The following is a 129,981-nucleotide window of genomic DNA, read 5'->3' as shown; positions in this document are numbered from 1 at the left end:
AGATTAGTAAATTCAAATTCAGTAAATTACTTGTTGTAATTTGAGTTAGTTTATGAAAATTACACTTACCTCTTAATGAAGTAATAAACTCTTTTCTGGAAGCGACCGATCCTTGGCTTGTCTTGTCTGTGACTTCTACAGATTCATATGCTTTGTGATATATGCCTCGATAATCGTGATCAGGCTACTAGCACTGATAACTGGGAATTCAAATCTATACCACGTAAACATGAAGGATCTTAAAATGCATTTATTTTGACGCTGCTCTGTTACTGTGATAATACCATTCTATTTAAAAAACAAAGGGTTATAATATATACATGTTTCGTTAGTTTTTTAAAATAGTTATCATTTAAATTATAAAAAGTTATTTGGCTTAAGGATATTTGTTCTAACACACTTATGTTTTAGAACAAATATCCTACCTGAAACCAATGCCAAGCTTGCAAGATAATAGTGAGTCAATTTTTGTGTTCTGTGGCTTCTTTTCCTGGAGATACAGCAGGTCATTCAAAACATCAGTTCTGAGAGAAAGCATAACCGACGTCATTTTTGCAGACTTTCCAACTAAGAAATTATTCTTTATTTTTGTACTATGACGGCTTTTTTTGGGCTTGTGAGAACTGGAATAACCACTACTACTGCCAACAAGCTCTTAATGTCTTTTTCTTGTTCACATTTTTTTAAATTCTATTAATAATTTAAATGATTTACATTGAATATCTTACATAATTGCCATTTGATTCAAAAAAAATTTTCAAAGATATTATAACAACTATACAAAGAAAATTACAAAGTTAAAATTTTCTTTTTCAAATTTTCACGTTTTGATGACTGGGGTGGGTTCCCCCCCCCCTCCTTTTTTTTTTAGATGGTTAATCAAAATACACTTATTATGCTTCTATAAATGATTTAAGCATACATAAAAAAAATCAGAGTTCTATTTTCATCAGAAGAACCACCGCCTGAAAAACCTGGATTTCATCAATTGATTGGTTGCAACCGGTAAAAAGTGTCAACAATGGTTGAAACTTTTTACCGGTTGGAACCAATCAATCGCTTTTTTATGGTTACAGTGTCAACAGGTCTGGCGCAAAGCATGAAAATGAACCTACAAAGATAATTTTTGGTATGTCTTTAAAATAACATAAACATTCATCTGTTAAAACAGTATCCGGGTTTTTTTCCCGGTATATTATGCAATTTATAAAAAAAAGTTTTTTTTTGAAAACTTGATGAGGCGCGAGGTAAAAAAAAAAAAAAAAAAAAAAAAAACGAAAAACAGTTTTTCATTTCATTATTATAAGTCCGCAAAAAATTGCCTGTTTGTTAATAAAAACTTTTCCATGACCTAACTTTTGAACACCCCTAATATGAATATACATATATATAAATATATATATATATATATTTATATATATATATATGTATATATATATATATATATATATATATATATATATATATATATATATATATATATATATATATATATATATAAATATATATATATATATATATATATAGACACAAATTGCGAGGTTAGAATATTACCATCTTGTTCTATCTTCACATTTCTGAGCTTTGAGATAAAACAATTCAACAAATAAAAACGTTAAGAGACGACATTTAAATATATTTTTATTACTTTAGTTCTCTCCTCATTTTTTTCGATTATAACTTAATTTTCAATACAGCAGAAAAACATTTTTTTGAACTACTTCAATAACTCAAAATTTTCAAAAATTTTGGGTAATTGAAGTAGCTCAAAATTTTTGAGTTCAGCAGACATCTGAAAATTTAAATTTTCAGATGTTTGTCAAACGGTCAGAAGATTTAAAAATAATGATCGCTTGTAGTATTGTCAAACGGTCAGAAGATTTAAAAATAATGATCGCTTGAAGTATGAAAAATAATGATCGCTTAAAACTCAGAAAACGTTGCTATTTAATGTGGCAACATTTTTTTTAGTACAAGCTTTAATCTAATACTTTATTTTAAAAAAAAAAATCAAATAAAAGGAACGTCAATTTTTATTTTGATTATTGTGAACTTGTTCTAGCAATATTGGGTTTTAAAAAATGCCATATTTATGTTATATCACGTTTTATGTTAGGGGATGAGGAGGAGATATATTGTATGTACGAGGAGGAGGAGAGGCATTCTAAAAATTGCCACAAAATGTGGGATGGAGAGAGGGACGGGTATCCTGAAACGAAAAAAAAAGTACCGCATATTCGATGAACAGCCAACTTAGACATCTAGTACAGAAGCGTGTTTTATATATTAAGTATGCATCTTAAATATTTAACAAATAAGTCATTTTAATTTTTATTCTGAAAATCGTTACGTATTTGTTCCAACAATGTTGGGTTCAAAAGAATATCTACAACAGTCATCGCCATACTTTTAGCAGAATTTAAAGCATGAATTTGGTTCTCAAGAGCTCCAGAACTTTTTGTAAATTCGTGCGTATGGTTTGCCGCAGGTGTTACAATTTTAAAACAGGGATGAATAGATGGTTTAATCTGTGAAACATTGCCCATATCAGTAGATGCTGAAAATTTGCTCGCCATGGCATCATCGTTAAACTTTACTCCAATACTTTTAGCGTTATTTATATATAACTCTATCATAGTCGGGTTGGTTTTTATTGAATCATAAAACGGCTGGGTTTCAGAGAAGGTTACAGAGCAACCTAACGTTAAAAAATAATAATACAATAAGATAATAATAAAAATATTTTTTTGTGTCCTAAATTTTTTTGGCTTTACAAGATTTTTTTGGATATTTATTGATTTATCATTCCAGGTCATTCATATCGTACTCATTTTAAGGTGGTAGGAGTGTAATAAAGCTACTTTCTGAAATTCGTCATTGTAACTCTTTCCAGTTAATTAAAGCTGTTAAATACATTAATAGAAATAGGTTTGCATAGTTTTTTTAAAACAGAAAAATGATAATGGCGCAAAATATGTTAAATTTGACCGTTAAAAATGACCTATATATATATATATATATATATATATATATATATATATATATATATATATATATATATATATATATATATATATATATATATATATATATATATATATATATATATATAAATATATATATATATATATATATATATATATATATATATATATATATATATATATATATATATATATATATATATATATATATATATATATATACATACATATATGTGTATATATATATATATATTGGTTGATGGAGAAATATCACAGTTGACTTAACTTCATCACAGTTGAACTTATTAAACAAGTAAAATGAACTTGCAACTAAGTATCCTCATGAAAGTCAGTATATGATCAATAACTTAAATGTCATCAAAAAGGAAACTTCACAATACTTTTAATACATATTTTTTTGACGTTATGTTTTTAAAATTTGTAACATCTGATGATCCCTAATTTGCATAAAACTCTGAGTTGGGTTTAAAAAAAAAATCAAATTTTTTTAATTTTTATTTCAATTTTAGTTTTTACTGTATTTGTTCAACTTTGGCATTGAGCACTCTTTATCAAGATATATTTACATTATTACTACAATATATATATATATATAAATTAGTAAAAAACACTTATATAACTTTTATCTAGAAGATAAAAGTTAGATAAGTGATTTTTACTAATTTATTATTGCTCTGTTCTTTAAGAACATTGAGCACTCTATTTGTAAAATACACTAACATAATTTACATATATATATATGTAAATTATGTTAGTGTATTTTACAAATAGAGTGCTCAATATATATATATATATATATATATATATATATATATATATATATATATATATATATATATATATATATATATATATAAATATATATATATATATATATATATATATATATATATATTTTTTTTTTTTTTTTTTTTTAAACATCTTCGCTTCCAACAAGGCTGCAAGCAGCCACTAATTAAAGTTGGAAGTTACTGTAAGAGAAAAGATGAAGATTGTAGAGCAAGATAACGATTGACGGACGATTTAAAAGATTGCAAATTATATGAATCAGGAAAGCAAGACGAAGGAAGCGAATTCCAAAGAACTGATGTTCGAGGAAAAAAACTAGACGAATAAGCGTTTTTGGAGCACTTAGGAACAGTCACAGAAAAAGGATGACACTTAATTGAATGACGAGTAACACGAGAATAAATTTTAGTAGATGGCACAAGAGACGTTAGCTCTTTCGAGCAGTGCCCATTATAGTATTTGTAGAAAAGAGAAAGAGAAGCAACATTACGACGATGTGATAATGGTTGAAGGTTGGCTGCAAGAGCAGGTCCAACTATGTTTACAATGCGTTTTTGCACCTTGTCTAAAAGAGAAAGGGCATCATTAGAAGATCCGCCCCAGATATGGCAACAGTATTCCATACAAGGCCGGATTTGAGATTTATAGAGGTAGAGAATAGAATCCAGAGTAAGAAAGTGGCGAGCTCGATAAAGAGATGCAACCTTAGCAGATGCTAATTTTGCAACCGATTTGATATATGGTTTCCAAGAAAGATTGGAAGTAAGAGTTAATCCTAGAAGATGAAGAGTAGGTGATATATACATAAATTAGTAAAAAACACTTATCTAACTTTTTTCTTCTACTTGAAGTTTCACCATTGCTGGATCATCAGGAAGAGTATACTCTTCCTGATGATCCAGCAATGCCAAAGTAGAACAAATATAGTAAAAACTAAAATTGAAATAAAAATTAAAAAAATTTTTGATTTTTTTTCCAACTCAGAGTTTTATGCAAATTAGGGATCATCAGATGCTACAAATTTTAAAAACATAACGTCAAAATAATATGTATTAAAAATATTGTGAAGTTTCCTTTTTAATGACATTCAAGTTATTGATCATATACTGACTTTCATGAGGATAGTTAGTTGCAAGTTCATTTTACTTGTTTAATAAGTTCAACTGTGATGAAGTTAAACCAACTGTGATCATCTTCCTGATGATCCAGCAATGGTGAAACTTCAAGTAGAAGAAAAAAGTTAGATAAGTGTTTTTTACTAATTTATTATTGCTCTGTTCTTTAAGAACATTGAGCACTCTATTTGTAAAATACACTAACATAATTTACATTGAACAACAAGATAACTGAGCATGTCTATTAAATGTCAATGAAACAAGGAAAACTTAAATGGGGAAAATTTGAATTAGGTTTTCGTACAGGAACATTTCCCTAAACAATCCTATCTACACCAGTGATAATAAGCTCAATACTACAATATGTTCTCCAACAAAATTCTGCACTTGCAAAATCAATAAGTGCATATATTGATGACACAATAGCAACCAATAGAAATAGAAGAAAGCTAGTGGCACAAAAAAAAACAGGTCTTCACGCAAAAATACCTGAATATTATGGCAAAAATCTAGTTCATGCATTAAGATTGAAAGTCACAGTAAATCCATTAACAATATAAATGTTTTGGAAGAGAGGATGCCAGATTACTATTGTTAAATATGTGCTTACCAAGAGGGTATATTTTCATTATAAAGTAATCTGGTTGCTAATTTATCAGATGCTAGAAAAAGTTGCTTAACGGTTGAGCTTTAAATGCAGCTAAAAAGATGTACAAACAAACTAGGATGAGATGAACCTATTATGAACAAGTATGTTATTAAAATGATTTAGAAAGTTGTAAATAAAGTCTTAAAATGTGATCCGGCAAAAGGTGTATAGAATGTCAAACTTTAACTATATGCAAGTTCGCTGGCAAAAGGAGTTGTGATAACGCAAAGCGACCAAAAAATAGAAGATGCAACATGACTCCAAACAAAGTCGGATGCAATTCATATTAACATAGCTGAATTAGATGGATGTATTAAATATGGCATTGAAATGGAACCTAAGTGATAACTCTATAAAAACTGATTCTCATAGTGTATTCAGTTGGTTAAAATTTGAATTGACTCACGATCTTTAAAATGTGCTGGGCAATTCAAAATGTTAACTCAACAACTTCGAATAAATGATAATTCGAAGCTTCAAATACTTGAAAAATTGGTCTAAGATTATGCCATAAATGTAAATATTACATGGGTGCCAACTCAACTACTAAAGATAACATAAGTTGCAACCCTTGAATATAATACTATTTTTAAGAAAGATAATCAGCAGATTCAATGAACTCATTCAATAGCATACATGGGAATTTTGAAGAGTATATAATTGAGTTTTAGTTGAAATTTTAATTTAAGTAATTTAAGAGTTAAAGTTTACCAGCCACTGAGAGCCCCATGCTGTAGCAGAAGTGAGATTCTTTTCAAGCTCAAACACCCCTTCCAAACAATCAGAGAGTGATGGCTTCTTATCAAGACAAAAACAAATGACAGTATCATCAGTGAACAATGCCACCTTAGATGTGAGAATTACTGAGAGATTATTTAAGTTAAACTGGGAGTTAATGTAAATTAAAAAAAGTATGGGGCCAAGTATAGAACCTTGAGGAACACTCTGAAGTTACAGGAAATAGAGAAGAGTGCTATCCATGGAGGACAACTTTTATACTACAATTGGTAAGAAAGGATTCAATAATCTTAAAAATGTTACCTGATACACCATAAGAAAAGAACTTATGGAGAACACCAGCATATCAAACTTAAGGCTTGAGAATAGCCTTGAGTGATAGCCTTAACCTCTCCACATCTATCTAACGTACAATAAAACCTAACCTATCAGTTATTACTGATAATAAATATTTGTTTGTTATAATTGTTAATAAATCAGCAGTAGAACGACAATATCAAAACCCATATTGATGATCAGAAAGTAAGTTATCAAGACTCAAGATGAGAGATTAAGTGTTTGTTAATTAAAGACTCAAAAACCTTTCTTATGATAGGAAGAAGACTAATGGGAAAGTAGTTAGACAAATAAAATCTATCCAGAATTTTTGAAAACAGGGATGAGATGACCAATTTCCAGAAGGCTGGAAAACAAGACTCTGATAAACACTTGTTAAATAGTTTTGAAAGTATAGATGACAGCTCTGGAGAACACTTCTGCACGACTATAACAGGTGTGCCGTTCAGACCACAAGTTGTAGAAGAGTCTAAGCAGGAAATCACTTCAGATACAGAAGCTGGAGTGATACGAATGTCAAGCAATCAATCAACCTGTTTGTTGACTATATCAAGTAGGATATGATTAGTAGAATCAAGAGATTAGATTGATGAAAAGTTCTTAGCAAACAATTCAGCTTTGTCTTTTAGGTGAGATGACAAAGTCTGACTTATGCAAGGGAGGGGGAATAACAGATTTGTTTTTATTATAGACACTGTTAAAAAATCTCCAGAAGTTTCTGGAGCCTAATTTTTGAGATAAAATACAAGATTTTGTGACCTGAGAATAGCAGGCTTTGGCATTAGACAAAACTATTTTAAAATTGTTTTTACCAATAGTAAACAGATGTCTGTTTTTTGAAGAATTATTTTAAAAATAGATATGGAAGTAATGGTTACAATTAGAAATTGCAGCAGCACATAGAGAAAAAAACCATGGAGAAGAATGAGGCTTGACTTGAAATGGTTAAAAGAGAACCAGCCTGAATCCAAGACGTTACATAAGAAGCACATTTTTCAGCATAAAGACAAATAATTTCTACCCAAGGGCTGTCGCAAAGAAAAGTGTCCCAGTCAGCTTTAAGGTAGTTGTAAGAGGTACAATGATAAAGGGATTCTGATGATGAAGAAGAATGAGATAATAGTTTTAGAGAGATCAAACCATGATCAGAAGCACTTAAGAGTGAGTGTGGAGAAACTGAGCACTGACTAGGATCAGAAACAAGACACAAGTCAAGTAGAGCAGGTAAATAATTTGCATTGTCTGGAAAATGAGTTGGTAAGTTGATTATATGTGTTAGAGATTGAGAAAGGCAAAAGTTGTGGGCCTTAACACCTGCAGAGTCACTTATAATAAAACCAAGCGGTTCAGTTTGTGATGTGCATTAAAGTCACTAACAATAACAATATTGGCTGAGGGATAAAGAGAGTGGGCTTGGTCAATTTGATCAGAAATATTATCAAAAAGAGTGTAGTCTTGAGATGAAGGAGAGCAATATAGAACATAGAGAAAAGTGATAGAAAAAAGTAAACAAAAGCACACAAAAGAGTAGTCTGTGGATTTCTGAACAAATGATTGAATTCTTACGAATGTAAATGCCCAGGCCAAGCATGTGACTATTGGAGTCTTTACAAATTAAAGGGAGATAACCATGAACACTAAGTTCACAAGATGAGACAGCTGAACTCAAATAAGTCTCACAATAATGAAAAATAGATTTAGAGAATTAAGTCATGATGATGGTTTTTTATGTTTTATGAATTTTTAAATTGGTTAATGAACTTGACTCAGCACAGATAGTACTCAGTACACTCTACAATAGTCCAAGCAATTGCCTCATTACTATTAACTAACCCTAAACTATAACAAAAGGCTCTAAATGTGGCCCTGATAATGCACACCAAAAGTACGAACAGGGACATGATCCATGGGCAACATGGATAAAATCATTGAAATGCATTGAACAACAACCTGAAAGTTGGTTTTCATATATTAAACACTTCAAATTTTGAAAATAAATTTATTAAGTCTTCATCATCAAGTGAAGTTATTTTTAACAAATCTATCTATCTTTATGATGATGAATTAAAACAATTGAGATACATCTATAAGCTGGCATATAAATTAAACATAAAATCAGTTTCCAAAAATAATCATAAACAATTTATAAATTGGTACCATCCTCCATTGTTACAACCAAAATTGAACAATGCTTATTAAACCTAATTGACAAGCATTTCCCTACAATCCACTAACTGCTCAAAGTATTAAAATATTTATTATGATAAAAAATAAAAACTTGTATTAAATTTTTTTTTTCTTGATTCTTTGTTGTTAAATAACCAATCATTATCTACCAACATCATTTACAATTGTTTAAGTACAACCTGAATACAAAGATAAAGTAGGTATTATTTGCAGTACACTTGGTTTAAATGATATGAAAAGGATCACTTTGTGTTAAAAATATTTTATGGATTGTTAAGTAGATAAAACATTTACTTTTATAACAAATATATAAACATATAAAATTCAATTATTAAAAAAACTGGACATACCTGTTGCAGCAGCAGCACCTGATGCACATTGTTTAACTTTATTTGCTAGATCAAATGTATCTTCTTTAACCAATCCACGTATAGAAATACTAAGTTCACTTCTTTCTGGAATAATATTAGGTACCTTACCACCGTCAACAATGATACAATGGACACGAGATGTTAATTTAGTTTGCTGTCGCAACATACTAATACTATTATAACAATTGACAGCGGCATCCAATGCATTGACTCCTTCCCAAGGAGCTCCAGAAGCATGAGCTGGTTTACCTAAATTATATCACTTTTAGTGTAAAATCAAAGTAGAGTAAAATAAATATATATTGTAAGAATAAAGAATCCCATTTAAAAAAACATAAATTAAACTCTAGATTATTTACAGTTAAAATTAAGTTAAATTATTAGTTAATACTTTAAGTTTATTTTATTATTCTATTTATTTTTTTATTCAAAAAAATCAAATAAAGAACCTTTAAAAACAACTGTAAGTTGGATGCGTGAAAGCCACATTGGAGCTGGGATCTCTAAAGGTGTAGGGTGCGACATCATGCATATATCTGTTTCATTAAAAGCACCCTTTTCAATCATTAATACTTTCCCTCCACCACCTTCCTCAGCTGGTGTTCCAAATACTGTTACTTCCATTTTTAAATCTGGATATATTGTTGCTATTTCTTTAAGAGCTAAAAAAAAAAAAGTTTAAAATAACTTTTTTTAAATCTTCATTATTATTAATTTTATTTACAAATTTAAAAAAATACAACTTATTTTATATGATTATTTATAATCATAAATAATCATGTAAAACTATAATTATTTTAAATGAAAGAAATACAAGTTAATTATTAAAAAAATAGTGTAGCAGTGAATTATGATATTAGAGATTCAACTACACATCTATAGTAAAATCACAAATAACTGTTTCATTTTGTATTATCCACTGACTTCTCATGAAAACTATATGCTTATTTCGATTTATCTCTTTCATGTACACTATTTTTTTTTAATTTAATACAAAGACATGCAGTCCCATCTAGTTAATTTGAAACAATGAGTTTGCAATAGGTTAGTTGAAAGAAATCAAAACTCATAAAATAAAAACAACTGCTCTAAACAATACTAGGGATAAATAAGTCTTAAATCAAATGGTTCCTAATAGAAATCTTTATTTAGTTTACAAATGCAGGTACTTGTATATTTATTCAGTTAGTGCTATTAAAATGAACTGCTGAAGCCAAATAAAGACTACTTTTGTTGTAACTTTATTTTTTACAAATATCAAAAGGTAAATAGCTAGTCATTCATTAATCAAAAAGATGCAGCAGCATAGTTCCTTGCTTAGAGGTGCAACTAACATCCATTTTTTAAATACCATCCTCTGATTTACATAATATACATAAGTATATACCCAGGTCAATCGTAAGATTTTAAGTCTTATGATTGGCCTGGGTATATACTTATGTAACAATTTACTATATTTGTTGTGTAAGTCCCTCGACTACTGTGCTTCTTTTTAACACCACTTCATTTGTATTTAATTTTGTGCTTTACCATTGTATTTCTTTTCAAGACTCTTTTCAATGTTGTCACTGGTCATATTGACCTTGCCCTTTCTCTTTAAGCATCTGTTTTTATTGTTTTTTGTGAATTGCACTAAAAAATGGCTAGTAACAGTGACCTTGTAGGTATCAAAGCTCTAAAAAATTTTCATTACTTAACCACTTACCCATACCTCTTATACATATAGTTAACTTTGTGACTCATTTTAAGATCTTTTTTATCAGGAGTTAGACTTTAAAAACTTTTGAAAATTCTTTAATAGCTAGTTAACAAAGAAAAGTCAAATATTCAAATAGTCAAATATAATATAATATATTTCATCAAATGTTCCATCTCTTATAAATGCCTATTCTTATTACCTATCCTAAGAATGTATAAAACTATTTGTAAAAAACTTTTCGTTTAGTTTATCTATTAAATATAAAAATAAAAAACACACTCTTCCCTGACATCCTGTACAAACAGGTTATTAAAAAAAAATTTGTTAATTAATTTATTGTTAGATATTCTAATCACTGCATATTCCCTGGCAAAAGTTTGCTTGCAACTCTTTTAACAATGCTCTTTCAACAATTACAGTGACTCTTTCATTATTTGAACAGCCTTCTTATAATTATTAGCAAAGTCTTCAAGTTATCAACTTTTAAACAATCAACAAACTTTTAATCTTGAGTATAATAAATGCTACACAAAATTTTTATTATTTTGTTCTGTTGCTGATAACTTTAATAACAGAAAGGTTGATTTCTCTTGATATATCCAAGCTTTAAATGGTTTCTTGTGTTCTCCATAAGCTTTCTTCATATGGCATCTCAAAATTATTAAACCATTCCAGTCTAATCATATCATTAAAGTTGCTCTTGATAGGCAACACTCTTTTTCAGTGCAACACTCTTCTTCAGTAAATTGCTTTAACATTGCTTTACATTAATAATTTTCTTGTCAATCTTTAATCTTCATTTTTCTTTTCAATCTTACTTCTAAACCTCTAAATCTTACCTTCTATTTGCTAAAGATATATGATAAAAACCATTAAAATTAAATATCAAATTATTAAAAACCATTAAAACACATAATTTTATTTTGCAAAAAAAAAAAAAAAAATGCAAACTATGCAAATTATGTTTGTGTTGTTAAAAAAAAAAAAGCTTTGATAAAAGCCTATTAAACAAGCAAGAACAAAATGAAGAAACAGAAACAAGAAGCCTATCTTGAATGTAATCACTCTACTGATATCTCAGGTCTCACAGTGGCTGGTGAGTTTTAACCCAAACAAAAGTCAGCTGTTCACTAGTAATTATCACAAAAAATTTGACCAATTATTGGAAATTTTAATAGAAATATTATAAATCAATTAATGGAAACTTTATGAATCCCAACACTATTACAAAACCTCAACTTTTAAAAATCTTGCATTATCTTTTACTATTAACTTCTTAAGAAAACCAATTCATTGCAAAATTAACTAAAGTTGCTTCTTTTCATTGTATTTGCCAGTTTCTAACTCATGACTTCATTATCTCAATAAATCTCTTAAATCATCATTACCTCAATAAATCTCTTAATGGTATTTTATAAAGTACAGTGAAAATTATTGTGAGAAAAAAAACAATGTATTTTTAGTATTCAATATTTTTTTTGAATCACATAAAATTTATTATGTTTATTTACACATAATACTAAAATATATACCACTATGATAACAGGACTGGTACTTCAGTACATATTGAGGATTTTCTCAGGGTGTTAGCCAGTCTGATAGCACCATGTATAATAATGAATTTGAGATTCCCAAAGGTTTAAAAAATCATAGTAAAAAAAAAACTCTATCAGGCTCAGATTTAATGGTCATTCTTATTCATTCATAAGTTAAAACAAACTTTATTTTTTAATTAACCTTAGTTTTTCTTTAATTTGTATTTTTTATTGCATTTATTGTATACTTTTTTTAAAATAATATTTATTTCTATTATTTATAAACTCTTTAACTACTAAACTGTTAAATTCTTTAATTACATTTCAATGGCTGTTTACCTTGTTTCTTCTTGTTTGGAATGTTACAAAAGTCTTTGCAAAATAAATATTTAAAAATGACATCAGTGGAGATAAACTTCGATTTGAGTTTACTTTAAATAAGTCATTAATATCTCAAAAGAAGTGCATTTTATAGAGATTATAAAAATAATTATGATTTGTAATAAAAATGAATACTTTTTATATTATGCTGAAAAACATTTCGTTAAAATTGTTTTAAGAGCCTTAAACGTTTTTTCACAGTAGGTTTTTGTTAATATGTAAAAAACATATTGCTTGCTTAAAAACAGAAAAAATTATATAAAAATAAAATCGTTTTTTTTTTTTTGTAATTTACTAATGCAAAATTTTAATTTACAAATACAAAATTTACAAATACAAAAACTAAATTTTGTTTTTTTAAATTTACAAATGCAAAAGTTACTTTATAATTTTTTAATTTAAAATTGGTGCTAAAATTTAATTGCCTCCTTTTTTCGGTGAACAAACCTCACCTTGCCCCTTTAAATGTGGTTGATTTAAAGTAACTCTAAAATAGCATATTGTAACAAAAGTTCCTTTAACTCACTGTCTTCTTGACCAAAATTGGCAAGTCAAACAAGGTGCTCATATGAAAGCTATGGAGCTATTGATTTAAATGAGTTTTCCTACTTATTTTTTTTTTAATTTTTTAATTTTAAATCTATAATATAAAAAAGAAAACAAATATAATAGAAAAGAATATATTTACTGCAATACAAGTTTATTGTAAATAATTGTTTAAGCCTTTTGGAAAAAACTTTAAAATTGTTTAAAAGTGATGAACACAATTTAAGTAAATCAAAGTACCGAATTCATTCATTTAAAATTTAATCGCAAACGATTGTTTTTTGTTCTTGTTTTATCTTGACCATTTCGCACAAGAGATGCAATATAAATAAAAAAAACCTTAAGAGGATTGCTTTGAATGAAACAAGTTCAAAAATAACCTTTTTTATGATTTTACATTTATAAATCATAAATATATTATTTATTCCCGCTGAAGATTATAACCCGCCAAAAAAAAGCTCATTTTAAAGAACTTTATGTATCAAAAGAATATTTATTTTTTTACTTTTGTGGAGCCTTAAAATGTTCATATCAAATCACTTAGCAGACCATGGGCATGAACCATGGCTTGCCTTCAATAAACTTTTTTTTTTTTAAACTAGTCGCCAGCCAACAATATCTGAAATTACTAACACCGAGTTCTAGGGAAGTGAACTGTGAGTGAAAAAAAGAACACAGTGTCCAGGCTCATTACAATGTTAGCTTTTATAACAACAGCAACAACAACAACAACAACAACAACAATAACAACAACAACAACAACAACAATAACAACAACAACAACAACAATAACAACAACAACAACAACAACAATAATAATGTAAGAGCAATAATAATAATTATTATAATTTTCAATGATTATTAATTATCAAATTTCCAATTATTCAAATCAAAATTACTATTGTTTACTTAGCATGATAATCCCTAGCTCATGTAAAGCATCATGTAAAGCTGGTGTTCACTTAACTGCCATACTGATTCACTTAAATACCATACTGATTCACTAAACTACTCTACTGATTGGGTTATATTAGTCATTAAATTTTAGTTCATCTTAATTTTTTTCAGAAGATGAAAAGCAAATAACTCAAAACTTTTTTTTAAGTATACTTTTGTTCTACTTTTTTGTTTTTTTATTCATTTTTTAATGAACAAAAAAACTCTCTTTAAATAAGTTTTAATGAAATTCTCTTTAAATAAGTTTTAATGAAATTCTCTTTTATTATTTCCAGTAAAATATATTCACTAAAATTAAATTCACTAAAATTTTTATTTTACAGCTAAGTTAAACTTAACAAAATTTTTTTTGAAAAAAATATTTTTGATTAAAAATAAATCAATCAAACAAAACAAGAAAAAACAAGACAAATTCCACTAAATAAGAAATTATTAAATATCCAAATGATATTCAACTAAGTTTAAACACAATGTAAGCCATTGAAAAGTCAAACTGATTCTTGATCAGCAATTTTTTAATTATATTTTTCATAAGTTAAGAATAAGTTTCCATAATTTGTTTCAAATTTATTATTTAATAAGATAATAATAATTTAAAAAAGCAAAAAAAATTTGGGCAACATCACATCCCTGGATAAAATTAACAATTTACTTTAAAAATCACATAATGTGAAAGATTTTTTCTAGGGCTATTTGATGTATAAACAAGCACCTTGATGTTAAATTTTAGTTATATTTTGTCAACATAACAAATTAATTTCGCTTAGCTAAAAAATCAGCCCAACACTTGTAAATAAAATTTAAAACTTAGCAGTAAAAAAAAAAACATTACAAAAAGTACAAAAGAACACATAAAAAGTAACCAACAAGCAAACAAAAAGAAGTGTGAAATACAAATTTAAAATATTGTGAACTTGTGAACTTGATAAGCAACAAAATTTATTATTATTACCAAGCCCAGTCGCAACACCAACTTCTGCAATCAGGTTGTGACCACATCCATGACCAAGTTCAGGCAATGCATCATACTCACAAAGAACACCCACTTTCAAACCAGTTGCATTGCCATATCTATATAGAATATATAAATATATATATATATATACATATATATGTATATTTATATATATATATATATATATATATATATATATATATATATATATATATATATATATATATATATATATATATATATATATATATATATACATATATATATATACATATATATATATACATATATATATATAACATCTCTTGTAATATACACATGAATTTTCAACAATAATGATTCCATTAAATTTAACTTTATTTCAGAACATTTTTAGAAGCATTTATCTTTTATAATTGCATTTTAAGCCTAATTTTTTAACTGTATTTTATTATATTTTTTATCTTTAACTTTAGTGGTGGTAGCCATGAATTACATGGGACAAAGCAAAAAAGAGAGTTAAATAGTAGAATACTTCAAAAACTCTATAAGTTTACTTTAAGTTTTATGAGTGAGAAGCAAGAGAGAATTTGAAAGCACCAGTTTTTGAGGAAAAAACAAAAATTAACAAAGGTTTTTTGAGCATGAAAGAACAGTATAATAAAACAATGATATTTAGTATTCTTATTCCTACAACTATGGAATATGGTTGTCATATTGCCAACAGTATTTCATACTCCAAGTTATCACAGAAGAGAGATTCAAGATGGTTGCCTGCTCTAAGTGATCAAAAAGTAAGGAGCTTTTGTTAAGACTAGAGTATACAGTTACCAATGTTGCTTATTGGGTTATACAACATGGTCCACTTTAACACTATTCAATAAGCCCCTTATAGCCTACTTCAATTTTATTCCTTAACTTTAGAGTGACTACCTTTTAATACCACAGGTGGTGGTCATCAAATTCGCTAGTTATGTGAAAATTGAAAATTATTAAAAACAATGGTATTATAAAAAACTACTAAAAACATTTTAAAAAACTTAAAAAAGAGTCAAAATTCAAGATTTCTCAGGAATGGCATCCAATTGCACACACACACACACCTTTACACATGCCACAAATTTATATTATACGTTATGGCGCACAGTAAATTGCATGCAGTAAAAAAAAAAACACTAATGTTCTTTATTAATAAAATTATTAAAACCAATTACTGTATATGCTGTCATTTCCATATGCTGCCAGTTAATTATGTTCTGATGTTTAAAAAAGCATATTATTGTTATCTTTGTTTGTTAAAATTAGAATATGCAAAAGCACAATCAAATAAACTAATTTTGTCAAAATATATATCACCAGTAGGACAGGTCGATTTTCAACTTTTTTTGGAAAATGGATCTTTGACTAGTTAAGATAAGTGCAATATAATACCATTAAAAGTATTAAGAAAATTTTAGCTTCCCGTTTTGCACCAATTTTTGAGGAACTGCCCCCAAAATCTGACAGGGCCCTATATATGTAAAAAAAAAAAAAATTTCAAAATATATTAAAAGATAGGAAATCTTGTGCTGATTTCAGAAAAATTAGATTTATGGTTTAAAAAAGTTATTTTTAAAACGTATTTAAAAAAAATGCCTAGAAAAATTTCTATTTTGTATATTTTTTATTAAAAATCTCTAATAGAGTGTTTTTTTTAATATTGTAAAGCCTAAAATATTGTATTTTTTTAAATAAAAATAAAGTAACGGAATACAGCATTTGATGGTGGCTTTTTTTGATTCAGACCGATACATTTTAAAGGAATAATTACATTTTCTGTAAATTAGAACTTTTTAAAAACACACAAAAAAGTGAATTTCCGCTAATTGTTTTTTTCTCATTTGTTTAGATTTTTGATTTAACAAGAGTTATTTATGCAACCGCGTGTTTATTAACTGAGATGATGCTAGGAGAAAATAAAATAAAATTGTTACTTTATGTCATTTTAGATTTAAAAATTTATTTATTTTAATAAACCCTATTATAAAAATATGAAATATTATTTTTTTAACTAGATATATATCTAAAAGTAAAATAAAAACGTTTTTTCTTTTAAATAATATGCTAAAATTAATAAGTTTTAAAAATATTTTCTCTCAAAGCCTTGTTTTTAACGTTGTTTTTATTTGAAATTTTTTTTAAAATATCGTTTTTATACATTAAAATGCATAAAAAATTAGCTTTTCTCAAAAAACTAAGCAATTATACAAAAATTCCTTCAGAGTGATATTTTAATTTGCAATAATACACCCGTCTCTACCAGTCCAATAACTCAGTTCTAAAATCGACCTGCCCTAATCACTAGTTTTGAAATAAATGATAGGGGCTGATCAGAGGATAATCAGTGGCTGAAATAGGTGCGAGACATTAGTTCTTTTTGGACCATTCCCAAGACCTGCAAAAGGGGGACAACCAATCATTGTTCAATTTGTTAGAAAAAATAAACAATGGTAAGTTGCCCCCTCAGTTGGGTCTCAAAGACAGTCTAGAGGATGCTGATGTATTTTTGAAAAAAGATTAAAAAACATGCATTTATGTATAGATTTACTTGATTGAGAAAAAAAAAACTAATTTCAGCATTATTTCTATGCAGGGTCATACCTAGCTCTAAAATCTAGGGGTAGGGGTGGGTATATTGTTAATTTAATGATAAAACTAATTTGTTTTGAACCCATAAAAACATTATTGTTTCATTCTCTAAGATTATCTTAATTATATAATAATTATTAATATAATTGTCAAAAGTAATAAGTTTTTTATACATGCAAAAAATACAGGCGTAAAAAAATCTAAAGAAAACCCACTTTTAGATAAAATAAAGACTTCTATTAGCATATGCTACTTACAGACCTTCCAACCTATATCAAAAACTTTGAGATTCATTAAAAAAATCTTGAGATTCACACAAAAACATAAATACACCTAAAAAAAATTTTAAAAAGTACTTTCCTTTAAACAAGAAAAATTAAAATAGTATGAAGTTATATTTGATAAATAAAAAACTCATTTTTATTCCTTATGTTTATAATTGCAAATATATGTTGTTTTCTTTGAGGTTTTCAACAGCTGATCAGTTGATGATTATTTCAAATACTTTTGTTAAAGGTTTAAAATTGCTACCAAAATTAGCTGATATTGCCCTTATTATTCAATAATAATCATTAAAATTATTAATCAAAAATCTAATCAGATACCTTAGCCTTTTCAAACGCACTATCAACAAAATCATTGCTCTAACCGGGTAATCTGCCCACCATGTCAAGCTAAATTTGCTCTCATATTTTTGCTTTGTTGCCATTTTTTAAAATTCGGATTTGATTTATAATATAAATAAATCCATGTTTAAAGATTTATGTTGGTGTCGGTTTTATGATCTAACTTGGAGACTTAATTTTCATAAGTTCTTGAAGTAACAACAACTTTTCTTGGGAGTTATACCGTTTTGAGCAAAAAAAATTCGAAAAAAAAAATTTTTTCAATTTACTATGAGCATTTTGGATTAACTGTGAGACCATGAGATTTGTTATCAAACCATGAGTCTTACAGTAAAACCTGGAGAGTTGGAAGGTCTGTGCTTAGGTGGGGTGCAAAAAGTTTTCTAGGGGGTAGTGTCAGACCCGATTCTTATGAATCAGAATCAATGAATTAGTGTCAGAAAATGATTCTTATACCAACAAATGCATCACTTTTAATTACTTTTGACTTTCATCCAACATTTGCGTATTGTCAGAAAGTTAAAACCATTAATTTAATTACAAATTGTTTTTTTAAAAAACCGCAAAAACGCAGATTTAATTGACCAGAATGTTTTTTAAAATATTCTGAATGTTTTTAATAATATAAACAATGTTTCTATTTTTATTTTTTTCAATAAAATGTTTTTATTTAAATTTTTTTTTACTGTTTTGACAATCTTATAGCCTGACTCGCAACAAAGTACTGCTACATCGACTGACAAATAGCCTGACTCGCAACAGAGCGCTGCTACTTCAACTGACAAATAGTCTGACTCGCAACGGAATGTTGCTACATCAACTATCTTATAGACTGACTCCCAAGGGAGTGCTGCTACATTGACTGAGGGTTTGGTTGGTGCAGGCAGTCTATCAAGTAACAAAAAAAAAATTTCGGTCTTGCATTTCAATTTTTACGTTTTGTCAACAAAACCAGTTAGGAGTTATATATATATATATATATATATATATATATATATATATATATATATATATATATATATATATATATATATATATATATATATATATATATGTATATATATATATATATATATATATATATATATATATATATATATATATATATATATATGTATATATATATATATATATGTATATATAAATATATATATATATATATATATATATATATATATATATATATATATATATATATATATATATATATATATATATATATATATATATATATATATATATATACATACATACATATATATAAAAAATCTGTTGTGATGTTCACATAAATTTTCAACAGTTTGAAAATTCATGTGAACATCAACTTTATTTCAGAACATTTTCACAAGCATTGATCTTTTATATCTGCATTATAAGCTTAATTTTTTAATTGTATTTTATTTTTAATCTTTAACTTTAGATAAAAAATCTTTAAAAGTTTTTTATCTTTAACTTTAGTGGTGGTGGCCATGAATTACATGGGACAAAGCAAAAAAGAGAGTTGAATAGTAGAATACTTAAAAAAACTTTATGATTTTACTTTAAGTTTTATGAGTGAGAAGCAAGAGAGAATTTGAAAGCACCAGTTTTTGAAGAAAAAACCAAAATAAACAAAGGTTTTTTGAGCACAAAAAAAAAGTATAATAAAACAGTGATATATAGTATTCCTTATTCCTACGACTATGGAATATGGTTGTCACATTGGCAACAGTATTCAATACTTCAAGTTATCACAGTAGAGAAGATTCAAGATTGGTCGACTGCTTCAAGTAATCAAAAAGTGAAAAGCTTTTGTCAAAATTAGAGTATACAATTAGGTCATCAGCAAATAGAACTAATTTATAGCAAGGGAGCTATAAAAAAGTTCTATTCAAGACTCTGGATTCTGAAGTCAAAAATGATGGATTTCTTGGACTCTAAACTCTAGAAAAATTTTACATTTACTTTTGTCAGATACATTTAAAGCATATTACTTAAATTCCATTCACAATATTATTTGTATGGTTAAAATATCTGTAGATAATGTCAGAGGCATGGTTCAAGGCCATTACAGGTCAAGAATGGTGGATATGAGTAAACAGCAAATAAAAATATAAACTAAAATTAATAATGGAAAGTTATATTGAACATTTAAAGTTTTAAGCTTATTGTTACATAAACTTCTTAAAAAAACAATTGAACAACAGCCTACAAAAGTTAGGAAAACCGCTATCACAGCCATTTATACAGTATTGAAAGTGTATATTTTGATATGCTTTTAGGCTCTGTGAATGCCATCATATCGTTTTTGAAATTACATAAAAATTTCAAAAACAATCATCATTTTATGAATGAACGACTAATTTAGATCTTACTGTAAAAAAAAAGCTATTTCTTACATAAAGATAATAAAAGGGAAATCTACAAGATTTTTTGAACATGATATACTTTTCAAAAGTATATCATGTTGGCTCTCAAAAGAAGAAAAACTTTACAAAATGATTTATTAAAAAAAAAAAAAATTAAAAAAAAAAAAAAACTGTATTATTAAGTTATATAAATGTTAATTTTTATTTTTTGTTGAAAATAATAGTTTTTAAGCAATAAAATTCAAACCAAAATCAATAAAATAATCTATATGTAAAATGATGATTTTTTGATAATATTAGAGACCTGTCAAATGTTTGAGAATCTTATGCAACCTCTGAAAATGCTTCAAATCACATTAAAATTTTAGCAGATTTTTGTTTTAGTAGATGGATAAGAATGGGAGGTTTTAATATGTACTTTTTAAAAAAAAATATTTTAGACCACCCTTATATATTACCTCTTCTCTCATCTTTGAAACCCATTTATCTTACTACCTGCCAAATTTCATATAGAAAAAGGCTCGCCCAGATACCTTATTAACTCATCTATAATATGCACAGATTGTCAGCTTTAACAATGCTATAAACCCAGGTGGTGGAGAGGGTTAATTTTGGTTGTTTTTACCTACCCAACTTAAAGTAATTTAATTATATTTGATGTTGATTTAGTAGAATATATCAAAATAGGCAAATAAAAATCACAAATTTTAATAAAAAAACATACTCTGTGTATGTGTATGTGTGTTTTTTGTAGGAGCTCTGAAACTTATTAAATATAATTATATCTACTAAATTGTATATATATATATATATATATATATATATATATATATATATATATATATATATATATATATATATATATTGGATTTTTTTAATTAAATCCATTGTATAATATAATATCTACAAAATTGTGTTTAATATAGATATACCTTGCAATAAAAGCAGTTTCAAGAGGAGTTTTTCTTTGAACAACAAACTTCTCTTTTTCCAAGAAAGTAGTCAACAAATCATGAGCATAATTCTCTTGAAAACAGATCTCGGGATGCTCCCATATGCATTGACTTATATTATTTAAATCTAATGCTCGATCGTCTATGGTTTTAATAATGCAGTTTTTCAACTCTTTTATATATTCACTTTCCATCTTCCTAAAAAAAAACAACAAGAGACACTCCTAAAATAGGTTACTTCATGATTTTGGGACAATTTTTAAGAGCTTTTTTGTGACTTTTTAGGACAAATTAGAGTGAAATTTAGGACATTTTATTTCACAACCTAAAATTAGAAATGAATTTTCAGATTTAATTTTTTAAGTTTATGTTTAGCAATTATTAACACTTTAGCGTATAATGTAAACAATAAATAATTTAAACATTAATATTATATAAAACAAAGACATAATAAAGCAACAAAGTCTTATACAGTATAAACTCTTTAACTTATGAATGACAACTCTAAAATATAAAACCTGATCTAAATTAATTAAAGTAACTACTAATTAGTAATCAAATTTACAAAGCCATGTCAAAATTCAAAAATATTTCCAACTTTTAAAATATAAAAGTTAATCAAGCAAACTTTTTATTAAACTTTATAAAAACTATTATTGAAAAAAAAAAGAAAGTAAATAGAGCACTTTATTTTAATACATTTCAATAGTTCTAAACTGCAAGTTATTTATTTCTTTTTTCTAAAACATTTTGCTCCTCCAGGATTTCCTTTCTTAATTTCATTCCTGTTTCAATTTTACACTGGGCTCGCCACAGTTTATTTCTTTTGCTGTTTTTTGAAGCGAAAACTTCTTTAAATTGCTATTTTCTTCAACAACTAAATTGTTTGCAACTGCAAAACAAACAAACTTTTACTGCATGATGCAATAAAAAATTTTTAGAATTGAGTACCAAATTTTGATTAAAATTGCATCAATATTACAATTTATATAAAATAGTGTAAACTAACTTGTTGAATGAATGCTAGAACAGTTTTTCACTTTGCAAAAAATGTTTTTTGCCTCTTTAAATTCTTTTCTTTTTGTGTTTTTCTTCTTCTTTTAACCTGTGTTTTGCTTCTAGTTTGGCTTTGTAACATGAGTGAGGTAATTTAACTGATAGCATAAACAACTATGTTATGGTAATATCAAATATGGATCTAAAGCTCAATATAGTTTCTTTTACAAATCTCAAAGCCTTAACTGTATCTAAATCAAGTGAAGTGTCATGTAATTGAATAATGTATTTGTTGATTGAGAATCCATTCTTTGAGGGCACTGTTTCCATGGAAAAATCAAGAAGCAACTTTGAAAAGGGATGTTATGGTAGGAAACTTAGGTGAACCACCTTCATTCAAAAGTTTATTCTCAAAGGAACTGATTAGTGTATCAATATCAAAACAATAGTCAAATTTAGAAACTCTAGGAAGACCAGCAAGCTGAAAGGCTTTCTTCCAGTAAGAGGTTTGCTTTTTCCTAACAAAAATTAATTCTTCAGAACATTTGTAATAACCTCCTGGAAGCAACTACATTTGCAAACTCCTGCTCTTAATGCAAGATGAATAATATGAAGGGGGCATGTGCCAATTGATAAATCGTTAGTGTTCAAACTTTTTCTTTTGTTTTGAAGACTTTAAAAGTCTCTTAAACTCACATTTTACATTAGGACCATTCATACCTATCATACCATCCATATCTTTATGTAGCATAAGCTTCAATTTTTTCTACAAGCTCAAGGAAATGTTCTAACAACTTTTCAGCAATACAATTGTCTACCATGACAGTTCACCTGTATGGAATTTTAATGCACTAGTGTTTTATAGACAAAAATACTGTATATCCCCATCATACTGTTTATTAACTTGTTGATTAATAGATTAATCAAATTTAAATGTGAAAATAGTATCATTTAAGTCCTCCAATAAAAAGTTTTTTAAATAGGGAATCTATTGTTAAAAATGATTTATTTAGTTTCATTATTGGGATTTTAAATAATATCATTTACTAAAAGCCAAGACATAAATTTATTACATTTTGTACTTTAAAAATTTATATTTTGTACTTTTAAAATATAATTTTTAAAATTAGTTTTATCTTTGGCATATTTTTAGGGTGGATACTCCAACTTTCATCTTGTAATGTGGTAAGATTTGTAATGTTATGTCTCTCTTTTTAAATAAACACATTTTAAAAACATTTATAAAATTTTTATTAACATTTTTTCCAAGTTTGAATAAGAAAGGGGGGAGTCATTGGGCGTGGCACACGCCCCTTCCCTAACTAACATATTAAAATAATTTGAATACTTATTTCTCTTTTTCCATAAACTCAATTTATAGCCTTTTTTCAAATATTTTTAAAAATTTTTAGGTTGAATAAGACTGGGCAGGAAGGGGTGTTGGATGTGGCACATGTCCCGCCCCTAATGTCAATTTATACACCACTTGTGTATGTGTAGTAAGAAAATATAAGTTAAACTTTTTAAACACAAAATATAATCAGTGCTTTTTAGGTTAAAGTATTTATAAGAATGTTACATTTCACTACATATTAAAGGGTGGATGTCTTTGTTACTGTTAAAACGTAACAAAGACATCCACCCTTTAATCTAAAATAGACCTCTAATATTTGGAAATGGAATGGAAGCAAATTAGAACAACTTTTTGTGTTTAAAGATAACATATTTAATCAGGAAAACACCCTTTCGTGTGAAAAACTTGTATTTTTCTAAAGTTATGATAGTGTTCCGTACCCCCTCTGGCACTCTAGACACCCCTTTTATCTACAGAGTTATATGAAATTGTAGCCTACTCTTACATCTATCTTTTGATACCAAGGTATAGGCATTTGGATAAGATTTGACAAATTTATAACAATTTAAATTGTTATAAATTTGTATATATATAATTTATATATTTTTCACTTAAATATTTAAGTGAAAAATAAATAAATTTTGGAACTAGTTTCTTCAATAAATCCATATATTGAAAATTTGCTACTAAAAACGTCATAACTTTTTTTTAAATTGTTCGTTTTTAATAATATTTTCACCATTAAAATACTGGATTGAAGGGCTTTCGAATGATATATAACATTCTAGTATATGATCAATTTAAAAAATCAGTCCACGTACCTATTAGGTTAAATCCCGCGTTATACGGAACCGAATTTTGTGCTAAAAAACTGTTCCACGTTTTTAGAACTTGGCGTTTAGGATGATGTTTTGTAGCAAATTTTTTTTTAGAATTTTATATTAACTTAAAAGTTTTTTTAGAAGTAGAATAGTTGAACTTTTTTAAAGAGTATTTTTTTATTATATTGACAAAAGTTAAAGTGTTATTTATTGATATCAAAAAGTGTGTTGTACTTCTTGTGCTTAGTAAATATTTAAGATATTATCTTTTTTTTTTCTATCCTATTCTTTTTTTTAAGTTTATACGTTTTCTATGCACATGCCAAATTTCAAGAATTTATTTTAACTAGCAGATACCCTATTTTTACCCTCACTTTTGGTACCTAAATTTTGTTTTTCCGACTTCTGTTTGGGGGAGAAGGGGAGGGGGGTACTGAAGGATATTAAATATTCGTTTTTATAAGCCAATAATAATAATTATTAAGAAATTTATGTGATTTTTCTATAATATGATTTTGTGATATAAGTACTAATATTACATTTATAAAGTATCAATGTCAAAATAACATTTATTATATATTAAATCAATAAATATACAAACGTCTTCATTAATCCAGATATGACACTCGCCGAAAGGCAAATCGATTCTTAACTTAGAAAAGAAAGAAATAAGAAAAACCAAATACTCCTTGAAAATGAACCAAACTCACCCTTTCGATGGTGCATTAGGCGCAACGAAGTCATCAAACTTAATTTTTGTAAACAAAAAATATAAAAAAACTATAAAAAATTGGATTAATTTTCAAACCATTAAAATATAAAAGTTACTGAAATTAAATCCGTCAAAGCTATATACACAAACATCGACTCCTTCCTAAATAAACGCCACGAGCTCAAACAAATTGTAAACAATCTAAAACCCGAAATTATTTTTTTAACAGAAACTCTGCCTAAAAATAAAAAAATTGAAGTTAATGATCTCGAGTTTGCTATTGAAAATTTAAAACTTACTACATACAAATCACAAGAATAGTTCTTGCCGAAGAGGTTTAGCAATATTTATACATAACAAACTAAAGTCATCCCTAATAAGCCTAGATATATTTCCATCTGAATCGCTCAGTTGTGAAATTGCAACGAAAGCTTCTAAGTTATTGTTAAGTTTATATTACAGATCACCAAAAAGTAACGATGAAAACACTAACTGCATAAATCAACACATTGCCAAACTTTCAAACAAATATCCAAACATTCTTATTATAGGAGATTTTAACTACCCAGATATCATCTGGAAAAATCCAAAACAGCCTATTACAAATTCCTCTAAATCAATTAAATTTACTGAAAATATTCGCGATTCTTTTTTAACCCAACATATTTCAAAAGCAACACACATCAGACAAAATCAAAGTCCTTCTACAATTGACCTCTTATTTACTTCTGATGAAAACATGATTTTCTTTTTAACTCATCTAGCACCCATTGGCAAAAGTCATCATCAACTACTCTACTTTACTGTATCGATTGAATCTATTATAAATATACCACAATACCATACTAAGCATTTATACACAAAAGGGAACTAGGACAAAATTAATGAAGACCTTGCAAATATTACACTCTGTCCAACATCCAACTCAGACCAACTATGGAGTATCTTTTTCAATAAACTTAAAACGAATATCAACAATAATATCCCAAAATCTAACTTTAATAATATAAAACGCTCTAAATGGATTGACTTTCAAATAATCAATGAACTTAAATTTAAACGAGAGAAATATCGTCAATATATATTGAACAGAAATGAAGAAACATATAATAAGTACCGCATTTCACGAAACAAAGCAAAAGCAGCGTGCAGAAAAGCAATTATTGAATTTGAAAAAAAACTGGCGAGAGACATAGACCAAAATCCAAAAGCATTTTACTCGTATGTCAAATCAAAAAGAAAAAACAAAGAAGCATTCCCTGACATCCAATACAATAATATTGTTGCAACTACTGATCTAGATAAAGCTCATCTATACAATATTTTTTTTGCTGATACTTTTTCAAACAAAAAAATAACAGCAACACCACCATTTAACCTAACATATAAAAATGTAAATCCACTAACAAACAATATTGATCTAAGTCCGGAAAATATCGAAACATACCTCAAAAGTCTAAACTCATCTAAATCACCAGGCCCTGATGCATTACACCCAATAATATTTAAGAAAACTTGCTTTCAAATGTCTAAACATCTATCTACTATTTTTAACAAAGTACTTGAGAGTGGATCAATACCCCAAATATGGAAAGACGCAACAATTACACCCATATTCAAAAAAGGAGACAGATCAAAAGCACTTAATTATAGACCTATCAGTATAACTTGTACTTTAATAAAAATCTTTGAAAAATTATAAAAAATCATATTATGACACACCTGATTAAAAATAACTTATTAAGTCCACACCAATATGGATTTCGTCCAGATCATTCCTGCTTAACTAACCTTTTAACTGTAACTAATTATTGGACGTCATCGCTTGATAATAATATTCCCATCGACAACATTTATCTTGATTTTGAAAAAGCCTTTGACAAAGTTCCAACTAAATTTCTTATTTCTAAACTTAAAGCTTATGGTATAAATGGAGCAATACTATATTGGATTAAAAACTTTTTGAAAAACCGTAGACAAAGAGTTGTTGTTAATGGAAATTATTCAAACTGGGTACCCGTTAAAAGTGGAGTTACCCAAGGCTCTGTCCTTTCAGCTTTACTTTTTATTATATATGTCAACGATATCCCTGAAGTAATCAAATCAAAAGCTGCTCTTTTTGCTGACGATACCAAAATCTTCCGTTCTATTGAAAATACTCAATCTGCGCAAGAATTACAAAATGACATCGACGCTCTTGTTACATGGTCTCAAAAATGGGGAATGAAATTTAACATTGATAAATGTTCTGTAATGCACTTAGGAAACAACAAAAAATCCCATACTTATAATATGCATGATCCAGAAAATATAAGAGTAAACATTAAAACCACAAATTGCGAACGAGATTTAGGTGTTCACATAGATTCGAACTTATTATTTTCCAAACACACAACTATTCAAGTCAACAAAGCCACACAAATAATAGGAATAATAAAAAGAACATTTACATCATATCCAGACTTATTATCCTTCAAAAAACTATTTTCAGCACTAGTCCGCCCTCACCTAGAATACTGTGGATCAATCTGTAACCCTGGACTTCTCAAAGACAAACGGCAACTAGAAAATGTGCTAAGAAGAGCTTCAAAACGAATCAATGGATTACAGGATCTACCGTATGAACAAAGATTGTTTGCATTAAATATGACAACTGTAAAATACAGGCTACTTCGTGCAGACCTAATCAACGTCTACAAATGGTGCAAAAACAACAATAGTGACAGAAGTCTTTTTGAAATAGATAGTAAATTTATTACTCGTGGTCATATATATAAACCAAAAAAACAATCTTCGCGACTAAATTTACGTATAAATTTTTTTTCTCTAAGAATAATAAATAAATGGAACTCTCTTCCTAATCACATTGTATCAGCGTTATCTCTAAAAATGTTTAAACTGCTTCTAGATAATCATCTAAAAAATGAATGGCTTCTCTACGACTAATCCACATTTTATTTTCTATTAGTTATACAAACTCTGTAATTGTCAAGTATTATATAATTAGGTTGACAGGCAGTTTATGCCTACACAATTTATTGTAAAACCTTAATTAAAAAAAAAATATATATATATATATATATATATTTATAGTATATTAAATTTAATATACTATTTATAGTATACTATATTTGTACTATATTATATACTTAATATATACTATATTATAGTATATATTAAATATATACTATAATATAATATATATATTTAATACATACTATATCATTAATAATTATGAATGATATGATTCCGATAGAGCAATGACAGTCTTGCACAATAGCAGAATACTAAAACTTAAAAATAACATAGAAAGGCTATTACTATTTCTTACTGGACTAGAAAAGAAAATGATTCTGAAACTGTTGATTATTATATGAAAAAGTTCCAGCTGGTTGCTGACATTGTAGTTGATGTTTTCATTGAGTTGATGTTTTCCTAATGTGAATATTTTGCCATTATTTTTTGATAATTGGACATGCATTTTATTATCTTACTACATGATTTTACTATTTTTCGACTATATATATATATATATATATATATATATATATATATATATATATATATATATATATATATATATATATATATATATATATATATATATATATATATATATATATATATATATATATATATATATATATATATGTGTAAATTATGTTAGTGTATTTTACAAATAGAGTGCTCAATGTTCTTAAAGAACAGAGCAATAATAAATTAGTAAAAAATACTTGTTTAACTTTTTATTCAACTTGAAGCTTCACCATTGCTGGATCATCAGGAAGAGTTCTCAGGAACTCCTCCTGATGATCCAGCAATGGTGAAACTTCAAGTTGAAGAAAAAGTTAGATAAGTGTTTTTTACTAATTTATATATGTATATATATATATATATATATATATATATATATATATATTCATATATATATATATATATATATATATATATATATATATATATATATATATATATATATATATATATATATATATATATATATATATATAATTAATTAGTAAAAAACACTTATCTAACTTTTATCTTCGACTTGAAGTTTCACCATTGCTGGATCATCAGGAAGAGTTACTAAATCTCAAAAAAATTCAATTTATAGAAAAAAATATTTTACAGGAAGTTATAAATTATTATAAAAAATTTTTAATTACTATATTTTTTTGTTAACGGGAAGTTACAGAAAGTAATTATGAAATAATTTTCTTTGGAATGGGAATAGTTTAATTTGGTCATTTGTTTTTATAATTTTTTAAGAGGTATTTATTTTCGTGCCTACATTTAGAAATTAGTTCAGATTTTTTATTTAATAAATTTTCTTGATTTAAATGAGTAATTATTTCAAATTTTTCTTGCAAACATAGCAAACATTAATTATTGCTCTGTTCTTTAAGAACATTGAGCACTCTATTTGTAAAATACACTAACATAATTTACATATATATATATATATATATATATATATATATATATATATATATATATATATATATATATATATATATATATATATATATATGTAAACTATGTTAGTGTATTTTACAAATAGAGTGCTCAATGTTCTTAAAGAACAGAGCAATAATAAATTAGTAAAAAATACTTGTTTAACTTTTTCTTCAACTTGAAGTTTCACCATTGCTGGATCATCAGGAAGAGTTCTCAGAAACTCCTTCTGATGATCCAGCAATGGTGAAACTTCAAGTTGAAGAAAAAATTAGAAAAAAGTTAGTTTTTTTACTAATTTATATATGTATATATATATATATATATATATATATATATATATATATATATATATATATATATATATATATATATATATATATATATATATATATATATATATGTAGTATGCAGCAAGTAGTGGAACTTGCAAAAAAAATGTACAGCGAGTAGTCAAACTTGCAAAAAAAATTATAGCGAGTAGTGGAACTTGCAAAAAAAACGTACAGTGAGTAGTGGAACTTGCAAAGATATGTACACGGAGTTGTGGAACTTGCAAAAAATATGTACAGCGAGTAGTGGAACTTGCAAAAAAAATTTACAGCGACTTGTGGAACTAGCACAAAAAAAATTACTGCGAGTAGTGGAACTTGTAAAAATATAAAGTGAGTAGTGGAACTTTTTTTTGATAGATGGGTCTAGCTTACATTCACGTCGTGTCTATTGTTAACAATGATTATTATATAGTTTCATCAATGGAATTTAATATCTTAATCATTAACTAAAAGCCAAGATGTAAACTAATTAAAATAATATTATAAAACATTTTTTGTTTTTAAAAATTTTTTTAGGTCAGAGGGGGAACATCTATAACTATCACTAAGCATTATGTGATGTATTTTGAATTTTGGTAAAAGATGTTTTTATATTAAAGTTTATTATTTTAATTACATTTAAATATTTTTTCGAATCTCATTAAAAATATAATTTTATTTTAGATTGTAAAAGAGGGGGGGGGGGCGATGATACGCCCCTTCCCCATCTACACCCCTTGAAACAAAGGTGCGCTGCTAGTGATGTTGTGAAGTAGTAAAATATAATTTTTGATTTGATACTAGACTTTTTTTTAATTATAAAGATAAATATTTATTAAAAAAAATAGTCATTTTTGACAATAGGGTGTTTGAAACCATCACCCTTACATCCACCCATAGACAATGATAAAACTTCTATATTTGACTGTGGTCGGATAGCTAATTACAAAACATCTTGTATATAAAAATTTGTATTTTCATTAAAAAAAACACACTTTTTTACAAATATTGTTAGTCTTTATTGCCGGTTTAGATGGTGGTTTTGTGCCCCCTCTTGCCCCCGGATGCGCCCGTAATCTAGAAACCTTTATAAATTTGTAGATAACTCTTGTATCCATCTTTTGATACCAAGATGTAAACTTTTGGATAAGAATTGATTAAGTTATAATAGTTTTAGTTAATAAAAACTTTATTTTGACCACAGTTTCTTCAACAAATCCTAATATCAAAATATCGGTACTTAAAACGTCATAACTTTTTGTAGGGTGGTTTGATTTTGAAAATTTTTTCACTTTTGGAATAATGAAATAAAGCTCTTTTTTATGATATATAGCAATCTAGAACTTGATGAATTTAAAAATTTCATGTACCTTACCTACCATAAATGCAACAATACCTTATAAAATAATATTTAATATCAGCTGCCATAAAAGCAGCTTTTTTAGGAATGAATTTCCTAGCAGCCTCAATAGTTCTGGCATCTCTTACCCACAACTGTATAAAAGAAGTATCTTCAAATTTTTATTTTTTTGGCTACCGACTTTCGGTAGGCGTTATTTTAACTTAATACTCTGTTTACTTTAATTTACAGGATTTAAGCAGAAATATAAATCAAATTATGCGGATAAATAAATTAGTTTGTGCGAAAATTAAGTTATGCGACAGTATAAACTAAAATATGCAATAACATAAATTAAAATGAGAAAATGAAAAATATACAGGGCCGTAGGAACAAAACTTTTTTTTTGGGGGGGGGGGGGGGCGGGGTGGGCAGTACAACCCAGAAATAGTTTCAAGGACTTTTTTTTTTAATCATTTTTTTAGTCAATTTCTTGAACACTCACCGGGTCCCTAATATTATTTAAAAAAAGCCTTTTTTAAAAGAGTGTCATTTTGGGTTTCAATACAAGCAAAAATAAATAAAATTTATTTTATTTATTAAATAAAATTTATTTTATTTATTAAATAAAATTATTATTTTAGAGTTTATTGCAGGAAAAGGGCCTTTTATAAAAATGTTCTGTCATTCTATTTATTATATATATATATATATATATATATATATATATATATATATATATATATATATATATATATATATATATATATATATATATATATATATATATGTATTTATATGATTGTTCCTGGGCGTCAATTATTGTGGAACTTCGACACTAAACTTCAGCAAAACGTCATGTCTCTCAACCCATCGTGTTTCGCATAGTAAAAGTAGCTGCGAATTTAGCATGTTCTTTATAATAAAGTTTTGTTTTTCAGAAGTATTGAAAATATTAAAAAAATTCGTTAACAACACCTAAACATTTTCTGATATTAAACGAAAATTAGATAAAAAGTTATGATTTAAGGGGTTGCTGAAAAAAATCTAAAAAATCGCTCTTCCCTTACTTAATGATGTGGATCCGCCGTTATGAGCTTTAACAGTATTAAGGTCATTCAGTGGTGCTTTCCTTGCAAGTAGTACTTCATGTCAGAATTGAGCATAAATGAGCGAAACAAAAAGAGAAACCTTCATCAAGCCTTGCGACTTGTATGCTGTAGGTTGATAATAGAATAGATGGGTTTAGCCATCCATCTGGCATATGGAAAGACACATGGTGCACGAATACATAGCTTGTCATCAATTTCTCCGTCAAGAAAAAGAATGCACACCTGAAAAGGCTCTCTGTGATTTTCTCACGGTGTTTTATCTCTAATTACCGTCTTATAAAACGAGATCATCTCTTGTCGTAAACTATTAGGCATTTCAATCAAGACATCATTGGCAGCGACTTTGAAACTAGATTTGCTGTTCAAAGATTTCTCAATTAATTTGTATGCACCAAAATGAACTCCAGTGTTAGAACTAGTTGTGTAAAATACGAGTCCTTGAACTTATGAACTTAACTGCCAGTCACCCAGCGCCCCAAGACAAGCATTAAACTGTTTTTCTCCTGTGGCTTCGCCAATTTTTGACACTGCCAGAAGTTGTTCTACGTGTCCACTTGTGACTAAAATGGCAACTCTGTCTACAACCTCTCTTCTTCCGGAAATATCAGGAAGTAACTTGCCATCTCATTGCAGAAATAGTGGGGTATCTATCACGAATTTAGATTGCGTCCTTGCGCCTACAATAGAACGTGTCTCATTTTGTGCTCGTTGAATTGTGTTGTGGGAAAAAACAACATTGAATTGTGTTGTGGGACAAAACAACATCATCCAGATCAACGCCAAGCGCTTGTGCGACAGTGCCAACGAAGAACATTTCATCAAGGTCTGCAAGCTTTACGCGGCCGCGAGCAGGAATCCCCTTTGTATCAACAGTTTTTTTCACTCTTTTCAGTTTCAGATTAAGTGTGGTTGAAATTTAAGGAGCATCAAAGTCGTTAGCATTTGAATCATTGCTCGATTTGCTGCTAGACTTGTCGGTGTTCACTGAAACAAAAGCAGCTGAAAGTGCTTGTTGCACTTCAATATCAGATTTTTTTTCAAGAAACTGCCTGCAAAAGCTTTTTATTTTACGTGCCTATTTATAAGCAAGATATTTGTCTACAATGGCCAAATTTGCTCTAAATAGATCATCTTGCATCATATGAAAGAACTGTTTATCCTCATCATTGGTCATGGTTGCTAGTACATCTTTAGTTGAGATATCAAACAAATCATCAAAATCACTCAGAAGCAATTGACTCTTTATTCTAGAGCTGATTTTCTGAGTCAAACAATTATTTTTTAAGTTACAATAGTGATTGAACAGCTTCCGTAGCTTGTGTACACAGGAGTCAACGTGCTTCGTTGGAATGCAAGCTTTACCCCAAATCACCAGTGCAGCATCAACTATTGTAATATATTAAATATTGTATGGGCCAGCACCCATAAAACCAAATTGCTAAAATTGCAAAGTCTGCAAAACCATGCATGCAAAGCAATTTATTATTTAAATAGGTTAGTAAACCCGGCTCCAGTGATGAAAAGCATGATGGTTCTAGATATTGAGAAACTTAATACATTGCAAATATTAATTTTTATGTATAAATATAAAAACAATCATCTACCATACGTTTTTTCAGATAACTTTCTTATATCATTTTCTGAAAAATATAATCTGCATTCAAATACCAGGAACGACTACCAACTAAGAAAAATTAAATCACCGCAGTCAAGTTTTCTAATTACAAACCGAGGTCAATCAATATGGAATTGTTTCCAAAATAAAAATATTAAAGACCTAAAAGCATTTCATCGTTTAAACAACAAACTAAAATGCATCTCCTTTATTCCTGACATTTATATTACAGTTCTCAGTATTTGTTTTCAGATTTTTTTTGCAATTTTTCTTTTTATTTATTTTTTCTTTTTTTCTTCTTATGTGTTTTAGTTTTATTAAATTTTTTATTTTTCATTAAAAATTAAAGTGTTTTTTTATTTCTATTTCAATAGTGACTAAAGGGGCTCTATGAAAAGGTTGTGATGATAAACGCATCATCTTTACCTTCTTTAAGTCCCTGACTGATTATAATAGTATATATATATATTATAAATTAAAAAGATTAAAAACGTTTTTTATAAAGGTTTTTTATGTTTACGATGTTATTTATTTTATATGAAAAATTGTAATATTGTTTAATCAGCGAAATAAAAGTTAAATAAATAAAAAAATAATAATAAATAACTGTTGATTTAGCGCTCTCCGCAACTTTCATTACAAATTCTTGATGATGAAACAGAAAGTTTCTCAAAATTGACCCATGACTAGGGAGTTCATATCCGATAGTTTTCTCATCTGGCATTGCAACAAGCCATACACTAACAACAACCATAAACCATATATATATATATATATATATATATATATATATATATATATATATATATATATATATATATATATATATATATATATATATATATATATATATATATATATATATATATATATATATATATATATATATATATATATATATATATATATATATATATATATATATATATATATATATATATATATATATATATATATATATATATATATATATATATATATATATATATATATGTATATGTATATATATATTGTGTAAGTTACTCTTCAACAGATTGTGAATGTTTACTGTTAAAAAAGATTTTAAAATTGAAAGTTTGAAAAAAGTAACACTAAACAGTTAACCCTAGTTTGTATAGAACTTTGGTTTCAATTAAATTTAATCAATTGAGCTTAGGGTGGCAATTAAGTGGAAACTGTTAGGATATCCCAAGATTCCATTGTTACGGAAACGGTGTTGGGGTAAACTAATAAAACTTTTATTTTCCTTGTTTCAATCACGTCCGTGATAGATTGGCTAAGTATTTTGCGGAATAATTCCCGTTCTTTTAATAAGTGATTGCCAATATGTCGGCCAAAAGAGGTAACTTCTTAAAGTTTAATAAAAATTATTTCAACCTGGAATTATCTTACCAATCTGATATTGCTATGGATAATTTTATAAATTCGAATATTAATGCGTGGTGTACCGATGTTACTAAGTTGTATATTTTCTTGTAGCTGGAGGTAGGGTTGGTGGAAAATTCCGAATGTCTCTTGCCCTCCCGGTTGGAGCAGTCATGAACTGTGCAGACAATACTGGAGCAAAGAACATGTTTGTAATTGCTGTTAGCGGAATAAAGGGAAGACTTAATCGTCTACCTTCTGCTACATGTGGAGATATGTTTGTTACTTCTATCAAAAAAGGAAAGCCAGAACTTAGGAAAAAAGGTGAAAATTATTGATTTTAAATTTAAATACAAATTATGCAAAATAATTTTATACTAAATAAAATTTAAATACATTTCTTACTATATTATTAGTTACACAATAAAAGTGTTTTATTACTGTGGTTATTGATCACTTATTAAAATTCTCCCTTCTTATAGGATAATATTATGTGCAAACTTGATTTAAGTTTGTGCATAAGAATTTCTAATTGTTAAAGTTATTTTAGTAGAAGTTAATTATGTTAGTCTGATTTAAGTACTATAGTTATAAAAAGCAGAATAATATTATAGTATTTAGTGGTAAAAGTTCTACTTATCATAATATAAATTTGTTATCCAATTATAATTCAACCAAAATACTTAATCTTAGACTATGAGTATTTTAATTTTATGATTTTAACAAATAGTTGAGTTACTAGCTAACTGTTACCAAAAAGGCTACTGTAACCTTTTTACAAAAACTAAATTTTCCTAAAAGATGTTTTTTAGTAGTATATCAAAATGAAAGATAAAAAAGTTCCACTAAATAGGAAAAGTGTTTTTTAAATTGGTTAATAAGTATTTCCTACCCTCTAATAAATTACTTTTTACTAAATAAATTTTAATCGAAATTCAGTTAAAGTTAGCCACAGTTGCATAAAAAATATGGAAAAAATTAACAAGGTCCCAATGCTTTACTAAACAAAAAAGAAAAAAATTAGTCAACAGCATGTAATTGTCTGAATAAAAAGTTGACATAAACCAAATCCAGTTATAAAGTTGAAAAAGTGCTAAATATTTGCTAAAGTATTGTTGTCTGTTTAGTTTTGTCCTAAGTTTTGTCTATAAGCAATTGTGTGTTTTAAAATTTATAAATTAAAATTGTAGTCTGTTTTTAAAATAGCTGTACCTGTGATTAATTTTGAATTAAAATTTTATACTGCGTTTTAAATACTGAACAAAGTCATACTTGAGTAAAGTTAGGGCTGGCGTCTTGTGTAAGCTGGTGTAGTAGTCATATGCTCAGCCCATTTTGCAAATTTTTTCTTTTGTAAATAAAATAAAGTTAAATGTAGTGTATATCACTCTTTGTGATATAGTTTTTAGTAATTTATATACTCTACATTATATAGAACCTGTTTAACATGATGACTTGAATTGAGTTCACATCCTAGATAATATTATACTATAAGTATAATATATCTCGAATATGAGCCTAATTCTGGTCATTATGTTAAAAAAGTTCAATATATAATGTAGAGTAAATAGATTACTCTGTAGTCAAGTTGTTTATGCTTTTTTATGGAACAACTTATTTACAAGCAAACTCTGATACAAAATGCTTGCTCTTAACCAATTTCTACAAAACAAGTAGGCTGAAACCATATTGATGTAAAAACAGCCATATTGATGTAAAAACAGCAAGAATTCTTCAACTGTTCTGTAATTTTAAATTAAAATTTGGCACAAAGTTTAAATTTGATTGTAAATTTTCAACTAAAATGTGTGTGTGTGTGTGTGGAATAATAGATGTGAAATGTAAAAATGGTATTAAAACAGTGAAATTTAAACAAAATATTAGTAAAAAAAAATTTTTTTTCTCAACCTTTGAAATAAGTGTATGTTTTTTAAGTATTTTTATTATTATTTTTTTAAATTTATTTTGTATTTTAATAAGTTTTTTAAATTTTTTTATTTTAATTCAAATTTTAAAAAACTGTGTGTGTAGTTGAATCAATAGTAAAACTTAAATAACTTTTATTGATAAAATAACAGAATAAAGTGGTGAACATTTCTAAAATAACACTTTTCACATTTAGTTATGCTTGGAGTAGTTATAAGACAAAGAAAACCATTTCGCAGAAAGAATGGTGTTTTTATCTATTTTGAAGGTAATGATCAAGTCAGATAAATTATAAGTTTTTAAGACTGTTTTACAGTATTTTGTTACTATGTCTAAATATTGATTAAATTTTTAATAAATTCTAGTTGTTGTTTTTTTTTTTTTACATTTTGTTACTAGCTTAACAATTATTTTAGATAATGCTGGTGTTATTGTTAATAACAAAGGTGAAATGAAAGGTAACGTTTTTATAATTTTTTAAGAAATATGCTCTTTTATAAAACTTTTTTTTTTTTTCATTAAGTATGAATTTTAGTAATCAGTTTTTTAGTCTTTAAGTCAATGTTGCTGGTATATCAATACATAAAGTTGATCAATTCATTTTCTATAAAACGTTATTCATAACTTTAGGATCAGCAATTACTGGACCTGTTGCGAAAGAATGTGCCGAATTATGGCCAAGAATAGCTTCTAACGCTGGCACCATTCAATAAAATAAAATCTCCTATTCAATTGTTTTCATTATATTTAATTTTCATTAAAAAATAATGCGTGTTAAGATCCCCAAAACATTGAGCAAGTTAAGTTCTTTGAAATAAGCATATCTCAAAATTGGATTTTAGCTTTTAGTGTAAAACACCAAAAAACCTTAGGGTTGTAGTCCTCACAATTAAGGTCAGCAATGCCAACGGCTCTAGGTCACTTATTTTTTTTTTGCCTACTTCATATATTTAAGCTTAATTTTATCTGTTATTTTAAATAAATTAAAAACGGCATATTTAACCTTTTATTTCAATTCTTAAGAAAATCATTTAATGAAAGCAGCTAATCATGCGCCTTATTTAAATTATAAACAAATATTTTCGAAACGCAACAAAAAAAGTATTTGAAATGGTAAACAAATAAAATAAAATTAGCTAATAAACTTTATTCTGTAAAACAAACTTTCTCGATATACAAAAATATTTTTCAAATTTAAAAAAATTCCCAATAGAATCAACTTTCGTCCGGTTTTCTCATTTTTTTAGCAAATAATGACGTCAACTAAATCCATCATGATGTTTAAAAGTTAAATAACTCGGTGTTTGTTTTTCTGTCGATTTTATGGTTTAAGGAAAACGTTTTAGGAACTTTTTGTCGACCTTGTCTTTTTTCATAATTTTAAGGGTTGTGGTATAAACTTATTCGCTTTTTTTTCCCTTATGAGATTCCTGTGGTGAAATATTTCCTCGAATTTAATGTGGTCACGTTAAGGGGCATTAAATTATTTTAACTTAATCAACTCGATTTTATTGTTCAAGTTATAACGCTAACTAAATTAAAACGGCTTAGACTACTTGCAAAGTCCGTGTTGGGAAACGAATCCGGAGGTGATCACTTTCTTTTATTATCCTTTTCCCTTATTCAAACACTAAACTAATAAACTCTTGTGATATATGATTACATTTTACATGGCAAAGCCTCCGTAAGTTCTTGTTTTAAAAGTAAGCTAGCTTGTAGAAAATCTCCGTGGACGTCGTCATTCAAAACCATAGCCGCTGATGGTTATATGATATGGATTATGTTTAGAGTTCCTCGTTCGGTGCACTAATAGAGGAACTTTAAACAAAAGAGTTTAGCAAGTCTCTTTGGAGGCGTTGCCTTGAAAAATATCATTACAAGAGAAAAAGAACTCTATCTATACCTTGGATGCATCTAAACGAGTTATTTAATCTATAATTGCATAGTTTTTTAATATAATAATCATTAACAAAATATTTACCAACAGTTGTTTTAGGTGGTTACTTGAAATTAGTAGAATTACTATTAGTAAATATTTTAGAAATAACATTTTCTTGAATATGATTGTTTTAATGCGTAAGTCTTGTACTTATTGTTTAAAAAATGAACATTATTCCTTCTTCTCTCCAGTTTCAAAGACCCCATAGAGTCACTTTACCATCAATTTGGCACCACTCAATTGAGTGGTGAAAGAAAGCAGTTGCAACTGCTTTCTTTAACTGTTTATTTTTATGTGTATAATATCTCTCAACATTTCATCTTAATTTACTTATTAGTTTCGTTCACTAGAGCACTTTTGGAAAAGAGAATAATTAACTGACATATCCATTTCTTATTTATTCTCTACTTCATAAGAAAATCAAAAAGCACTATAGTTTTCTTTATTTACTAACGAAAAAGCTAAAATTGAGTTTATTCAAAAGTTAATAAAGAAAACTGAATAAACTTTGTTTAGAAGGTGTGTTAAGGTATGGTGGGGCAAGGTAACCCGTGGAGAAAGAAGTCTTTTTACTATTGTGTAACTATCGTAGAGTTGTAATTTTTTATGCATCTCTTATACTATTTATAGAGTTAAAATAGTATCACAGAACAATAAATGTTATTAGTATTGCTATTACTCGTGCTTTTACTGCATTTTTGCCATTTTAAAAGAACGAACCAACGATTTTTGCAACGAAATTGCGTTTAGTTATTATAGTTGTTGACTTTGATTATATGTTGATTTAGATGTTTATATGTTTAGATGTTATAAAAGAAGTAATAGGAAAGGGAAAGATTGATCGAAGTAATATCCTGACAAACTATTAAAATATCGATAACAAAAACATTGTTATTAATGATCAAAAAAAGATTGCTGAAAATTTTAACAATTATTTTACAAACATCGGAAACACACTAGCTAATAAAATAACTCAAAGTAAAAAAATATTTAAATCATATTTAAAAGAAGTGGACCATTAGAAATAATGGATGAGTTTGACTTATCATCTAATGAGCTTCAAAACACATTTAAAACAATACAATCAAAAAAGAGTCTTGATGATATAAGCTCTCATGTGGTTAAAGAAGTTTATGATGTTATTGAATATCCCCTATTGTATATCTTTAATCTCTCATTAAAAAGTCCTGAACACTTAAAATTAGCACGCGTAGATCCGATGTATAAATGTGGAGATAACTCTACTTTATTAAACTATAGGCCTATCTCCATACTTTCATGCTTCTCGAAAGTACTAGAACGCATAATGCACAACAGACTTTCTTCATACCTCCAAAATCACAATATCCCTTTTAATAACCAATACTGATTTAAAAAAGACCATGCAGTGATAAAGTTAATTTACGAAATTTTAAATCGGTTTGACAAAAATCAATATATACTTGGAGTATTTAACAATTTGTCAAAGGCGTTCAATACAGTGGATTACGAGATCCTTCTATACATACAGTAATTATGGTATAAAAAAAAAAATCTAAAATATTTTAGTTGTTATCTAAATAATCGGAAACAAGCTTTATATTACAATAAAACTTATACTTCCCTCGAAACCATTACTTGTGGCGTTCCCCAGAGATCTATTCTAAGTCCTTTGCTTTTTCTTGTCTATATTAACGACATATTTTTACCTTCTCGTATACTGGATTTTGCTCTTTTTGCAGATCCAAGCTTTTTACACCCACTCAAATATTAAAACTATTTTTAACACAGTAAATCAGGAGCTTGAAGAACTAAGCGATTAGTTGAAGGCAAACAAACTTTCCTTGAATATTGAAAAAAGCAAATACATTCTTTTCACAAAACCATCAAAGTCAGACACATTACTATTTAAACTTCCAGATATTTTAGTTGACAAAACAAAATTAAAAAGAGCAATTTCTGTGAAGTTTCTAGGAGTCGTTCTAGATGAACATATTAGCTGGAAAGAGCATATCAAGTTGTTTGAAAATAAAATATGTAAAAGCATTGGGATTATGCATAAAACTAAGTGTATTTTAAATAAAGTATGTCTAAAAAGTTTATACTTTGCATTTGTTCATAGCTACATTAGCTACTGCAATGTTGCCTGGGCAAGTAATTACCAATCAATACTAGCAGTAGTCTATAAAAAACAAAAGCAAGCATGCCGCATATTCAGAAATGGATATGTTAGTGCTAAACAAATAATGAAAGAACTCAGAGTTCTTAATATTTATGAACAAAACATCTGTAGCATCCTTCAGTTTATGTTCAAAGTAAAAAATAATTTGGTCCCAAAAATGTTCCATAATTACTTCCAACTTATTGATCATAAATACAAAACAAAATTCTAAGCAGAACTACTATATTCCAAAAATGTCTTTGAGACAATCCTAATTCTTAATATCTAGAAGAAGACCACAGTTGTGGAACTCATTTCTCACAAATGAGATTAAAACGATAAACTCTTTTCAACATTTGAAATGCGTTGTTAAACAACAGTTACTTGACCTCAGCATTACTGCAACAATATCTCATTTTTAAAAAAACTTTTACACGTCTTGAAATTTTTTTTTTCCATTTACACAATAGCTGGAAATATTTATGGTTACATTTATAAAAATGCTTTTAATTGTATTTATATTTATAAAGATACTAGGCTATTTTACTTATATGAGTTCTTACATTTATATATATTTAAAAATCTTATAATTTGTGTATATCTTACATTTAATTAATATTGATTGTAAAATATAATTGAAATTAACGGGGCAAGATGATAAGACCATCGTCTTCTGCTTGCTCCGGTCAATTTGTTACGTTAACAATTTTGTAAAAAAATTTTACATTGACGAAAAAGATTATATATCTATCTATCTATGTATTATGCAAATTTCTAAATAGTTTTTTTTTTTTAATAGTTTTATATTGAGTAAAAGGTAGTTAAGCAAAGGTAGTAAAGAAAAGTTGTATTACGACATTTTCATATTTTAAATAAATTTTGCAAGTTGAATGTTATTTATTTGTTTTCATATAATAATATTTTATCCAAACAAATAAATAATAAATAAATTTATTCTTCTTATTTCGTCACACAGACTGTTGTCAACGATTTTTATATCGGGAACCTCATCATACTTTTCAATATCTACCCAATTTACAGCTGAATTCAAAAAACACCATTGAAAACTGTTGTTTTTTGTGATATTTGTTTCAGACCATTTTTTGACGAATTGAAAGCATGTTTGTTAAAAATTCTGCGCTACCTTTTTAAGTCGTGATTTTCTTTTGAAGGATAAAATTGTTTAAAATAGTTTCTGCAGCAGTTGTTTAAAATAATTTCTGACTAATTTCTGGGGCAGAAATATTATCGCTTTCAATCTTTTGAATTGTTTTTTAAAATAAAGTTGCCTGACCGTGTTCAAAGTACATAAGTATCTCTATATGAATATAATTTATTATTGAAAAAAGATTTGAGAGTTTTTGGACATTTTTTTAAATTTAATAAATATGAACGGAGAGGTTCAAACAATTTTAAAACACGCTTATAGCAGGTGTTAAAGCTAGCGATATAACTTTTGAATATCCTAGAAGTTTTTTGTATTCAATATTTGCTTTTTCGCAGAATTGTTTTAAGGAAGTTTTAAGGAAGAAAACAGTAAACTAACAAAAATAAAAATAAACTGTGGTTATTATAACTTCTACACATAGCCATCTTTACTAACAGGCCTCGTACACGCGTATATAGAGGTCTGGGGCTGGCGCCCAACAATATTCTAAAATTAGTTTGTTCAGCTTTTGCAAGCGTTGTCTTGTACTAATTTTTAATTAAAGTACAATAATTATCTAGTTTTGTGTGACACACTGTTATGGTAATTACAATAAGGAAAATAAAGAAAAAATTTTCCAGCTTCCTCATGAAAAAAAAAGAATATACCTGTTGGGTGAATGCTATACCACCAGACAATATACAGTCCAGATACAGTTGTTTGCAAAAGGCTAACATCCTGTACCTAGACTGTATGTTGTCTGACATAAAACTAACCTAAACAAACTGTTGGATGTCTATCTGGATATCCAACAGTTACCAAATTTGGCCATATAAGGCATGATCCTCCATCAGTTTTTACATGTATCAAATCTAGTTTAATACCTACTCTTCCAACTCCATTAAGAACAACTTTTAAAGCATCTTCATCTGTCCGTAACATTACGCCCAACGAACTTGATATATTTTTAGCTGCTGATAAAATTACATCCTTGCCTAGCTCATTACATCAGAAGTTACAAAATAAAGGAATTGATTTTGGTACAGTTAATGTAATTTGGTATTTAGCTGGTGAAAAGTTGCTGACCATTCAGTCAACAGATTTTGAAGAAAACTCTTCAATTGTCAAGTTTATGCTTAAAATGATCTTACTTTTGAGAGATACTTTTGTGGGATTAAACTTAAAATTGAATCTCTATCTAAAAATAGGATTTTCATAATCGATTCTTGCTCAAAATTACATAAAGCTATTAATTTTTTAAATAACTTAACAAAATCCAATAAAATAGTAAATCTTTTGCAACACATCCGTGATATGGGTTCTATTACAGTTGGAAAATTAATACACCACAATATTGTACGAGCATTTGAATACTTTGTAATTTCAAGATCATTATATGGAAGATTAAGGGAAGATTATGAATTTCCAAGTTTTTCTCTTCTAACAAAGCTAACTTCAAAACTGGATTCTGCAATGGATGATACAGAGTTTTTAAACTCAGTTTTTTCTAAACTCGAAAATGAAATGCAAAAAAAGCGTTTATTATTGATTGACGAAGTATATATCAAATCATCTCTTACTTACCATGCTGGCTCAATCTTTGGAAAAGCAGTATATAAACCAGACTTTTTAGCAACTACTGTTTTAAGTTTTATGTTAGTTTTACTTTATGGAGGACCGCAATACTTTTGCAGAATTTTACCTGTTTGTGAGCTTGATTCTAAATTTCTGATTGAACAAACTCAATTTGTTTTAGAGGGAATAAAAAAAGCGTTGGAGGGATACCGGTTGCCATCATATGTGATAATAATTATGTAAATCAAGCACTATTTAAAATGTTTGAATGTGTTGATCCATGGTTGACCAAAACAATATGTTTTTGTTATATGACTTTGTGCATCTACTTAAATCTGTTCGTAATAATTGGGTTGCAGAAAAAAGCCAAAAGCTATATTAAGAATAGAATGGGGAAACTAAATACGCATGTTGGTCTAATATCTTAAGTTTGTTCAGACTCGAAAAAAATAATATTGTAAAACTGTCTAAATTTATACGTGTGTCTATTGTACCGAAACCTATTGAAAGACAAAAAGTGTCTACTTGTCTACAAGTCTTTTGTGATGAAACTGTCACTGCTTTAAAATCTAACATTAATATAAAAGAAGCAGATGACACCATAACTTTTATTGAAAAATTTGTTAAGTTCTGGAAAATTGTCAATACAAAAGGACTGTATGCTAATATTCGATACAGGGCCGGATTTAGGGGTGGGCATTTGCCCAGGGGCCTCCACAATTAAGGGCCTCCACATAAAATCGTCATAGAATTTTTATGCATGTTTTTTGTGGTTCGTGGAGTTAAAGTACGTATTAATGACAATAAAGTAATGTAATTATAGTAAAATAACAACACCTAAAGTTATATACCAACTATACAATTTTTTTGGCACATACCGTAATAAACTGTATAACAAAAGTAATATATTTATCTAAATAAAATATTATATGAGACCGAAAAAATATTATTTTGTTTAAATAAATCATCTTTTGTTTATATTCAACTTATATATTATTATATTCAAAGTTTGAATATAATATATAAATATGTAAAATTGAAACTAGTTGTTTGAATTTCAACATTCAAAGCCTTATTTAAATGTTAACTGCATGCAATCTTCAGATTATAATTTAAAACTATTCAAATAATTCTCATCTTTTTGTAATTTTTAATTCATAAACAGTTTTAATATCATATTGAGTTCTTGACTTCCATTCAAGGCAAAGTTTCTATGCTATTATCTATCACCAGTCACAATATTTAACAATAATATAAACTTATTTGTTGATAACACAACAATCGCTAACTATTATTGTGTCAGTTAGGAGACTTAAATATGGGAATATGAAAAAACACTATGTGCCGAAATAATAAAATCTGATTGTCTTATTTTAACCAGTTAAATATTCTCATAAAACGGTCGCGTTTAAACTGGCCGTTGATTACATCTGAAATTTCTTTTTCTGTTGATTCTTTAGCCGCATGGTCGCTGCAAAACTTCGTAAGCTTATTATAATAATTAAGTTGTTTGTTTTAACATTTAGTTTAATAACAGAATTGAGTTGTTTGTTTTAACATTAAGTTTAATATAAGAATTCAGTTTAAGATTAGGATTAGGGCATAATCAACTTATTTTTATTTTAAGTGATTTGTTTTTAATACTTTATCTAACGCATTTGTTTTTAATACTAACCCTAACGCATTAAAAAATTTAGATCAAGACATATGTTTAATTTGGTTGAATAATGGTTCTTATCATAAATAAACATTATAAAATAAGTTTAATAATAAACTTTGTAAAACATATTATTGAATGAGACATTAACAAAAGCATTTGTTGTTTTGCCGTTATACTTCCAAGCCTTCCATTCCCAATTTTTTAAACATTCAGATGCAATATTCCTATTTTATAATGATTTTTTATAATGTAATGTATTTTTTAGGAAAATAATAATTAAATAAGCTTTTGATTTTTGTAATATTTATTTTAATTTATATTTAGATAAACTTAATGGACACTGACAGACACAAAGGTCCACGACATTTTCAAAATGGTGCTGCAAAAAGGAAAGCATCAAAGGATCGTTCTGAACGAGAGACTCGAGAATTGAACAAAACACCTCGAATTACTCGAATTTATAATTGGTCAATCAGCTACAGAAAATGAGACACCAGCTTCATCATGCAGTATGTCTATTGCTTACAAAAATACCAAGGACAGCCAGAATGTTGAGAAAACAGACATTGCTTTAGAGCAAGAATTGCCTGAATGTCAAGGCAGTCAAGTGAATATACAAGCGGATGACATCAGCAGGTGGCCAGAAAAAATTGCTGCAGAATTTATCAATTACTGGGCAGGCAGAAGCCTTACGGATCTCTAACAAGTGATGTCAAGTCTTTGAATGATAAATCAGCAATCCAGAAAGCTGCAAACAACGTCAGTCGGAAATGTACGCCAACAATGTTTCAGCAATCGAATCATAATGGAGAAGTTGTAAAACGTTCTTGAATTTGCTTTTCTCCGGCAAATGGTCGAGTTTACTGTTTTTTCTGTAAGTTAATGAGCACTGTGAGATCCCAATTAACACACGATGGTTTCTGTGATTGGAAACATGCAACGGATTGACTCAGTTCACACGAGCAATCCAAAGATCATATTGAAGCTGTTTGGAAAACAGCAAGTTGTGCTAAAAAAGCTGGACGTATAGACTCTGAACTTGCTCATGAAATGGATCGACATGAACATTATTGGCGTAGTCTGCTTAAACGACTAATCAGTGTGCTTAAGTTTGTATGTGAACGAGGCCTCGCTCTTCGTGGAGATAATGAAATGATTGGATCGCCTAACAATGGCAATTATTTAGGGTTACTAGAACTTTTGGCAGAATACGATAATTTCTTAGGACAACACATAAAAAATCTTGCCAATCGTGGTTCTGGTCAAACAAACTATTTGTCATCTACTGTTTGGGAAGAACTTGTTAGACTAATGGGCAATCGAGTTTTAAACGAAATCATTTCACGTTTAAAATTGTCGAAATACTATTCAGTGTCTCTTGATTCTACTGCTGATGAAGGTCATGTTGATCAACTAACTCTAAAATTCAGATATATGGAACAAGATAGACCAGTTGAAAGATTCGTGAAACTTTTGCCGAATCAAGGACACAAAGCGGAAGAAATGTTTCGTGGATTAATGAATTTCCTTGAAGACCATGACATTGACATTCAGAATTGTCCTGGGCAATTTTACGATAACGCTTCAGCTATGAGTGGGAGATACAATGGCCTTCAAGCTAAAGTGTCAGCTGTAAATCATCACGCAACTTGGATACCCTGTGCTGGACATTCACTAAATCTGGTTCAAATAGCAGTAAGCGAATGCTGTGCTTCAGCAGTAGCCTTTTATGACTTTCTCGAAGCACTGTATGTATTCTTCACAGCTTCCACAAATCGTTATGCACTTCTCACAGACTCTCTAAAAAGTGTGGAATCTGGTTGGGTGCATGTACCGAAAAGGATATCTACAACACGATGGTCCTGCCGATCCGATTCAGTAAAAGCTCTCATCGTTGGATATCATCCTTTCCGCAATACACTTCAAAATATATCGGAGAATGAAAATAAAACACCTAAAGCACGTTCCGAGGCAAATGGTCTTCATGGCAAGATGTGCAAACTGGAAACTGGTATCTATGCTGCATTTTGGAAAGACATTCTTGCTTGAAGTAATGCTACAAGTCATATACTACAAGATCCCAAACTCGATCTGAACACAGCCATAGCAGCACTGAAGTCTCTGCAGTGTTTTGTGAGTGAAAAACGAGAGCATTTTCGTGATTATGAGGAAAAAGGGAAGAAGATGTCTGGAACTAATGAATATGTAAAAGCACGCGAGCGTTATCAAAGCGCGCGGCTCACTCATTAGATTATGGAGGATCAGGAGAAGTTAGACTTACGGCATCTGAAAAATTTCGGGTTCAGAACTTTCTCCCTTATAGATTAATATCAAACCTCTTTGAACCAACGCTTAAAAGCATATGAGAATACCTGTTCTCTTTTCGGTTTTTTGAGAAAACTGGATTCACTGGAGTGCAATGAGATAGAAGCAGCGGCAAGAAAATTGGTTGATGAATATAAGAATGATTTAGATCCAGCACTTAGTGGTGAGCTTGTGCAGTTTACAGTTTTCTTCGCTGAATTTCTTCTTAAAGAAGATGATAACATTGGAAGAGAACATTTTCTTTACAAACTATTGCTGAAGAAGTAAGTTGTGGATACATTTCCAAATGTTGAGATAATGTTAAGAACTTGGTCCTAATGATCACAAACTGTTCTGGGGAACGTTCGTTCAGTAAAATAAAGTTCATAAAGAATCGACTCCGCACTACAATGACTCATGATAAGCTTAGTTTTCTAACTTTAATGAGTACTGAATATGATATTCTCAGAGAGATTGACTTTAACCAATTGATTCAAGACTTCGCAAAGATGAAGTCTCGTAAAGTGCCGGGCTTGTAATTATAATTTCAATTCATTCGTTTCCCTTCTCCAGATATCTTCGACTTTGCGTATTAATTGTGTTTAACTATTTGCTTGTTTATTAGTGAAATATAAATGTTTCACATTATTATGAATAAGAATGCTACCTTTTTGTGCTTTTAAGGTAGAGTGTTTTATTTAACTATATGGCTCAACTATGTTAATTAAAAATGCTTGAGAAATGCACATTACTATTATTAAAAATATATAGAGTTATCTTTTTTGTGTTTTTAAGGTGGAGTGGGCCTCCACAAAATATATGCCCAGGGCCTCCACATATCTAAATCCGGCCCTGATTCAATATAAAGATCCAGATAGAGCAGTTATATCAACTTCAGAAGATGCTAGACTATCATTTTTACTCTTGCAACAATGATTTGCAACAATTTTTAGTCTTGCAACAATGGCAAAACAAATGACTAGCAAACAAGGCAGCAGACAATACCAGTTCACCAAAGATACAGGTGCAGCCTTAGCTTATATGTGTCGTGGTTTAGTAGCCCTTACAAAGTTTTTGTTGCAAAATCTTTTAACTATATAATACTGGGAAAATTTACAACTGACCCATTAGAAAAAATGTTTGGAAAACTTGACAAGGATCTGGAGGCACATGTTTTATCAATGTGCAACTTTTGTTAAAATTTTTTTTTTTAAAAAACTATGTCAATTTATATGCACCAAGGTCATCTAAAAAGTCACAACAAAAGATCTTAAAGCTTTCAAAGTAAACTTATTGTGTGTGTTTTTTACTTATGAAAACTCTACAACTCTAAGTTACTTATATTTTCTGTTTGTTTAGTGATTTTGGTAAAAAATTTAGTATTTTAATCCATATCTTAAATATTTTAAAAACTTTGATACAAACTTTGATGTTACTAAATATGTTAAATTTATGGTTTTTTCGAAACTTTAGCATTTTAAAATATAATGCTGAAGTTTCTGCTTTCGCTTTGACGCAGCTTTGTTTACCAAGGAAGCTAAGCCATTGAAAATCTATCAACAACCACTTCTTTTATCTGATTTACCCCTTGTTACACAAAAACAGTCGGGAGTTGTTTTGAGCACAACAATTGCTGCTGCAAAATTGAAGGCTATTTTTACTAAAGAAACACCACAGTTATATGTCGTAGTTCTACAGCATAAGAAAATATTATTTTTGCCAGTTGTTGATGAGTATATTGGCTCTAATTCTGTCTCTGAAATTTTAGAAAGATTTCCCCGCGTCCCAAAATTGCTGTATTAAGATAACGAAAAAAAAAAGCTGTGTCCGCTGAAAATCTTACTTCATCACCTTTCAAGAAACGAAAATGTAAAAGTGTTTGTCATCTACAAATAAGTTAATTAAGGAGGGGATTCTTGCCCTACCCTAATAGTGAAATTATAGGGAAAAAATCCTAAAAGGTTTTTTTAGAAATTATATTTCATTCTTCTTGAATTCTGAAGATCTTATCCTTTAGTGTAACAAACATTTAAAAGTACTGCCTGAATAATAAAAATTTAATGCAAAAATCTAAAAGATTTTTCTATATAAATATTGAGTATCTTCCCAAATATTTTGAATTTAGCAGAGTCTTAAAAAACACCTAGAATCCTAAGGTTCCTTTACCTGTAAAAATAGTAAAAACTTTTTACTAGCCGTTTCCAATACTTTTAGAAATGATACACAACAGTTTTACAACCTTGTACTACACTTTACTACACTTTTTTCAGAAACTAATTTGATTCTATTTCCGCAAATTTTTTATATTAATTGTACAACAAAGTTTATTAACATAAACTTTGTTGTACAATTGACGCACAAAAAATATTTTGTTCTGTGATTTTATTGCTATGAATATAATTAGTTTGTAAGTTTTGATGTTGACATACTTCTTTAAATCACTGTTAATTTCTATTAAAGTAAATACATTTGTTTCTTTAAAAAAAAAAAATAATAAACTTAATTTCGCGACGTTTGAATTATCTTGTTTTTTCTCCACTTTTTTGAAAAAATTGAGTTATTGATAGTGTTATGTACTTCAGATTAATATTTCTTTAATGTATTGAAAACTAAGTTATAAGTAAAAAAGTTGCGGAGAAATCATATGTTATAAAAAGTGTTTTTATAGGCCGTCTCCTATAGTTTTTATTTTTCAAATTGTTTTATCTCAAGCCTCATAGATCCGGAAATGTGGAAACAAAATTTAATCAGGTATGGCTTGGAGGTTAATTTCAACACGTGTTTTTATAACAGAAATTAGTTCATTTAGTGGGTTACATATTTTTTTTGACACGCATAGACTATAATAAGATAGAAGTACTAGATACCCTGTATTTATAGACCATTATTGCATCTGTTTATAAGAACAAATACTATATTTAGAATCAATGTATAAGCTAATTCCTTGTCACGATTCAACTGTCTGCCACCACAAATAAAATTTCTTGATTAAAATTTTGCTGATAACTACCAACCTTTTCTAATTTAAGTAGCTTGGTTTTTATGCTCCTAAAAACAAAATTCTAATTTGGCAGTTGTGATCAACTCAGTGGCACTTAGCATGAAGTTCGTAATTTAACCGTGAGACTTATGGCATACCCTGAAGTCTGAAACACGTCTACAATTCGGACCGCGAGATCCAAGTTAATCGTTTACCAATCGCTTATCAAGAAGTGTAGTTTTTATTACAACCAACACCGGCAACTAAACGATAAAAAAATAGCCATTGAAAAACGAGTTTTAACATTTTATTAACCGTATGTCTAACAAAGTAGCGGTTTCGCGGAATACCTTGAAAACAATTCAAAAATGACATGGTTATTCAAAAAGAAGTAATTTTGGATATTCCTACAATTAACCGTGAAAATAAATACAAAACAGCATATTTTTCAAATTTCAAAATGAATGAAAATCAGAAGTTAATTTTTTGTTGTTTTGGAGTTTTTTTCTGTTATTTTTATTATGGTGTTCTCCAGGAGCGAATGTAAGTTCTTTATTTTAATAAATTGTTTAAATAAAATGATGTTTTTATATAGGTATGTTTAGGTCAATTCCAAATCGCTAATAGTTCTATATTCAATTTATTGTGTCTAAAAATTTGAAAATTTTTCCGAAGAGTTTCTCAACTTAAATTGCTTAAAGTTAAAAGATTAACAAATAACTCTTTTGCAGAGAGGATGTACTACCTTTTAAGTGAATAAATTTTCCACTGAAAATAATAGAAGTCATGTTAAAATTTAAAGTTTAAGTTTCTCCTTAAAAAATTTAATTTGTAACACCAACGTGGTTGACTATGAACAGCGGGGTGATAATGAACATCAGTACCAAGTTAGCTAAAAGGTGAAACAACGCACAACATAGAGCTAAATTGTGTGTTATTTTGATCCAGTTGCATTAAATATAATATTTAGAAGCTAATTTTAGGCTGCACAAAATATTTTTCAACTTCGGCGTTTCTCTATTGCATATCATCAGCATGAGTTACATTGTTCAGACAGTTAGTTGACTTATCAAGCTATATCTTAAGAAGCGGGTATCAAAACACTATAAAAATTGCTACACAAGTTCAGGTACATATTTATTTAAAGAAATCAAAATTGAGGGTGTAGCTTGTCTGTAAATGATTATTTGCTCATTTAAAAATGACATTTTAAATCAAGAATTCAAGTTTTTTTTATTAATTTAAAGAACTATGCCTCAAAATTAAAAAAGAAAGGAGAACAGCTGAGGCTACAAAACAAGTTACACTCAAAAAGACTTACAAACAGCAACAAATAAAGGGAAAAACCACGAATTTACTATCAGGAAAGCAGCTAAAGCTTATAACATACCGCTAGGAATTCTCTATAAAAACGTAAAACTTGGAAATCAAGTTCCAAAAAACCATGGTGGACAAACCAGATTTGACAGTTCTACAGAAAGATTTATTTGTTCAGACTATTACTTATATGACAGATTGGAGGATACCTCTTGATTCTTTGGACATTTGACTTTTAGTTAAATGTTATTGTGATAAAAGGAAAATAACTGACTTTATATTTAAAAATAATATGCCTAGTGTAGATTGGGTTCAGTCTTTCTTTAAAAGGCATTGTTTGACGAAAAGGGCTGCTAACAAGGAAGAAACCCTTTACCGTTATTTTAACAATTTATACCAAGAGTTAAAGGATATATCTCCAGAAAACATCTATAACTATGACGAGACCAATATAGTAGAATATCCAGGGTCCAAAGCTATTGTTTATCATGGCCATGGACACTGTTGAAATCAAACAGGAACATTCAAAGCAATCAATTAGTATAATATTTTTTGGTAACACTGTCTGAAAATTTTTACTGCCTATGGTTGTTTACCTATTGCTGTTTTAAAAACTGGGACAACATTGCTGATTGGTGATAATCTGGGTTCACATTTTTCTCCTGAAGTTATTGAAGTTATGATTCAAAATGACATCAAATTTATAACAATGCCACCTAATGCAACCCATCTTAGCCAACCACTGTTGGTTTTGATGTTGCTGTATTTAGAGAATTAAAGCAGTCGTGGAGGGCTGTTCTTTCAAAGTGGAGAATAGAAAGTCTAATCGAAAGGGGCTATTCCAAAAGAACACATGCCTACGCTTTTAAACAAGTTAGTTAACACTTTGCAACCAGAAGCTTTAATTTCTAGATTTCGAGCAACAGGAAATTACCCTATGAATGAGACAGAGGTGATAAAACGTCTTCTAGGAAAAAATAAAGACCCTGGTGGTGAAGTCACTGTAATGGTTCTTAACGAATCTTTTAGATATTCTGAAAAACAATCTAGGCTTAGGCACAAATCCACTTGTAAAATGAAAAACACGTGGTCCAAAGATTGAACCAGGAAAAAGAGTTCTTTGTTTAGATGAGTCAATACCATCAAGTTTAACAGAACTGAACAACAAAGATAGTGATTGGTACTGTGCTTTCTGTAACAAAAAATGGGTTTCTGTAACGACAATGTGTGGATTCAATTTGACAAATCCAGCAAACCTTATCACCTCCAGTGTTGTGACCTTTTCTATAAAAAAAGATGAATTTTATGAGCTTGATATTGAAAAAATTGACTATATTCAGCATGTGTGAGTCATGTAAGGACTTAAAGGATAGTGATGGTTGATGTTCTGTTTTATGTAAGGCAGCTTTGTAAATGTTGTAGTATATAGTAATGTGTTGAAAAAACTAGGTTTTAAATTTAGTATGTAATTTTTTTCATGTGAAATGAATTGAAATAAATGATTTTACAACATATTAAATACACTTTCTGTTATCTATTTGATCTTTAACAGTATTGCCCTCCCCCCACCCCCTTACAATATGTTATGTCATAAGCTAAGAAATAAAAACATTATGTTGGGTTCAAAGTCACCCCAAATTGGCTGTTCATTCTCATCCCATCTTAACAATATGATTATGCTCGTATAAATAAGAAAATTAAGGTATTTAATGTATAATATTAATCAGGCCTAGAACCAATTCAGGAAGCTGGATAGTATATTGTTCTGTTAAAAAAAACATAGCGATTAGACTAACTGTTTTGTTATATGGCGCAAAAATATTTAAAAAGCGTTCGTAGTCACCCCTGTTGACGATTCTAGTTATTTGGGTATCTGTACAATTTAATCTTTTGGTATCTGTCCAAGGATAAACCTTTAAACATTTATTTACTTATCTCTTTAAAAGAAATTATATATTTGGTAGTTAGAACAGAATAATAAAAGTATATTGTATCTAGCAAAGTTTTTTCCACAGTAAATCCTGATTGTAATAATAATATAATAATAACTTCAAAATAATAAACTTCATTTATTGTTATTTATAAACCATTATATGTTTATTACCATTATGTCCAATCACTGTTCTTTTTAAAGCAGCTTGTTTAAGATTAAAAAGATAAATAAAAGTTTTGTATTTTGCTGCTCAGCATAGTAAAGTATTTAACATTAATAATATTTGTTTATTTTCTTGCATATAGTCTCAATAGACACTTTAAAATCAATATTTTTTGTTTATCATTGTTACACATCAGAGTACATTACTCTACAGATAGAGTAATTTATTCTATCTGTACAATGCCATTGATTAGTTATCATTTCTTTATTGGTATTGTTAAATTTTGCTGTGAAGATTTTTTTAAAGCAGTAAGACCAGGACATAAGGGGGCATCCATAAAGTATATGCACAGTAAAACTACTGATTCAAGACCCCTCCCCTTTAATGCACCTGTATGCTATCAACAACCCCTCCCCCCTTCTCTGTGTATGTATGCGTTATTTATTACAAAATCAACCCCCTCCCTTTCCTTAGTCATAAGTTTTTAAAAAACACCAAAAGCAAGAAAAACTTTTAGTTGATTCAACATTTCTCTGTTATATAACTTAATATTGATTTTTTAAACTCGTTAAATTCAATGCTTTTGTTTAAAAAAAAAAAGAAATTGAGTTTTAGAGAGTTGGAGAACAAGAGATACAAACAAACCGTATGTACTCACTGTCTTTAATATTCTTCCTCCCTTGTACACATTCGTACATTTTTAGGTAAACCTATACCTGCATTATAAAAGACCCTAACAGAAATTGATGTATCATGCACTCTGAATCATTCTTTTATAAACATTCCCATCAAATTCTTGTAATTTTTGAAGACTTTGACAGAAAAATATTTAAGAAATAATTTAAAACAGTTCATAGTCGATATAGAAAAAAAAATGTAAAAAAAAATTTGTCACATTTTTATATTTGACTTCACCAAGTTACACAAATTTCCATTATGCAATCAATATTCAAATTTTTAATCAAATTTTGTTCAAATTTTGATTTTGTGAATAAAGCGCAATGGAAGAGTGCGTTTCGATTTTAGCATTTGCTTGTTAATGATATTTATTAAAATAATATTATCAAAAATCAACAATATCTGTTTCTTATTAAATAATTGGAAAAAAAAAATTAATTTAGTTTTTAGTTAAGTTTTTAATTTTATGCAATTAATATTTTTAAAATTTAAGTGTTAGCTAATATAATAAAGTAAATACAATTTATTAAATTAAAGTATATTAAATCTATTAAGTTAATGTTCAAAGAAGTCATAAATCAGGGTTCCCACTTTTTCTTAAAAACCTTAAATATCCTTTAAAAAAAAAAATCCTCCTTAAAAGTCTTTAAATAACTTTAAAAAAGCATAAAATTTGACAATTCCTCTTAATTTCTCCTTATTTATTTATTTTTTTAATCATCTAGGAAATTTTATTAAAGTGAAAGATTATACTTATTAGTTAAGAAGAAAATAAATAGTTCTTTGATAGTTTGTAAACCTATATTCGTATTTTATATATATTTATATTTATATATATGTAAAGTAATATTAATTTATAATAATTTTTCTGTTTATATTTAAAATTTATTGAAAAAATAAGGTTCTGTTTCTAATGTTATTTTTTTCTCCCTTAATTCTCATTACTTTTTCTTTCAAAAAATTGTCGCTCACGACCAAATCTCCTTAAATATTAGGAAAATATCTCCTTAAGTCTCCTTACTTTTAGCCTCAGTTTTAATAGTGGGAACCCTGTAAATATTGTATATTATATTTTATATAATTTATATGTTTTATGTAGCGAGCTAGGTAGTGTGTTATTCAGCCCCCATGCATCAGGAAAAACAAAGTGGGCAAAAAATTGCCAACCTCGAAACGACTTTGAGAAATAGACAAACGCAAAAAAATTAAGCATAACTGACTTTATGAAAATCTACTAATTATTTCCCTGTTTGCGCAGGCTATCCTACTATATGTGTGTGTGTGTGTGTGTGTGTATATATATATGCAGGGCTTGAAATGACGAACTTTTTTCTATTGGAAAATTTGTCCGATAAAGACTCAAGTTTGCTGAACATGTCTAATAAATATTAAAGAAGTGCGATCGAACACCATTCCTGTACACGCATAAAATATTTTGTTTTACGCAATGAGCACTGGAATTGGAATTGCGCTGAAAATAAAAAGAAAATTTGTAAGATAAATTATCTAACAGAAAAAAAATCTTTTTTCAAAAAAGAAAAAATTAAAGCTCAAAAAACTAAAATTTGAAAAGGAAAATATATTTATATTACATTTTTTTTAAATACTATACTATGCAAAATGTTTTGTAAGTTATTAAATACATGATTTATTACATAAATATATTAAATGCATAAACTATGTAATTATTAAATACATAATTAAATATGTAATAAAAATGTATAATAAAAATACAAAGTTATTGAATACATAAATTATATATGTAAATATATAAAATACATAAACTATAATACTTTATTAAATAAAGTAACAAATTAATTATAATGTTTAAAATAAACCAATTTTATTCAAATTATCAAAGAATATTATACGTAATTACATTTATATAAATATGTTTTTTTTATAAATCTTTTCAAACTTTTTCTATGATTATTTTTATAAGCACTTTTAATAGCAAACATTTTTAGCACAAAAATAGAGGTTGCATAACAACTCAAATTTAATTGTGTAATGAAAAGTACTGGTTTCTAAAAGCATAACTATTAAACTATTAAAATAACTATTACGTTGAAATTTTTATAAAACAAAATTTAAAAGAGTTTTTAAGAGCTAAAATGTTTGTTTGAAATTTATAAAAACCATCGTACAAAAAATAGAATAAATACTAAACTATAAATTTAAACAAATAACTAATTGCAACGTTTTAATTTGAATGATAAAAACTGGGCTACTTTATTCAAAAAAATGTAATGCTTTGGCATCTTTTAAAAAATGAATTAGCTCAAAAAAATAACATATTTTATTAACTTAGCCGCGTGTTCAACTTTAATTTTTTAGTATAAAAAATAAAAAGTTCAAAAAATAAAGTTCATATACAATACTGAATTTATTAATATCTTTTGGAACAACTAAAATGATTAGAAAATAAATAGCGACAAACAGCGCTCGCTAGTTTCCTTATAAGAGTAAAAAATCGCACTCATCTGAAGAACTTGTGAGGGAGAAAAGTATAAGTTGATTTAAAAAAAGTATATTTTCAGTAAATTTTTTTTGCTGAAGTCAAAATATGTTTAAACAGTAGAGTTTACATATTGTTAAATAAAGTTATATTCGTAATAAAGTACATCACACATAATTTGTTTGATGGACTTTAATTTTAATTCATGCGGCCTAAGTTCAAATTAAAAATGATCTATTTCTTCTATTTGAAAGCTAAATTCAGCATGTTTTTTTTTAAATTCCAGTTAAAACTTATCATATTATCCGCCTAATCATACCCTTGTTAAGTCCGCAGCATTCGCCAACTCATACAGTTTTTTAGGGTTCATTTGACAAAAAACTTCACTTTTACTTTGAACTACATAAAATTCCATGTAATAAAATATCAAAACTTGCAACACTTCAATGAAAATTCCCAACTTAAATGTTAAAAAATATCTAGTGCAATATTTATAAATATTTAGCATAATATTTATAAGTAACTTATAAATAAAGATCTAGTGTAAAAAATTTATCAAGCTAAAACTTCACTTATTGCTTCGATTTCGTAAGGTTTGATCACATTCTATTAATTAATGACTATTATATATAAAATTCAAAAACATCAAAACGTTGGAATATCTAATATTTTTTGTCAAATATAAGTTAGTAAACTAAATATTTTTACTGATATCTTCGAATCGGTTAAGCTTATATTAAAGTCTATTTATTAAAAAAAATTTTAAAAAATTAAAGCTAAACAAAACTAAAAATTGAAAAAAAAAGTTTCAATAAACAATAGGTATAACAAATATAATTGTTATATAACTTTAAATTGAAACTTTTGGAAGCATGCTCACAAACAAATAAAGAAAAAATGTAATGTCACTATTTTCACAAATGCATTTCTCATATGTCAGTATATAAGTTATTTATATATGATATTTGTATAAGTGTATATATATATATATATATATATATATATATATATATATATATATATATATATATATATATATATATATATATATATATATATGTATATATAAATATATACATACGTATATGTAAATATATATATACATATATATCAGGCTTGGTCGGGAGCGGGAGCGATCGCTCTCGATAACTGACCACGGGAATAATATTTAGTTGCGTAAAGCTGGCCAGATTTTTTAGTCGTTTTGAGAACATTTTAAAAAACAAAAAAAAACACAAAAAAGATTAATTGGACCGATGAGAGACAACTACATAAAAAAATAAACTAGAAAAAGAAAATAACTTCTAATGCGAAAAATATTAAAGCAAAATAAATTACGTCTAGAACAAATATTTTCGAAACATCGCTCTTTTATAATTTTTTTATAAAATTAAGCAACATTTTTTATATAAAGTAACATCTTACGATTGCTTAATAAGGAAACAAATGTTCTTTTATTTATTAAAAAGTTTAATATAGTTTTTATTTATATACTCGTGTCTTATTTCCAGTGCTGGGTTAAGGAGGGTTGGGATTAAAGGGGCTTGTAGCCCCGGGCCCCAGAATGTTACAGGCCCCGAAATAGTCAGAAGACTTTTTATCATTTTTACGCTCTGGCACATAAAAAGGCCTCCAATATAAAAATAGCCCCCAGCCCCAAAAAGTCTAACAAGATTCTAATAAAACTAACACTAGCTTTAGTTTTATTTAAGTTAAATTATTTTATAAATAAAAAAGTTAATTTTTTTAATAACGATTTTATGTTTCGCGTGAAAATTTTAACACATTTGAAGCAATTCTTCTAAGATGAACAAATCAAATAATTAAATCATTGAGTTACTGTAGAAATTAAATTAATTAGATAGAAATCAGCTAAAAAGGTTAAAAATACTTTATGAGGAGGAAGCGGAACTGATTCACAATATCACTGATGATGTTTTGTGTGTGTGTGTGTGTGTGTGTGTGTGTGTGTGTGTGTGTGTGTGTGTGTGTGTGTGTGTGTGTGTGTGTGTGTATGTGTGTGTGTGTGTGTGTGTGTGTGTATGTCCAAATAGCAAACACCTATTTGATTTTTTTAAAAAAAGATTTATCAAATAATGTGATGTAATAAAAAATTTAGTTAAATTTTTTTGCAGCGTTTCTTTAAAAATAGAAACAACACTATGTCTAAATGTAACTGCACTTTTTTTTCAAGTGAAATTTTAAGCAATATGCTTTAAAGTCAAGTTTTGAGCAACTTGATTATGTGGAAACATGTAAAAAATCATCTTTTAAATTTATTTTACAAATTATTAAAATTTTACGAAAAACTTTTAAATTGATTAAAAAAACTATACTTTTAAATTGTATTCATATGTAACAACTTACGTTAACAATTTTAAGTTAATTGTACTTAAAGAGCATTTAAGTAAATTTAAAGACTGATATATATATATATATATATATATATATATATATATATATATATATATATATATATATATATATATATATATATTTATATATATATGTATGTATGTATGTATGTATATATATATGTATGTATGTATGTATGTGTATATATATATATATATATATATATATATATATATATATATATATATATATATATATATATATATATATATATATATATAGGGCGAGTTACTTCGTATGGATGTTTATGTTTAGTAACCAGAAACTTCTTTTTGTTTACAAAATAGATCGTAAAAATTGCTTCAAAAGATTACATTAGAATAAAAAACAGACACACAAAATTACATTTACTTAAAAAATACATACTTTTTAAAGAAAATAAGAATATACTAATAAAAATCATTGTTTATAATAAACATTCAAATATTTTCAGTTAAAAAAATGTATATTTAAAACATTTTTGTAAACAAATAATATTAGTTTTAAAGATTTACGGCTTTGCAGATGTGGCTCCGAGAATGAGCCATAGTATTAAAGTAATAGTTCGTTTGATATCCTTATAACAATTATTGCTAGAAATATATATACACAACAAATTTCGAATAATACAATTTTTAAAACAATTTAACAGAAATCTCAAGAACTTTATTTCGCTGAGTCAGCGTATTTTTTGAACCAATAGAATTTGTTTGTTTGTGGATTTGGCAGGTTTTTAGTGTTCACGAATATTCTTTTTATTCTTCCGCACCAAGAATTTTGAGAACATTCAAGTTTATATATGTTTCCATGTATGTCTGTAAAAAAAAATTTTTTTTTTTTTTTTTCGGACATACGTAAACTTAAATGTTCTCAAAACGACTACAAAACCTGGCCAGTTTTTTTATGCGCCAACTTAAATTAAAAAATTTACTTAACATGAAAAATAACACATTATGTGTTAATTATTATTCTTAATTAAAGCGGCACATAAAATCGAAATTTCTTATACCACATTTTGAAAATAAGCTCTTTATATATATATATATATATATATATATATATATATATATATATATATATATATATATATATATATATATATATATATATATATATATATATATATATATATATATATATATATATACACACAGTGATGGGCACAAACTTTTTTATTATAGTTTAACTAAACTACTAACTAAAACTAAAAAAAAGTAGTTAAACTTTTAGTTACAAACTTTTTATAAAAGTAGTTAACTTAAACTAATTAGAAATTGTTAACTAAAATTCAACTTTTTAACTTCTTTTTTTTTTCAACTCAAGAAAATTTGTTGATAAATTTATGTTTCCGCTAACCGTTTTATTGATACAGACCAAGCGGAAATGATGTTGAAAAGTCCAGTTCATGCACTAAATAAATAAATACATAAAAATAGTAATAACAGAATCCTTGGAGTCCTTGGTCAGGTGAGTGGTGCATAGAAATAGAACGATTTATTTGGCGATATATAAAAAATTTAGTTAATAAAAATTTAGTTAAACTTTTTCAACTAAACTAGGAAAAAAGTTAGTTAAACTAAAAGTTTAACTTAAATAAAAAAATTTAGTTTAACTATTGCATTTAACTAAAAAAAAGTAGTTTAACTAAAAGTTAACTAAAAAATTAGTTAACTATGCCCATCACTGTATATATATATATATATATATATATATATATATATATATATATATATATATATATATATATATATATATATATATATATATATATAATCACACATATAAGTCTGCATGTAAGGTTGTACACTTTATTTTGTTTTGACAACTTGGCCAAGGTGCTATCCATGTTTTGATAATTTGCGTGTTTTAAAAATGCGCTGAAAAACCAAATTAAAGGAAATTGAAAATAAGCAAACAATAAAACAAAATCTTAACAAATAATAAAACAGTTAAAAAATAAAAAAACATTAAAATTATGATCTTTTTTAAATTTAGAAACGTCTCTTATAGTTTAAACCTAATAACTAATTTAAAAACATTTTAATTAATGGTCTAAAGTTAATAATACTTTCTAAATCGCTACATAAGTTTAATATTATATTTATGAGGCTATTTGGATGGCGTAGGGTGACGAGGGTTCAAATCCTTTTAACAGATAATTTTTTTTCTATGTTGTATTTGCTTAGTAAACATTAGAAAATATCAAAGTTTCTAGTTTTTAAATAATTAAGCTAATTTAGTATCTAAAACATTTTTCTTTTAACTGTATCTTTTTTTTCTTACTATCTTGTAAGTTTTTTTCCACCAATTGCAATAGATGAATGAATTCTTTATAGATAATTTAAAATTACTATTCACGCTAATGTTGTTATCTGTAATTGTTGTACATACCGTAAACCGGGGTTACTTTCAATAGCGGGGTAACTTTGAATACAAATCTTTTTTTTTTTCAAATTGTATTTATGGCAAGTACTTATATGAATCTGTTCAAAATTTTAAACATCAAAGTGTTAAAAATAGTTTATATTTTGATTATTTAAACTTTGTTACTTATTACTTTGTTTAATGGTTTTTATTATTCCTTAAAAAACGAATTAAATATTTTGGATATTTTTCTCAAAAAAATTAGTCAGAATACTTTGTACACTGCCTCAGCAAGTGTAGCAGCTTGTTGTCTAAGTTGCATAATTTTTGTTTATAAATTTATTAGGCATGTAAAATCTAAAGAAGTTTGTTAGCCTACTATAGTTATGTTCCATTGCTATAGCATAACATACTTTATTGTATACATTTTTTCGCATATGGGGTAACTTTGAATAAGGTTCAAAGTAACCCCACTACATAAATAGTCAAAAACATGAAACAACTTAAAAAATTCCTTTGTCATACATGTATTATATATAATATTATTATGAATAAAAAATAAAGTATCATTTGTATAAACAATAAGTCACACATACATACACATTGTTTCTGAATATGAACACACACAGATATATAAATATTTATATACGTGTGTGTGTATAAACATAAACACACACACATATATAAATATATATATATATATATAAATATATATATATATATATATATATATATATATATACACACGTATATAAACATATCTGTGTGTCACACACATACACATACATATATATATATATATATATATATATATATATATATATATATATATATATATATATATATATATATATATATATATATATATATATATGTACACACACATAAATAAACATGTGTGTGTGTCTACATGACACACACACACACATATATATATAAATATATATATATATATATATATATATATATATATATATATATATATATATATATACATATATATATATATATATATATACATATATATATATATATATATATATATTATATATATATATATATATATATATATATATATATATATATATATATCTATATATATATATATATAAATATATTTGTCTGTGTGTCTGTGCATCTAAATAATTTTTTTACAAAACACTAATAAATTTTAAATCCTGTATGAAAAATATGTCATATAATATGTGTATGAACATTCAATATTGTGTTGAATTAAGTTTGTTGAAAGTACTATTATTTATCTTTAAATTTGTTTTTGTTTAGCATTTCATAGCATTACTATCCAATGTTTATACGTTTATACGAAAAAAACTGACATAAGGCAGTATATAAATTATACTGAGTGCCAGTTTTCAAATTTTATGTTAACAATAAACATTATAAGATGAAAGCATTAGATGTTTATTGGGTGCAAGTTACCACCTTGCATAATGAAGTTTAAAAACTTAATTCGAAAACACATAGTAAATCCATAGTATATAAATATACAAAAATGTGCTTCTAGTCAAATTGTCTCTGGTTATGTTTATAAAGCTGACCATTTATGAACAACAAGAACCAAAAGTGGACCACCTAATGTTCAATACAATTAAATTCAGGACGGTTTGACTCTATTCACTCTTTTGACTGGTTTGTTTTTGTTTTTTGTCAAATTGTAGGAGTTAAAGTTCCTATTAGTTATAATCTAAGCAATCTATTCAGTGAAAAGGTACTTAAATTTACTAAAGAAAATAGTATCATATTGCGAAGAAAACAGTATCTTGTTATATAACTGGTAACTCTACCCATTTATTGCAACCTCATGATGTTACATTGTATGGACCTCTTTAATAGAATTTTGAGGAAAATACTTGATCAATCGAAAACCTCTTGTTCCATAAAAAGCACAGACAATTACAAAAAATTATTTATAAACATTACATTTTTTCAGATCAAAAGGTAATCAGCAACTTAGTAGCGTAAGGGTTTTGAAAGAAATATAGGATTTACCCATTAGATATTAGTATAATCTTCAATCATTTGCCAGATGGAAGTTGTAATTTTAGTAAGCCCAGCAGTAATTAATTTATTTATTAACTATTTTTTTATGTTGATGTCAAAAAGCAGGGTCAAAGGGAAGAAAAAAAATTACTCTTGCCCTTTTTAAAAGAATTTTTTTTTTGAGGATTTTTTTGCAAAATGTAAAGATGTTCCACTTGCATTGTTTGTCAGTAAAACTGATGTAAATGAGACTTTTTTTTATGCTAGTCCACATAAAATACTAAATGGGTGTTTGTTATAAAATAATATTATTTTATTTTAGCAAAAATAAATTAATGTGAAACTAGACTGTTGTTTTTATTAAATATTAAAAGAAAACAGTGCGTTTTTGAATAGGTTTTGCTTCTACAAAAAAACGCATTCAAAGTTACCCCATTTGTGGGGTAACTTTGAATGACTATTTAAATTAATATTATACAAAAGCCTTTTATTTAAATATTATTTTGATTTTGAATTATGTAAGAATCAATCTTAGCCCCTATATTCATTTTGTTAAATTTCAAATATTGTCAATAGTGAAGGAAGAGCAAGTAAAAATATCTCAAAAGCGTTCAAAGTAACCCCGGTTTAACATTTTCTCTTCCAACTACTTTTTTTTTTATTCAAAAAAACGAAACGTAAACTTTTTAAGAAAATTTTGTTTCTTTTCCATATTCTTTTTGACTTTTAAAATAATAAAAATAATGATTACAATAAATTAATAAAATTTTCGTTAAGATCTGTTTAAAATACCCATAGTAAATGTAGCTTATTCATTAAATGTAATTTTTTAGTTATACTTCATGGTTAAAAAAATATATATATATTTTTAAAAAAATACTATGTTTGTTATTAAAAAAAATATAACATTTTTAAAATTATTTTACCGTAATTATCTCTTTTATAATTATCTTTAATTTAAAAGCCTTAAAATCACTTTAAAAATTATTAACCTTTAGTAAAAGTTAAATGAACAGATTTGCTAATATTTAGATTAAAATAATAGTAAATACGTTTATTAATTGCTAATGTTTTTTGTTCAAATAGTTATTTGAATACAAGACGTAAAACTATTTTGTTAATTTTACAAATATTATGCAATTTAATATATGTAAATAAATTATGTAATGCAAATTTTAATTAAAAATTGTTTAAAATATTTAAAAATGTAATTACTGATTATTTAAAACATTAATAAATACTAAAATTAAATATACTAAAATATAGTTAATAAATGTTAAAATACTTTAAACAATTTTATTAAAGTCTCATTTTAAATCAACTACTTATCCAAGGATAAAACTAAACAAGATAAACACAAATGATTAAAATGAAAATTTAAAAAAATGATGATTAAAAACTACTGTCGCGGCACCGGTTTTAACTAGGGAAAGAGAAAAAGAGAGATGGGGGAGGAGGTTAAACTAAAAACATCACCCCCACCCCACCCTGAAGTTGCCGGGAAAAAAACGGTATCCCCAAATAAACTCTGGGTTCTTCACTGAAGGTTTCAGAGGAAACGAATACTTGAAAATACATTTTTAGTAAAAACTTTGTTTTATGTAACAGTAGGAATTGTTATATATAAATTTTACAAAATGATTTTTTTTACTTTTTTTTAATTGTTTGGATATTTACAAAAAAGTTCAAAATTAAATTACTTGGGTGAGACCGATCTTCCTTTTTTAACTAAATGGAAGTCTGTGCGCACAAGAGTTGTTTAAACTATTAGCATTAGCTGGTAATTTGAATGTTATTTGTGTTTCAAAAAATGTATTGATTTTGTTTAAAGTTGTTGTATTAAAAAGAATACAAATTCGTTAATTTTCGACCATTTAGTTATTTTTGTATGTATTCAATTTAGTCTTGAAGAACTTGCTAAAATAAAAATTTAAACAAATAAAAAAAAAAAAAAAATTCAAAAGCCCAAAAATATCAATTGAAAGTCAATTCCATGTGTTAGCTGGTCAAATTGTTCTTCCTCTTCGATTTCTTATTTTCCAAGCTGTATACATATATATATATGTATATGTATGTGTATATATATATATATATATATATATATATATATATATATATATATATATATATATATATATATATATATATATACACACACCTATAGTTTACAGCTAAGAAAATGTGTTTGTGGTAAAATATAGTTCTTCGGTTGTTTGTGGTATTAAAATTGACAAAATTAAGGTTAGATTATGTCAAAACCTATTGATTTGATTGCGGAAGTAATTAAACCACAAAAACGCAAACTAAAAGTCAAGAATGTATTTATTTTTCAAAGTTAAAAACATTCAGAATGTTTTTATTTTTAATTTTTGACTGTAAAACTTGTGCGTAGTGTTGCTATATCGACTACCTTATAGCCTGACTCGTAATGGAGTGCTGCTAAATCAACTGACAAATAGCCTGACTTGCAATGAAGTGCTGCTGCATCGGCTGACAAATAGCCTGACTCGCAACAGAGTGCTGCTCCATCGACTGAAGGTTTGGTTGGGCAGGCAGTCTATTAAATAATAAATGACTAAAGATGACCATGCAAAAGTATATGTATATGTATATATATATATATATATATATATATATATATATATATATATATATATATATATATATATATATATATATATATATATATATATATATATATATATACATACATACAGTACTGTGAATAAGTTTTAGACCACTTGTATAATTAGACATATTTACAATTTTTTTCCTATATAATTTTTTTAAAGCGTACTTAAGTTTAATAGTATATAAGAAAATTTGAAAGAATACATTATTTTGAATAAATAAACAAAATTGATGAGGAAACATGAGGGACTTGTTTGTTTATTTATTAAAACAATGTGTCATAACAACTATATCCAAAACAGGATATTCGGAGAATACTGTTACAGAAATCATTAAAAAGTTTAGCGAAACTGGCTCCCTTGAAGATAGAAAGAAAAGTGGTAGACCTCCTAAGCTAACAAAAGATGACAATAAATATTTAAAAACCCTATCTTTAAGAAATAAAAAAAAAAGCATCAACCGAGCTGGCAAAAGACATTAACACAGCAACTGGGAAAAATGTCAGCTCTTCTTTTATTCGATGGCACCTACTTAAATTGGGATTAAGAGGGTGTGTTGGAATTCGAAAACCATTATTATGGTGTGGCAATAAAGAAAAACGACTTAAATATGCAAAACAACACAAAGATTGGGCCCAGGAAATGTTTAATTGTGTTCTGTACACCAATGAGTCCAAATTCAAAATTTTTGAATTTGGAACTCATCGGTTCCAAATTCAAATCGAACATGCTCCCTGAAACGCTGAAGAATGTTTTGAAGTACTTCAAAGAGAATGGCACTACATACCCCAGGATTTTATAACTAACTTGTATGAATCTATTTCCCGGTGAATATTGGCTGGGATTGAGGACAGTAAATATTAAGAGTTTTTTATGAAGTTTGGCACTAAAAAGTTTGTAATTGTTCCATATTTTGTGTGAAATACATGTGATTTAATAAGTTTATAATTTAGAACTACAAACTTAAATATTAGAGAAGAATTCTCCGGCATTTTTTGAAAAAATATAAGTGGTCTAAAACTTATCACAGTGCTGTATATATATATATATATATATATATATATATATATATATATATATATATATATATATATATATATATATATATATATATATATATATATATATATATATATATATATATATTATATATGTATATATATATGTGTATATATGTATATATATATATATATATATATATATATATATATATATATATATATATATATATATATATATATATATATATATATATATATATATATATATATATAACACAAACACAGAAAAAAACACAAAAAACTAACAGTTCTATTTGTGTTAATAAGTTCGATTATGGCTCTCACTATATGAGCTGAAATATTACTTAAAAAAAAAAAAAAAAATAGTATACAGTCGTCCCCCGGACGAACTTAATTCGGAGTATGAACTAGTTCGTTATCCGAAAAGTTCGTTAACCGAAACGCGTTTTCCCATAGGCTGCCATTAAAAAATTTTTAATTGGTGGATTTTGCCGAAATAATGGGGGAAAAAATTCAAAAAATTGTCCAACTTGATAAATAAAATAGGCAAAGGTGAAATGATTGAAACCTGAGATTTATGCACTTTTAAAAATTGAAACAAATTGAAATTGTGCATGAAAATTGCTTGTCAAAGTTTTAGAAAAAACTAAAAATTGAACATGAACATTGCTTATCAAAAAATGAAAATTATGCATGAAAATTATGCATGAAAAATATTAGTGAAACGAGAAAAGAAAAAAATGAAACAACAAAAGCACACCCAGCACAACCATTCACCTCCCAGGCTTCCATGACACTCACAAAACTGAGGGGGAAATGCTGGATGGCGCGCCCGACCTTCACGCGCGTGTGCACGCCATTTGGCGGTCCCGGTTCGTTAACCGAGTTCCGGTTCGTTAACCGGGGGAGGATTTTGGGCAAACTTTCGGTTCGTTAACCGAAAGTTCGCTAACAGGGGGGTTCGTTAACCGGGGGACGACTGTAATACCATATATAATGTTTTATTGCCTATAAGATAGATATATATATCTATATATATATATATATATATATATATATATATATATATATATATATATACACACATATCGTTATATATGTATATATATATATTTATATATTTACATACACACAACTATAACTGTGTGTTTAGATAAGCACTGTAACATGACACTGAAATAGCCTGCTGCCAAGGGCTTCAGTATATATATCGATCAGCCATGTAAATTTATATGTATATTTTTTTTGTTTAAGTTTGTCTATATTTCCCTTATACTTTGTTTAGAACAAGAGTTCCGTATGGTGATGCTGGAGAAAAATTTTCCTTTCAGTTGACGTTAGTGTTTTTTCAATGTATTGTTAACTCTGCATTTGCATATGCAGGTAAATATTTTATTTATTTGACCATTATAGCTTAGATATTATTGTTTATATATATATTTATATATATATATATATATATATATAAATATATATATATATATATATATATATATATATATATATATATATATATACATATACATATACATATACATATACATATACATATACATACACATACATATATATATATATATATATATATATATATATATATATATATATATATATATATATATATATATATATATATATATATATATATATATATATATATATATATATATATATATAGCATAACAACTGTCTGAAATGACTGAAATTGCTATTTTAGCCTCTCTAAAGAATTCTTGCTGGTCATGGTTGACCGGTTGAAAAAAAATCAGTGTTTTAAAAAATAAGATTTGAAAAATATTGGGGATATAGTTTAGAAAATACATAGAATTAAATTTAATTATAAAGGTTAAAGTACTAAAAGTGCATTTGACAGTTGAATTTGACCCAGAAATACAAATCATAAGTTCAACCAGAAGGCTTTGAGATTTATTTCACAATTCAGGAAAATTAAAAGAAGCAGTTAAAAAAGCTGCTGAGTCACTTAACATTACTTAATATGCCATGCCTAAAATAACTGGAATGTGTTTTATCAATTACTCATTAGACATGGCTTTACAAAACCTTTTCATAACTTGCCTTCTCTTATTGTGGGTTTTGATAAAATAAAGCAGCAACTTTCTGAGATATCCAAACGCTTCAGGGATTATATTTTTTCAGATATTTCCAAAGTTCCAGATATTTCTATAAATTTTAAATTTTTTTGGATATCCAAATAGTTTTTTAAAAATACAACTTAAAAATATGTTTTTTGTCATCAAATAATTAATGGGGTAGTGGTGTAGTGGTAGAGCGCTCACTTCATAAACGAGAGGTTCCGAGTTCGATCCCCACCACGTCCCTGATAGTACTGCGCTCAACTCATTTATCCACGCAGCAGCTTTGATTATCAAGGTTTGTGTTTCGTAGTTATAAAGTTGAGAGAGGGTTATACCACAAATAAGTAGCCTCCTCATCTGTTGTGGCCTTCTTGGTTCATCAATTACTATGCTATATTTACCTAGGTGAGGTGTTATTTGTACAAATAATTTTTTCTTATTTGTACGGGTATATTTATTATTAAAGGGATTCCCAAGTGCTAAAAAAAATTATGTTTATTTTTTGAATAAGCATTAGAAAAGTTTTGAGTTTTGCGTTTTTAAGCAATTTAATTTAACTTGATGTTTTAATTTACATAAAAGTAAAACTTTGATTTATTTTTATTTCCATTAAAATATTTTGTACCTTTTAAATGGATTTAAAATTGATAATTATAAAAAATATAGTTTTTTTTTTTTTTTTTTTTTTTTTTTTTTTTTTTTTTTTTTTGATGTGCCTTTTAAACTAAATTTTTTTGTTTTTGTAAACTATAACAAAAAACTGATATAAAAATTATGACCAAATGATAGATTTATTTCCCTGTTAAAACCAATATTCGAATCAATGGATTGGTTAGATCCACAATTACGAACAGCAGACACCTGTTAGTAGTTGTGGATCTAACCAATCTCTTTATTATTAAATAAACTATTTTACCCTCTAGAAGCTGCAGGCATTGCAGTAACAATGAGTTTTATAATGGTTTGTTTTGAATGGAAAGCTGCAAAATTAGTAATAAATACGCAGTATGCAACTATGGAACTAGGGATTGCATCTCAAAATTCGAAATTCGAGAATTTCCCAATTTGTTAACATAATATAGTTTTGAATTTCAAAAAAAATTTTTCCTGCAAATTTCAAAATTAAAATTTATTTTTATGTGCTCTCTCCAACTTTTAAATTGTGTTTTTGTTTCTGTACATATAAATATTCTACATTCTAATTCTATAAGAAGAAATAAAGAAAACAAATGTAAATTACAGTTATCCTGTATAATGCAAGTAGGCATAGAGAAAACATTCCTAAATTGCAGTTAATGGTTTAATGTCTTTATTTCATATCCATATTTAATAATTTGTTGAGATTTACTTATTGCGTTATTACGTTATTGCAGTTAATGGTTTCATGTTTTCATTTCATATCCACATCTAATAATTTTTATATTTGGTAAAACCATGTGTTTTTGTCATATATATATATATATATATATATATATATATATATATATATATATATATATATATATATATATATATACACGATTTTCAACAGTGTTGAGATTTGCTTATTGGAGTGTGGTGTGTATTGAATTATTTGGATCATTTTTTTTAAAATAGACAAGCAAATAAAAGCAGAAATAATACTAGTTTTAATTTAACAACATTATTTGATAACTATTTCATTTTAATTTTGTTTTGTTTAACGAGTTAAATTATTATTAACAGTACATCCTAAAATGTCTTTATTCGTTAAGTTATTCGGAATACACAAAGCAACGTAAAAATCAAAATTCTGTTTGGATTCATTATTTAAGAGGATCAAAAAAACTAACAAAATGTAAAATATGCTATGAAATAGTAAAAAATGCTGGTTCAACAACAACACTGCAGCACACATTTAAAAACAATACACAATATTGATGTATTAAAACGGGATGTCGTGCAAGATGAAGGTCCAGAAAGCAGCCAAAAATGATGATTTCAAACTATTTATAAAAATGATGATTACAAACTATTTATTCAACAAAAAAGGTAAATCACTTTCTGCAATCGTATTACGAATGTGTGCCTTAGATAATATGCCATTCAAAGTTTTCTGTACGTCTATTGATTTGAGAAATTTGTTTTTGGCCAGAAGTGCTCAAGATTATGTATTACCAAAATCACCCAACTCGATTCCTAAAATGGTTTTAGAATACGCACAAAAAATTAGGGCTAAAATAATGCAGGATTTTATAAATTTAAAAGAAGATGGAACAAGATTTTGCTTAACTCTAGATGAATGGACATTTTCAAGAAACCGATGTTATTTAAATGTGAATGTCCATGGCAAGAAACAGTTTTGGAATTTAGGTTTAGTACCTGTGAATGTCCATGGCAAGAAACAGTTTTGGAATTTAGGTTTAGTACCTGTGTAATGCATTTCTTTGCAGGAAAAGATATTTTCCTGCAAAGAAATGCATTACGCCTCTGAAAACCACATTGCAAGACAACAATCTAAATATCAATAAAGATATTACGTTAAAAACAACTGATGGGGCAGCTATGATGCAAAATAAATAATCTGAAATAAAATTCTTTGAAGAGAATGGTGTTCGTGGCAAAATATTAGAGTCTGCCTACTCATATTTGATTTTGATTCCACCATCGAGCGTGGAGTCTAAGCGCGCTTTCTCAATTGCTGGTAACTTTTGTACAAAAGTGCAAATGAGACTCGGAGACACATCTTTAAGTGATCTCTGCTTCCTCAAGGCATATTATAGGCAAATAAAACAATAATTTTATATTTTTTATTATTAAATGATATACCATATTAGAATGTTTCTGTACTAATTGAATTTGGTATAATTTTATGTTTCATTTTTATTTTTAAAGAAAGTATTTTTTATGCAATAAATAACAATTAATTATCTCAAATAAGTTATTTTTATTATTTTTATAGACATAAAAAAATTTAATATCGAATTCCAATTTTTTTATTTTTGTCAAAATTTGCATTTCCTATATGAAACTTACAACATTGCAGAAAATTTTTCTTTATCATAAAAAAGAGTTTCCAAACTTATGTCTCCTGGTTAAACTTATGATTTGTATTTTTGGGTCAAATTCAGCTGTCAAATGCACTTTTAGTATTTTAACCTTGATAATAACTGATTAGCGTTTAAAGATAAAGCACTCAACAATGGAAGATATTTTAAATCACACTGTGATATCTACTTAAGTAAGCAAATATTTTCCCCCTTGATTCAGCTAATTCTAGCATTGCAACAGATGATAGTAGCCAAGAATTTCAGCAGTAAGAATTTGAATTCTATATCTGAATCGCACTCAGACATATAAACATTTTATATTTTTATGTAAATTTAGGTTATGCCATACATTTGTAAATTGCATCTATTTTTTTATTATACACAAAAATACATGATTTTTATTAAATTTTATTAAAAATGCATTTGTTGTTGAAAGTTTTATTTTTATTAAATCAATTGTTAAAATTGTTTTAAAAGATTTACATATATAATAAAAATTACATGCTTTTTAAATAATAAAAAAAACAACCTATATTTATATAATTTATTAAACTTTATAAAATTTTAAATAAAACTTACTGATCTTTATAATAAATCAATCAAAAGTAAATTGTTGCTTTTTTTAAAGCGTTTTGCTAATATTAAAACGTTTGATTACAAAAGATTAATATTACGAAGTTTTACGTTACTTCTTTTAGCATGTTAAAATTTAATTTTTCAGACATACATAAATTTGAATATTCTCAAAAAATCTCAAAAGCCATGGTCAAGTTGTGGCAATTAAATATTAAATGCATGGTCAGGTATAGAGTGCGACTGCACCCAGTTCCCAACCAAGCATGTAAATACAGTTTCGTTTTCACCCATTTTTAAGTTTTTTTGTTGAGTTGTTATGAAAATGCCATCTTGCCCCATTTTCCCCTAAATCATTTTTTTGCTTCACTTATTTAGATTACTTTATAAATGATTGAAGTTCTAATTTTAATATTATTTTAATAAAAAACTAATTTTAATAATAATATATAATAATTGCTGTATTTAACTAAAGAACCTTTTTTTTTTCAGTTTTTTCAGTCATTTATTTATTTTCTTATCTTACCTTCTTATTTATTTTCTCATAAGTTTTGGCTGCAAATTGAAGAAAATAATGAATGATTAATTATATCAATTTAAAATTACTATATGTGCGTCAGCGCTTTTTTTCTTTATGTATGAAATTATTATATATTTTATAAATAAAATTATAAAAAAAATAATATAAAAATTGATAAAATAAATAAATTTTGTAAAAATCTTGTTTTATGTAACAGTAAATAATTAAATAAATCTTTTAAGTAGTTTTTCATAAAACAATTGTCTTAATTATTAAGTATTCAGTTTAAACAGTACCTGCACACTAGAGTTAATAACATTACTGAAATTAGCAGTTTCTTAAATGATATAAAATGTTCAATCATTTTTCTTCTTTAAATTTGTTAACTTTAAAGGGATCCCCAAGTGCCGAGACAAGTTGTGTTCATATCATAGATAAACATTAGAAAATAAGTTAAAAGTTAATTAAACTTTCCAAAACAAATTATGGAATGAGATATTAACAAAAAACTTTTTAATTTTTAACGCCATTTTGTTTCTCGCGAAGGAAAGTTCCGGCTTTTTTACTATTTCTATTTTTTAAATTCGGTCTGATTAATGCACTTATTTTTGATGTCAATAAAAAAAGTTTCTTTTAAAAAACTTAAATCAAATTTAAAATGTAGGGGTTTCCCCTTTGGTGGTTAAACGAAAATATAAGATTCAAGTTATAATATCAATTTTTTTATATATATTTAAAAAATATATAAATCATTTTAAAAAAGGTTTCTTAAATTAGAAATATAAATTATTATAATCATAAGTTAAAAATATATATAAGATCATTTTTAAAACTTTTTTCTGAATTTATTAAAAAAATAAAGATTTTTAAATCTTTCAAAATTTAACTATGCTGGGTTATAATGCACTTAGTGTTGTATATATAAAAGTTGATTACTTATTTTCTAAGAAAAATATTCATCTCATGTATTTTAAAGTTCACTTCACTTAATTACTATATCTTTATTATGCTAGTTTATTCTAACTCAAACACTTAATGATACGTTGAACAAAAAACAAAAACATGCTACAGCAAATGTTTTTTATAACCACCGTAGGCTGGGAAATATTCCGCATAAAGGGGAAAACCCAATCTGATTGTGTAAAACTGAACTGAGTTGAAAAAAACTCTGCAGTGAGTGAAAACATTTATTATTGAAATCAGATGTTTTTTTTAACGGAAAAAACTATGCAGATTTGAGAGCCTAAAATTAGGCTCTTAACCAGAAGTATAATGGCAAAACAACAAATGCTTTTGATAATATCTTATTCAATAATTTGTTTTGAAAAGTTTAATTAACTTTTAACTTATTTTCTAATGTTTATCTATGATATGAACACTAATTGTTTTGGCTTTGGGGATCCCTTTAAAGGTTGATTTTCTTATTTTCTTATTTTTTGAAATTGTTGTATGTAACTAAGAATATTTTCTCTTCCAAATGTACTTTTTATTTTTTATTTTTTTAATTAGCTTTTTTTTGTTTATGCTGTTTATGTGATTGTTATAGGAAATTGTTATAGTCAGTGGTATAGAACGTTCAAGAAAGTTGGGGGGAGGGGCTGAAACAGAATTTTCAAAAAAATGGGGCTAAGGCAGCCAGAATCAGAATTTGAAAGAAAAATATAAATTTTCTGAAAGAAAAAAAAAGTTGGGGAGCTATTGCCCCCTCTGACCCCCCCCCCCCACCACCACCACCACCACCACCACCACCATCCCTCCCTCCGTGTTCCTATGCCAGTTGTTATAGTAATTGTTATAATTGCGTTTCATAATATTAAGTATTCAGTTTAAATTTTTTAAATATTTTATAAAAGTTGATTTGATAATTAAAAAAAATTGTAACATTAAATTACTTGATTTTATTTAAAATTGTTATTTTAAAAGGTATACTAATTCGTTATATTTTAAGCATTAAGTTGTTTTTGTATTTTTAAAGTTCAGTAATGAAGAACTATTGCTAAAATAAAAATTTAAACAAACAAAAAATATATATATTTGACCGTCCAAAAAAAAACAATTGATTGTCAATTCCAAGTATTTGCCAGTCCAATTGACCGCTCGCCTTCGATTTCTTATTTTCCAAGCTGAAATATTTAAATATTTTTAAAGATTTAATTATTTTGAAATTATTTAAAGACATCAATTACAGCAAAAAACTACTTGTGATTTTTTTTGAGATTTTAGGTACTCCAATTTTTTTTTAAAGTTTTTTTATTTTGGACAATAAATTCAATAACTACTTTGGTTAAGCAAAATGTTCAGACATTTTGCCAAACTAAAGTAGTTATCAGGCGTGCGTGGTCTGACAAAAATTTAATGTGTGATCTGACAAAACCCAACAAAAAAATTTACTTTTTGTAAATTTTTTTGTTGGATTTTGTTGGATCACGTGAGTATATTTTTTGTTTTTACAGCTTGAGCGTTTACATGTTTTGAAAACTTATGTGTTTCAAAAAAAAAATTTTAAAGAGAAAAAATGAAAAAAAGCTAAATTTCTAAACTTAAAAAACTAAATTAATATTATTTTATATTACATTTTTTTAAACGCATTGTTTTTTAACAATTTTTAAAAAACATTTTTATATTAGGGGCTGTTCAAATAATACGTAACAGTCTTGGGGGTGGGGAGGCGTATTGGAAAGTGTCACCAAGTATCGCATGGGGGAGGGGGTGGTTTGCTGCAGTGTGACGTGACAAATAACATTTTAAATTGTACTTTTTATCACTTGCGTAATTTGTTAAAATTACAAACTCTGAGATATCTCTATATATTATTGCTGAACTTAATAGTTTTAATAGTATTAGTAGTAGTGTCCCTTGGAGCGTGTTTGACACGAAACCCTTGGCAGCCATTGCAACCGAGGCATTGGCAAGAAAGAGTCGCAGCTTTGCTTTATAAAAAAATATGAGTGAACGTGAAACTTATATCATACGTACGTAAGCTTCATATTATGTAATGTTAAAACATACTTAAACATATTTTTTTAATTCAAGTTTTACAGTTTGACTTTCACTTAAATACTGCATTGCATCAACCTCTTCTCAATTTTTAACCTGCAGCATTTATTTCCGAAAAAAACATTTTTATTTAGTTAAAAAATTTTGATGATCGATGTGCCTGCATGGCCGAGTGGTTAGCACGCTGAGCTTCTTAACATAAAAGCCATGGTTCGAGTCCCACCACCTGTGACTTTTTTAATTTTTTTAGATTTTTTTAAATAAAAAATATTTGTGAAGTTTTATAAAGATTATAAACAAACATATCTAACGATATTATTCACTTTAACAAACGAAAAGATTTTTAAAAAAGCTAAAAAAATTCTAAAAACATTAAGAAACGGGAGATATTTGTTGCGTATGTGTCATGATTAAGATATTTATGTTATTTTAATTTTACATTTCAAGTTATTTTCAAACTAAGTTAAATTTGTGCAAGAAAAATGAGTATTTAACATGTTTATATATAGAATATAAAATCTATAGAACTGTAAAGTTGTTTTGTTTTGCATTTTAAATAACAATAACAATAATAATAAAATTTAAATAACAAAATTAACAATAAAAAAATAAAGCAAGCTGATAATTTGAACTTGCCACACAGCGACCTTAACTTTTTAAAACAGTAAGGGGGTATAAAAGTATGTTTCATATAAGTACATAATTGAAAATTCTAAATTTATACTTAAATTAAACCATTTTATTGAATTAATTACTTTTAAAAATAATTAAAAGTTAAAGTTATTTAATATTGATATAATTAGGAAATTTAGAGTTTTACAGCTATTTTACCATGCCCCGTTAAATATTCTTAATTAATAAACCGAGTGCACAACAACGACAGAATTTAGATAACCATCAAAATAGTTATACTCCATTATTTTTTGGCTTTATATACCTTTTGGCTGATACCTAATCTTACCTTTTAAATAAGGTATTGTCTATAAATTACGCAATGCTAAATTTCACTAATGAACAAAACAAAAAAGATCAAAATTTTCCCTCGCAGAGTCCTATGTTAAATAAAAAATCAAAATAGCTCATTAAGTTTAATGAAAATCGCTACCTAAAAGAACTGAAGATTCCTTCTTCTTTTTTAAAAATAAATAGCGTTGTGTAATTTATGGACGATCCCATAGCGTTTTATAGTCTATAGTTTTTAACGTTATAGTTTTATAGTCTATAGTTTTTAACGGCCTAAGATATTCTTTGTTCTGCTATTTGGATAGTGTTGAATACAAACGTCTGTAAGTGTAAAGGTCTTTAGCATATGTAGAGTTTGCAGGCAGTATATGGAACAATTGGGTATAATATATTTGTAAAACTGAGAAAACTATTTTAACAATTAGAAATCCTTATTGGTATAATAATATTTTTTTGCTATAAATATTGCTATATTTATTATAGATATATACTATTATAAAATTTTTCTAGAAATATTGCTTTAAATACAGTAAAAATACAAGATTGAAAATTTTCAATCTTGCTGTATTTGTCTTTAATCCTCCAAAACGACACTGATGACAGCGCACTAAACCACTGAACTATCAATGATGTGCGGTTAAGAGAAAAACAAATGCTGAAAGGGTGCGCATGTTAATTTTTTTGCTCCTAAAGCAATTTTTTTAAAAGAGTTATTTTATGTAAAAAAAAATATTATAGTAAACAAATAATAGGTACGATTGGTGTGGAATAAATAAGTATAGAAATGGTAGATTTGGTAAATGCCCATGCTTTATAGGTCTAGAAAGCTAGGATATATATATAAAGAAAAAAGTATAGAAAAGGTCTGTGTGGAATAGATTTACAAAGATCCGTATTTTTACGGGTCAGATTAGCTAGTTTATATATAATACAAAAATTTTCAAGAAAAATAATACGCAACGACTTCAAAAGTGGCTAGCTTTTATTTTTTAACGGAATCATAATAAATGAAAATAAAAAATTTAAATTAGTTTTTTTACACATTCACCTTAATAAGAGCACAAAATTTTGACCATAAATATCATGCAGACACAAAATTTGCTAAATCATCCATTAGTGCCCTTGCGGCAGTCTTGGGTCCTAAAGAAGTGACGTTTCACTCCCAGGATAATAAAGCCAGGGTGCCAATCGGATTAACAGCTGCAAACAAACAAGCACTAATGATGATGCATATGGAGTAAAAGGTGACTTTAGCTGATCATGATTTTGTAATTACTCCTCAATACAAACTTATTCCTTTAGTATTTGCAGCCATAAAAATTAAAAAAGATTGCATGGAAAAACAAGCAGTCACATACTCTAGCCCAACACACATAGCAAACAGAAGTGAAAATGTGATTTATCAACAGCACTTAGTCACTTAGAAGACATGAACAGAATAAACCATCTTCCTGCATTTAAAAGCAGCTTATTTACTGAAGATGGAGTTAGCAAACCAGTCATGATTATATCTGTTGATGGTGGGCCAGATGATAATCCAAGATATGAAAAAATAATTCATTGTGTCAAGACTTATTTCAAAGAGCATGACTTTGATGGATTGTTTGTAGCCACTAATGCTCCTGGCAGAAGTGCCTTTAACAGAGTAGAGAGAAGAATGGCTCGGCTAAGCCATGACCTAGCAGGAATTATACTTCCATTTGATCTTTTTGGAAGCCATCTTAATTCAAGAGGAGAAACAACAGACCAAGTTATGGAGAAGGCAAGTTTTGCCAAAGCTGATGAAGTTCTTGGACAAATTTGGTCTGGCATATCATTGATGGATTTGAAACTAAAGCCAAGTACATAAAACCAAATAGAGAAAAATGTAATGATCAAAACTGTTTTGGTCATCATTGCAATTCACTGTTTCATTTTTTTTTCAACTGGTTTTCTTCCACCACCAATTTCTTTGTTCCAAGGAGAAGATGATCAGGAATGCAATAATACAAAGAACAACTTTGCAATAAAACAAAGAACAAACTTCTTTTTAAACTTATCACTTTGCAAAACAATTTTGCCCACAACAGTTACAAAAAAAGTATCCCAATGGATTGTCATATGACTACTCATGTCCAAGCATTCAAAATTCCTTACCAAAAAGAATTTGTTCCAATTACAGTTTATATTTTGCCGCTATCAAATCAATGAAACAACAAAAAACAGTTTTTTCAAGTATTGGATACTCCAATGAGGTTCAAAAAATTAGACCTCATTGCCTAGTTGCTCAACTTCTATCTTCTTTGTCACATCACACAGGGAGGATAGGGGTTCTTCAAAATGTCACATAGGGGAGGGGTAGCATCATGTATTATTTGAACAGCCTCTTATGCAAAATACAATTAATTTTTAAAGTATGTTTACCTATTACTTTATTAAATTTAGTCTAATGATTGTTTACACCTTTTTTACAAAACTCTTTTTAATAGCAAAAGTTATCATAAAAGCTAGCGTTACATAACTCAAATAAAATAATAAAAACTATTGGTTTCTATATAAACAAAAATCGTTAATCGTTAAAAAATTTTAATTCCAGATAAAATAATTAAAATAAAAACGAAAATATATATATATTATATTACAGATTAAAGTTTTTTTATGTCAAATAAATTGTATAAATGAAACAATTTATTTTTCATTATAAAAACATGGATTTTTAAAAAAATTTCCACTTTCTCGGAAGGAAAGCAAAATCTAACACTCTTAGTATATATATGTTTAAATAATCTATAATAATTTTTAATAACCATTTTAGTTTTGAAGACTACGTATAAAAAAGAATCGCAAAGAGATGACACATCTATATTGCTTTATATACTATGTTCAGTATCATACATGGGTGCTATGTTGTCAAGTAATATGTCTTTGAAATATGTCAACTATCCAACTCAAGTGTGTACTCATTATTTATTTATTTTTATTTTTGTTTTTGATTTTTTGTCTTTAACTGATCAGATATAGCTGTTTATTTGTTCACAAAAAACTAATTATCTTGAAATTTTTAAAGTTTATTTGTCTTCTGATTGTGTGTTTTTTATTTTTATTTTTTTTTTAGGTTTTAGGGAAATCCTGCAAGCCTATACCCGGTATATTTTATTTAACTTGCCTCAACTTTAGATAAAGTTTTAACAACAAAATTTTTATTTTTCAATTATCTTTAATTTAAACATAATTTTACTTATATACATGATAGTTGTTGTTCACAGCTATGGTTTAATATATTATTATGAGAAAAAAAACATGAACATTTATAGTGAATGGAAAGAGAACTGACACTGGTTTATGGAAAGGGTGAATTATGTTGTTGTCTAGAAAAAAAACAATGCTGTTAGTATTGTTTTTTTTTTCTAGTAAGTAAAACTTGAGGAACATTTATAAACAGGCACTTTAAAAAATGTTACTAATATTTTAAAAAATATGTGTTGATTTTAAAATCAATCAATAAAAATGATACTAAAATTTTTAGTGATTTGCATTTTGTACAAAAAATTTAAATGTGAAAATCATGAAAAATTCAATTTTTGATAATTGCGATGTCAAAGATTTAGATTTGAGTATTAGATTTTTAATTGGCCTTTAAATAACTTAAATTAACTTTAAAGATCTAAATTAAGTTATTTTATTAAATTATTGATAAAAAAGTACTAATAATAAAAAGATAATTTAGATATTTATAAGATATTTAAAAGATATTTAAATATGAAACCAGAGTTTAATTTTTTTCTTAAAATAACTATAAGTGCTTTAAATGAATTTTTATACTTTTTAAGCACCTTCGTCTTTAATTTTATTTAAAAATCAGTGCTATTTAAGTTCTTTATACACCTCGGTCTTTAAATTTGTTTAAGTATCTGCACTAGAAAGTTTTAATGACATTTAAGTTTGCTATACATCTGTGTTTTTAATTTTATCTAACTATCAGTGCTAGATAGTTACAATTGGTAAATTGAAAGACCAGAAATATTATTAGATGTTGCAATTTGTGATTGCTTAATTCGACACTTGAATGCAATTGTAATATTTCAGAAACTAATATTCTAAAAAACTAAATAACATAGTAATAGATATATTTTAAATTAGGATGTATAAGTACTTATACAAAATATTCAATAAAAATTTAAATTTTGTGTAAAATTACTTCACTTTATTGTTATAAAATTTTGTTTAGTGATGCTGCTTGGAGTTCTACTAGCTCGTAAAAAATATTCATTAATGAAATACGCATGTGTTATCTTTATTGTTTTGGGTGTTGCTTTATTTATGTACAAAGATGTAAGTTTTTATGTGTTCATGTCAGGTTGATTTTTTTTTTTCCATTAATTTATGAATGAAATTGAAATAATTAGTTGATATAATTATTATAATATTAATGTTTCTAAGTTTATTTTTCTTTTTACTGATATTGCATTACTATATTGGATTATAATATATATTTGATTTAGTAATTACATTAGAATTTAATCTTAGTGTAGAGTGGGGGTTGGGAGGATAGTATGCAATGTAATCAATCAAAAAAATTATTATACCAAAGAAAATTTATAAAATTATAATTTTTCTAACATAGAGCTTTTAAAGATTAGTTGTACCTTTATTTTAAAATTTCTAAATATTTTATTACAATTTCTACATGAATTTTAATGTAATAAATGCAAAACATTTTTTCTTGTAAAAAAGACAACATTTAGATTTAAAATGTAATGAGAAATGTTTTAGCCAAAATCAAGTAAATGACCATTAAGTTACATCTTTGCAGCATAAACAGGGATCAATAAAATATTATTACATCACTGACTTTACTCATTGGGAGTTCCAATTTATTGATATGAATTTCCAGAATTGCTATGAATTTCCAGAAAATAAAAGCACAATTTTTTCTAAAATTTTTGAATGCAAGCAAGTAATTTAAGTTGTAAAGTAATAAATTCAAATTTTTACTAAAATTTTGAAGCAAATTGAAACAATTTATTTAAGGTAATAAATCTTATTTAGAAAAAATCTTCAAGTGCTCAAGAATCAGTGACTGGTTATGGTGAAATACTTTTGGTAATATATCAATATTTTTAATGCAAATTTAATGCCTAAACTTAAATAAAATAAATAATATAATAAAATATAAACATAAATAAAAAATAATATAATAAAATATAAATAAAAAATAATATAATAAAATATAAATAAAAAATAATATAATAAATATAATGTAAATGCATCTATTAAGTTTATTTTTTCAGATTATTTCATTAGCTCTTGATGGAATGACTGGAGTTTTCCAGGAAAGAATGCGTCGTGATTATAAAAGTCAACCACATACTATGATGTATGGTGTCAATAAATGGTCTACTGTTATACTGGCAATAGGTAATAAAAATTTTGAATTCTGAGCTGTATAAAAAACTTTTATTAAATATGAAAGAATACTTGTATTAATATGGCTGCTCAGTATGAAGTTTATACTCCTTTTCTTCAGTTTCAAGCTTCAGTTTGTTTTTCAATTTCTGGTGCAGCTAATTTTTTAATTTCTAATCGTTTTTTTGATCGGTTTCATGAAAACATCTTTCTTGAAAACAAATTCTCTTTTTATTATCCAAAGAAATCATGAAAACAACTCTTTCAATGTAAAACTGTACTGTTAAACTAATGCAATATTCTAATATTCTCATATTTTATCTTAGATAGTAAGCCCTAGTGACTTTAAAAAAATGTTTAATGGTGTCATTAACAAAAGTCTAATCCATTTCTAATAAATTGATCTGATCTTTTTACTTCTCCCAAGGATAAAGCAGAACTATATGCAAAAAACTTTTTTTCTAATGACTACATTTTTCCTTTCATTCCAGAGAATCAGATTAATCCATTGTTATACATCCAAATCACCCTGACTTCCATTGCTAATGTTATTTCTCACTTAAGCTCCTCTATAGGTCGTGGTCCAGACAACACTTCTGTCACTAGACTGTCACTTCAGTCTTACAAAGGTGTTCTCTAGAACTCTCTTCAATACTTTCTAAAGTATTTAATAAATGCTTAACTGAATTTTATTTTCCTGTCTAATGGAAAATGGTGGACATCTGTGGTTCCAATTTTTAAAAACTCCATTGTCCAATTGTCCATACCACAATATAATCAGTCTTCTCTCTATTATTTGCAAGATCTTTAAGTCTTTAATAACAAATTTCTAATTTCTCATCTTGAGTATCCTACTCTCTGACAATCAATACAGATTTTGATCTTATCCTAAAGCTGACTTGCTAACTGTTGTAACTGGAAGGTTTTATCGTGCATTTAATACAGACAGCATGGCAAGGGCTATTGCTCTAGACATATCAAAAGCTTTCAATAAAATTTGGCTATTTATATTTTTATTTCTCTATAAGCTTGCTCATAAGCATGCTTATATAGTGCATCTGGGAAATTTTTATTAAAATAACCTTTGTTAACAATTGTGGTGTTACTGTGCTACTAATGTAAATAAATCCTAACCCAATATTGCACATACAGTTATATAAGTGTGACTCTTTAACACAAAAGCAATTGGAAGTTTTATGAAATTTCTTATTTTAGCTAGTGAGCACTTTATTTTGTTTTCAATATTTTTGGAAAAGTTCTAATAAATATTTATTTAAAAGTTTTTTTTCTTATAAAAGATTAGATACATCAATGTGAACTAAGTATTCCATCATTCAATATCAAACAACATGTGATGCATGTTGTTCTAAATTGTTAAACTAATCTAACTGTTTGTTTATATGTATATTTGTGTTCTGTCTGAATCTCTGGCGCCGTGTTGGTTCACCCATAAGTTACTTTATATATGTATGTTTGTGTTCTGTCTGAACCTATGTGTGGTGTTTACTCACTTGTAAGTTACTTTATGTATCAACTTGTTTCTCCGCGCAGCGGCCTTGTTCGTCAAAGTTCGTGTTTCGAAGTTATAGAGTTGAGAGAGACCACAATTAAGTAGCCTCCTCATCTGTAGTGGCCTTCTGGGCCTTGGGGAGGTGAAATAACAACAACAACAAAAAAAAAATGTATGTGTTCTGTTTAAATGTTTAAATGTTCTGTTTAAATGTTCAATTCTGCTTTGATGTGAGCTTATTAACTAACTTATCTCTAGTATTTTGTCAGATGAAATATTTTTCCTAATCCGTTTCCAAAATATGCCCGATGTTTTGAGGTACTGTTTGCAGGAAGTAGCTTTTTTTAATTACTCCAGGTCAGGTTCAGGATCATCACGATCACCCTGCTACTTGTATTATGTAACCCAGTACTATGTGTCTCACGCCCTGCTGCCTTGTAGAGTGTACTTTTTCAGGCAAGGCTAGGAGAAACAAACTCTGACTTAAAAATCCCCTGCCTTGGGGCTCTTGGTTGAGTAAAGGCTAAAGATGGTGTCTTGATAAAAATACTCATCTTGGGCAGATGTTAACTGCATCCAGCTACTGTAGAAGGCCTCCAAGGCAAAGACTTAAAAGGTAAGCAGAATAGTTCTGCTAACCAGCCTCAAATCCCTTCTACATCTCTTACGCTGGCGTAATGTAAACCTATGTTAAATTATTTTCTCTTTTTGCTTGTGTCTTCTTGATAGTGGCTATGCAACTTTTCCTGTTATCTCCTAATGAGGGTACAGCTCTAAAACTCAGTTTAATGATTCTGAGGCAGGGTGGTAGTAAGGTTTTCCAAACTCTGTGGTAGCTCTCAAAGAGGCTGATTCCATCAATGGCTACAAAATATCAGAATATTAATAGTGCCATGTTGTGTATAGATGATGCCCCTGTTAATGCTTTTGGTGTGCATTGTCGAGGCTACATAAGAAGCCCTATGTTATGACTTAACAGGACTAAGACAATTGCATAGCTTATTGCTTAGGAGGTGCTGCTTTATCTGTGAATGAGTCAAGTTCTCTTTAAACTTAGATCGTGCCAAAAGTAACCTAATATATTAAACATAAAAAACTATCCCCACCACCTAACTATTTTAATATATCTTTTACTAATATTCGTGGTCTGCAAAGTAACCTTCCATCAGTTGAATCTTACTTCTTGCAAAATTCACCAGACTTGCTTGCTCTTAGTGGGACTAATTTAAATCTGCTATTCCTTCTTCTGATCTTAGTGTTGATTCTTTGATTCGCAAAGACTCTTATAGCCACATGCTTGCCTTCGGGGTATACATACGCATTAATCCACCTATTTTTAGGAAAATCAGGTTCCTTTGACCATTTCTTTGACCAATCCTTTGACCATTTTTTATGTGTTTCCGTTTAGCATCTCTTCACTCTATCACCTTTCTGTTTGTTTGTTATCATTCTCCTTCTTCCTAAGACTGCACTCTTTTAAATGTAATTTCTGATCAAATTGACCATGCTCTCTTTCTTTACCCCTCTTACCTCCAACCACACTGAATGGCTTTAATGCCACTGGCCCTGCTAGCACTAAAGCCTATAACTTCTGCATTTCTCTATCTCTTATCAGATTTACTTTGTAAATCATTTTCCTGACAACCCTAATCATTTACCTTCACTCATTGATTTATGTCTAGTCTCTGATCCCAGCTTGTGTTCAGTTCTCCTTTTTCTCCTTTAAGTGGTTCTGACCATGCAATGATCTTATTAAATCTTTCATCTCGCACTATTTATTACTTCCCTAAAGCTGACTGGGATTCTTTTCCCTCTCAGCTAAAAAATGCGCCTTCTACATAACCTCCTGGATTCAGGAAGGAATGAAAGCTTTTACTCTTTCTTGTCGGTTCCAAGTCAAGCCTCACTCTACTCCATGGTTTTCACCCTCTTGTGCAGCTGCTATATCTAATCGTAATCATTTCTTTTATCTTTTTTTATCAACTTTCTTGAGAACAAACAGCTATTTATTATTGCAAGAAATCAATGTAAAATTTGCTGTCAGATGCTAAGCTCCATTATTCTCAGTTCACTAAATCTTGTATCTTAAAAGTTAGGCTTTAGAGACTTAAGGAAAATCTTCAACAGCATTGTTAACAAAGGAAGGTCTAACTTTTTTTTTTCTTATTTATGGGACTGATCTTATTACCTCTCCCAAGGATTAGATAGAACTATTTGCAAAGATCTTTCTTTCTTATTCAATTCATGAATCTTATGGACATTCTCTTCCTTCAGTTCCAATTAAACAGGTTGACCCATTGCTTCCGTTGTTGAAGTTATATCTTGATTAAATTCTTCTACAGCTTCTGGTCCATTCAACATTCCTGTCATTGTCTTACAAATTTTCATCCCAATTATCATCCGATTAGTCTTCTTTCTGTTATTAGCAAGATCTTTGAGTCTTTGATAAACAAATTTCTCACACCTCATCTTGAGTCAAATAACTTACTGTCAGACAATCAATATGGCTGACTTGCTAACTGCTGTGACTGAAAGGTTTTATTGTGTATTAGATGGAGGTGGAAAGGCTAGGGCTATTGCTCTTGACATATCTAACGCTTTCGACAATGTTTGGCATGCTGATCTTCTCTATAAGCTTGTTTCACATGGTGTATATGGGAAAGTTTTTGAGATTATCAAATTGTTTTTTCTAACCACTTTATTAAAGTCATCCTCGAAGGCCAACACTCTTCTTTATTTCCAGTAACTTCTGGGGCACCTCAAGGTTCTATCCTTGAGGTACCCCAGAATTAATGTTGATAATGTACCCCAGAATTAATGTAGACCTTAATAGTCCTGTTTCGTTTCTTATCTACATTAATGATCTTCCCGACTACCTTAGATCTAAAGTGGCTCTTTTTGCTAATGACTCAACTTTATACTCCTGTCTTGACAAAAAGTCTTCTCTTTTCAATCGCTTAGAACAGGCAGTGGATCTTAAATCTGATCTCACTTCTGTAACAGATTGGGGCTTGCAGTGGCTTGCAAATTTTACCTCCAACAAAACTCAGTTATTTACTACAAACAACTATTGCAGTACTGTTAACATTCCTTTGTTAATGAATGGCACCTATCTCACTGAGTCTTCTTCTTTACGTCTTCTTGGATTATCATTTACTACTGACCTTTCATGGAAACCATGTATACAACTGATTGCTAAATTAGCATCTGCTAAGGCTGCTTCTCTTTATCGTGCTCGTCATTTTCTTTCTCCTGATTCCATTCTCTACCTCTGCTAATTTCTTATTCATCCCTGTATGGAATACTGTTGTCATATTTGGGCTGGTTCTTCTAATGATGCTTTTTCTCCCTTGTTGGGAGTGAATCAGAATAAAAATTTAAAAAATTATTTTTTTTAACTGCAGTATTAAAGTTAATTTTGAAATTGATCTTGAATCTGATCTCTTTCCTGTGACCACCTGGGGCTTGCTGTGGCTTGTGAATTTTAACTCAAACAAAACTCAGTTATTTACTGCAAATGATAATTGCAATATTGTTGATGTTGAATAGAAACACTCCGACTTTACTTTTGAGTCATCTATGTCTTCTTGGATTATCATTCACTACTGAACTCTAATGGAAACCATATAAACCATTGGAAAATTAGTATCTGCTAAGGTTGTTGTTTTTATATTGTGCTTACCGTTTCCTTACTTTCGATTCCATTCTCTACCTCTACCCAAATCTCTTATTTGTCCCTGAATGCTGTTGCCATTTAGGCTGGTTCTTCTAATAATACCCTTTTCCTTCTAGGCAAGATAAAAAATGAATTGTATATGTAGATGGACCTGCTCTATCTGTCAAGCTTGAGCCACTGTCACATTGCCAAAAGGCTGCATCTCACTTATTTTTACTAATACTATCATGGTTGCTGCTCAAACAAGCTATCAACTCTCGTTCCATAATTCAAAACTCATTTTTGCTAGGCTCGTTATTCAACAAATCCTTTAATTGTATCTCTTCTTCTTGCTCTAAAAACTTTCATTAAGTTTTATTTTTTGCACATTAATTCTTTAGAACTCTCTCCAGTCTTCATGTTTTTCAGACAATTTACAGCTTTCAAGTTTTTAATCAACCGTTTTGTTGCTCTTTAAAAATATTCTTTGTTTTTTGGTGACTTCCAACTTAAATATTGGTTGCTTGCAACCAATATTTATTGGGAGTTTTTTCCTTGTTGGGAGTAATTTGTTAGAAAAACTTTAGTCTTGATTTAATAAAGGAAAGGAGGGGGGGGGGGGTTAATAATATGGAATTTTTTTACAAAACAGGAATAAAACAATTGTAATTCTAGTTTGGCTTGCAACAGAATGCGCATTTATTAACAGCTGGATCATAATTTCAACAGGAATTAATATGCTTATATAAGTTTTATACTATGGTGAGAAATAAACGAAAAATTTTTTATTGATTGACAGTTTTTAAAAGCCTGATTACACTAAAAGTTTTTATTTTTATTAGCCACTGATATATTAAATATTGAAGGAAGGTCTTAATAAGGTTTGGGGGGTCGTAAAAATTCACGAAAATTTAACTTCCATCACCCCCCTCCCCCTTCTTTTTCCTCCTTCCTCTGTTTATTAAGCACCTAATAGTACTACAAGCCAACAAACCAAATAAGTGCAAGGCTGCATAATTACATAATTTGGCCATATTTTGTGTCAATCTTGTTGTAAGAAATATTTGCTCTTCAAATATTGACATTCCTATTTCTAAAAATATAAATTATATGGTACATTTTAGGCATGATATGGAGTGGAGAATTTTTTGGTTTTTTGGGTTTTGTTGGGAGATATCCTGAAGTTTTGTGGAACATGATGTTGTTTTCCATTGCTAGTGCGTTAGGCCAGGTTAGTTGAATTTTTATAAAAAGTTTTATTTTTTAATATATTGATTATTTCAAATATATCATTTCAAATTGAATGGTTTTTCTGGTGCAGATTGGTGGGTTAGGGATTGTTTTTTATTGGGGGAACTGTGAAACCATTTAAATTGGTTTTAATTTTTCAAGAATCTTTTCTGTTTAGAGGTAATTCTTATATTCCTTACCTCGTGTAGTTTCGTAGCCAGAAATAAAAAATTTTTTTGCGGCTTTAAAATTTTTAATATAAAGTAAACTTTAGAAGTATGTATACCTCATTTTCAGTCATAACTTCATTAAACTCTAAAAGTTTGAAAATTATAATAATTTTCCACTAATTGGTTTAAGAACAGAGTATGCATGCGCTGTGCATTATTGCAATAACTTTAACAACTTTCTCAGATTAAGGTTTATTTTGGCTTAAATTTATATTGGCATTAGGTTTATATGAGTTTATTGTAAAAAAAATTTATATTTTAATATAAGAGCAAAATTAGTAAGAACTTATCTCTGTGTGTTAATCTTCAGAAAAGTTTGCTTTGCGCAATAATAATTTAGTCTAGTGAAAAACCGCCGTGAAAGGAACTTTTTGTTAAAAATTTTTATATTGTCATTCACGAAATATTTTCATGGGTGTTTTTCTCTTCTCCCCTTCCCGATAGTTATGCGTTATGTTTTAACCTATGCTTGGTTATTTTTCATTTAAAATAAATATATAGTGTGATTTTATTTATTATTGAATTTATTATTGTTTAAATATATTCGCATTTCTTTTTTAACAGAATTTCATCTTCACGACGGTGTCACATTATGGTCCGCTTACATGCTCTGTGATAACGACTACAAGAAAGTTTTTCACTATTCTATTTTCTATTCTATTTTTCGGTAACCCAATAACAAGCCGACAAATAGTAGCTGTATTTTTAGTGTTTACAGGACTTACTCTGGACACAATTTATGGAAAATAATAGAAGTAGCTAAAATTAGTAATAGAAAATACACAGCTGATACTCTGAAGAATGTATTTATAAACTTACCAAATTTCAAGATCAAATATGATTTTTTTTTACAAGAAATGTTTTTTTTCTTTGAAAAGTTGGTTGTTGGATGTTTATAAATACAAAAGTTGAAATAACAACTAAAAAGCCAGTGTGTTAGGCCAGTGACCTTTTTTTGTAGTATTGCATATTAACTAAAAGGTGAAACTAATTTTTTTTTTTTAATCTTTACTTTTTGGAATTAATTCATCAGTGAAGAAAAAAAGTTCATTTGAATTCTCTAGTGGTTTTGATAGTAACTTTAACTTTGAAAGTCTGAAAACGAGAAAAAGTATGTTTCACTTAACTTGAATATGTTTAAGACTTGTCCCTAATTGTGAAACTTTTTTTTCTGTAGAATCACGAGATAAAATAAAGTTAAAAAAAAGGTGTTTTTCGAAAAGTCAAATAAAGTAAAATGATTAAATTGAGTATTATTATTTTTTAATCAATCTGTTTAGTTTGCGATTAATGCACGGTTAAGTTTGCGTTGATTATGCGGTTGTTTAAATACTTTTTCCCTCCAAATTTATAACTGATTTTAATCACTGAATGTTAAAAGCTATTTAAGAAGAGTTTTAAAACTATTTATTTTTATTTAAAAACAGAAATATTACATCTTAGACAATTATTAAAATTTTGGAGTTTTGGTTCAGAACCTAGATGTCCGAGGTGCGACGCCGACTCTAGCCCAATAAGCGACATTGATAAGTGCTCTGTGATTAGACCGTGTAAATTTGTGGAGCACCTTAATAACCACCAAAAAAAAGAATAGTCAAATTCATTAAAGAGATCTAAATAAAAAAAATTAGCCTAGAACTTTCTACTGTAACTTATTTTCTAATTCAGAGCATTAAGAGTGATGTGTAGTATACACGTGACCCAACGGGTAAATTTAAAGTAAAAACTAACAGGAGTTAAAGTGTTCGATCCTCAATCCACTTCAAATTGTTGGTGGGGGAGGAGGTAAAACACTACCCTAGAAATCGCCTCTGTTTATAGGGCTGTAAGAAAAAGTTGTGAAGACAAACATGACACTTTCTTTTTTACCTTACTAAAAAAAGGAAGGGTTTTAAAAGGTGCGCTCTAGTATCATTTTAAAAACAACTCTATTATATTAAAAACAACTTTATTATATACAGAAAATGAAAATAGTATACCTATTTTCATTTTCTGTATGCCCAACGCATGGGAATTGACTTCATACAAGGCCTATGACAAAAAGATCAGAGCTCATCTGCTGTTCTATATGCAAAGAGCAAGATAAAATTTCACAGCTATTTTAATTGCAAATCATCTAAAGATAATTTTTAAATTTTTAGTTGAATTAACAATTAATAATTATCTATAGATGATTTGCAATTAAAACGGCATTGAAATTTTATCTTGCTCTTTGCATATAGAACAGCAGATAAGCACTGATCTTTTTGTCATAGGCCTTGTATGAAGTCAATTCCCATGCGTTGGGCATACAGAAAATGAAAATAGGTATACTAGGAAGGAGACACCATTTAAACTTAAAGTATAATGTTGACCATGGTAAGAACAATAATAAGCTAATAAAAAGAGAAGTGCACAATTTTGTATGTAGTAACTAGTAAGAGATAAAATGCATAAGCAGCATTAGTACCCTCTTATTGTTAAGAAATACAAAAAAATGAAACAATTTGTTATAAATTATATATGCAATTATAATTCATATATGTTATTTTTATTATTTTTTAGGATGTTAAAAAAAAGCAGTTTTGTTTAACAGGACTCATTTATAATTTTTTCTAATAGCAAAAAAAAATTTTTTCACAAAAAAAATTTCATTCTTTTGTAAGAAAAAAAAATTCTGATGATCAGAAGATAAATTCTGCTGATTGTTTGGCCTTAGTTTGCTTCTAAATAATTAGAATATGATTTTGAAGCATCTTGCTACAAAGGAAAAAACTATTTAAGTTAAAGGTACTTACTCATCAGACTTGATAATAATATAAATAAAATTTTATTCGATGACACAATGCCAAAAAACGATTTTTACTGCTCAATTTAAGACTTCTAACCCATGCTTCAAATTATTTTTCTCTTTTCAAAGTTTACTTTTAGTTTTAGAAAACATTCAGAAAAATTTTGATCATTTTCTCTTTTTATGTCTCTGCTTTTTTTTCTCAAATTTTCACAAATGTATTTTGAAAGTCAAGTTGTTTCAAAACAACCCTAACCTGTTGTTGACAAATACATGCTAAGCCTTCTTTTTTAAAACTGATAAGATTCATCCGATGTGTTTAAATAGTTTGAAATACAGTAATTGTTTTACTCTACTTTGTAGAACACCTATGTAACGCTTATTTTAAAAATTATTGAATCACGTCACTAGAACACTTATTTTGAAATAGTGAATATCAAATTATTCGGAAACGTTTTGAGGTGGAAAGAGCAAAAAAGAAAATAAATTTAAGTTAAAACTGTTTTATTAATTTTTATTAAATACTTCTAACGTGACAACAAACCCCAGTATCTAGTAGAGATATATTGCACTAAAAAGTCTTTATTAATTGTATTTTTAATTGTTATTAGTAGTTGTTTTTCTACTCGCTGTCATTGTCAACCCATTGACTTGCATATTTCATTCTATTTGTATGTATTTACAGCTTAAATACAGTATCGAACACAGCTAAAAATTAAAAAACTTTTTTTTCTGTAAAAAAAAAAATAAATTGAAACAACCATTTCATGTGAACGTGTCGTTCGAAATTTTTGTCGTGAAGTAAATGTTTTTTGTCGTGTTTTTTTTTTATTGTGTAAAAACAAAGCTTTTAAAAATTCTTAATATTTTAAAAAAATAATAAAAGATAAAAAGATAAAAAATTCTTTAAGAATTTTAAAATGATATAGACGAAAACGATGAACCAGCAAGAAAACAAATGTGTTAAACATTATGAGTCAGCTTAAAAAATTATATGTGATAGATTAGATATAGTCGAACTAAATGCAAGTGATTATACAAAGCAAATGAAATCAGTAGAAAGAAATGTTGAAGAAGTTAAAAAAAATGTATTATTACTTCTAAAGAAAAAAATAAAACAACTAGCATCGTTGTACAAAATTACAAATAAAATTTTCTTTGTATCATATTTATGTGTTTCTTAAGTTAACTTTTAACTTTACTTTTTTCCATTTTGAATATAAACACTCAAAGTATATATGCGTCAACATAGCCATGATTTTAAAACAATTTGTTTCACAGAAAGTTGGCTCAAACAAAAAAAAATTCAAATTTAGAATTAAGTAGTTACGTATCTGTTCACCAACCGCGTCTGAATTGCGCTGTAGTGGTGGTATTTTTATCCACAAATTAAATAACTTCTTTTTTTACGAAATGGTCTCAGTGATAATAAAAAAAAAAGTGAGTCGTTGTGCATTGAGAAAATGAACAACGGAACCAAAAATATTGTAATTGTTTCTATTTATAAACAACTAGCTGGTTATTTACAAAAATTTAAATCTTTTCATGAAAAAGATTTAAACAATTATATATTGGCAAATACATAGTTGTGCATTTTTTTGAGCAAAACTAGTATAACATGGAAACATCTAAACTTAGATGGTAACCTTAAATTCGTTTATGCTTCTAATAAAATGTTCAATTTTTTTTTAGATTCTTGTATCCAATATAACTAATTCCAACAATAAATAACTCAACAAGAATAACTAAGACCTAAACTTACATTACTTGATAGTATAATTACTAAAAATTTAATAACTGCTATATATGAAAGACATAGTCAAAATAGATTTATCAGAATACTTTCTTATGAAAGGCATAATCAAAATGGATTTAACAGAATACTTACTTATGAAAGACATAATCAAAATGGGTTTAACAGAATATTTTCTTATGAAAGGCATAATCAAAATGGATTTAACAGAATACTTACTTATGAAAGACATAATCAAAATGAATTTAACAGAATATTTTCTTATAGAAGGCATAACCAAAATGGATTTTATAGAATGTGTTCTAATGAAAGGCGTAACCCAAACGAATAAACAATTCTGTTTCAAGTTCTACAAGCTTAAGGCGACAGATCAATCAAGCACGTTATTTTATTTTTGATCTCTTTAACATCTTATTTTAGAATCTCACGAAATAAGATATTAGAACAAGACAAATAAAATTTAAGGCAAATAAAATTCTACCAAGGCAAATAAAGTTAAAACAAGACAAAGAAAATACTACCAAGCACCATAAAGTTAGAATCGTATTTTAAATTGAGTAATACTATTATGGAAGAATCTTATCTAAAATTGAGAAACACTATTATGAAAGAATCTAATTTGAATCTGAGCTAGATGAATAAAGATAATGAATACTTTTAGCAGTCTAAAAAAAAAAGTGTGGTCACCAACAAAGTTAATACGAATATAGTTAAGTATGTCTTTGATATCATTTTTATCTTTCATTAAAATTAGGCGTTGTGTCAGAAAAACTAAAGTTTACCATATATCCGCTCCGATTTTTAAGTCTGCTGACAAAACCAACGTTTTTAATTGCAGATTTATTTCCTTCTTACCTTGCTTCTTAAAATTTTTGCAACTCATTATGTATAAGAGACTGTGTAACTATTTAATGCTAAACAATATGCTGCACAATCAACGATTTGACTTAAAAAGGTAGCTAACTTTGAGTAATCAAATTGATTAACAACATAAAACATGCTTTTACTCAATAAACACATGAAAATCTATTTGACGTCGAAACAACGTTTAGACAAAACGTTTCATTTTATCCGTTCAGAATAAAATCTAGAATAACGTTTAGAACAAACGTCTATTAGACGTCGAGATACAAACGTATTTTTGATTTATACTTTTAAACGCTTATTAAACGTGTAAAAGCGTAGAGATTTAAACGGATATAAAGCGTTTAAATTTAGGTCGATATTTAACGTTTTAATTGGTCTAATCATCATATCATATATAGAGCAATTTAATATCATATTAAATATTGAGCAACGTAATATTAATGCTCCTTCGAGCGCCTTTGACACAGAACTCTTGGCAGCCATTGCAACCAAGGTAATAGCGAGAAAGAGTCGCATCACTTTTTTTATAAGAAATTGTAAATTTAAGTGTGTGCAAATATGTAACTTATGTAAACTTCAAATTATGTAATGTTAAAACATATTTCAAGTTTTACAGTTTTACTTTTACTTGAAAACTGCCGTGCGGGAACATTTCCATCCAAACTGCCATGCGGCAGCATCCTTAAATTTGATTTATAACATTTATTTGCCGTTATAAAAAGTTTTAGTTTATTAAATCGTGTTTAAACTTTTATCGAACAATACACCTTAGTGGCCGAAGTGGTTGGCTCGCAGCGTTTATGAAGTGCATTGCCGTGGTTTAAATTGTACCACTGCACAGTGGGAGCAAAACATTGTCTTTAGTGCCAAAATTATTATTTTTATCTTTTTTTAATTAGAACTGTTATAAATTAGTTATAAAAACCATATAAAATGAATATCAAGCTCATTTTTATTGCTAAAAATTTTAAAAATTATACAAAAAGTCTTTTTTTTTTTAATTACAGTTAAAAATTACGAATTATACTTGTCATTTATTTAAAACTCGGTGTAATTAAAACGATTTAAAGTTATTTGAACACTTTTATTTGAAATTAGCATGATTTTGTTAGCGTATTAAACAAGAGCTTTAGATGTTATAACATTTTTTTGCTTTAGGTTCTTATAATGTTTAAAAAAACTTTTTTATTTTTTATATAATTTTCAAAACCTTTTTACTACCTCTAATAGTGAACCTAAAGAACGCCATTTTTGAGTCTTTAAATCAATTTTGCTCAACAGCGTTAACTTGATTTTAGTTAAAAACTTTTGAAAAAGTGCGTTAACCCACTATAGATCCTAGTTCTAATTTGTTCAGATACATATTGATTAAATATAGTTGTCAAAATACCACATCAATTTTTGCAAAAAATATAATAATAGAAAAACTGCGAATAAACGATCATAATAGATCATATTATTAAACTATGCATAACTTTTTTTTAATCATGAAGAGTTACACTGGCATTTATTTATTGCAATGTTAATAACACAAAACAATAACATTTACTTTTTTTATAGTTATTTTCACTTTGGGTAATTGGATTTAGTAATCATACTTTTTAGCCATTTTGATATGTTTTATAGCCTATTTTTTAGTGGTCTAAAAGCCCGGTTTTCTACTTCTGGTGCCCGAGTACAATAATAATTTTAGGGGCCCACAAATATAAATATAATTTTATACTAACAGGCTTCTTGAATTTTTACCGTTTGTTGAAAAAAAAGGTTGTAAAGATAAAAAACAGAAAAACTATCGAAAACTAAGATTAATCCAAATTTTTAATAATTTCAATAATTTTATGCGTATTTTTAGTCATTTTGAATAGTTGTTAAATTAATTACAAAAAGCTTTAATAGGAAGTTCATTAGCGTTTAGGGGACCCTAAATCGTGGAGCCTGTGTCCATTTCACCAACTGCCCTCCTCCCTAAAAAACCGGCCCTGGAAGTCTGTGTAATAAGAATTTAATATCAATAGAACTATACTTAGATTATTGACTACAGTAATTATTTCATTCAGCAGTTAAAGAAAAAAACAAATAAACAAAAAGTATAACTAACATATTAGACATTCATTTTATAAAATAGTCACACTTTTTTACATTTCTTTTATTCTCTCTTCGACTTTAGGTTTTAGTCAAATTGAATTTGTGTCTCTTTTCGTAACCATAAACCTGTTTAGATGCCTCTGAGGTTAATTTGACTGCTCTCTCCACAGATTAAGAATTGTTAGGCATATCTATTACACAAAGTTTTATGTTTGATTTAATTGCCTCTCTCAGCAAAGAGTTGTTTGGGGCTCAACCTGAATATCATCAATAGAAACAAGATAATCCCAAGACTCAGCATCAATCCCAAGACTCAGCATCAAATCTTATTTTCATTTTGGATTTGGCTTAATCTTTGGTTTAAAAGTAATGTCTTCTTTTAATGCTCTTATTTTAAGGATTTGGTTGAGGTCTTGATTTCTTATATTCAGATTTTTATCCAGCAGCATGCAGTACAGGAAATTTTTTTGCAAACGACAATATGAATTTCCTTGTAATTTCTTAAAAACAATGCTCTGAATCCTGCTGTCTTGAAGCTTGACTAATTGAATGGTTTTGTACAGAAGTTGACAAGCATCTTTGTATTTTCTGGAGCGCTTAATAGCAAACCACATTACACAATAGACTTGAACAATATATTTAGTTATTACTAATAACTCAGGAGATGGTTTACCAGTCCTAATATAAACCATCATTATTCTTATGACTAGAGTTAGCCATTTCGCATGAAAAATTGGTCCAGGTTTTTTGCAAGAATTTTTTTTAATATAAAACCTTTTGAGATACCCACACAGTACTCATAAAGCTTTCACTGGTCTGTACTAATATCGCTTATAACCTCACTGCTAACAAACAACTCTATTTCAAAATATATGGGAACAAACTCAACCAATAGCTGTTCATGAAGAGTTTGATGAGATGCAGCATCTCCAATAGGCCCCTTATAAGACCATTTGTGTTTCCATCTAATTCACATATGTGTCGCAGTGGAAGTTCAACTTGATGAAGCAAACATCCTAAAAGGTGCAAACTTCTTTTAAGAATTTTTTTGAGTTTTATAACCAAACTGTTATCTGCACCTGTATTAAAAGTTGTGTTATCTACAATAATAGCGACTAAGCTCTGAATACTATTATATTCTGTTGAAACATTTGCAGCAGCGTTTGCCATGGTTGTGCCAGTTCCATTAGGTATAACTACACAAGTCAAATAATTTTGTGCTGTTAGCCCATATTCTGCTGTAAATGTAAGATGATGTTCTTCTTTGGTTGAAGCAACAATAATAGGATCTTCATCAGTGTTACAGCTAACAGAATGTACTAATGTAGACTTGTCAATTTTTCCATCAATTCCAATAACCTTTAATTATTTAACATCAGCTAAGCGTTTAGAACTTATGATAGTGCTGATTCTTTTTTTCTTTCTCCAAAAATCTTTTTTTCAGTTATTATTTGTGATTTATTAAATTTTTTTACAATACAATAGACAATAGTCTATTAATACAGCTGTTGCCAATGCAGCTGTTGCAGCATTGCTAATTTCAAACCATATAGCAGCTTTTGCCAAATTTGTTAAATGAGTATAATTTTTTTCAACTGGCACGGTTGCAGAAAAGTCTGGATCAGATTCAAACTTATTACTATTATCAAATAACTCAGTATCCAGATTGAAATCACATTGAATTTCCGCAGCAGGCAACTTAATACATCTTTATATCTGCTTGTTAGTTTCTCTCTCTTGCTTTCTTTTTTTCTCTGGCAGCTGTTTTTTTATCTACTGTACCAATTTGAAACCTTCCTGTTATTCTAATTTTCGATTTTTGATCTTTTAAATATTCTCTATACAATGGTGGTACCTAAAACAATTTTAAACTTTTTTAACAAGGTGTTTACTCAGTTCAATAATAAACTTGTTAAAGTAATTCCAGAATAGAATAAATACAATAAAATAGTCTCAAATATATTTTACAATATCCTAAACACCTAAGAAAATCACAGTTTAAACCATCTCTTAGGCTTGTTTATTATTAATAATAAAGCAAAATAAAAGTAAAATACTTTATTTTGTTCTATTATTAATAATAAACACAAAATGGAAGAAAAGTACACTATTTTTTCACTCTGACGTGTATTTGATTGTTACTACCAGATTCAAAGCTCTCTGAATTACTACAGATTAAAGAGTTAAATAAAGTCTAATTTTTAAAATTAAAATTATTTACCTTTTTACCGCTTTCACAGAACCAAGCAAAGTGTGTTGTTTTGCAATCCAAAGGATTCTTACACTTAACAGATCTATGCATAAAAAAATTGCATGCATTATAAAAATATTTAAAATCTATTAGAATAATTTTTGTATCATTTTTATAAAAAAGCATTACAGAAAAACTGAAAACAAAAACATATCATTAAAATTATAAAATTATATAAAATTATCCAATACAATCTTTTGAATTTAGCATTGAACTTATAAAAAAATATCATATCAAGTTATAAACAATTATTTGTATAAAGTTTAGCACAAGCTAAAAATAAGTATTGCATGTAAAAATGAAATTAACAATATTCCTAACTTATTATTGCAAGCTACTACTGGAAGTCCACGACCACAAGAAGACAAATCAAACAAATGCTCAAAGTTGTAATCAAGATATTCCTTGTTTTTGTTTGAATTTTCCTTCAGCAGATAAAACTCTCTTAAGAAGTCTAGAAATTTTTTTTGGCAACTGACTTCTCATGGATCAGAGGAAGCTTAGGATTTACTCTACTCCACAGACTGATGTAGTATTATTCCCACCGCCCCCTATGAAAAATCCAAAACGAGAATGCGTTTCAGGGAATAACTATTAGAAGTGTACCTAGCACGTCCAAAATTAGAGAAAAATGTGGTTTGTTATGATGTTCCAACTCAATAATTTAAAAAAATTTTCTAAATATTACCTATTCGTAATGCTTTAAAAATTTATGTTTTGGAATCAATTTTTCAATTTCTTTTGCATAAATCCATAAACAGTTACGCTCTTAAGAGTGTACCGTTTTATGACTCAAATATTTAATATTACAGTTATGAATTAACGAGGCTTAATCATTATCAGAGTGATTTATAGCCACTTTATCATTTACATCTAACCTAATCATACTCTAAACAATCACTAGTATAATATTGAGATATATTTCATTATCAGCTTTTCTGAATTATTTCTGCTTGTATAGGTACCTATACAAGATATAGGTATATAGCCTACCTAAATAGTTTGATAAACGTCCGTTTGCGGCGAAAAATTAGGTCACAGACATAATTTTTTGGTACCTGTCAGTAGGGGAGGTAATAATTCACACAGAAAAATACTACATGGTTATACAACTGCTATCAATATCACTCAGTATCAATATCAAAGCAACACATATACAGTGATATACAAGAAGGGGGTAATAATTCAGATGCATGTTTAGTGATTTAAAAGGGGGAAGTAATAATTCAGACAGACAGATATTACAAGGTTATACAATTGCTATTAATATCACTCAATATCACAGTGAAACGTGTACAATGGTTTACAAGGGAGAGGTAATAATTAAGATGTATGTTTAGGGATTTAAAAGGGCTTAGGTAATATTCATATGCATATACAGTGATGTAAAAGGAGGGATGTAATAATGTAGGAAGATAGATACTATATGTTTATACAACTGCTATCAACACAAGTAAACAAGAATAGGTACTGATAAAGTTGCTATAAAAGACTCTAATAATGATTACAAATTTATACATGATCAATGCATCGCTTTAATAATATTGATAATATGAAATATTTAAAGCCACAAAACTTTACACTCTAAAGAGTATAACTTTTTTCGAATTTATGCAAACTTGAAACATTGATTCAAAAACATAAACAACTAAATATAATTCAAAAACAAACTAAACAAATACAATTACACCTACGCGCATAACTTCTTCAACAAATAAACATTAACAACAAGAAATACTTGCTGTTTATGTTTATGCTAATTACGGACGTCCTAGGTACACTTCTAACAGTTATTTCCTTAAAGCGCATTCTCGTTTTGAGTTTTTCATAGGGGGATGGAATAATTCAGGCGGTGGGAATAATCTACTACAGTTCTTAGGTTTTTTATTATTTTAGGCCTTTCCCTTGAAGTGTGTGTGTATATATATATTATACATATACACAAACACACATTATATATATATATATATATATATATATATATATATATATATATATATATATATATATATATATATATATATATATATATATATATATATATATATATATATATATATATATATATACATATATAAAATGTGTGTTTATGTATATGTATAATATATATACACACACACTTCAAGGGAAAGGCCTAAAATAATAAAAAACCTAAGAACTGTAGTAGATTATTCCCACCGCCTGAATTATTCCATCCCCTATGAAAATAATAACTTTTTTATTTTATGTTACGGTCAAATTTATCATTTTACTTTTCCGTGATTTCATAATTCACAGACCTGATCATTTAACGGAAATATGTCGCAGTCGGCAAAATATTATACAGACGCTGTAATATTTTAAAATTGCCTTAACTGCACCGAGAACGTAGAATTCTCGCAAAAAAAAGTTCAACAACACTCGGGGAAATTTCTGTTTTAACTGGTTGAAAAAAAAATTTCCCCGAGTTTTGGAGAAACAGTTTTTCTTTAAGATGCAATAGCTGGATCAAATGTACATAAAAGTCTTTTCATTACATCTTCATTTGTCTTTATTCTTGAATTTTAACGGGAATGATATTCCCTTAATTTTCTAAATTTTTTGTTTGTAGCTTCTTGAGCTTCTTCACTAAACAGACCTATTGGCAATAATAAACTTTCCATTACTTTTGTACCATAAATTAAGATCTTGTGAATACTCTAAAGCATGTAATACCAATGTTACAAGTACTAATAGAGCTTTGCAGTTTTCAGCAAAAATAAGTAAAATTTACTTGTATCAATTTGAAATCCACTCGATATACAAATTAAGATTATGTGCTTTACAATTACAATGCAACTTTACAATTAGTTTTTTTTTTATTCTTGTAATTTCTGCAAATTCATCTTCATTTGAAAAGGCATTTTAAGCAGTAATGTCGTCATTTAAATTTCCAGATCCTCTACTATTTGGATAGTCAACAATAAGTCCCTTTTTTTATTGGAATCTTTTTTGTATATTTATTTTTTGTTGTTTAACAAATGCTTTTTATGCGTCTCCTCTTGTTTACCATTTTTTTATTAGTACCTTATATGAAATATAGTGCACTCAAAAAATCGTATCCATAAATGAAGTGCAGAAAATCTATATTAAAGCCTATCCGGTGAAAAGGGAAGTTTTGTAACTTCTTCAATGTTGTTCATGTCTTTTGGTGAACACCCACATACACAGCAGCATTGACTAAAATACGCTAAATTTGATAAGAGAGTATGGATTTTTTTTCATTGTAACTTGAACACTATGTTTAACTGAAATAGACTTGCCGAACACAAGTTTCTACAAGATTAAATATATCATCTTTCGAAGTAGTTTATTCAATGAGTAATAAATTTTTAATTTTTTAAACTTAAATCTTAAAGGTTGGCATTACAATGTAGAAAGCATTAAAGGCTCTACATTCTTATCTAGATTTTGTTGGTTGCTTTAGCTTTTTTCTTTCTTTATTTACCTTTAAAGAAAATAATAACTTATTTGAAGAATGATTTTTTTGAAGTTTGCTAACACATCGATACTTGGTTCTTGAAAAACACTCTTGATAGTCAGTATTTCGATTTTTAAAATATAAAATAAAACACTGATGAAGTTTTATAGATACTATATACATATCATATATAAAGATATTATATACTATAACAAATAAAAGGGAGAGATTTTTAAAAAAACTTAAAGTTTCTAAAAACATCAAAATACTGGAAGAAATTTGTTGCGCATATATCACGATAGAGGTACTTATTTTATTAGTATGCTGAGGTACTTATTACTTAGTACTTTTATTAATATGCTCAGGTACTTGGTACTAATAAGCTGCAGATGGTATGCAAAAATGAACTGTTTTTATATACTAACACACTATTATAAGATACGCTTATGATTATATATTATGAAGCAATTTAAATATTTTTTAAATACTTTACATAATAAATGTTTTTAGTGACCTACATTAAAAAATGCCACAAGATAACTTGTAATACATTAATTTTTTTATAAGCAAAGTGGTTTTTGTAAAAAAAAACTTTGTTTACAAAAACCACTTTTTTTTTTTTTTTAAAGATTTTTATTGCATGACTTTAATTTGTGAAAACGTTCGAGCATTACTAATAGGCTATTCTTTCTAGTTTTTGAAAATACAATTAAGAAGTATTCTTTGCCGAATTTCTAGCTTTACATAACTCTGTAGTACTTCATTTTTTAATGGTGAATGTTTGAATATTTGCACAATTTTCCTTACTTTTTGTATAAGGGGATCAATTTGACTATGTGTTATTTCTGTATCTTGTTCTTATATATCGTAATCCATCACCAATCCTTCCTCGTATGTATTCGAAATATTTTAATAGACACCATAGTTTTCGTGCTCTTCAGCATCTGAATATGAGTCAAAGTCTATTGATTCATTCGAACATAAGGTTCTTTCTTCGGTTGTTTCTTTTTTATATAGAACATCTACAACTGCAAGTTGAATTGCATGGGCCAAACACAACTGCCTAGCAGCCGGTATTGATTTGCCTTTTTGCATAACTGCTGCACCATCATTTGTTAAACAAACAATATTCTTTTCTAATGGCAAACCATACTGATTCAATTTTTCACTTAAAACTGACACATTTTTCTGCAGGTAAACCTCCACTGACACTGACACTAAATTCCAAAACTATGACTCCGAGTGAAGATTCACGTTTATATATCGCAGGTTCCTTAGGGAAGTCCACCCATCAAAAGTAATACTAAAACTTTTTCCATTTAATTTATATTTTGATATTTCTTTAATTATTAACTGTCGAATAGTTTTGCTATAACTAGTTACAATTTTTTATATAGTCGTGGCGGATTTTGGAAGTTTATCACTTAAATTTAATGCTTTTAATGATTTTCGAAGATCATCGGATGTTATGAAAAATTCTGAATGGAAGCCCATCAAGTGCTGTCATTCTAGATAAGATTGCTGCCAGCGAGTCCTCTGTAGTTTTTTTAAAATATTTAGAAATAGGTTTACAAAGATTTTGTAATTTGTAAAAATGTGAACTCGTGTTTTATTTTTAGATCCTCGCCGTTTTACTAAAAATGTAAAATCAAGAACTCAAGAACTAAAGAATATTTAACGCTTTGCTTTAAAGTATACGCACTTATGATTGTTTCAAAAAAGAATAAAAACAGCAACCCGTAATTATAAACCTCCTGGGAATTTAAATGATTTTAAAAATGAGCCAAGTAATAATGAGAAGAGTTTCATCAAAGAGTTCTCTATGAATCAGAGTTTGACAACTTTACTTTTATATATTAGATTTTTACTCGAACAAAGAGTTTAAACACATGATAGAATAAAAATATTTTAAAAAAAAGGAACAAATGTTTACGAATTTTTGTATATTTATAATCTGAAATACGACAATGCGATAAGTCTCAAAAATAGTTGCATTTTAATATCTACTTAAATGTTGTAATACTTTAATTAAAACTTTCGTTATAAATCAATTTAAAACATGAAGTATACAAATGAAGTTTCAATGCTAAAAATAATAAATAAAAAATTAACCATTTAAGTACGAAATACCGGTATTTAAGCCTTTTAATACTGGTATTCGAAACTAGACAAAACTGACCGAAATCCCGGTATTCGGTATCCCGGTATATCGGTATTGGATTCCCTAATTACAGGTGTCGTTTTATTATCAATTTTGTACATAAAAGTAAGTATCTGATAAATTTTTAGTTGATAAACATCGGGTATATTTAGTTTATTAAATAAACCTTTTGAGGGCGTTAAACTATTTACGTTTGAAATAATTTGTACAGCATGTTTTTGTCCTGAGTAACTTTTTTATTTTGGTTGCGTTGGTGCTGCACCCTGCAATTTTCCATTAATTAAGGTAGCTGTGAAAAAAAGAAAAGTATATTTTTTTTATACAGTTTTGGTTTAAAAACCTTTTAGCTTTATATAATAAACCAATATTTTTTGATATTTTGTTTTCTATTATAATTATGTGTTCGCGCCATGAAAGATTTTCGTCGAGAAATACTCCTAAGAACGCACGCGAGCGCTCTCTTTTTATATTAGAATTATCAATACATAGGGAAGTTTTAATGGAATATTTTTTTTTTGTGGAGTCTATGAAAAAGAGTGTATTTGGTTTTACTTATATTTAAGGATAGTTTATTCGACTTGAACCATTCAGTTAAATTTGTGAGTTCCTTATTGATTGTTTCAAATAATAAATCGATGTTACCATTAGAGTAAAACAAGTTTGTGTCATCGGCGAATAAAATTAAAGTTAAAATATTAGAAAACTTATGTAAGTTGTTTATATAAACAAGAAAGAGTAGTAGTGGTCCAAGTATTGATTCTTGAAGAACACCGTATGTTACTGTCATATATTTTGATTTTCCTTCGCTATACGAAATGTATTGTTTTCTATTTGTTTAGTAACTTTTGAACCAATCAATGTTTGAGTTTTCTATGCCATTATGTTTTAGTTTAGCTAGAAAAATGTTATGATCAACTGTGTCAAACGCTTTGCTGAGATCTATGAAAACTCCTACAGTATATTTTTTTTCATCAAATGCTTTAAGTATGCCATGAATAAGGTAAATAATGACATGGTCAGTGGAATGTCTTGACTTAAATCCGAATTGTTTGTTGTAAAGAATATTATTTCTATTTAGAAAGGAATAAAGTCTATTGTACATAATTCTTTCTAGTATTTTTGAGAAAAAAGGAAGAATTGAAGTCGATCTATAGTTTACAACGCTTGAAACATCACCAGATTTGAAAATTGGTACAACTTTTTCAACTTTAAGTTTTTCAGGACAAACGCCTTGTTTTAAATATAGATTAAAAAAACTTTTAAACTTTTTTTAAGTTTTAACAAAAACATTGCATCCAACAGTTCTCCTTCCGTAAGTTCACTATTGTCCATTACATTGGTATTATGAGAATTTAAAAAAGATTCGAATTTTACTTCTGAGGTTTCTATTAACAAAATACTTATATCTCTATGAACTGACTTTTATAGATTTTATCTAATAAGCATAATTTTTTTTTTAATAATTAAACACCAACTCTTTTGTCATTTCCTCAAGGTACACCATCCAACTACAATATTATCACTAACTTTAATAGCTGTTATCTGATTAGCATAATTTATTTTTTCTTTTATAAGTAATCACTCAATCTTTGTTCATTTATTGTATTTCCTCAAAGTTGATTATTTAATAATTAATAATTTGACAATTTATATTGAGTTTAATTTTCTTATTTTAAATTTCTGAAAGAAATATGATAAGTTTATCTTTTTTATCTAAAGAATCTTTAAATTTTAAAGAATCTTTTTTTTAATTGAAAGAATAAAATTTTTCAAAAATAAATAATTTATTATTAAGGATATCCCGAAAATGTTCAAATTTTACACTTAAAATCTTGCTCAATAAAGTTATCAAGCATCTTGCTTGTCTTGTTAACTTCTAAGATCATTTTAATCAAAAGTCTTTTTAACTGATATGTTCTTAAGGTAATACTGTTCTTACTATTTCACATTGGTGTGATCAGCGAACAACGCTGTTGTTTGCTTCAGCGAACAACAAGCTTTTAAAATTGAAATATAGGTTTAATAAAGATTATAAATATAAATGAGAAAGAAAAGACCACCCGAGATCCCTAAGGAGCTCCAACCAACAAGTTATATCTAATATGTTTGTGAACGAGGAAACAGGTTTTGGATAAACTGTTTATGATTGCTCAAATAGTTTCTCAATATAAAAAAGAATTCCTCCAGATCCCGAGGTACTTCTCTCCACAACTTATATCTAATAAATTTGTAAATGAGAAAACATCGGTTGTTGCTTATGATTGCTATAGTAAATTTTTTGTAGTAATGTTTGACATTTTTGAAGGTTCTTGATAAATACCAGATGGTATTTTTATGTGAAAGTTTTATATTGAGATATTTACATTATAATTTTATATAAAAATACTATTTTAATAATACCATCAGGGTACGTGGAAAAATTTCCCAAAAATTAATCAACGCCCCCTCCCATAAATTAAGTACCAGTAGGAGATTTCAGGGGGACTTTCTAAAACAAACTCACAAAGCAAGTAATTTTTTCCAAATTTTGACAGGTTGCAAATTAATTGAATCAAGCTTAGCAGGAAAATTAATTTAATGTTACAAAGTAAGTGAGTTTTTCAAAAACTATGTACACAGTCAACATTAAGAAACGGGTACCATATAGATGCGTTTTGAACTGAAACATTTATTGAATTAATTCAAAAAATTATTATCGGGTTATTATAGGTATATAAAGCGTTTAGATTTAGTCTAATTTAGCTTTAGATCTAATAAACGTTTATAAAGCGTTTAGATTTAGTCTATTTAAACGTATATTAAACGTTAAGATCTTGTCTTATTATTATTATTATTATTTATTTCGTCATTTTAAACATTTTGCAATGTTATCTATAAATTTAAACAAATATATATAATTACAAGCTGACTGGGGCAAGTAGAAGTCAAAATGTCTTATCATCAAACCCCTTAAAGTTTCTTCGATTTAGTTAGCGTAGTTTTAATTTATAAAACTTATAATTATTAAAATTATGTTATAACTTTTTTAAACTTTATATAAGTAATATGACGTATATAGGTCTGTATTATAAACAATGTTTTTTATAACTTTTATAACTAAATATTTACAAAATTTTATACTATACTACTTATAATATACTTTTATACTATAAAGCTATAGTATAAGTACTATATATAAGCATTTACAATTTAGAGACGACATAAGAATATATTTATTGATTACCCCATAAACAGCAGGGCAAAAAATGTTTGTGCATTATACCTGTTTATGCTTTGATAAATCAAAAATTGTATTCACCTTGTCTTCGCAGTGGAAATTTTGTAGTAACAATTTCTAATGTCATTATCAAATATTCTTTAAATTTAATCTCATTAGGGGGAGAGTTGCCATAATTGGCACCGCGCCTTAATTGGAACACTTGCATTTATTTTTGAAAAATAATTAATTATGGCTATATTTTGCATTTTTTTAGTAAAACGCTTTATTTTATACGCTTTGACACATTTTGAAAGTTATTCCTCAAAAAGTGCATGTGCACCATTGATTTAAAGTCTTTTGGGGTCATTTTTTTCGTTAATCTAATTTTGTGTTTACACTGTATTGATTGCTCTGGGTAAATTATACTGTTCTAAGTTACACGGTTTTTTGTGTTTAATTCAATGGGATTTAAAATTCAAAATAACAATATAAACTTATCTTTTAAGTTACTGCAAGCATGATATTGCAGTGATATAAGTTGCTGCAAGCATGGTATTGCAGTGATATAAGTTGCTGCAAGCATGATATTGCAGTGATATAAGTTGCTGCAAGCATGATATTGCAGTGATATAAGTTGCTGCAAGCATGATATTGCAGTGATATAAGTTGCTGCAAGCATGATATTGCAGTGATATAAGTTGCTGCAAGCATGATATTGCAGTGATATAAGTTGCTGCAAGCATGATATTGCAGTGATATAAGTTGCTGCAAGCATGATATTGCAGCGATAGAACAAAATAGCCCAAAGTTTACTATGAAGTTTTTCTTACTTAACCAGTAATAAAATCAAAGGGTTGTAGAAATAGTTTGAGCGCAATTTAAAAATACATAGTAACGACCATAAACCTTAAAAATAATATTTAATTTAGTGATTTTTAATCAATAAATTAGGAGAATATCATAACCGTTGAAGCTTTTATACAATTTTTGGTTTCTAGAACTTTAGTTTGTCAAGGTAATATTAATCCTATTATAAGTTTTGAATTAACTGTTTAAATTTTCACTGTTAAGATAAAAATCATTTTAAATCAAATTTTGTTGATTTTACTGATTTTATTAAGAAATTAAAGTGTTCCAATTTAGGGAACAAGTTGTCTTGGTTGGAACAAAATGATACCTTTGCATAAACAAATTTACTTCCATTAACAGTTCAATCAATTAAGTCAAATTATGGTTAAAAGCATAGTTGGGTTGTCTGTTTGTATTAATCAAGTCATAAATGTTTTCATAGTTCAGCCATCTTTGGTTAATAAATATTTGTTCCTTAAGTGTTCCGAGGCAGCTCTCCCCTTGTAGAAAATAAAAGTTCACATTTAGATTACGCTAAAAATTACTAACAAAATAAATAAACTGATAAAAATGTATTTTAGACTACTGTGTTCTCTGATTTATAAATCATCGAAAATCTTTCTAGTATACCGTTCATCATGCGCCGGTTTTTGTACAACATCATCTACATTTGTCTTTTGATTGTCTCCTTTAGATTCTTGATTATCATTGATCGCACCGTTTTCTTGAAGATGTTTTTTTCGTACCTCAATCCGCCATTAAGCTTGTTTTAAATATGGTGCAATAGCACTCAGGGCCGTCCAGAAGAGATTTTAAAGGAAAGGGCAGGGGGGGGGTGGAGGTGATGTACCTCTGCTTTGGCTATTGACGTATTAGGAAAGTTATAAACTATAGATTCTAAAAAAATAATAACCAATGAAGTTAATAATAAATCAACATGATTCATTTATTTTTGTATGCTGTCTGTTTTTGTAACCACAAAAAACTAGGGTAAAATAGGGTACATTTAAATGTACATTCAAAAATTAAGATTGAAATTACCAACAACAACTTTACATATCGAGGGTTTTCTAAATGGAAGTTTTCAAAAATTTCCTCTACCATCTATGTTCATTTTTGACATTAAAGAGTTTGTAAAAATTCACGACATAATATACGCAGTGGTCTTTATCAGATCTGTTCCAGCAATTTTCTTTAGCAAATGCAACTAAAAAAAACAAATAAAAATTTAATTATTAAACCTCTTAATTATAGAAAAGATGAATAGCTACTGTTACACAATCACACAAACTTTACAAAATGAATTTAAACTGCTCAGTAGTTTATAAGACTTACAAAAAAAGTACTTGCAACATGACTTTCATAACGAGAGACCGCGACTCATATTGCTCAACTGTGTCAATGTGCCTTTAAGTAATTTCTAAAATACCGGACTCTAGTAATTTGCTGGCATTTAGGAAAGTAACTGCCATTGTTAAATGCTAAAAAAAGATTTTTAGCTTCCATGATTTAAAATGGCGCACCCGAAACTTGTTTATTATTTATTTATCACCTATTTTGCTTGTTGTAAGAAAGTGAATCTTGAAAACGCGGTCAAGTCTAATTTAATTATTTAGCCAACAAAAAAAGACTTTTCAGTCGTAACACAAAAATCTTCGTTATTTACTGAGTCATGGGTACGTCTTTTAAAAGTCCGTTATTTATTTTATTTATAATACTAAATTTACTACAATTGATTGTTGGTCATCACTGTTTGCAACTAATTTAACAACACTAGATTCTATAGTACTCTAAACAATCTGATCTTATTTTTAATTTAGAGATAAGAAGCTATACAATTTATTAGTTTGTTTTATTCGAGTAAATTAATAAATAATAAAATTCACGAGTATTCATGACTTCAATACAAATATTTACTTAAAATAATATAACAAAATATATTACATTGAAATATTCAAACTGATGTTACTTTGTTATGTTGGTGGCAAGAATAGTTTGCTGAAATTATTTTAACGTCTATATTTTTGTAATATTATGCGTTTTTTATTTTTTTGAATGTCTATTTTTTAATATCTATATTTTTGTCTTTTTCAATTCCGTCTTAGTTGTGCCTTTTTAAACCGCATGGCTTAAGCTGTCGTATGAGTCTTCTGACCAATGGCTATAATACTATATAATAATATTAAATACGTTTAGTAAACGTTGATCGATTAAACGTTTAGTAAACGTCAATCAAACTTTTAAAATATCGGCTTATTTTAGTCAATATTGTAAACGTTTGATCGATGTTTAATAAACGTATATGTTGAAAGATTTGAAGCGTAGACTTTAAATCTATAAATCTTTACATTTCGCCAACCGAGAATCAAGAGACTGTATGTCCACATTTTGTTTGTTTTTTCTGTTTATAATCAATAAGCATTCAACAATCAATGAGGTATGTATCCAATAAATCTAGTCTCAAGAATGATACAACTTTTGAAAATATTAAAATATTAGTTGGACATTCTGGCAGAAAGTCTTTAAAAATTAAATTTTAAAACTTGATTTTTTGGAAACACAAAATATTAACTTACGGTCTCTTGGTTCTCGGCTGACGGCCTCTTGGTTCTCGGCTGACGATTTATTTAAGGTTGAAAAGGTTCACAATATTGACTATTATAAGTCGATATTCTAAATGTTAGATCGACGCTTAGTAAACGTCAAGGAGGTATAATAGACTGGAGGAAGAACGAAGTAAAAATACGTCATTTCTCAAGGAACAATCTTAGTAGTAACATAATTTTCTATTAAAAACCGCGTAACTATCATAATATAAAGTAATCACATTCCAATTTTGACAAAAATTATCCAATGATATTGTTTCAAAACGTCATAAACAATTAAAGCATTGCAAATAAAAGATGGAACTTTAAAAAATTCGCTAACAATATTTAGAGCTAGTTTATTGTTATTTTTTTGTTTTGCTATTTCAACAACTAATTATAAATTTCTAGATTAGAATTGAATGAATAAATGTCTAGAATTAGTTTTATAATTGGTTGTACTTTTGTCGGATTTACAAAAAGGTATTTTATTTTTCTATATTTATAATATTGCAATTTGTTTTTAAATCCAGCAAAATTACTACAACACAAAATAAAATCTTGGAGAGGTATAATAAGTTCCTTGCCGAAAAAACGTTTTTTAAGAACGTAATATACCTATACCTAAACGGGGAAGCAAAAGATAAGGTTCAACCATTTAGTAGAAGTTGTCTAAAATTTTAATATTTAAACCTAGTATCGAGGTATTCAAAAAACAATTAATTTACGTAGATCGTGATTTTTGTTGCGATTACTTTTTGGGGGCTGTCCATTATTTATTTCAATAACTTTTTAACAATTTTTACCTCCCCTCCTCCTTATCAACAATTTGTCAAACTTCCAGAGACCCCCTAATAAAATTACATCAACATTCCATTACCCCCTTTCTCCATCCAAACAAGCAACGCATCAAAACAGGAACCTCCGTCAACTCTTTGGTTGGTAAAAAAAATAAATGGTGTTTTTGATTCCAGTTGAATTAGGTCTCCTCTTACGTCTTTCTTGTAGGAATGTAAGATTAAGCCATTCTTTATAAATATAATTTCTTAGAGCACGAAATATTTTTGTTACTCTCCGTTGAATATTTTAAAGTTTTGTTACATCGTGTAACAAAACTTTAAAATATTCAACGGAGAGTAATGAAGTTGCAGTTATCCCTGTATTTAAATAAAATATTTAAATACAGGGATAACTGCAACTTCATACACCAAATGTTATTGGATATAGGTTGCGTAGAACATTTTCCTTATAAAAGTATCTCTTGGCGTAAACATTTTTTTCAAAATACTAACTTATAAAATAGAAAAAAGCTAAAATACTGAATTCAAAACTAAAAAATAATTTCTCTAAAATCTGAAACCCAATCAGCAAGTTATTACAGCTGCCGCAAAAGACGATACTCTTTTGCGGCAGCTGTGATTTTTCGGTTTTGTTATTTCGGTTTCAAATTTTAGGGAAAACAGCTTAGTATTTTCAGCATAGAGTTTACATCTTTATTTTAGATTTGTCGGAAGATCTTTTAAAATTATCTTAAACAGTGTTGCTGCTGTAGTTAAAGCTTGTGGTAAGCCACTATTTACTTCAGCCCAATCCTAAAATTTTTTTTATCAAAAATTCAATTTTAAACCCTACAGGACCCGTTCGGAAACATGAACAGATACCTATGTAAATCTCATTTCTGTAAACTCAGATAAAAACCATACGGCACATATGTCAACGTTGGCTGGGTGGCTTGAAGTAGAAAAGCTCAGCGCTCGGTCATTTTTTGCATTGACGTTGTTGAATTAGTTGCAGACATCATTTACCAACATGACCTTCTGTTAGATAAATATTTGATTAAAGTATACTTTAATGAAGACGGTGGGTTTCTAAAGGCCTACACGAATATATAAAACTGGAGAAAACAAAACATAAGCTTTTCAAAAGCTGCAATTACACTTTCAAAAGCTGCAATTATTTTTCAAAAGCTGCAATATTATGTTCATGCTTTTATCAAGCGTAAACATAATACAATTGCGTATTGGTTAAAACATCTCTAAAATGAAGAGTAAAAAATTAAGTTATTGTTTGTAACTTTATTTTAAAAAACAATGCTTCTCTCTGTAACCTAATGCGGTAGTGGTGTAATGCGGTAGTGGTGTATTGGTAAAGCCCTCGCTTCATAAGCGAGAGGCTCCGAGTTCGATCCCCACCACGTCCCCGGTAGTACCGCGCTCAACGTGTTTCTCCGCGCAGCGGCCGTGTTCGTCAAGGTTCGTGTTTCGGAGTTATAGAGTTGAGCGAGGGTTATAACCACTATTAAGTACCCTCCTCATCTGTAGTGGCCTTCTCGGTCTTGAGGAGGTGAACATTAAGAATAATAAAAAAAAAAAACCCTTATGTAAATGTAAATTAAATACAATAAATATAAAAGTAATTGGGATGTTTTCAATGTTTTAAAATTCCCTTTAGGTTAGAAAATTTTTACATTAAGTTAAAATATATTTATACACATAAATGAAAAATGCGTTTTAATTAAATTAAAAAAACTATTAAACCAATATTAGGACTACTAGGCTAGTTCTGTTTTTTTTATCCACTTATCCAAAAATTTTATCCACTGTTTTTGAAATTTTTATAACACTAAACATTTAACATAATAATAAAGCAGCGCATTGATTTTTTTTGGACACTGTTGAAAGTACTCCTGCGGCGATAACTTGATCGAACGTTGAAACTCAAACAGCGATAACTTGATTGGACGTTGAAACTCAAACGATCAAAAATTAATGTAATTTTTGGTCGTTTGAGTTTCAAACAACCAAAAATAAAAAACAAAAACAAAAAACGTTAAATTGATTGACGTTAAATTGAATCAATATAAATTGATTGACGTTGCTAAAAATTTGTAAAGTCACGTACAAATTTTAAAACCAATGCAACTTTTTTTAAAGAAAATTATTGGTAATTATAAATGAATAATAAAAAGCAGGAACACAATCTGTGTAACAGTTTAAGTTACATTAATAGTGTTCTTGTACTTATTATTTTTACTTTGAAAGCTTAACCCTATGTGTGATAATACCAAGTCCCCACTAATTTAGCGACAAAATTAGTACGGAACTAGAAGTGCTTTATTATATAGAGCATTTCCATTTCTGTGCGCGATTTTCTATTTTTCTTTGATTTTACAATTAGAAGTTGTGGCTTAAAGCAATATGCATACTATTATAATTTTCTTAAATAACAACTATAACAAAATTTTTATTTTCAATTTTTAGGCTACATGAATCTTTAAATATATACATTTTTTATCATTCTATTTTTTTGTATGTAAATGTTGCAAAGGTTTAAATAAATACAATAGTCTTAAAAACGCTATACTCTAGCTAGAAATATTTGATGATTAATTATTGAAAATATGTTAAGCATGAGTTGTAGAGATTTATTATTTCTCTTGAAATACTTACAGGCAACTTATTTTTATAAAAATAACTACATGAATTCGCAACTTCCATTGACTTCCATGTCTTTCGTGCGAGACCATACATGAACTGCGTTTAAACAATTGCTGTGACTCTATGATACATTATGTAATCCCATAACTTTCTAAAAACCTTTACTAATATCTAAAATATTATTTTAAAAAAAGTATACTGCTGAAACTTATATTTTCCGATGAAAGTTCATTTATAGAGTAACAAAAATTTACGTTTTTCTGTTCCAGGCTTAATATCGCTTCAAACATAATTTTTTTTTTATAACATTATTAATGTATACCATTCTTTGCTTACAAAATATTTATATAAATTAGAATTAATTATGAAAGTAATAGACAAAACATACACGAGTTTCCGTGCGTAATTTTTTAGAAATGTCCCTATATCAAACAGCATTTCTGATAAAATGAATAATTTTTATTAACCAAGATGATAAATTTTTGTTTAAAAAACTTATTTCAATAGACTTTAAAAAACTCAAAACGAAATGAACTTGTATGTATGACAGTTGCCAAACTTTTCTTTTTTTTCTTGTCATTTTTTTTTTGGATTACTGTGCAAACCATGTTTTTGTTGACTTGGAACGAGAAATCAATGATAGTTAAAAAAAAATTTAATCACGCCAAATTTTATCAAAAAATTTAAACGAAATATGATCTAAATGAAACTAAAAACTAAAAATAAAAAAATAATAATAATTGTTCAAAAACTTTCTTTTTTGTGTAAAATTCCTTGTTTCTATTTATTTAAGTAGTGGGGAAATTGTAATTAATATTAATTAAGAATTACGTAACATGTAACAAAATGCGATAGGTAACAATCAACAAAAGATCCTGAATGTTGAAAATAATTGTTTTTTACTAATGACTTAAGTTTCCTTATAAAAAATCATATTAAATTTCCACTTTATTTTTTAAAAGAAAGATTTAGAAAAACAATAATATAAAAATAATTTGTAGTTTTTTTTCTTCTAGAAATAATTAAAAACAGAAAGGTTACTGCCAAAATTAGGTAATTTTTTCTAAACATTTTTCTTGACTTTTCTTTAAAATTTGCTAACTATTTACCGTTATGGCGGAGCATAAATTTGTCACTTTTACTTTTATCAAATTGACAAATCAGTGCTTGAAACATTAATAACAACAACAACAACAAAAATTTAGATCGGAATTAAGATTATTTTTAAAGAGAATATTTATTCCTTGAAAGATATTGGTAAAAACTAAAAAAAAGTTTAAACCAAATATGGTATGAACGCATATTCTGTTTTTACCAATAAGGTATTTTTTTTTATTATTCTTTTGTTTTAGCTTAAAATATTTATTTTTTATTTGTATTATCATTTAAAAATTTAATTCTTATAAATGAATTTCTCAATAATAAGATAGCTTAATGACAATACTTAGTAAAAACATTGAACGTCGTTTTTATAAACTTAAAGTTAAATTGTTAAATATTAATTAGTCGACATGTCGTTTCGTCGAGCTGTCATATCGTTCTATTTAATTTAGAGTTATCATGTTGTTCTAATTAAATTATAGTCGTCATGTCGTACTAATTATAATCATGATTGCCGTTCTTTCAAGTAAAGCTTTTATGATGTCAGAAGTATATTAACATGTACAATTTTACATTTTAAAACAAACGCCGTTTAAATAAAAAAATAAAGCAAAGATTGTATAATTTTATTAGCTCTAAGCTTATTTTGTTGCATGGTCCACTACATCTGGTTTATAAAACGAGTTATTTGTATAATTACAAATTGTTACAAACTTATATGAGTTTATCAGATTCTAATAAATTCGTCATTTGCAATAAAAATAAAATTTAAATTTCTTTGATTCTATTATTATCATAAACTTTAAATAGCTTGATTCTTTTCTTTAAAGATCGTGATCCAAAAACAATCATAGGTCATTTAACTTAATGTTAATTTCGAAAACATTTTTTAGTTTTTGCTATAAACGTAAATCGTTAAAATTGCAATCAAAGTAAAACCATTATTAAATAATTTAACATCTTTTCATAAAAAACCTTTAAATGTCCCTGTGTACAAAAATAACTTTTAGCCTTTATACATCTCTACTAAAATTGCGATCTATTGCTTATAAGAATAAACAATAAGATAAATGAAGGTAAATAAACAAATGTTGTTTTGGAAACATAACTGTTGTAAAAATGATTTTTTTCATTGGTTGCACACAATAAAACAACACAATAAAAGTCTTTGCGCATCAAACCACCGCCCACAAAAAGTCTCTACCTTATAGAGAAAACAGAGTAAGTTTAAACAGTTGTTGTTTGAACAGCGGCCTACCACTAAGAATGCGGTAAAATTCCGCTACATTGATCTCTATTTTATTTACTTTATTTTTGTTTTTTTAACTTACAGATAAAATTGGAATTATAATTACAACTGTTTAGTTTATATATATATATATATATATATATATATATATATATATATATATATATATATATATATATATATATATATATATATATATATATATATATGCATATATATATGCACACATATATATATATATATATACATATATATATACATATATATATATATATATATATATATATATATATATATATATATATATATACATATGTATATATATATCAATATATATATATATATAAATATATATATATATATATATATATAAATATATATATATATAAATATATATAATAATATATATATATATATTTATAATAGTATATATATATATAATATATATCTATATGTATGTATATATATATATATATATATTTATATAAATATATATATATATATATACATATATATATATATATATTTATATATACATATATATATATATATATATATATATATATATATATATATATATATATATATATATATATATATATATATATATATATATATATGTATGTATGTATGTATGTATATACATATATATATATACACATGTATGTAATATGTAAACTTTTGTTTTACGTTAGTAAGAAAGGAAGAAAAAGGAAGAAAAAAAGTTCTCATAAAAAAAGTTGTTCTCATAGTTGACATAAATACAAAAATGAACATATTAACAAGTAATTATTTTTTTATTACATAGCATCAATATAATTTATGTTCTGCAGTTTATTAAAACTCCGGCAAAATTAAAACAAGAAACAATTTTTTATTTTCAACTAAAAATTTATAATCATCTTTGTTAAGTAATTATTTTTTGTTTAAAAATACATCCTATTTATAGTTTTTGCTTATCTGGTTACGCTTTTTCTAGTTGTGCTTCTATCTTCTGCGTTTGTCATAAGTTTTTTAATGGCATTACTTGTTTATAAGTTTTGTAAACACCAACAGTTTCAAAAGAAAAAAACGCTTTTTGGAGGAAATTTATTTGTAACTAAAAAGAAACAAAGTAGGAAAGAAATCGAATTTAGTTTGCCTGTTTCGTATCGAACTCTAAAAGCTCAAACCCCTTTTTTGCAAAACGAAAGTTACTACAAAACAGACGAAAAGGTTAGAAAAATGTGAGCTTTTTTGATATTTTTGAACGTTTAAATAAAAAATTTTAATATTTTAAATAAATTTATTTTTTCTTTGAAAAATATTAATTTTTAATAATTTTGTTTAAATTCTTTTTAAACTTTTAACTTTTCTTGTTAGGACCTTCAACCTTTAATGTCCCGCAAAGTTTCTTCATCTATTCGCCCTTCGATTTATAACGAGCAAAACTCTCCATTTTCATCATCAGTATCTGGCGACGAAAAACCTGTAGAAACCTCGCCGTTATCTCAGTATAAAGATGCTCCTTTACTCACTACCTTCCAGAAGAAGCAAAGGAAAATTAGTACCAGTGCACTTGATCATCTCGCAAAGCAGGGAAAAAGAGGCAACTGATTTCCAAGTTTCTGGAAAAATATTTTTTAAATATTCATTATTTATTAATAATAAATTAAATTAAATTATTACAATATGTACAACAGAACTTGTTGTATATGAAAAAAAGAGCCAAATGAGAAACTATAAAATGATATAAAATAATTTTCTAGTATCAACTCTTGATCTTCGCGATGTCACTTTAGTCGAAAGTTCATTCGAAGAATCACAAGAAAAAATCGAGGAGGATGTTTTTAGAAAATGTGATAAAAAGTTGTCTGTTGTTAGTAGTGAGGATGCAACTGATTTATATACAGATCAAATTACTGTTTCAAATACTTTAATTGGTCCAGAACACCGAAGAATAGCCGATAGGCGTTCTATAAAAAATAGCGGGTTACCTTCCCATATTCATGCTATACGAACATATAAAAAGTCAGGTAAAATATATTTTTCTATAACGCATGTTCACCATGAAAAGGTGTTGCACGTGGATGTGCAGAGGGTAATGATTATTGGATCCAAGCGAGATATTGCCGACACGCATCCGTTTGTTCAATTATATTTAATACCTGGAAAAAAGCAAAAACAAACAACAAAGTTTCAAAAGGCAACAAAGGAACCAGTTTTCAACGAACTAATTGTTTTCACAGACGTTGAAAAAAGTGAACTGGAAGGTTACCGACTAAAGCTAAAAGTCTTAAGTTACTCAAGACTTCGAAAAAACGACTTACTTGGTGAAGTAGAGATGTCCTTAGGTTCAATTGACAATCATTTAAAAGAAAGTTTCAACTTGGATTTGTTTCTAAAACGCTCTCAGGTAAACTTTTTGTAGATTTAAAAAATTTTTTAAATTTTTTGAGATTAAAATAGCGTCATGTTACGTTCTAAGGAATATTAGAAGGGGAGAGGGGGAAGGGAGTATAGAAAGGTAGTTTATTCCTATACAATTTATAGTATAAACTTCAATAGTAATAGCTTATATTTTTTAGGTGCTTGAGATAACTTCCAGACATGGAGCGAACTCCAAACGTTTGTATGTTTGTACTTATGTCAAATAAGAACGCTTTGCAAAAGATTGCGATAACTAGAGCAAGGTAATAGCCGACTACACGGGTTTTAAAGTGGAGAAACACAATTGTTAATTTCTAAAAAAATTCCTCTATATCTTGAAATTTAAAAAAAAAATATGGTCCTTAAAAAAAAATTGGTGTAGTCGGCTCTGCAAGAGAACAAAACCTCTTGTCTCTACTTTCCCTACTCTAAACAAGAGAGGAAGAAATTTATAAAATAATTTTTTTAATAATCTCAACTAAATTTACCTCATTATTAAATTTTAAAATTCATACAATAGTCTCTTAGCGTTCAAAAATTATGGACATATAAAGTTTGAACTTCGCTTCATTTGGCTCCAATCTTTTGCAAATATGGCTTCAATCATCACAAAGATCTATTGCAAACAATCCTTATTTAACATAAGTATTAAATATAAATGTTTGGAGTTTGTTCCATGTCTGGAAGTTAGCTACCTCAAACATCAAAAAAACGCTGTATTTTTCCTGAATGTATCAACACTTTTTAAGTCTAAAGAAATCCATTAAAGGCGTATAACAAAATTTAGAAAAATCAATAGTTTATAAAATTTCTAAACACACTTAATTTACACCATTATCTATGATAGTACAAAAAATAATATCTATATTTTTTTAAAAAAAGCGTTTTTTGACATCGTAACACCTATATGTATTGTGTAATTACTTGTAACGTCTGCGTAGGTGTTCTTCTTTATTCCGGATCTTTTAACATTACTTTTTTTTTATCTTTTTCATTATTTCTAAAACCGCACAACCTGGAAGACCATTACAATTAACTTCAAGTTTAAGATGGTTTCAGTTCATATATGTTTTATAGATGATCGGTCTTCGAACACTTTAACTCAAAGAGCGTTTCTTCCAGTTAAAGTTTTATCGTTGTATTGTCACCAACTAACATATGATTTTTCTAGCGACATTTGGATTCTTTAAAAATAAATAAGGGACAGAGGTTTTTAAAAACTGTTTTTTTTTTGTTGCAATGGTGATGAATACCTGGACAAACTATTTGCTAGCAATCTGAAAATAAATTTCTTTTTTTAATGTAATTTTTCGAGTTTCTTTGTAGGTTATTTCAGAAAAATTAACTACTTCTAGTACCCAGCCCTATCAACAACGTAATTTATAATTTCATTAAATAATTTTGGCGCACAAAAGAGCTCGTATAAAGTTTAGAAACCCCTCATTGTTTAATTTCTATACAGTTTTAGAAAAAAGATAAAATTGTTTAAGAAAGTTTTAAAATTTTTTCGAAGGTTTTTATCAAATAGCAACTAACTTGAAAGAGTGATTTAAGAAACCCTGAACTAAATATATCTTTATATATCTAAATGAAAACGTTTTAGTTTTCAGTTAAAGATATATTTAGTTCAGGGATATTTTTCAAGATATATTTTAGTAATCTGTCGCAAATATTTTCATTTTTCTTTTTAATACTTTTTGTAGAACTCCTTAGCATCGCTACATGTGTCACTTTGCCATCAAGCAACCTATAATAAACTTGAAGTTATCGTTAAAGAAGCAAGAAATTTAACAAAATCTATAAGTAAGATAATGATTTTTATTCCTATTTTTTCTTTTTTTTTTTTGCATTACAAAAATTATTATCTGATAAAACATTTGTTTAAAAAAAAGGCTCGTACGTTACTTTGTCATTGTTTCGAGAAAGTTCAATAGAACGCAAGGATACACTTATAAAACGAAATTGTCGTGATCCTGTTTACGAAGAATCTTTGGAGTTTAATATTTCCACAGATTTTTCAAAGCCGCTTACAACATTTACATTAGTGGCTACTATTAACAATGTAACATTGGTGGGGAAAGATGTAGTTATTGGTCACGTGATTTTCAGTCTTACATCGCCGCAAAAGTCTGCCGCTGATCATTGGAAACGCGTACAAGACACCCCCCATCGTTATCATTCTGAGTGGCATTCACTTATTGATCCAGATGAGATTTAAAAGCATGCTTGTTTTTGATACGTTTTTGTATTTATACTGTATTTATTATTTAGCAATTTCTAACTTACATATTTAGAAAAGGTCAAACTAATAATTTAGTAATATACGTTGAAAGATTGGTTTGCATGCAAGACTTTTTTCAATTACACCACCGTAAAATTGAGATAACTTTGACTGGGTACATGATTTGACCAAATTGTAAATAATAAAATTAATTGATAAAAAGCACTTTGTTTGTTTTTATGTTTTTCTAAATTTAAGTTTAACGTAAAAGTAAAATTTTTATTATTATTTATTACATTTACATTTTACACTTGATTTTAGACTCGTTGCTTGGATCCATAAGTCATATAATTGCTTTTCTAAATTATAAAGACACTAAAAATGTAGGGAGCCCCTGATAGAAAATCGTTCAAAAAATATTTGAGGTATAATGGTTGCATATATGCTTATATAATAACTCAGGCTTGAGCACTTTAAATTAGTTTAAAAAATCATTAAGTAAAGAAATACCAACCTGACAATTAGAACTAATTTGTAAACATAATGTATTGGTTTTAGCCTAAGCTTATTTTTGATTTATGTTTTAGATAATAATAGTAATGTTATTGATTTTTAGTTTCTGTTTTTTGAATAATATAAATTGAATTTAATGTATTAGTAATATAAAATAAATGAATAATAGAAATTTTATCTTTAGCATAGATATTGCACCAAGACGTTATAAACGTGTAATTGGAATGCTGTTTTTAACCTTTAAAATTTTTATTTCAACAAAAATAAATAAGCTTAAAGGGTTTCGTAATAAAAAATTAGGTAGTTGTACTAAAATTGATAAACACAGCAAATTATGCTAAAACTATGCCCTCGGATGTCTCGGATTTTTAGTTGATTATTAAGATTTTTTTTGTTTAGTAAAAATTTGGTGTATGCAAATTGTAAAGAAACGATTATTTGGCTATTTGCAGGAAATATTCGTTGCAATAAATGAGTTTTCTATTCATTCCTAAATAGAAAAAAAAAACAATTCGTGCTTGATTTGCGTTCTGTGTACCGTAAATGGGGTTACTTGGGTCAGCCGTAAAACTTAGGGTTACTTGGGTCAAATTTTGAGCTCTTAAATAATGGATACCTTAATAACAACGTGATTAGAAATAGTTAGGAAAATTTTATTGGTCCAACGTATGTATAAAAATCGCAAAAGTTGTTTTTCCGATCTAAACCTGACGTTGATCCAATGTATAGAGATTAACGTTGATGCAATGTATATGGATCAACGTTGACCAAATGTGTATAACCTCACATTGATCCAATGTATATGGATTAGTGTTGATCAAATGTTTATAACCCAACTTTAATCCAATGCGTATGGATTAACGTTGGGTTGTATACATTGGATCAACATTGCCTTATATACATTGGAATAACGTTGAATTTCATACTGTGGATCAACGTTGTTTTTGTATCAATAAAAAACAGATATACAAATACATATTTGTATAGTTTATGAGAACAAGAGTAAGCAAGCATTTTGTTTCTTTTAATGCACTTTCGTTACAAAATCTTAGCAAAACAATAATAAAATTATTCAAAGTTGTTTGCACTAAAATTGAATAAAATTTTATAAGGTAAAACTTTATTAAATACTTTTTACAGTAGCATTATAGGATGGAAAGGTATATATCAAATTTACAAGTACTAATATTTATATTAAATGTTGCAATATTATAGCTGTAATAATTAAAAATAAATAATAAAACAGTTATTTTGTAATAGTAATTTATAAAGCCAATTATATCATATAAACTTGTTCATTATATTTGTTAAGTTAGTACTGCTTAATTCTAGCCATCTACATCAAGCAATATTTTGTGTCTTAACAAAAATAATTTGAAAATGTAAAAATCCTTCATTTTTAGATGCCGAGGAAATACAATAGACAGTTAGGTACAAGACAATATTCCAATTATTCTTATGAAATGGTTGAGAAGGCTTTGATAGAGATTAATAAGGGAAAGTCAATTAGGGAGGTTGCAATAGAATTTAAGATACCAAGAGAAACACTAAGAAGGTCATGTAAATGTAAAAAGGTCTTTTAAATCTTATAATCCTGTGCACTTAGTAATGAATAAGAAATTGCCTTAGTTCAAAAATGACAAATTGCTTGTAATTGGGGATATTTACTAGACTGCCATGATTTGATGGAATGAGTAAAGCAAAATTTAGATATAACTTAAAAAAAATTAGACAGTTTAAAAACAATACTCTAGGAATTGATTGGTGCTATAGCTTTGCCAAAAAGCAAGACTTATATTTACGGAACGCATTAAATATAAAAAAATCTAGGGCTTCAGTCAATCACTCTGTAATAAATAAATATTTTGATAAAATAGAAGTATCACTTAAGAATGTTAATACAGATAATATAGTAAACTATGATGAGATAAATTTGACAGACAACCCCAATAGTAAGAAAACCGAGGAACAAAAGGGCAACTAGAGTATTAGACTACAGCAAAACATCAATATCATTAATGGTGTCAGCAAGTGCATCAGGAAGGATGTTGCCAATTTACAGTTTACAAAGCTACACCTGTATGATACCTGGTGCAAAAGAGGAGATAAAGAATTTCGATTCAATAGGAGCCTAAAATGAACGGAAATGACTAGCATATGTGTAAATAGATATTGTACTTATTTCATGAAATGAACTTTAATGTTGGGTGTAATTTGTATAGGAAGTACATTTTGTTTATTTTAGTTTTATAAATGTCTTTTTGAATTCTGTACTTTTTCATGTCTTTGGCAGACTTTAATGAATAACTGACCTAAGTAACCCCAAAATCAGCTTTACTTGAGTCAGGTACAAAATGACAACAAACAAAAAACAACGTTGGCCCAACGTTGTATTTTAAGTTATCACTGAGTAATATTTTACGTTGATTCAACATTGCATTTTACGTTGGCGAAACGTTGCATTTTAAGTTATTTTATTAGTATTTTGTTATATAAGGAAGAGAAAAATATATTAGCTAAACATATTTCCATAATTAACTGAAATATTTGGATGAAAAGTAATTCTCATAAACTATACAAATATGTATTTGTATATCTGTTTTTTATTGATACAAAAACAACGTTGATCCACAGTATGAAATTCAATGTTATTCCAATGTATATGGAGCAATGTTGATCCAATGTATATAACCCAACGTTAATCCATACGCATTGGATTAAAGTTGGGTTATAAACATTTGATCAACGCTAATCCATATAGATTGGATCAATGTGAGGTTATACACATTTGGTCAACGTTGATCCATATACATTGCATCAACGTTAATCTCTATACATTGGATCAACGTCAGGTTTAGATCGGAAAACCAACTTTTGCGATGTTTATACATACGTTGGACCAATAAAATTTTCCTAACTATTTTTAATCACGTTGTTATTAAGGTTTTCATTGATATAAATATGATAAAAGTAACATTGGATCAACGTTGTATTTGCATCGGAAAAAAAACCCGACGTTCGCGATGCATTTACATACGTTGGCCCAACAAAAGTGTGTTAGCTGGGAACATATTTATATGTCGGGTATATTCAAATACTCGTGAATATAAATTTATTTTTATAAAAAACAGACCAAATTATGTGTGCCATATTGGATTTTGAGAAAAGAGTTTAAGGCATTTTTTTATGAATAAATATATTTGTTATGGAAACAGTATCACTTTAAAAAAAAAACGCGGTAGTAATGTAGTGGTAGAGCGCTTGCCTCATAAGCGAGAAGCTCCGAGTTTGATCTCCACCACGATAGTCCCTGGTAGTACCACGCTCAACTTGTTTCTCTGCGTAGCGGATTTGTTCGTCGAGGTTCGTATTTCGGAGTTATAGAGTTGAGAGAGGGTTGTAACCAAAAAGTAGTCTCCTCGACTGTAATGGCCTTCTCAGCCTTAGGTAGGTGAATAATTTAAAAAAAGAAAAAAAAAAATTTTAAGTTGTATTTGTTTTTATGTTTTAATGTATATAAAGGGTGGAAAAGAATAGGATACGAGTTCGTTATTTGCACATAAAACATAGAATAGTAAAAACAGTCAGCTTATAAATATCGAGAACATTTCAAATAAAAGAAGGTGATAAGGATGACAAATAAAATATCACGAACTTAACATGAGTCTTTAAAATATCGAGAACATTTCAAATAAAAGAAGATGATAAGGATGACAAATAAAATATCACGAACTTAACATGAGTCTTTAAAATATCGAGAACATTTTAAATAAAAGAAGATGATAAGGATGACAAATAAAATATCACGAACTTAACATGAGTCTTTAAAATATCGAGAACATTTCAAATAAAAGAAGATGATAAGGATGACAAATAAAATATCACGAACTTAACATGAGTCTTTAAAATATCGAGAACATTTCAAATAAAAGAAGATGATAAGGATGACAAATAAAATATCACGAACTTAACACGAGTCTTTAAAATATCGAGAACATATCAAATAAAAGAAGATGATAAGGATGACAAATAAAATATCACGAACTTAACATGAGTCTTTAAAATATCGAGAACATTTCAAATAAAAGAAGATGATAAGGATGACAAATAAAATATCACGAACTTAACATGAGTCTTTAAAATATCGAGAACATTTCAAATAAAAGAAGATGATAAGGATGACAAATAAAACGAACTTAACATGAGTTTTTAAAAGACTTTTTTCTTTCTATAAGGTTAGCATTTTTCTAACCCTTAATGCAAATTAGAGTATTAAATTCAAACTTATTTAAATTAATTGAATTATTTATTTAATTATATTAATTAAAAAATTAAAATAAACTATTTTATTTAAATTAATCAAATTATTTATATAAATTAATTAAATTCAAAGCCTATATGCAAATTACTCATTAGAGATTTTATTTATAAGAGTTTTTTGCATTAATAATTTCTTTTGTATTTTTTATTGAAAAAAAAAAATTAGCTTTATCTTAATTGAAATTATCATCACAAAAATGCATTACGTCATTTACTGATCATCAAAAGCATTACTTCATTTACTGATCATCAAAAGCATTACTTCATTTACTAATAAGTATTTTTTTAAAATAAAAATCAGACTTTTTTTCTTACTTATAATTATTATGATTATAAAAGCTTTTTTTCTTTATGCCAACTCCAATTAACTTTCAAAATTTGTGCAAAATTAAGGGTTTAGAGACTATCCTAACGTGGAATATTCTTGACCAAACGGAACTATTTAATCCTGGTGGTAAATATTGCAACTTATTTTTTCATGGAAAAATACCACATTCTTAGCTTACTGCAAAATTTGCTTTGGGGTCATCCATAAATGATGTCAGTAAATATAGGGGGGGGGGGTGAGGGAGTGCTGGAAAGTTTGACAATAATTGACAATGGAAAGGGGGGTGTTGAGGCCAAAATGATGTCAATTTAAATTACTTTTTTAGTTTTAATGAGCAGATTTTAACGGTATTTACATCTACTAAATGGTATAGAAATGATGTTTTGTTTGTGGGGAAATTAATATTAAATGCGGGGAATTTGATATTATATTTTATTAAATTATTTATAATATAATATTATAAATTAATATAATTTAATATAAATTTGCTGTTTATATAATAAGAAAATATATTACAAAGAAACATTTACATACAAAAAAAAGTTAATTTATAAAAAACAGGCAGGGGCTTAAAGAAGATATGAATGACTAAAGTCACCACAATCTTTTCATAGAGCCCCTATGTGGGCTTTACAAGTTTAAAACAGAATAAGATTGTTAAAAATACTATGTACAATTCCAATATAATAAAAAGATAAAAAACTTTCATAAATATTTACATTTAAAAAAAGAAAGTAAATAGTATCAACATAATTTTAACGATAGTCATTTAAAAATACCGACAAATTATTTTAAAGATAAAAAAATAAGAGATAATCAAACAAAAAAAAAACAAAAAAAAACTAAGAGTAATGGAATTCGATGTTCATTTAGAAAAATTAAAAAATTATTTATAATGTTTAAAAATTTCATTTTTTATTAGAAACTTAAAGGAGTTTAGTGATCTTACCGAATTTAAATGTTTAGCTTTTTTGAAATGTGTTCCATAGTTTCGGTCCACGGTATGCTATTCCATATTCAGAATACTTGCTCCTAATTCTAGGCAACTTATAAGTATTCCATTGATTTATTCTAAGAGAGTAATTATTGTTAACATTTTTCGTAAATTTATTATTAAAGGTTTTTGGAATTAGGCTGTTATTATATTTATACATAAAAATTGGTAAATATGTCTTTCATTAGTGGTTTTGCATGTTCATATTTTTTTCCTTATATTTAAGTCTGCATGCATGTTTTTGTAGAGAAAATATTTTTTTAAGTTTTGTTGGTTGAGTACTAGCCCATGTAATATTGGAATAGTAAATAAAACTATGTATTAGGCCAAAATATACTAGTTTCAGACTTTCTGATGTTACATATGGGTGAATACGGTACATCAAACCAATTGTTTTACTAATTTTTGATTGGATACAATTTATGTGAGAAAGCCATGATAAATTTTCATCAATAAGAATTCCTGTGAATTTTATTGACTCATTTTTTCTGATTAGTTTATCCTCTAAAATTAAATCTGGTAATTTTAAGGGAAGGTTTTTCTGTTGTGATTTTTCATGGAATAGAGTATACTTTGTTTTATCTATATTGAGTGACAGTTTATTAGCCTTAAACCATTCATTGAAATTCCTTAATTCATAATTCATGTCAGAGTAAAGTTGCCTAATGTCACTGTTCGATAAGAAAAGATTTGTGTCGTCAGCAAACATTATCGCGTTAAGTTTTGCTGAAGCATTATGCAAATCGTTTACATAGATCAAGAACAGCAA

At 27.5% G+C, this 129,981-nt stretch overlaps 5 protein-coding genes and 2 long non-coding RNA genes across 9 annotated transcripts; 4 read left to right on the top strand and 3 right to left on the bottom strand.

Moving 5' to 3' along the window:
• Positions 1–2,236: 2,236 nt before the first annotated feature.
• Positions 2,237–25,029, bottom strand: LOC101238271 (peptidase M20 domain-containing protein 2). The gene is made up of 6 exons (XM_065810798.1): positions 24,969–25,029; positions 21,777–21,995; positions 15,261–15,379; positions 9,640–9,852; positions 9,170–9,439; positions 2,237–2,698 (listed from the first exon to the last, which is right to left on the bottom strand). Exons 2-6 carry the CDS (start codon positions 21,989–21,991, stop codon positions 2,325–2,327), a joined length of 1,191 nt encoding a protein of 396 aa, XP_065666870.1. The 5' UTR covers positions 21,992–21,995; positions 24,969–25,029; the 3' UTR covers positions 2,237–2,324.
• A 10,697-nt stretch (positions 25,030–35,726) lies between these two features.
• LOC100212109 (large ribosomal subunit protein uL14) lies at positions 35,727–38,536 on the top strand. Its single transcript, XM_065810797.1, has 5 exons — positions 35,727–35,860; positions 35,998–36,207; positions 38,006–38,077; positions 38,226–38,267; positions 38,440–38,536. The coding sequence occupies exons 1-5, from the start codon at positions 35,845–35,847 to the stop codon at positions 38,520–38,522; spliced, it is 423 nt and encodes a 140-aa protein (XP_065666869.1). The 5' UTR covers positions 35,727–35,844; the 3' UTR covers positions 38,523–38,536.
• An 8,245-nt stretch (positions 38,537–46,781) lies between these two features.
• Positions 46,782–48,319, top strand: LOC136086974 (zinc finger MYM-type protein 1-like). The gene is made up of 2 exons (XM_065809476.1): positions 46,782–46,906; positions 47,224–48,319. The coding sequence occupies exons 1-2, from the start codon at positions 46,782–46,784 to the stop codon at positions 48,317–48,319; spliced, it is 1,221 nt and encodes a 406-aa protein (XP_065665548.1).
• Positions 48,320–51,860: 3,541 nt separating this feature from the next.
• LOC100210724 (solute carrier family 35 member B1) lies at positions 51,861–91,539 on the top strand. The gene is made up of 9 exons (XM_065810796.1): positions 51,861–52,097; positions 69,800–69,897; positions 81,466–81,602; positions 81,766–81,796; positions 82,879–82,982; positions 83,700–83,753; positions 83,942–84,068; positions 90,346–90,452; positions 91,246–91,539. The coding sequence occupies exons 1-9, from the start codon at positions 51,928–51,930 to the stop codon at positions 91,429–91,431; spliced, it is 1,014 nt and encodes a 337-aa protein (XP_065666868.1). The 5' UTR covers positions 51,861–51,927; the 3' UTR covers positions 91,432–91,539.
• Positions 91,540–98,102: 6,563 nt separating this feature from the next.
• On the bottom strand, positions 98,103–102,127 carry LOC136087589 (uncharacterized). Its single transcript, XR_010641910.1, has 3 exons — positions 100,729–102,127; positions 100,378–100,450; positions 98,103–100,011 (listed from the first exon to the last, which is right to left on the bottom strand). It is a non-coding gene; the product is annotated as an uncharacterized LOC136087589 (long non-coding RNA).
• An 8,849-nt stretch (positions 102,128–110,976) lies between these two features.
• Positions 110,977–116,275, bottom strand: LOC136087590 (uncharacterized). The gene is made up of 2 exons (XR_010641911.1): positions 116,090–116,275; positions 110,977–111,262 (listed from the first exon to the last, which is right to left on the bottom strand). It is a non-coding gene; the product is annotated as an uncharacterized LOC136087590 (long non-coding RNA).
• A 759-nt stretch (positions 116,276–117,034) lies between these two features.
• Positions 117,035–123,293, top strand: LOC101236263 (synaptotagmin-7). Of its 3 annotated transcripts, none has more exons than XM_065810793.1 (7): positions 117,035–117,130; positions 119,123–119,212; positions 119,407–119,642; positions 119,790–120,015; positions 120,176–120,822; positions 122,540–122,639; positions 122,729–123,293. In XM_065810793.1, exons 2-7 carry the CDS (start codon positions 119,197–119,199, stop codon positions 123,052–123,054), a joined length of 1,551 nt encoding a protein of 516 aa, XP_065666865.1. In that variant the 5' UTR covers positions 117,035–117,130; positions 119,123–119,196; the 3' UTR covers positions 123,055–123,293. The 3 variants fall into 3 exon arrangements, with proteins under 3 accessions (XP_065666865.1, XP_065666866.1, XP_065666867.1); XM_065810794.1 differs by lacking the exon at positions 117,035–117,130 and adding an exon at positions 117,232–117,399; XM_065810795.1 differs by lacking the exons at positions 117,035–117,130; positions 119,123–119,212 and having other exon boundaries at positions 119,433–119,653.
• Positions 123,294–129,981: the final 6,688 nt, after the last annotated feature.

The sequence above is a fragment of the Hydra vulgaris genome, chromosome 11 (assembly GCF_038396675.1).
Source record: "Hydra vulgaris chromosome 11, alternate assembly HydraT2T_AEP".
Classification (NCBI taxonomy): Eukaryota; Metazoa; Cnidaria; class Hydrozoa; order Anthoathecata; family Hydridae; genus Hydra; species Hydra vulgaris.
This window is presented reverse-complemented; position numbering and strand designations above follow the sequence as displayed.

Bases quoted from the DNA above. Each gene is read 5' to 3' on its own strand.
- LOC101238271 (XM_065810798.1), bottom strand. From the start codon at position 21,991: ATGGAAAGTGAATATATAAAAGAGTTGAAAAACTGCATTATTAAAACC. The intron at 15,380-21,776 runs GTATATCTATAT...TATTCTATATAG, and splicing joins GAAACTGCTTTTATTGCAAG to ATATGGCAATGCAACTGGTT. The intron at 2,699-9,169 runs GTATGTCCAGTT...TTTTAACGTTAG, and splicing joins AGGTGCTGCTGCTGCAACAG to GTTGCTCTGTAACCTTCTCT.
- LOC100212109 (XM_065810797.1), top strand. The intron at 38,078-38,225 runs GTAATGATCAAG...CAATTATTTTAG, and splicing joins TGTTTTTATCTATTTTGAAG to ATAATGCTGGTGTTATTGTT. The intron at 38,268-38,439 runs GTAACGTTTTTA...TCATAACTTTAG, and splicing joins TAACAAAGGTGAAATGAAAG to GATCAGCAATTACTGGACCT.
- LOC136086974 (XM_065809476.1), top strand. From the start codon at position 46,782: ATGTCTATTGCTTACAAAAATACCAAGGACAGCCAGAATGTTGAGAAA. The intron at 46,907-47,223 runs GTGGCCAGAAAA...GGATTGACTCAG, and splicing joins CAAGCGGATGACATCAGCAG to TTCACACGAGCAATCCAAAG.
- LOC100210724 (XM_065810796.1), top strand. From the start codon at position 51,928: ATGGTTATTCAAAAAGAAGTAATTTTGGATATTCCTACAATTAACCGT. The intron at 81,603-81,765 runs GTGTGTACTCAT...TTTTTTTTTTAG, and splicing joins ATGTCAACTATCCAACTCAA to GTTTTAGGGAAATCCTGCAA. The intron at 83,754-83,941 runs GTAATATATCAA...TTATTTTTTCAG, and splicing joins GTTATGGTGAAATACTTTTG to ATTATTTCATTAGCTCTTGA.
- LOC101236263 (XM_065810793.1), top strand. The intron at 119,643-119,789 runs GTTAGAAAAATG...TTTTCTTGTTAG, and splicing joins ACTACAAAACAGACGAAAAG to GACCTTCAACCTTTAATGTC. The intron at 122,640-122,728 runs GTAAGATAATGA...TTTAAAAAAAAG, and splicing joins AAATTTAACAAAATCTATAA to GCTCGTACGTTACTTTGTCA.